This window comes from Terrapene carolina, unplaced genomic scaffold, assembly GCF_002925995.2.
Source record: "Terrapene carolina triunguis isolate 2854851 unplaced genomic scaffold, T_m_triunguis-2.0 Scaffold66, whole genome shotgun sequence".
Taxonomy (NCBI): Eukaryota; Metazoa; Chordata; order Testudines; family Emydidae; genus Terrapene; species Terrapene triunguis.
The window spans coordinates 90,691,499-90,815,613 of NW_020664417.1; the positions used below are offsets into that span (position 1 = coordinate 90,691,499).

Below are 124,115 nucleotides of genomic sequence, written 5' to 3' on the forward strand. Positions count from 1 at the left end.
CTGCACTGGGCACCGTCTGGACACTACTGAAATATAAATAATGAAATATTAGTGTTGTTATATATTATTAGCTGTGGTTCAACTCTTTGTCGAGGAATGATCACATTTGTTTAGGGGAACATCTTCAAGCTGTCACCCAAACTTGTACATGCATCTGTTTACTCTTGCAAATCAGGTATCAGCTACATAATTACCCAATCAGCATGCCCATCCGTTTCATGTATCAGTGTGGGGTTTGTGTGCAAAAACAGATGCTCAATTAGCTAGTTTAGGGGACAGCCCTTAGTGTAGCTTCTAATGAGCCTTGGAATCTCCATGTCTTCTTAATGAGTTTTACAGCAGCAGATCCTCAGTGATCATGCACTGGACTATTGTTGTAAGTTCCTTAATAATACTTAGGACCTATATACAGTAGTGCATTTTGTACACGGACGTCAAATTACTTTCCAATTATTGATAAAATTGGTGTGCTTTTATAAATTGGGAAACGGAGGTTACACAGAGATGCTAGAAGACATGTATAGGGTCACACCAGCAGCCTGTCATAGAGCCCAGATCTCATAACATGCTCTGCTTTGATTGTTAGATCATAATTTTCCCCTAAACAGCCACCTGGATCCTGCTCCTGCTGGTGTCAATGAAGGGGGGAGGAGCAGGGAAGCGATTTCTCACTGGTTTCAATAGGAGCAATGCTGGACTTTAAAAGAAGGGTTACCATAACAGAACAAGCCATGTGGTTATGAATAAGAGCTTCCTCCCCCCTAGTCTAGCTCTCCTTTTGCTTGATCCTGTATCAAAGCCCCTATCCTGTAGAGAGGACATCATAGTATGTTGCCATAGAAATTATTGTGATCTACATAAATTTGACAAATCCAGCCTTATGGATCATATTCTCCTGTGGATCTTGCTTTAATTAAATATTTATGACATCTCTAAATAACAGCTTTCTGTAGAGAACGAAGAGCTCGTGAATGATGCCAAACCGTAACCTTGGAAAATTACATCCTTTTATTCATCCACAAAACAGGTTCAGCATAAACAGGGTGATGCAAGCTTCCGCTGTGCTGCCTGCCAATGTGCTTCAAGGTGGGTGAGGTAATATCTTTTATTGGACCAACTTCTGTTGGTGAGAGAGACACGCTTTCAAATGCATGCACAGCTCTTCTTCACATCTGGGAAATGTACTCAGAATGTCCCAGCTAAATACAAGAGGGAACAGATTGTTTAGCATAAGTAGTTAACACAGATTTCAAGGGACCATTCAAGGTAAAGTGGCCCGTTAACACCTCTCCAGTCATAGCATGGGAATGGGGGGTGGGAGGGGGAGCTGGAGTCATGGTTAATGGGTGAGACAGATTGGATTATATATAATAAGCCACAAATCCAGTGTACCTATTCAGTCCATGTTTTTTAGTATCTAGAAAAGTTATGAATTTAAGCTCCTGGGCAGGCCCTCTCAGAGGTCCAGAGAGGCCCGGACCACTTCCAGCTTTTGAGGCCCCTAGCCATAATAAAAATAAAAAATGACGACACATGAAAACAAAATAAGGCACCAAAAAAAGAGTGAGACATAATTTAAATATTTTTTTATTTAACAAATGCTTTTCTAGCCTTTTTCTGTGCAAATGCACTAATTATTGAGGAAAAATCTAACGAAAGCTAGAAATTTGCTTAAATTTGCAGCTCTAAGTTCTAAACTGAGAGAGTGTGTCCCATTTTGTTCCGACAGGGATGCGCATAAAAACAAGTTGCGAAACTTATCAAATGCCAAAAAATTAACAAGTGTCTAAATTTGAGGCCCCCTTTGAGGTAGAGGCCCAGGCCAAATGGCTCTCCTGCCCTCCCCCCTGCCCCCAGGCTTGTCTTTTGCAAGTGTTGTGCAGGTTTCCTTTGAGCATGAGGACTGAGAGGTCAGATAGAGAGGGATTCGCTTTATGAAAAGTGTTCACTCATGGGTGATAGTTAGGGTGACCAGATAGAAAGTGTGAAAAATTGGGACAGGGCGTGGGGGGGTAATAGGAGCCTATATAAGAAAAAGGCCCAAATATCAGGACTGTCCCTATAAAATCGGGTCATCTGGTCACCCTAGTGATAGTGTTCTTTGTCTTTTATCATTTTCCTGTGTGAGTTCATTTGAGAGAATAGTGATTGTCTGGTTTGACCCACATAGTTGCTATTGGGGCCTTTACGGCCATGGATGAGGTACACCACATATTGTGATAGGCTGTGTAGGACCCATGGATCTTGAAAGGTGTGTTGAGGGGGGTGTTGATCATTGTAGCAGTAGAGAGATGTCTGCAGGTTTTGCATCTGTTGTTCTGGCAGGGTCTGGTGCTGCTTTGAGCTGGTGTGTCCTGGTCTGTGGGGAACTTGCTTCTGCTGATCATTTATTACAACAATCTATGGCCCACTTAGTCACCCCACTCCACAATTTTTTTCCTTTTCTCCCTATGACTGAAGAGGTGTTAACAGGCCACTTCACCTTGAATGTTTTAACTACTGATGCTAAACAATCTGTTCCACATTGTATTTAGTTGTGATACTCTGAGTTAGTTTCCCAGACCTGAAGAAGAGCTCCCTGTAAGCTTGAAAGCTTGTCTCTCTCACCAGCAGAAGTTGGTCCACTAAACTATACTACCTCACCCTCCTTGTCTCTCTAAGCTAGGGTGACCAGACAGCAAGTATGAAAAATCGGGACGGGGATGGGGGGTAATAGGCACCTATATAACACAAAGCCCCAAATATCTGGACTTTCTCTATAAAATCGGGACATCTGGTCACCCTACTCTAAGGGCAGGCCTACACTACAAAATTAAATCGACCTAAGTTACATCGATGTACAGCCATGCAGTAATAAAATCGCTTTTGAACTATGCTCCTTGTGTCGGTGGTGTGCATCCTCACCAGGAGCACTTGCACCGATTTAACTCTCAGTGTGGGATATTGTGGGACAGCTTCTGAAAGGCAGCACCAGTCAATGTAAGTAATGCGGTGTCTACACTGACACGGCATCAAACTAACTACATTGACCTAAGCTCTATGCCTCTCGATGGGGTGGAGTTATTAAGTCGATATTGTGGGCGAGTTACATTGGTGGGAGCTACAGTTCAGTGTCGACACTTACAGAGTTAGGCCAACGTAAGCTGTCTTGGGGTATGCGAGCTCTCATCAGGGGGTATGCGAGAAAAACCCTGTAATGGCGGACAACGCATTTTATTTAGTAAGATATGGCAATCTAATCAACATTTAATCTCCTTCCAATTAAAATTACAGCCGCATTGGTATATGTTTCCTTTCCGTTGTGTGAGATTAACACTATAAACACGTATAAACGCGATAAGAATCAGGCCAGTTTGACCTCATTAATGAGGTTAACTCTAGTGAGGTCTAACTGGCCTCATTCTTTCAAGTCGTTATTGACATCTGAGGTCAGAGGTAAGAGTTTTTAGTCTTCAATTCAGTGAAAAAATATGGATCATTGGCTCAAGACTGGTACATTAGCAAAGGGTGGAACACCTAGTGATCAGCAGGAGCCCAGTGCAACCACAGTTTCAGCTGATTCAACCACTACTGCTGGCTGTAGTGATGCGAATGCAGAGGAGGCCATGCATGATTTACAAGTTCAACCTGGGAAGTATGTGATAGAGTAGGACAAAGAAAGGGCATAAAAAAAATGCAAGTATGATGAAAGTTACATTGAACTTGGATTTACATGGACTGAGGACGTTGGATATCCTCAGCCACAGTGTGTCCTATGCTGCGAAGTTTTGTCAGTCTTAAACCATTCCTTCTTCCCAGCATCTAGAGACTAAACACAATCAATGTAAAGACAAGTTTTTCAATTACAAACTGGAAGAGCTAAAAAGCAGTAAAGTAATTCTGCAATCAAATTCTTGCATGGGAAACATAAATTTTCACGTCGAGCTTCAGACCTTGTGAGTTACAAAGTGGCTAAATCAGGGAACGCTGTTGCAAAAGATTTAATTATGCCTGCTGGGAAAGACTTGGTGAAGTGATGCTCAGTGAACAAGCAGGAAAAAAAACTTGATACCATATCCCTCTCTGATAACACTGCGTTGCACTGCACTGGCAATATGGCCAAAAATATTCTTTCTTAGTTTGTGAATTATGTTAGAAACAGTGACTATTATTCTCTCCACCTAGACAAGTCCCTGGATTTAGCTAGCCTAGCAAATTTTTTCGTTTATGTTCGTTATATGTACGAAAGTACCATACATGAAGGTTTTCTCTTTTGTCCTCTGCCTCCCTGAAAAACAGGAGAAGAGATTTTTGTACTTGCTTGATAACTTCATGAGTAAGAATAGAATGGATTGGTCCCGCTGGGTAGGGATTTGTATTGATGGGGCAAAATCAATGACCGGAAAGCAGTGGAGTCATGGTTTGCATCAAGGCTGTAGCAACAGAAGTCACACGGGTGCACTGCAGCATCCACAGAGAAGCCCTTTGCTTCCCAAAAAAATTCCTGAAGTCTTAACGGTCATTGTTATCTGATGCAGTCAAAATGGTTAACTTCGTTAAGGCTCAACCTCTAAATTCAAGAATTTTTGCTACCCTGTGTGACGAAATGGGAAGTGACCATTTGATGCTACTAATGCACACTGAGGTTCGCTGGCTGTCATGTGGCAAAGTGCTGCCACAATTCTGAGCTGCGCAGTGAGCTTCACGTTTTTTTCACCGATCACCACCCCTCTGCACTGTCTTCTTGCTTGGAAGATGCTGCCTGGCTTCAGCAATTAGCCTACTTGGCAGACATTTTTTCTTGCCTCAATGAGCTCAGTTTAGATCGGCAGGGCTTAAACGTCACTATTTTCAAAACACAAGACAAAATCGAATCCACGGTTAAGAAACGACTGTTTTGGGATAGCTGCTTAAAGAGAAATGTGATTGTTGCTTTCCAACATTGCAAGAATTTCTTGAAACAAATGACAATATGCAGTTCCATGAGAGTGTAAAAGCTGACATTATGGAGCACTAGCGACAACTTAGCCAACAGCTTGGAAAATATTTCCCCAAAATGGACAATGCAAACACCTGGATATGCAATCCATTTGAGGTGCCTGAATCTCTCTCAGTCCCTCAACTGTCAGTGCATGAGCAGGAGAAATTTTTAGATCTCTGTTCTGACGGTGGGCTTAAATCAGAATTTGCATGCAAACCTTTGGCAGACGTTTGGGCACAAAGAATGGAAGATTACCCAGACCTGTCAAAATAAGCTGTTAAGTTTCTGATGCTCTTCTCCACAATGTATCTTTGTGAGACTGGATTCTCTGCCCTCACGGTGATCAAGACCAAGTAGTGTCAGAGATTAAACGCCGAAAATCACTTGCGATTGAAGCTCTCTCCAATTTTCCCTGCCATCAGTGATTTGTGTGATTAAAAAGCAGGAATATCCATCACAATGATTGGTAAGCATTTTATTATTACTATTTTTAACTAACATCAGTAAGTACTATATGTTAGTCACCAAGAATTTAAAAATGCCAGTAATATATTTTTGTGTTACCCAGGTCAGCTGTAGAAATGCGTGGATACTGAACTTTTCTTTGCCTCCTTTTCTGTATCTTTTTATCATCAACAAAAATACATGATTGGCATTTTTAAATGCTTAGTCATGAACAGGCTATCACGGGTTATATCAGTTCTGAGTGATTGAGACCAGCATGGAGGCTTCATTCATTTTAATTAATTACAATAAAATGAGGTTGAAAATTTCCAATTTAATTTTTACAACAACTAGAAACTTGTTTCAGGGACTATTTTTATCCAAGGCAAAAGTATATCTATAATAAAATTGTTTGTTACAATTATTATTTGCAGTAGTAGTGTATCTGGGACAACACACGCTGAGGGCTTGTGCATTGTGTTATCCCTCACAGACTTTCTTTTTTTGTTTTCATAGGTATATTATAACCCTATCTCAGTTGGAGGCATGCAGTAGATTACATTATTTGGAAAGGGGTACTCAGCCTAAAAAGTTTGAAAACCACTGTTCTAATTTTTTTGCATTTAATTAATATTTACATTACAGTAGTGCTTAGAGGACCCACCCTCTAAGTTTGAGTAGGACCCCACTGCGTTAGGAGCTGCCACAAAGAGCATATGGTCTAAATAGACAAGACAGACAAAGGAGGTATTATTATCCCCATTTTACAGATGCAGAATTGAAACACAGAAACTAACCTCCCAAGCACACCCACACAATCTGTACCAGAGCCAGGACTAGAACCCACATCGCCTGAGGCCCCGAGCAATGCCGTAAGCACAAGCCCACCCTTACTCTTCAATGTGAAGCTGATCACTGCTCCTGAACACTAGAAAAACTCAAAATGTTGGACAGTTTTTAACTTTCTGTAAAAAATACTTAGATTCTAGACTCAGGAAGTACAAGAAATCAGCTCAACTGAGCTGAATGAAAAGAAGCAGCAGAATGAACTGAAGCTCCGAAACATTTGTTGAAGCTGATGTTATTGAACTGCTCTGTTTCTGAAGATGTCCCTGTGATCCTTGGAATTTTTCCAATAAATCTCCATAAACCTAAAAGTGAGTGGGAATTCTTAGTTCCTGTGTTTAGGACTCTCCTGGACTTTCTAGCCCCTCACAAAGTATCGACTGATTGATGTTGGCCTTTAACATACATATATATTAAATTTAGTATTGCTCTGTGAAATTTGCCATTTTTTCCATGAAAAAAAAAAAAAGACCCTTGTTTTCTATAGAAAAATAGCCTCCTTGGTTGATTTTATTGGCTGACTACCATCTCACTAGAGATAAGAATGGGGCAAGGAGGCAGGCAGCAACAGAGCCTTATTAAACATGAGAGGACAGTATCTACTTAGGCTCTGCTGCTTGTCTTCCAGTCACTCCCAGCCCAGGAGTCAATCGTCCACTTGCTTTCCTTATCCTCCCATGTCAATATAGGTCCCTCCTGAAACCTGATCTTCTGTCTCTAGCTCCACTCATTTTAGTGCAACTACAGCCTTCTTCCCCTCCTCTACAATACCTACCTTGTCCTTCTTCAGTCTGTTTGCAAGGCTGCCGCTAATCTACCTCATATACTCTGACCACATTCAGCCTGTCCTCGGGTTCCTCACTGTCATCCCATCATAGGGTTGCCAACTTTCTAACTGCACAAAACCGAACATCCTTGCCCCACCCCTGCCCTGCCCCTTCTCTGAGGCTCTGCCCCTGCCTCACCCCTTCTCCGAGCTCCTGCCCCCCGCTCACTCCATCCCCACGCCCTCTGTTGCTCGCTCTCCTCCACCCTCACTCATTCGCTCAGTCCAGTCAATCCCAGCAGTCGAGCACAGGGAAGCTTGATGCAGGGGAAGGAGCCTTGGGTAAGTCCTGTGTAATTGTATCTCCCATTACAGTGATGTACTGATGGTGCCCCCAACTTAACAGGACACAGCTAACGACTTTTCATCCATTTATTCATACTAGAAGAGTTAGTGGTACAACAAAGAGAGGCGCTTATCTGCTTTCATTCCCCTGTAGAGTTAGGCAACAGGGGCCATGAGAAGCAGGTTGTTTATGAACACAGGGATGTCTCTTGAAGCCTCCTGAGAGATCTCACTGAAGCTTTCGTGCAGGTACTCTGCAGTCCTCTCCCAAAGGTTTCTAGGGATGGCAGCCTTATTTCTTACCCCGCAGTAGGACACTTTCCCACGCCAGTCAGTGATAACTTTAGCAGGCACCACTGCAGTACACAGGCTAGCAGCATACAGGCTTCGGGGCAGCAGCAGCTGTATTCTCAGTGCCTTTGTTACCCTCAGGAGTGAGATAACAGCTAGAATCACCACTGCCTGTGGAAAATGGTGCCAGTATTCAGTGCCATTACCCTATACTCATAGTTTCATGCAACTGAGCAATTCTCTCATTTCCCTTGGCCCTGGTGGGCCATACGCACCAAGACTGGTGCTGTGAGTGGTTCCGGGCACAAGTACTCCAAAGCAGAAGCAGCAATAAGCATGTCTTGTTTGAAACTTTAGGAGAGCAAGGGAGGGGAGTTCTGAATCTTAACTTCTGCTTTTCATTGGGACTATATTGACAATAGTACCTTTGTTTTATCTGCTGCTGCTGCTGCCATTGCGGCTTTCAGGGCTCCCCCCTAAACACCCGCGGAACACCTGAGCCAGATAAGGGGGAGAAAGAAGAGGACTCGGGATGACATGTTCAAGGAGATCCTGCAAGCCAGTGCTGCATCAGACAGTGAGCGAAGGGCCTGGAGGATGAATATTGCAGACAGCCTGGAGAAGAAAAAAGTGGACAGAAAGTCCCAGCAGGAAAAGGAGAGGGAGATGCACCAGGACATAACGGGGGTTCTCTGGCAGCAAGCAGAGATGCTGCAAACTCTTGTGGACCAACAAGCTCAACAATCCCAGGCTCATGTCCCGCTGCAGTCAATTGAGAACTCCACGTCAGCACCTCCCTACACCCCCACTTAACACTCCACTGCTGTCCTACTTCTACCACTGCACCCCAGGGGACATTAAGGACAACCACAGCTTCACATACACCAACCAGGGCTCTCACAGGTTAGGGTATGTGTAGATAAAATGGACAGAACTGTTCTTTCCCCTTGTTAAGTTCTGTTCCATTAACTTATTACGTTTTTTATGTATTTGCATTTAAATTGCACAGACTTTTCTTTGCACTGGTTTTGTTGCTGAATAAAATTATACTATTTCGAAAATAATTAATCTTTATTAATTCACAACATATGCTGCAGAGTGCTTAGCAATTCTGAAAGCACCCACTTGCTTGTTACTGTACAGTGTGACACCTCATAGGATCGATGACAAACACAGTATAATAATCATAAATGTGCAGCAAGCACCACAAAATAAATAGGTGCATTGACAGTGTTATATCTATTGACGTGCATCAAGCACCGCACAATGCCTAACAGGCCCCAAAATAGGAGGCTCAGGTAGAGCACAGTACACCACAATACATCACTATGGCTCACTGTTAAAGTGATTTGTCAAAACCCTCCCTGAGCCATATAGCTCCACATTGAGCTGTTCTAATATCCCTTGTGTCTACCTGTTCAAACTCAGCAGACTGCTGCTCCACCTCCACCCTGACAGCATCTTTGCCTCACCTATATTATTCAGGACACAGCAGGCAGCTATAAACATTGGGATTTTTTTTCACTGAGATCCAATCTTGTGAGTAAACAACGCCAGCATCCCTTCAATCTACCAAAAGTGCATTCAACTGTCATTCTGCACCTGCTGAGCCAGTAGCTGAATCTTTCCTTGGTGCTGTCAGGGTGGCTAGTGAAGCCACGGGAGCGAGGGGTAAGCTGAGTCCCCCAAGATCACTATTGGCATTTCAACATTCCCAATGGTAATCTGCTCTTCAAGAAGGAAAGTCCCTGCTTCTAGCTTTCTGAACAATCCTGTGCTCTTTGAGATGTGCACATCATGCACCTTCCCTGACCAGCCAACACTGATGTCGGTGAAGCATCCTCGGTGATCCCTTTCTGTTGACATACTCTGTGGCAAGGTGGTCTGGTGCCAAAATAGGGATATGAATGCTGTCTATCACTCCACTGCAGTTCGGGAAATCCATTGCTGAAAATCCATCCATTATGGCCTGCGCATTGCGTATCAGGAGGCAATTAATGGTCCTGCACATTTGCATGACAGTGGCCTCCACAGTGGATTTTCCAACTTCAAAATGTTTTCCCATTGACCAATAGCAATGTGGCATTGCAAGTTTCTGCAGTGCGATCGCCATTCGTTTCTCCACTGTAGGTGCCATTCTCATTTTGGTGTCTCTGCATTGGAGGGCTGGGGTGAGCTCAGCACACAGATCCAGGAATGTGGCCTTGTGCATCCGAAAGTTCTGCAGCCAGTGCTCATCATCCCAAGCTTGCATTATGATGCGATCCCATTGCTTAGTGCATGTTTCTCTGGCCCAGAAGCTGCACTCCACCATCTGCTGCTGATCCATGAACACCAACAACCTTGAATTGGTTCTCGCTATGTCCCAGAAATTGTCATGTTCTCCATTGATTTGGTTCTTTTTTGGTTCTGCAAATACTGGAGGATCATGCGTCCTATGTTTGCAATGTTCATGAAAATAGCACAGAGCTGTGCAGGCTTCCATGTTGCTGTCAGATACAGCTGACATCAAGAAGGGCCATGCGGGTTCATGGGATTTTTAAACAAAGGCACAAAAATTATGGAATATAGATGACATTATGAGATAGGGACAGTTGCACACTGGGAAGTTGACCCCTTGCTCTCAGTCACACCTATGTGACTCGTTTCTGCCCCACCGTATATTACCAAAACTTCCCAAAAGACTGTGCATTGGCCGGTGACGGGTTGTACACCGGGATACCTACCCATGGTGCATCACTAGCACTCCTGGTGAGTATGCGCAGCGCTGATGCAAGGAGCCAAGTGTGCAAGTGATATGCTAACTGAGGCAGCTTTATGCAGACTTAACTTGCATTGACCAAAGTTTGTAGTGTAGAGGTGGCCTAACATTTACAGCACATTCATGTTTGTGCAAGAAAATTTAGGTCACATTTGACAAATCAGACGATAGCATTATCCCAGACAGAATGCCCACATATCACATGAAGGGCAAACTAAATGCTGCACCTGTGCGGGATCCTCCTCTGTCCATTACTGTCACCAGCAGGTTACATTCCCCCTAAGCAAAGTAGCAGACACTGCAGCAAGGAATAGCATATGGCATGCATAGGAGTGAGGCGAGTTGTGACAAGGGCTATGCAACCTCTGAAAGGGTTATGTTTCTGTGGATCACATTCATTTTTTCCTATGTGGTGCATTTATTAGCAGCGCTTAGCACAGCAAACCCTGTATGTTCACTTCATGGCTGGTGTTCTATCCTTTTCCCAGGCTGTGCTTAGGTTCATATAAAGCTTGCCGTTCTATGAAAACCATCACACAACCCAGGTTGGCTACTCATGCTCTGCTATGCCAATGCTGTCTTTTGGCATGGCACAGTCTAAGTGGCAGCCACAGCCCAGCAGCTGGTATGTGACATGCCTTTCACTTCACTGATGCCACAACTCCTCCATGTCATCTGCAAACAAACGGAAAACAGCATAAGGATTGGACAGAAGGCTCTTTGCAGAGGAGGAATCCATCAGGTGAGGGGCAGGCTAATGCTCTTGGGATGAGTGCCCTCTTGGCTGACACACCAGGGACTGAACTGGAATTCTCCAAAGCTAAAAGCAGAAGCTGCTACACTTTGAAGCAAAGCTCTGTAATTGGGGGCTGTAACAACTCCAAGCTTCTGCAGGTTGGCACAGCAGAGGACCTGTAACACACTCACCAGTGGGATACACTCAGATACTGAGCTGCCCAAAGGCCTAGATCTAATTTATTGGTCCTAACCAAAACATACACCCACACTCCTAATATGTCTCCTAGGGCTGGCACGGCAAACTGGCTTCCTTTTCACAATCATACAGCTCCCAATTAAAGATGGTCTGCAAAGGAAGACAAATTGGGCTAGAGCCTTTTTTTTTTTTTTTTTGCTTCGTTATCATGTGTATAGAAGGCCTGAAAAAGCTGGTCAATGAAAAATATTTTGGGTATTTTTCTGCTTGTGTTTTATATTAAAAAATGAGGGCTTGGTTGGTATAAATCAGCATCATCTGACTGAAATCAATGGCTGAAATCAGTGGCGATAGTGATTTACACCTGTGGAAGGTCTGGCCCTCAGATCTAGCCTACCATAGACGACTATGCAATTGGAGAGCTATTGAAATGACATCACAAAAGAGTGAAAGCTAAGCAATTGAGCGGAAGTAGGAACTTTTAGTCATTCTGTTGAAAAACTCTTTGCTTTTGTTTGCGTTAACACCCATTTAGCTCCAGTGAACACTTGCTTGTTACATTTCAATATCCCCATCCCTTCAATATGGGTTAAGATCACACAATGAATATCTCTGAGACCTCCAACAAGTTCTCCAGCAAAACCAGAAAATACCAGACATGACATTTCTGATATTTCTACAGTTAAAAAAAGGAAAAAAACTAAACAAAAAAGCCCACTTGCTCGGGCCCTTTCTTCACATCATAAAGTAACACAAGAGAGCACAAACCTAATTTATTTTAAATCATCTGCAGATCACCTTTCAGTACATTGCTACAGGGATTCCAGTACCCAAGTTACAACTTGCAACGTCATTAGATCAGTGGTCTGATCTAGTCTGGCCACCCCATCTTCCATGTGTTAAAAATTAAAAGGTTTTTCACAGAGAAGGTGACATATTGAACTAACTTCCAAAGCTGGAGCAGAATTTTTTATTTGTGTGATCCCAAGCACGGGAAAAATATCCAATGCAAAAAGCAGCATATAGATTATTTCCATGCTTCTAGAAAATAACAGGATTTATATCATAATACTGTACCAAGCATTTCTACATCACTTTCCATCTTCAAAATGTGTTGAAATATTAATTAATGAATTCATAGAATCATAGAATATTAGGGTTGGAAGAGACCTCAGGAGGTCATCTAGTCCAACCCGCTGCTCAAAGCATGACCAACCCCAACTAAATCAGGGGTAGGCAACCTATGGCACGCGTGCCAAAGGCGGCACATGAGCTGATTTTCAGTGGCACACACACTGCCCGGGTCCTGGTCACCAGTCTGGGGGGCTCTGCATTTTAATTTAATTTTAAATGAAGCTTCTTAAACATTTTTAAAACCTTATTTACTTTACATACAACAATAGTTTAGTTATATATTATAGACTTATGGAAAGAGACCTTCTAAAAACGTTAAAATGTATTACTGGCACATGAAACCTTAAATTAGAGTGAATAAATGAAGACTCGGCACACCACTTCTGAAAGGTTGCCAACCCCTGAACTAAATCATTCCAGCCAGGACTTTGTCAAGCCAGGCCTTAAAAACCTCTAAGGATGGAGATTCCACCACCTTCCTAGGTAACCCATTCCAGTGATTCACCACTCTCCTAGTGAAATAGTGTTTCCTAATATCCAACCTAGACATCCCCCACTGCAACTTGAGACCACTGCTTCTTGTTCTGTCATCTGCCACCAGTGAGAACAGCTGAGCTCCATCCTCTTGGAACCCCCCTTCAGGTAGTTGAAGGCTGCTATCAAATCCCCCCTCACTCTTCTCTTCTGCAGACTAATTCCCTCCCCTGGGAGGCAGAACAGACATCTAGGGCTTCACAGCTGTCATCATGCTGCACACCCTGGCCAATGAGAACTTCACAGCAACAGCAAAGATAGAATTCCAGTCCATCTACTCCAACACTACAGGCACCTATCACTTGAAGTAAAGGAGCACCTCCTGTGATGCTGGTAAATCAGATGCCAGCTCTTGCTAAACCATAGGTGTCATCTGAGCACTGACAAACTCACACTAGAAATCAGATCAGCTCCCTTGTATGTTAATATTGTTTCCGACAGGTGTTAGACTTGTAAGAATGTGTTTGGTGTCTACACTAGTGATGGGGTGTTTACCCCAATATGTACAAGGCAGAGCCAGTAAATGAGGATAATTAACCTGATAAACTGCACCTGGGGAAGGACCAGGGATTAAAGAACTGATTGAGGATGGAGTCCAGCTAGGGAGGAGCAGTAGGGACTGGTATAAAGCCAGGAAACTGGCAACAGAGAAGGGCTATAGGGGAAATAGTCTGCAGTCACTTGCAGGAGAAGGGAGGTGTGTTTGGGGTTACAGTGCTAGGTACCCTGCAATTATTACTCCCTAGGAGAAGGGAATTTAGGCTGGTAAACCCAGAAGGCTGGGGGAACCACAAGGTAGAGCTGAGATGTAGGAAGGTGTCCAGGGGAAGAGCAACACAATCTAGCAGTGAGCAGGTCACTGTCCCTAGAGATAGGGTCCATGGACTAGAACCTGGAGTAAATGGTTGGGCTGGCTTCCACCACCAGCCACTGAAGGAGTAGCACAGTCAGGGCAGTGAAGGGAAGTCTGCCATTTTTGTATAGAGAGACTTTCCTACCCTAGAGGGCTGAGTGTGAAGGAGCACTCTGTCTGAGAAAAAGAAACCAGGAGAGGAACTGACAGAAAGGGGTGTTGGAGCTGCAAAGAACTAATCCCCAGAGCAACCAGGAAGAGGTACCCTAGCTGTGAGTGGACTCTGTGACAACTCTCTAAAATGCTTGTAAATTGCTGCATGCATTAATCTTACTTGTGATGTCTGTATCTCATCCTATAAGGCAGAGGTCCCCAAACTGTGGGGCATGCTACTCTAGGGGGTACAGAGGAATGTTTGGGGGAGTGACAGGGCATGGGAGCACCTCCCAGCTCTGCTCCAGCCCTGTCCCTGCCTCCAGCCCTGACTGCAGCTCCTGGGGAGGGGGTGCAAGCAGATTACATTGGAATAAGAGGGGGCTCAACTTAAAAAGTTTGGGGACCACTGCTGTAAGGCAATATGTAAGTCTTGCTTTACAATTGTAAAAATGCCTGCTCTGAACTTGTGAACCTAGGCAGGAAGAGTGGTTCCCTTACCCATTGAGAAGAGCTATCAAGAGTAAATGGTCCACTGTAGGACAAAAACTCCATTGATTTGCTCCATTAACCCATGAAGTTATGAGCAGGAGCCCTCATCTCATTAGTTTGAGCTCGGAGGGAAGGGCATATAAAGATGCTCACAAAAGTAGAGATCTCCAGGGTCAACCTGGGTTAGTTCTAAGACTCTCAGTGGAGAGATCAGTACAGGTCTGTCACCTTTTGGAACCATGGATCGTAACTCACTTGTTTTTATGTTGCCTGCTTTAACCTGTGAATAACTCTAATTTCTTTTTTCTAGTTAATAAATGCTTAGTTAGCAATCTTTGGTGTGAGATCTAAGGTACAAATTGTTTGAGGAAGGATCTCTTGAGACTGGGAGCAACCTGAATATTATTTACTTTACTTTATTTTTGTGTAAGTGACTATTTATCACTAAGTCCCACATGCCTGAGTAGCAAGATAGACTGAAGTACCCAAGGGGACTCTGACTCCATGGTAAGGCTGTTACAGTGATCCAGGAGTTCACATTTTGTTACTGGGTTGGTGAAATTTAATTATAGAACATACCCACCAGCTTCAAAAGTTTTTTTTCCTCCTGCTGATGACCACTCATCTCGATTGGCCTTTTACAGTTGGTATGGCTACTTCCACCTTTTCATGTTCTCTGTATGCATAAATATCTTGCTGTATGTTCCATGCTATGCAACCAAGGAAGTGGGCTGTAGCCCACAAAAGCTTATGCTCAAATAAATTTTAGTCTCTAAGGTGCCACAAGTACTCCTGTTCTTTTTGCCCTGAGATTGGCACTTACTGTCGTGAATTACTCTAGACAGCGTGACAGTTCCTTTAAAATTGTAGGCAATATAGGGAATAGGACACACCACTGATCAACTCGGATTCCATCCAGTAGCGGGCAGTGGCTACATGTTACAGATGGGGAAACAGACACAGGTGGTATATGAAATGTTCTTTCTACTGAAACCTGATGCATAATTTGCTGTCACTAACCTATTAATAATGGTGCAATTTTGTTCTTGTATTTCTAGAATGTCTCACAGTCAAGGGCAAAGCATCAAACATCTCCAGGATGCAAAATAAGTTAGTGGAAAAATGAACATCCTGTGGGGCCTATCTTGAAGTGAGTGGCAAAACTCCCCTTGACTCCAGTGGGAACAGGATCGGGCCCTTAAAGTAATCATGAAGATCTTCCCTACTAGGGACTGTCTCTGTTCTGTGTTTGTACAGCACCTAGAACAAGGGGTCTTGATAACACTAGTAATATTAAGCAGATGAGACACACCTGTCAACTAAACTGTGGCAAGATGTGGTTTAGAAAAATAGATACAGACAACAGGGATGCTGAGGCTGCCAAAATTAAAACTCCCAGGAGCCTGAGTAAGGCATTCTTTTGCCTACTGTGGATCTCTATCACTAGAGATCAACTGAGCTGCAGTCCCATTAAGGACTTGATTCCAAGCCTATTGCAGTGAGGTGGAGTGCTAAGAGCATAATGCAACACTCCCCTATATGAATGTAAACCGGGATTCAACAGAAAACCAACAAATCAAAGGGATGGGCACAGAATATCCCTAACTAGATTACAGTGTGTTAATGCCTGCATGTGTAATGATCCAAAGGTCACAAGTGCAGTGTGAGACAGAAAACTGCACCTATGGGCGAACTGGAAATTCACAGCTGGTTAGTGAGATCAGATTAGATCTTAAGACATGAGGCATGTATTAAAGCTAATTGGTTGCACAAAGGAAGAGGTAGCTGAGCTTGGATTGCTACATTTCCTTGCAACATTTCTCCACCATCCTATGATTTATTATCAGAATTCAAACAGAACAAATCAATAGTAGGACCCTCCAAATGCAGAGTTGACACCCAACCTGCCATTTGGAGAAAGCAGATGAGACTGTGTTCAGTTAATTGTGTTACTGCAGATATCAAATGCTGAATATTCTACCCCAATAAGATTTCTATCAAACAGGGTGTGTTCTGTGAAATCATGTGTTTGAAGTCTAATAAGTCAAATTACCATCTTTCCTTTGGTTTCCCACTGGTTCTTTGTTCGTGGGAACTCTGTTGGATCATGTGGTGATAAACCGATTTCTCAGGGGGGGGGGCCAAAACAGCCTTGTATGACATGAAATGAAACTTTGAAATGATGTCTCATATTATTACCAATGATATCTGCCCAGTTCTACTGTTCATATTAAATCATTTAAATATTTAACATGCTTCCCCAGAATAAAGTGCAAACCCAACAGTTACTGACAGCTGCAGATGGATCCAGATCATGTAACTTGGAGGCTTAAAGGGAAAGACACCATAATTCTACTTGGGGAAAACCAGAAAAACTCCACCTCTGAATGTGTGACCTGCTCCTACAGGCTTCTGAGGATTACAGAGAGACAGCTAGTATCCTCTTGTCTTTAATTTCATTGGGCAGAGGCAGACCTTAAAAATATCATTTCTAAATTGTGCTGATTGTGCAACATCCCTGCATGCTTCTCGCAAACAAAGAAAGCGACAGGCTTGCAACTGATCAACCACCATGACTTGAGAGCATCACTTGTGTCCGCCTCAGTCTGTTTAATGCCCAGACAGGAAAATGACCAACAATTTAGTTGATGCGATCAGTGTTCTAACCTTGACCATTCCAGAAGGGAAAATATGACAACAGATCAGCCCCTATGCTCCCCCACCTTAACCATAAACCCCTTAGAGTGCCACTAAATGCTACTTAGTCTCTTCCCGGAGAGATGCAGCAAATTCGGCTGTATGGGGAATTTGCTGCTGCTCTTTTCTCTCTCTCTCTGTGCCTGGGAAGCATTCCCAGTGAAATATTACATATTCCCAACCTACAGTAGGGCCAGGAGCACTCACTAAAAAGCATGGAATTGGCACAAGGGTGAGGAGGCTGCAAGATCCCCCCACGTTAGATTCATAGGTTTGGTTGGGGGTTTTCTGGGCTGGGGGTGCCAACAGGGTAGGAGAATGTGATATTTCCCTTTTATGACAGGTAATTACAAAATGACACTGCCCGCTCCTCGCCTCCCCCTCCGATCCCTCCGGGCAGCGCCCCCTAGCGATTATCAGCCAGATGTGCCATTTTCCAATAAACAAAGCGGTGCCGCTGAAATCAAGTTGAATTTTTTGTATTTTCCTTTGGTGCTTGTTTTTTTCCGCTTCCCAGCCCCGGTGGTTTGATTTGCAAAGCACAGAGCAGTGCAAACCACCCTGCTTATTCAGCAATCTCCAAATAAACGCAGAACGAATGCCTGGCTGGCAAAGGTTTTTCTCCTGCGCTGTACCACAGAGGATCACAATTTTGTTTTTCATATTGTAATTTTCCCACGGTGTAAAATACGGTTTGATCCATGTAATAATCCTTCCCCTTCTTCCCCCCCCCCCAATCCAGCCAAACGAACCATTAGTAACAACCTGCTAAATTTAGTTGACTAGTCATGATCTAGTATTAATAGCAGCAGCATTCAAGACATGCCCTGTGTCAGTGGGTCCGCAAACCTGAGACACACGCAACGCAAGGGGCGGACTGGATTGCGGTGCACAACACAGAAAACAATCTACTCACACAACTAGCCTGGAGATGATCCATGACACCATGGCGCTGTGTGCAGGGTGCCGCTCTCTTGCCAGGGAGGGGTCCCCCTGTTCCTCCGTCCCTGAATATGTCTGTCTGCGGCTCCCACCGGAATGAGCAGAGCGAGCGGCTCAGCCATTCGGCATTTCAGCGCAGCCTCACTCCGCGCCGCTGCTCACGCCAAAGGGGCTCCAGCGAGCGGCTGCGGAGGGGATTGGGCAGGACACCAGGAGTCATCGGCGGCTCGGCGCACCCACAGCTCTGCAAGCCCCGTCGGTGTTTTCACTTTCTCTCTGGCTCCAGCCTCTCTCTCCACTGACTGCCTGCAGGCCCCGCTTTGATCTGGAGACGGTCCCAGCTGGCCCGCACGTTTCCCTTTATAGAACCCAGGGTATTTCATTCTGTTCCCTGGGATTATTTCGAATCGCTGCCGACCAGCGCTAGCTTTAGCAATGTAACGAACTGGCAGTGTCACCTCTGTTAGCCCGGCTGTGTATCATAGTCCCTATACTGCTCCCAGCCAAAGGAGATCTAAGTTATTATTAATTTTTATTATTTGTTTTGCTGCCCCTGCTGGACCAGGACCTCATTGGGCTAGGCACTGTACAGACACAGAACAAAAGGACAGTCTCTGCCCCAAATTCTAGCTCCTCTGTCTCTGAGCAGCTAGAGGGAAAGCAAAGTGGCTTTAATTAATTTAATCCTAAGTGGTCACTGGTGGCTGCTACTTTACCTCTTTGGTCCAGCAGGAGAACACGGTGACACAACACAATGTATCATAACATTGGCATAGCAAAGTCATGACTTTGTCCCACTGTGTGACAATGCATTGTGATCACATCCACTCCAAAATAATCCCTGACTCTTCAACCGCTTCAGGCGTCTTCTTCAGGATATGAGGATTCAGACCAGCCACCCAGTCTTACCCAGTTTTTAGAGGGAGAGTCCCTCATTTTAGATCATTTTTAAAGCAGTTTCTCATTATTATGATGAAGGATTTTTCTGTGCTCATCAATGTGCCTTATACAATCGACACTGGACTATTCTGAAATTTCCCTCATTTAAACCATCACAGCTTGACGGCCCCATAGGATAGACAGGAATCCTTATGTGGGGCTGCATCCCACATTATAGAAGTCTCCATCCCATGCTGCAGCACTGGGAGGTTGATTGACAGATATACATGCTTCTGAAGCCAGTCATCACAGGAAGCACCGTAGCACTAGCCACAAAATCTCATTTGCTCCTTTCTGCAGTGGAGCCTTACAGTGAAGTCTGGAATTGGTCTACTTCCTGTAGTAGGTCTATTCCTCCACTAGGGGGCACTGTGTTTATGACCACAGATACAGTCTGTAACTGGAACCATCTATAAACAACATCTGGGGGATATCAGGGCTGAAAATGGGCATTCCAGCTTTATTCGCTTTAGATGTACAATGCTGGGCATTGCTATTGCCCATGGAGCAGTTTGGTTTATCATACAAACCAGGGAGAGATCATGGAGATTGGATTGCAGGATTTGTTGCTGTAAACAGGCTTATATAGAAATTGGTCATAACTTCTCAGGACAGGGTTGCTTGCTGGAGGAATTCCTTCACTCCAGAGTAGCAATAGTGCTAGGTAGCCCACACTATAACCCAGGAATCTATATTGTGGCTGGTTCATCGGTATATGTAGCACAGTGCTATCCAAAGAGGAGCAAAGTGGTAGCCGTTTTTTGTATGTTGACAAGAAATGCTCAGCACACCATAAAAATTTAAGAACTGCCATACTGGATCAGACCAATGGTCCATCTAGCCTAGTATCCTGACTCCACTAGTGGCCAGTACCAGAGCTTCAGGGGGAGTGTACAGAACAAAGCAGTTTGGAATGAGCCACCTTGTCTTCCCCTCCCAGCTTATGGCCGTCAGAGGTTCAGGGTTACCCCGAGCCTGTTGTGCATCCCTGACGATCTTGACTAATAGGCATTGATGGACCTATCCTCCATGAACTTATCTAGTTCTTTTTTGAACCCAGTTATACTTTTGGCCATCACAACATCCCATGGCAATGAGTGCTACAGGTTAATTGTGTGTTGTGTGAAAAAGGACTTCCTCTTGTTTGTATTAAGTCTGCTGCCCAATAATTTCATCAGGTGAGCCCTGGTTTTTGTATTGTGAGAGAAGTATTTACCTTTTCCATCAACTTTTTCCACATTGTTCATGATTGTACAGACCTCTCTCATACGTCCCCTTAGTCATCTCTTTTCTAAGCTGAACAGACCTTATCTTTTTAGTCTCTGCTCATATGGAAGCTGTTCCATACCCTGCATCATCTTTGTTACCAATCTCTGAATCTTTTCCAGTTCCACTATATTCTCTCTGAGATGGGGCGACCAGAACTAGACCAATCATTCAAGGTGTGGGCGCACCTATTTATTGTGGGGGTTTCAAGTTGCACTTTTACAAGTTTTACTTTTCACAATCACTATTAATTATGTTATTATTAATTATATGATACCATTGGCCTGTATAGTGATTTGTAAACATCAACTTAAAACAAAGTACTTGCCACGGGGATCTTGCCATATATTTTAAGCATAACACAGTGACATGACAGGAAAAGACAGCCGATCCTAAGGGCATACGTGACAGGGTGCGGTAGCCCAACCTGATTAGAATTAACTAACTCCCATTCAGACCTCACACAAGTGTAGAGTGGGGTAATAAAGCAGGGTTGGGGACCAAAAGCCTAATCAGGCTGCCAGAGCAAACCCTGGAAACGATATAAACACTTACCTGGTTAAATACAGGGAGAGCAAGGTATTCAGATACTGTGTTCATTGATAGATACATTCATAGATTCATTGGTAGCCTCCCCTGCCTCCCCATTCAATCTTGGTTGATTCTGTATTGGGTAACAGTTGCTTTTTCCTTTTGTTATAACCTGTGCACACGAAAGCTCAAGAATAAAGGCTTGGAGAAATGCTTTGCTTGTTGAAAGCCTTTCTTTTGTTGCTGGACCAGCTGACCCAGTCTACAAAGGAATAGTGGGGAGACAAAGGAAGAGGGTTAAAGCTCCAGGGACATTTTGGGGCTTGTTTATACACTCAGGGTTACAGACGTTGCAGGTGTCATAGGATGTTAATGTGACATTTTGCACAAACTTGCACAGAATACTATGGTGATGGGTACATTCTAACACCCTAGATAGATTCTGTCCCCGTAGTATCTGAGCTTTGTTTCTCAAACAAAATAAGAATATATGGTAATTTTCCTTAAATAGGGAGTGAAGACCCTGCACCTTCCACGTCAGCAATGAGGCCCCCACTGAGCTGAAGTTTAACAACCAGGTAACCAGCTTTGGAGGGGAAATTAGTCATAGTCTTGGAAGACACAGATCTAAATGACTGCACCATGGTTCCAGTGAATCAGATTACCCCCCTTTGGCCCTAGAAGTGGAGTTGCAATTCTTACAGCTGAGCAATCCATGCAGGGCCCCAGACATCTGAATATTGCCAGAACTCCAGAACCACTACAAAAAATAGCCACTCACAGGGCACTGTGACAGTGTCAGACCTTGAAGCCGGTCAGGAAACACTAACTGCAGGAAGAGGAGAAATTTCTGTATCTACAAGGCATTCCCTCTAATGGAACCCCTCCCGTCTTTGATAGTCCCAGACAGGAGACATCTCACAATCAGTTGGGAGGCATATACATGTCATTTAGAAAATGCTATGTCCCAAGTATTGGGACAAGCCTGTGGTAGAGTCTGAGCAGTACATTTGAAAGTCTCCAAGGCTTCCTCTGCAAATAAGGAAGAGGTATGTTTCTGCACAGGTTTGACTGTATGGCTAAAACAGAACCTGAAAGTAACCCAGAAAGAGAAGACCGATGTGACAGGTGAGTAGACAAGCTAGGCCCCACCAAGAAGCATATATGTATACACATTATTTTGGATAATCTATATTCCAAGAGAAATCAAGGGAAAGTAGATTATTTTAAAACATTTAAGGAGATAGGCTATTTCTAAAATTTGTTGCCTGCATTTGTTTTAGAGCTGCTGCCTCTATACTGAATATTTAAAATTTTTCCACTCTGTCCTTTCAAAACAAACTCTTCCAGTCCAATGCATTTCAATGTCACTAATAATATTTTTCTCTCTAAATGACCATTTCCACAGCAGTCAAGGAATGGCACCCCAAGGCAGGATCTGGACACTGGAGAACTGCATCTAGATGCAAAAAACTTCCTGTATGAAATCCTGATCCTATGGAAGTCAGTAGCAAAACTCCCATTGACTTAAACAGGGCCAGAATTTTACCCCTTGATTTTTTTTTAAAAGTCATATGCCAGTCCTATCCTGTATGGAAGAGAGGTTTGCAAGCTCTCCTGCCTCTCCCATCTTCTGAGTAAGTAAGCACAAGGAAGCAGAACTGAAGTTCTCCAGCCTCACCAGAAATATTGGCTGTTGAACTCCAACATGAACTCAATTTTCTATATTCCCCACAAGGGAAACAACATTTCCCAATTTCCCTTGCAACTGCCCTGTGGAGCAGTTGTAGAAACGTGGACATCTACAAGCAGATTGCATGAGGGATGCAGATGAAGGGGATATGACAGAAATAAGCAGCAGTGCTGTGTGAAAGAAAAGGAACTGCAGCAGGCATACCAGAAGTCCAGGGAGGCTGTGACAGTCCAGTTGGGGTTTCAAGGTGCAATCCAGACCAGCGAGGGGTTGTGTCACCATTTGCCCTGTAACCCTGGGTGCCTCACACTGCTTTGCTGTTGGCGGTCCCAATCTGGGCTGCTCACAACCAGCCTACAAGCATGCAGCTCACATCCTGACTGTCTGTGTGCTTACACAGCCCTGGTTCAGCAGCTCTCACCCGAGCAGCCTGTCTACAGCCAAACAGCACCATTCTGGCTTCCACGAGCCTTGGTTACAACCAGCAGGATGACCCCAACACACTCCCAGTCCCACTCCCAAAACCGTGTGCTCTGCAATGTCCAGCCCTTTCCTGGACAGTTCAGAGAAATAATATGGTTAGTTTGTTCCTCTAAAGACACAAAAACACATCACAACTTATTAACTTAACTGGTGTAAATACACCCTTCCCTTTAAACACAGCACTGAGGTGGTTTATAGTAGGAATAAAACCAATTAATTAACAATAAGACATAGGTTATGTGATGCCAAGTAATAAGAATAAAGTTAGAAAGGGTGACAAGTAAAACAAAAGTGAAAACACACATCTAAAAGTCTAAAACTTAATCTAGCAAGATACAGGCTTTGTTCAAGATGGTTTCTCTCACCAGTCACTCTTTTTTCCTAGCCACGGCTGACTTGCCCTCTGTCACGACCTTCCACAAAAGTATAAGGTACTGGCTTCCCATGTCTTCTTAGGTGAAAGATCTTTGCCTAAGAAGGTTTCTCACCTATATTCAGTTCCAGAGACCTCAACCCACCATTGGTTGAAGGACCCATCTTTCTTAGCTTGCAAGAGCTCTGTTCCATTGTGTCTGTCTAGTGGTGGATGCCAAGGATGACTTCTGACCTTGGTTATTTCTTCCAAAGTTCAATGAACTTGTTTCAAAAGGCAGGATGACCTCATGCTGTTCTTCTCTTTCTATTGGCTTCCCTAAGCAGTGTGGTACCTTTCACTCAGCACGTTGGAATAGGGACTGCTGTCCAGACCTGAGCTGGGTCATGTTGTTTGTCAATCACCCGCACCAGCGGCGTGTACTGTACTTCATGATTTTCCACATTGCCAACATCGTCCATCGTTGATTCAGATGGGAATGTGTCTTCCAATTATAAGGAGCATACCGAACCCTAGATGGAACTTCCAGAAGGCAGAATGGGGCTCCTTTACAGAGTACTTGGAATGGAGTGTTGTAACCATCCCATTAAATATCATCTCTGTGGAAGATGCAAATCATCATTTCTGTTGTGCCATTTTTAAAGCTGCAGGTGCAACAATTCCACATGGCTTCCGACCATTGTATATTCTATGTTTGAATGAGGACTGTGCAGAATTGCTGAGGCAGCATGAGCAGTCAGGTGATCTGGAGATTGCGGACAATCTTATAGAATCATTGGATACCACTTGCTGGGCTTGATGGGAGGAAGTGACAGTGGCGCTTGACTTTACACAGTCAAACCAGAAGAACTGGAGCTTAATTCATCAACTAGATGTGGCTCAACATCCATGTGCACAAAGCAGGCCCGCAGTTACTCCAAATCAGATTGCCAGTCACCTGTTGAAGGTCGCCAACACTCCTGTTGACAGAGTTGTCAAATGACAGGTACTTGACGAGTGGCAGCATTTCCTAAGGAATAATCCAGCTGAGTAAAATGAGCCATTCACTAGTCTGGAATTGGATAAAGTGCTGAATGATTTAAAAATGGGTACAGCTCCCAGATATGATAGAATTGCACCTGAATTCATGAAACATCTGGATCCTCGTGCTCAGGAATGACTTGTTCGGTTTTTCAACGGAGTTCTGTGGGAATCCAGACTGCCTAGAATCTGCCGCCAAGCGAAGGTCACTGCCTTGCTGAAACCTGGGAAAGATCCATACTTGCCTTTGAGCTACAGACCGATTTCACTTCTTAGCATCTGCTTTAAGGTACTTGAGCATCTGATTTCGCAAAGAATTTCATCATCTGTGGAAGGCATGCTGGCACCAGAGCAAACTGGTTTTCGCCACGGTTGTAGTACATGTGATCAACTGCATTTACAACTTTCAATGAAAATGGATTGCAACATAAGCTGAAGACTGGTTCAGTTTTTCTTGACCTGACCACAGAATATGATACGGTTTGGCACACAGGCCTTTTGGTGAAAATGTCTAGAACTATGCCACGTTGGTTTGTATGTGCAATGGCTCTGTGTGACAGGGTCCCTGGGGTGCAACATGGACTGTGGGACGACTGAGCCCTCTTTCCCACCAACCTGGGCTGCCTCTCACACTGTGATGCTGATGTCAAGCTACAAGCCTCTGGCAGATACTGCATTTACACAGCCATCCACAGGCAGTGACACATCCAGTTGAGTTACATGAATGATCTCCTAGCCACTCATGAACCAAAAATAGAGAGCTCCAGCCTTGCACCCCAGAACTGTACCATCTTTCACTGGTCAGAAGCCTGGTCAGTGTAAGTTCATTATCCAGTTTGCCATTCCCTCAATGTGGAATGGACACACATTAGCCTCTGAAGAAGTGGGTATTCACCCACGAAAGCTTATGCTCCAATACATCTGTTAGTCTTAAAGGTGCCACAGGACTCCCTGTTGCTTTTTACAGATCCAGACTAACACGGCTACCCCTCTGATACATTAGCCTTTGTAAACTAAGCTGAGCTTTCCCAAGCACTTCAACCAAAACACACTTTTAGGTAAAATATAAAACAGATTTATTAACTACAGAAAGATAGATTTTAAGTGATAAGTGGTAGGCATACAGGTCAGAGACCATTACCTTACGAAAATAAAAAGTAAACATGCATTCTAAATCCTAAACTTTTAGCAAAAGTTGAATCAAGCAGCTTTTCTCACCCTGACAGATGGTACAAACAGGTCACAGTTCCTCAACAGACAGATTGAGACTCTTTCCCAGCCTGGGACCACCCTTCCCCAGTTCAAAGTCTTTGTCCTCCACACAGGTGTTGAATTGGGGGCGGGGAGGGGCCAAGTGATGATGTTACTGTCAGGGCCAGCTTTAAGCCGATTCCCTGGAATGGGGCCCCGCGCCTAAGAGGGCCCCGCAACGTCCGGGACTGCCGGTGGAGCGGGGAAAAAAAAAAAAAAAAAAGCCGTGTCCTGCTTCTCCCCACTACCTCCAGCGCTTGCGCCGCCATACAGCTGATCAGCGCAAGTCTGGAAGGGAGGGGTGAGGAGGAGGAATGTGGCGTGCTTGGGGAAGACGTGGGGCCAGGGCGGGGATTTGGGGAGGGATCCAATGGGGCAGTGAGGGGGCGGGGCTAGGGGCGGGGCCAGGACGGGGATTTGGGGAGAGATCCAATGGGGCAGGGAGGGGGCGGAGTCGGGGCGGAGCTGGGGGGGGCGCGAGACAATTCACGTCCCGGCGTGGGGCCTCGCACATGCTAAAGCCGGCCCTGGTCACTGTCTCTCTTTCATATTTTCTTCCAGCTTGCTGGAAAGATCTTTGCTGTGATGTGGTTTACTCCACCCCCATGGCATACCTGCCTCCTCCAAGTCTCTAGGATAGTGGATTCTTTTCATGATGGATGTTGAGGAGCCATTAATGCTGTCTGGCTATCGATGGCTACTCCTTTGTTGTAACTGAAAAGGTGGTTGTGCGTATTCCCAACCTCACAACATATTTCAGAAACACATAGGGCAATACTTTGTAACTTCACATACCAGGATAGTACATATAACCCAACAGGATATTACTATTCAACAGATCAATACTTTTAAAATGATACCTCACAAGGCATACTTTGTACAAAACATCATAATTATATGATAGTGGTGAATATGGGGTTTCCAGGGTGCTACTTTGAGGTGCAGAATGTCACACTCTGTTTTTGAGAAATCACCATTTCCATGTGCATATTGGTGATAGAACAAGTGCTTGGAGGTACCAGAAGAATGGCTTCCCACAAGGATCAGTATTATCTCCACTGCTATTCAACGTATAATCGAATGATACTGTATACAGGTCTTGCAAGTATGTTTATGCAGATGACATATGCCTCGGCACTCAGTCACACTCCTTTGACATACTGGAGAGTGTTTTGAATGCAGATATGGTGGCTATGGGCAATTATCATCATCAGTGGTGCCTGATACCAAGTGGAAGTAAGACTATGTTGAGTGTCTTCCACTTCCATCATGCACAAGTGGGCAGAGAGTGAATATAGTTCTCAATGGTCAGTGAATAAAGCATGATTCACATCTGATCTATCTAGGCGTCACTTTGGATAGAACTCTCACATATCATAACCAGCTTACAAACAACCTGCTCAAAAAGCTGACTGGAATTATATGGGGCACCAAAGCCCAAACATTACGAACTTCAGCCTTGGCATTCTGTTATTCAGCAGCGGAGCACTGCACTCCAGTATGGGATCGCTCGTCTCACACAAGGATGATTGACATACCACTTAATTCCACCATGCGTATTATTTCAGGCACACTTAAATCTACTCCTCTACCATGGTTACCGGTTCTCTGCAATATTGTTCCACCCGGTGTTCACAGGGAGGAAAGCATATCAAAGCTCATGACAAAATTGCGTGATATGCCACATCTACTGTTAATTAAATATTTGTTTAATCCATCACATGATCATCTGTCCTCATGGTGCCCGTTGTGGGTAAGTTTACCAGGTGAGGGATTTATGGTAGAGGACGCATGGCAAGCTTCATGGTCCGCAGAGAAAGTGACAAATAATTATCTTGTCTCAGACAAGATACTCACTGTCAGCCCATTATGACGAAGGCAATGGAGCCTTCTCTACTGGTTTCATACCAGACATAAAACCTGTGCTGCAGCAAAATTTCGGTGGTGTTTTAGAGACAGTCCACTATGTCAATGTGGGCAGCCACAAACCATGACACATATTGCTGAGGACTGCAAAATGACTCAACTTCCTGAAGGTCTTTGTGCCTTCAACATTGTTGATAAAAACACTGTGGCTTGGCTTGCTCAGATTGCAAACACCAAATAAATGTGGGTTTCCCATCTCCCCTGTGTGATTTCCAGGGATCCTAGTTTTCCATAATAAAAACCCCAAAATTGTCTGATTAAAAAAATAAATAAAAATCCGCTTTTTTCCACAATTAAAATGAAACACTGAACTTTAGTTTCCCTAGCCACAATATATATAGGTACAGTATCAGTTGAACATAATATTTGATTGATATACAGTAGAACCCCATTTATCCAAGCCTCCATTATCTAGCTCTCCAGATTAACCAAACCCAGGGCTGACAGCAGTGGGACTCATGCGGTGAGCGCTCCGACTATCAGCACCATGCGGAGCCAACCCGCCATCTTAAAATGAGGGACAGAAAGCTCTTTGCCAATTCTCTTGATTATCCCAATTTTTGATTATCCGATCTGGCCCCGGTCCCAATTAGATCAGGATTCCACTGTAAATTTAAAGTGCATTCAAAAATCAACCACAAGAGGGGGAGTGCACGCACTGAATAAGTGACACTGGTACTTTCAGTAAAATTTTGTTAATAGTTAATATATGTTTTTATTTTTTCAAAAAATGTAAAAACTAAAGGCAGCTTAGGTGAAAGTGATCATGAAATAGTAGAGTTTATGATTCTAAAGAATGGTAGGAGGGAAAACAGCACAATAAATATAATGGATTTCAAGAAGACAGACTTTAAGCAAACTCAGGGAGTTGATAGGTAAGATCCCCAGGGAAGCAAGTCTAAGGGGAAAAACAGTTCAAGAAAGTTGTCAGTTTTTCAAAGAGACATTTTTAAGGGCACAAGAGCAAACTATCCCACTGTGTAGGAAACACAGGACGTATGGCAAGAGACCACTGTGATTTAACCAGGAGATCTTCAATGATCTGAAACTCAAAAAAAGAGTCCTACAAAAAGTGGAAATTAGGTCAAATTAGAAAGGATGAATATAAACAAATAACACAAGTATGTAGGGACAAAATTAGAAAGGCCAAGGCACAAAACAAGATTACACTAGCTAGAGACATAAAAGGCAACAAGAAAAGATTCTACAGACACTTTAGAAGCAAGAGGAAGACCAAGTACAGGGTAGGCATGACCTCAATGGGGAAGGGAAAACAGTAACAGAAAATGTGGAAATGGCAGTATTATTAAATGACGTTTCTGTTTCAGTTTTCACCAAAAAGGTTGAGTAGTGATTGGACGTCTAACATAATGAATGCCAGTGAAAATGAGGTAGGATCAGAGGCTAAAATAGGGAAAGAACAAGTTAAAAATTACATAGACAAGTTAGATGTCTTCAAGTCACCAGGGCTTGATGAAATACATCTTAGAATACTCAAGGAGCTGATTGAGGAGATATCTGAGCCATTAGCGATTATCTTCGAAAAGTCATGAAAGATGGGAAAGATTCCAGAGAACTGGAAAAGGGCAAATATAGTGTCAATCAATAAAAAGGGAAGAAAGGACAATCCAGGGAATTATAGACCAGTCATCTTAACATCAGTACTTGGAAAGATAATGGAGCAAATAATCGAACAATCAATTTGCAAACACCTAGAAGATAATAAGGTGAAAAGTAACAGTGAGCATGGATTTGTCAAGAATAAATCATGTCAAACCAACATAATAGCAGCAAAGAGTCCTGTGGCACCTTATAGACTAACAGACGTATAGGAGCATGAGCTTTCGTGGGTGAATACCCACTTCTTCGGATGCATGTAGTGGAAATTTCCAGGGGCAGGTATAAATATGCAAGAGTGAGTAAGACTAGAGATAACGAGGTTAGTTCAATCAGGGAGGATGAGGCCCTCTTCTAGCAGTTGAGGTGTGAACACCAAGGAAGGAGAAACTGCTTTTGTACTTGGCTAGCCATTCACAGTCTTTGTTTAATCCAACATAATAGCATTCTTTGATAGGATAATAAGCCTCGTGGATAAGGGGGAAGCAGTAGATGTGGTATGTCTTGACTTTAGTAAGCCTTTTGATACTGTCTCGACTCTCGCATGACCTTCTCATAAACAAACTAGGGAAATACAACTTGATGGAGCTAGTTGGAAAACCGTTCCCAGAGAGTAGTTATCAGGGATTCACAGTCAAGCTGGAAGGGCATATCGAGTGGGGTCCTGCAGGGATAAGTTCTGTTCAATATCTTCACAGTGATTTAGATAATGGCATAGAGTACACTTATAAAGTTTGCGGACGATACCAAGCTGGAAGGGGTTGCAAGTGCTTTGGAGGACAGGATTAAAATTCAAAATGATCTGGACAAACTGGAGAAATAGTCTGAAGAAAATAGGATGAAATTCAATAAGGACAAATGCAAAGTACTCCACTTAGGAAGGAACAATCAGTTGCACACATACTAAATGGGAAATGACTGCCTAGAAAGGAATCTGGGAATCATAGTGGATCACAAGCTAAATATGAGTCAGCAGTGTAACACTACTGTTGCAAAAAAAGCAAACATCATTCTGGGATATTGTGATAAATGAAGGGGGAGGGAGGTAGCTCCCTTTTATGGACACTCAGCCAGCCAGTAGCTATAAAATCCCTCTTAGTAGCTGTTCTTTAATTGCTCTACCTGTAAAAGGTTAAAAAGTTTCACTGCTATGCATAGGTAAAAGGAAGTGAGTGGGCACCTGGCCAAAAGAGCCAATGGGAAGGCTAGAACTTTTTAAAATTAAGAAAAAACTCCCCTTTTGTCTGTCTGTTGTTCTCCCAGGGAGAGGTGGGCAGGGCAACAGCTATGCTGTAAGAAGCTTGGGCCAGGTATGAAAAAATCATCAGTAGCATATCTAGAAACTACTCATTTAAAACCCCAGATATGTAAGTAGAACAGGAAATGTCTAGGAAGAGGTGATTAGCTTTATCCCTTTTATTTCTTTATGGCTTGTGAATTCCTCTGTGCTTGTAACCTTTAAGCTGGACCTCAAGAAAGCTATTCTTGGTGCTTAATCCTTGTAGTTGCTCTTTTAAAATCTAGCAATAGCCTGAGTTCCCAGATGTATTTTCTTATTAATAAAATTTACCTTTTTTAAGAACAGAATTGGATTTTTGTGTCCTAAGAGGTTTGTGCACATGTTGTTTAATTAGATGGTGACAACAGCTGATTTGCTTTCCCCCCCCCCCCCCCTTCTCAGCTCTTCCCCGGAGGGGGGATGAAAGGGCTTGAGGGTATCCCACAGGAAGAAATTCCCAAGTGCGCCTTCCTGGGCTCTCAAAGGGGTTCTGCACTTGGGTAATGGCAGCATCTACCAATTCAAGGTCCAAAAAAAGCTGTAACCTTGGGAGTTTAATACAAGCCTGGAGTAGCCAGTATTAATTTTCAGAATCCTTGCGGGCCCCCACCTTCTGCACGTGAAGTGCCAGAGTGTGGAATTAGCCTTGACAGATATATTAGCAAGAGTGTTGTAAGCAAGACCGGAGAAGTCCTTCTTCCACTCTACTCCATGCTGACTAGGCCTCAAATGGAGTGTCCAGTTCTGGGCCACATTTCAGGAAAGATGTGAGCGAATTGGAGACAGTCCAGAGAAGAGCAACAAAAATGATTAAAGGTCTAGAAAACATGATCTATGAGGAAGATTGAAAAAATTGGGTTTGTTTAGTCTGGAGAAGAAAAGACTAAGAGGGGACATGATAACAGTTTTCAAGTACATAAAAAGTTATTACAAGGAGGAGGGAGGAAAATTGTTCTTCTTAACTGCTGAGGATAACACAAGAAACAATGGGCTTAAATTGCAGCAAGGGAGGTTTAAGTTGGACATTAGGAAAAATTCCTATGTTTTTTTTAAATAATTTCAATTTGTTGTTGTTTGATAAGGGGTAGTGGTTGGAGAATTATCAGAAGTGAAGCCCTGAAGAAAATTATTGGAAAAAGCACAAGGAGTTAGCTAAAGCAGAGATCACATCTCTGAGACAAGAGCAACAGCAGCCAAACAAATAGTGGAAATAGCCAATCTTCAATAGACAACTGCAGGATGTGATGGAATCCATGGCTGAGGTGGACTGCAAGGGGCAGAAGGAGAGTGGACATCAGGGACGCCCTTGTGTTGGGAAGAACCCAGAGAAAGGTATGGATTGTGGGTTGTCTGCTTCTTCTATAGCCAGCAGAAGGCAGCAGATTGGATGACCTAATAAATTCTCTGTTTTGGGCAGCTCTCTCTCTATTCTTCTTCCCACATTGTGAAGCTGGACGTTGGATGATGGCCAGATGGGTGTATTCATGGAATGTTGGATCACAGTCAATGTCTCTTGGCATCCAGTAAGACTAAGCCAGTTCAGTAGCTCACAGTAGGCATTTTTCTTTATTAGAGAGACAAGGTGGGTGAGGTAGTATCTTTTATTGGGCCAGCTTCTGTTCGTGAGAGACGAGCTTCCAAGTTTACACACAGTTCTTCTTCTGGTCTGGGAAATGTACTCACAGTGCCACAGCTAAATACAAGGTGGAACAAATTGTTTAGCATAGATAGCTAACATGTATTTCAAGGAACCATTCAAGTGGGCAGTTAACACCTCTCCAGTCATAAGGAGGAAAAGAGAAAAAAAGCCAGAGGGGTGAGTTTAGTGGGTTATATACATTGTTGTAAAATTCATAAATCCAGTGTCTCTTCAGTCCATTCATAGGAAAGTTGTGAATTTAAGCTTGTCTTTTGAAGGTGTTGTGCAGGTTTCTTTTCAGGTTGAGGATTGAGAGGTCAAATACAGATAGTTGTGAAAAGTGTTCACCCAAGGTGATGTGGTCTTTTTATCTTGCATTATTTTCCTGTGTGAGTTCATTCCAGAGTGTAGTGATTGTCAGTTCACTCACATAGTTGTTATTGGGGCGTTTAGTGCACAGGATGAGGTAGACCACGTTGTGATAGGCATGTGTAAGATCCATGGATCTTGAAAAGTGTGCTGTGTGGGGTGCTGATCAGTGTAGCAATGGAGCTATGTCGACAGGTTTTGCATCTTATGTTGTAGCAGGCCTGGCGCTGCTTTGAGTTAGCATGTCCTGGTCTCTGGGGAGCTTACCTCTGATGATTAGCTTGGCCTTCGTGACCGCGTTGTTGCCATCACCCAAAGCACATGGTGTGCCCATCTATCCTTTTTCCACCTATGGCGCTTCTAATGTACCCCAACACACTTCCCCCATGAGTGCCCTGGCTGCCTCACCCCTATGGCTTAACATTAAGGGGACATTGGGCAAGACCTGAAGCCAAAAAGCCTCTCCACACCCTTCAAGGCTGCTACACAAGATGGCCGCCTATGAGCCACCTCAGCCTCCCTGCTGATGCGCATGGGTAGAGCATGCCCTCAGTAGGCGTCAAGCCCTTCCCTGTGTGCCCATGCGCAGAGAGTCATGCGCAGCACCCCCGCAGGTGCACTTGGCAATGTGCGCTTGCGCAGAATAGCTCCGCAAATGCCCCCTCCCCCTGTGCTATATCTGAGTACGCCGCTAACCGCACGTATAAGCGGCCCTCTCACACTTTCTGCCTTCATTTGAGATCCCTCCGCCAGTCGCGTAGGGATCCCTCTAGTCATAGCCAACCTACCTGAAAAAATCACACGGATGCCACTAATTACACGCTGAATGTTTTCCATATTGACCTCTGACTCTGGGGCCTCAGAGACTGGAGTGGGGCCCGGGACTCCTTTATCTGGGACCGGCGGAAGAATCACCAGCTTTGCAAGTGCATCCTCTGAAAAACCGACCCGATGAACAGCGATAGCTAACTCCGCCCCTCGGCCAATCCGAGACGGAGGCTTGCCGCGTGCCCCTCCCCTCGTCCCGGGCTGGGCCAATGAGCGGGAACAGCTCGGGGGAGGGCGCGTTGAGGGGTGTGTGTGAGTGAGGGGGTGTATGTAATGCCCGGGAGGGCAAGGGAAGGAGTGCTGGGTGCTGTTTGTGCTCGGGCTGAGGGGCGACTCTTCGGGCTGTTTCGGGGCTTTAGCGGGACGTGCTGCCCGGGGGCTGTGTGTGTGGGGGGAGCAGGTGAGGGCTGGGTGCTGAGTGGGGCTCAGCGGGCTCTCCAAGGAGCTGCCCCCTCAGCTGGCTCCATTGACGCCCAGGGACTTGGCTCGTCTGTTCCTGCTGAGGAGGGCACGCCGGGAACAAAGGGGGGCTGGGAGGGGGACAGGTTCCCTCAGCGCTGCACAGTAGCTGGTGCCCGTCCGTTCTCCCCACCTGCACGGATATAACACGGTCGTGTCAAAAATCCGCCCCCCCCTCCAGGTGTCTACGGTTAAACGGCGACTAAAAAGAAATCCTCCCCACCCCCCTCCTCTAACAAGAGCAGGAAGCTCCGTTCAGCCTAGTCTGGGCTTGTTGGGGTCGGCGTGCCACTGTCCGGAGCGCTTGTCTAGTGAACTTACTGCTTTGTTCGTGTTCCCTGGGTCTCTTCTGCGGAGCGCAGGGCTTCCCAATGCGCTAGGATGGTGCTCCGGCTGGAGGAGAGCTGGCCCTTGCTCGTAGGGAAGAGGTTCCTGAGCCTGTCTGAGGAGGAGAACAACGGCCCGTGGGAGACGGATCACGTCTCCGAATGGCCCTGGAAAGCTGGCAGAATCAGGGCCGTTTCGCACACAGATGTTTCCAAACAGGACTTGAAGGTAAGTTCTAGTTATGTAACAGTTCTGGGGAGATGAGTGCAATATGGTAACTTTTTTGCCTCTTAGAACACGCATATGTTTCCATCTGTTTCTTAGAAATTGTTCTGGAGTAGAGAAATCTGTCAAACTACTCATCTGTTTGAAAACAACCTATATGGTGATGTCTATATTTTCAATCTTCTGGAATGTTAAATACATGCACAAAATACCCCTCTAAATATTTCCAGGTTATCTGTCTCCTCCTACCACCTGGACAAAGTTTGTATTATATCCTACCTGTTAAGACACATTTCAGCACACTTCACTACTGCAGTTATAAATCTTGTTTCAGTGGTGAATATGCCTTCCTAGGACTACAGTAAATTTATAAGATTGAGGGGTGGGGTGATGCTTTTAATGTTGGTAGTGGCTATTGTTGCAATACCTTAATATTTTCTTATTGATCATGGTCGCTGGTATGATAAAGTAGTGTGGACACTTGCTATTCATGATTGTTAGGTGGTCATGAGTTTAGATGTTCTCACAATCAGATAACATCCCTATGGCAACTGTGACAATTACTTAAATGGCAGAATACTGGGAAGTATTAAATGTATTTTTAGCTGTCTTCTAATATAGTTTATTAGGTTGAAAGAAGGTGTTAACACCATATGACCAGATAGCTCTCTTTGGGGCACAGCTACTGTAGCACGTGAAGCATCTGCTAGTGACAGGACTTCACAGTAGTAATGGAGTTTTATTGTGTGTAAATTTTATATTCTACTTTTGACTTGATGGCATACTGCCTCTGCTGCGGTTATCTTCTTTCAGTTATATGGTTTTCCCTTGCTTTCTTAGTGGGAGACTCTGACTGCTTCTGATAATCCGAGGAAGTGTTTGTCCTTTTTTCCTTTCAAGGCAGTTACTAAATAGTTCTAATTGATTTATTTCTCTTTAGTGTCTAAACTTTGGGATTACGCTACTGACCAAGCCTAAATTCCAGAGGGTGGCATTCTAGTCATATCTAGTGTGCTAGGGGTAGAGTTTTGCCCATGTATGACATGTCAGAGGAGGTATCAAAGCCTTATATGGTGTGGGGAGGAGAAATTGCTGCGGAGTGCTCTCTGCTCAGCCCTCTCTGATAATAGAAAGGAAAAGGAGCAGGTGCTGCTGGGGATTTTGCAGAGCTTTACTGTGAGACCTGTAATTGGTTACGGCTCTGTTAGAAGAGATTAACTCTAATGCATTCTCCTCTCTCCAGTAGAAGTGTTTAGTGTGAAAAGTGACCAGGATGGCAAGGGAGACAGTTGTAACCGCAAAAGCTTTTGTACAAAAAAGCATACAACCCCACCACCAGTCTCAAAAGAAAAGAGAGAGGGGGTAAAAGGAATTTATAGCAAAAGGTCCCAGAGTGATGGTGAACTGAAAAACCATGTTGAGGAACAGAGAGGTTTGAATTGCAGTGCTTAGTCTGTAGAGAGACCTGGTGGGTGAGGTAATCTTTTATTGGGCCAATTTCTGTTGGTAAGAGACGAGCTTATGCACTGCTCTTCTTCAGGTCTGGGAAAGAGAGTCACAGCTGAATACAAGATGGAACAGATTGTCTAGCATAACTAGGTAACACATATGTTAAGGGACCATTTAAAGTGAAGTGGCCTGTTAACACCCTCCAGTCATGAGGGGCGGGGCAAGAGAAAGGGGAGGTTGTTAGTGGGTTATAGATTGGATTTATAGTTTATAACGATGTCTCTGTTCAGTCCATGAGTTTTAGGCTACGTCTACATTATACAGACCTTACAGTGGCACCACTGTGCCGATGCAGGTGTGCCATTGTAAGGTTTCCTTTGTAGCTGCTCTACACAGGCATGAGAGCTCTCCCACTGGCATAATTAAACCACCCCCAATGAGCGGCAGTAGCTATGTCGCAGGAGAGCATCTCCCGCCCACATAGTGCTGTCCACACCAGCACTTTTGTCGGTCAGGGGTGTGGCTTTTTTCCCCATACCCCTGACCAATGTATGTTTTACCAACGAAAGTGCTAGTGTAGCTAAAGCCTACACTGCTAAAAGTTGTGTAGTATAGCTGCTGTTTGTCGGCTCTCCTGCCGACAACATGCTGTTCACACTGGCACTTGTCACAGCAAAACTTTTGTCTTTCGGGGGTGGGAGGGTGTTTAAACACCTCTGAAAGACAAAAGTTTTGTCATTCAATTGCCAGTGTAGACCCAGCCTTAGGGTATGTCTACACTACGAAATTAGATCGAATTAATAGAAGCCGTTTTTATAGAAATCGGTTGTATACAGCCGATTGTGTGTGTCCCCACATAAAATGCTCTAAGTGCATTAGTTCGGCGGACCGCGTCCACAGTACCGAGGCTAGCGTCGACTTCCGGCACATTGCACTATGGGTAGCTATCCCACAGTTCCCGCAGTCTCCGCCGCCCATTGGAATTCTGGGTTGAGATCCCAATGCCCGGATGATGCAAAACAGTGCCGCGGGGGGTTCTGGGTACATGTCGTCAGGCCCCTCCCCCTCCGTCACAGCAATGGCAGACAATAGATTCGCGCCTTTTTACCTGGGTTACCTGTGCAGACAACATACCACGGCAAGCATGGAGCCCGCTCAGCTCAGCTCACCGTCACCATATGTCATCTAGGTGCTTGCAGATGTGGGACTGCATTGCTACACAGCAGCAGCAGCTAACTGCCTTTTGGCGGTAGACGGTGCAGCATGACTGGTAGCCTTCATTGGCGATCTGGGTGCCGGCAGCCGTGGGGCTGCATTGCACCAGCCCCCTTGCCTTTTGGCAGTAGATGGTTTATTACGACTGGTAACCGTCCTCGTCGGACAGCAGTGGCTGTCGATCATGGACACCTGGGCAGACAATGATGGTTATCAGTCGTAGTATGCCATTTTCTGCCACGCGCCCTGTTGGATCATCGCACGTTAGCAGAGTCATAGTATGCTATTTTCTGCCAAGTGCCCAGTATTGTCTGCTAAGCACCCAGAAGAGGCCGAGGGTGATCTGGGTGCTGGCAGACATGGGGCTGGCAGACGTGGGGCTAGATTGCTACACAGCAGCAACCCCTTGCCTTTTGGGCAGTAGATAGTATATTACGACTGGTATCCATCGTTGTCATACTGCAGTGGGTATCAGATTGTGCAATAGACCTGAAGGCTAACTGCCAAGCGCCCAGTATTTGCTGCCAAGCACCCAGAAAATGCCGAGGGCTATCAGTCATGCTGCACCGTCGTCTTAAGATGTAAAAAATAGATTTATTCTGTATTCATTTGCTTCCCCCCTCCCTCCTGCTAAACCCAGGCTTTTGAGTTCAATCTTTGGGGGGGGGGGGCATTCTGTGTGACAGTTGTTTGTGTTTCTCCCTGATGCAAAGCCACCTTTCTTGATTTTAATTCCCTGTACCTGTACGCCATGTCGTCACTCGCCCCTCCCTCCCTCCCTTCTTCCCCTGGTCCGTCAGATACTACTTTCGCGCCTTTTTTTCAGACCAGACGCCATAGCTAGCACTGGGATCATGGAGCCCGCTCAGATCACCGCGGCAATTATGAGAACTATGAACACCACGCGCATTGTCCTGGAGTATATGCAGAGCCAGGACATGCCAAAGCAAAACCGGAACCAGCCGAGGAGGTGGCGATTAGAGCGCGGCGACGAGAGTGATGAGGAAATGGACATGGACCTAGACCTCTCACAAGGCACAGGCCCCAGCAATGTGGAAATCATGGTGTTCCTGGGGCAGGTTGATGCCGTGGAACGCCGATTCTGGGCCCGGGAAACAAGCACAGACTGGTGGGACCGCATCGTGCTGCAGGTGTGGGACGATTCCCAGTGGCTGCGAAACTTTCGCATGCGTAAGGGCACTTTCATGGAACTTTGTGACTTGCTTTCCCCTGCCCTGAAGCGCCAGAATACCCGGATGAGACAGTCCTCACAGTTGAGAAGCGAGTGGCGATAGCCCTGTGGAAGCTTGCAAGGCCAGACAGCTACCGGTCAGTCGGGAATCAATTTGGAGTGGGCAAATCTACTGTGGGGGCTGCTGTGATCCAAGTTGCCAGGGCAATGAGAGACCTGGTGATATCAAGGGTAGTGACTCTGGGAAACGTGCAGACCATAGTGGATGGCTTTGCTGCAATGGGATTCCCAGACTGTGGTGGGGCGATAGACGGAACCCATATCCCTATCTTGGCACCGGAGCACCAAGCCACCGAGTACATAAACCACAAGGGGTACTTTTCAATGCTGCTGCAAACCCTGGTGGATCACAAGGGACGTTTCACCGACATCAACGTGGGCTGGCCGGGAAGGGTACATGATGCTCGCGTCTTCAGGCACTCTGCTCTGTTTAGAAAGCTGGAGGAAGGGACTTTCTTCCCGGACCAGAAAATAACCGTTGGGGATGTTGAAGTGCCTATCGTGATCCTTGGGGACCCATCCTACCCCTTAATGCCATGGCTCATGAAGCCGTACACAGGCAGCCTGGACAGGAGTCAGGACCTGTTCAACTACAGGCTGAGCAAGTGCCGAATGGTGGTGGAATGTGCATTTGGGCGTTTAAAAGCGCGCTGGCGCAGCTTACTGACTCGCTCAGACCTTAGCGAAAAGAATATCCCTATTGTTATTGCTGCTTGCTGTGCGCTCCACAATCTCTGTGAGAGTAAGGGGGAGACATTTATGGCTGGGTGGGAGGTAGAGGCAAATCGCCTGGCCGCTGATTACGCGCAGCCAGACACCAGGGCGGTTAGAGGAGCACAGCATAGCGCGGTGCGCATCAGAGAAGCTTTGAAAACGAGTTTTGTGACTGGCCAGGCTACGGTTTGAAACTTCTGTTTGTTTCTCCTTGATGAAATCTCCGCCCCCCCCCACCCCCACCCGGTTCCCCCCCCTCCCCTGTAAACCAACAACCCCACCCTCCCCTACTACCCTCCCCCCTTCAAGCACCACTTGCAGAGGCAATAAAGTCATTGTTACTTCACATTCATGCATTCTTTATTACTTCATCACACAACTAGGGGGATAATTGCAAAGGTAGCCCGGCATGGGTGGGGGAGGAGGGAAGGAAAAGGACACACTGCAGTTTAAAACTTTAAAACTTTAACACTTATTGCTCGGGAAATCATCTGGGCTGGAGTGACTGTGTGGCCGGAGGCTCCCCCACCGTGTTCTTGGGCGTCTGGGTGAGGAGGCAATGGGACTTGGGGAGGAGGGCTGTTGGTTACACAGGGGCTGTAGCGGCGGTCTCTGCTCCTGCTGGCTTTCCTGCAGCTCAACCATACGCTGTAGCATTGGGGAGGAGGGCTGTTGGTTACACAGGGGCTGTAGTGGCGGTCTGTGCTCCTGCTGCCTTTCCTGCAGCTCAACCATACGCTGTGGCATATCAGTTTGATGCTCCAGCAGCCGGAGCATGGACTCTTGCTTTCTGTGTGCAAGCTGACGCCACCTCTCATCTTCAGCCCGCAACTTCCTCTGTTCCTCCCGCGATTCAGCCCGCCACCTCTCCTCCTCAGCCCGCGATTCAGCCCGCCACCTCTCCTCTCGCTCATATTGGGCTTTTCGATAATCAGTCATTGACTGCCTCCACGCATTCTGCTGTGCTCTGTCAGCGTGGGAGGCAGTCTGTAGTTCTGTAAACATTTCATCACGCGTCCTTCGCTTCCGTTTTCGAATATTCACTAGCCTCTGTGAAGGAGAGACATTTGCAGCTGGTGGATGAGAAGGGAGAGGTGGTTAAAAAAGATACATTTTAGAGAACAATGTGTACACTCTTCCACGTTACATTTTGCTTTTCACATTACACAGCAGATGTGCTTTCGTTACAAGGTCGCATTTTTCCTCTTATATTGAGGGCCTGCCTGTTTGGTGTGAGAGATCACTCACGCAGTGCCAGGTCACAGATTTCAGCTTGCAGGCAGCCATGGTAAGACACAGTCTTTTGGCTTTTTTAACCTTCTTAACATGTGGGGATGGTTTCAAAGAGTACTGCTATCATTAACCATACCAAGCACCCGTTGGGTTGGCCATTTAAAATGGGTTTGCAATGTAAAAGGAGGGGCTGCGGTTTCAGGGTTAACGTGCAGCACAAACCCAACTAATAACCCTCCCCCACACACTCAGTTCTCTGGGATGATCACTTCACCCCTCCCCCCACCGCGTGGCTAACAGCGGGGAATATTTCTGTTCAGCAGACCAGGAAGGGGCACCTCTGAATGTCCCCTTAATAAAATTGCCCCATTTCAACCAGGTGACCGTGAATGATATCACTCTCCTGAGGATAACACAGAGAGATAAGGAATGGATGTTGTCTGCATGCCAGCAAACACCGGGACCATACGCTGCCATGCTTTGTTATGCAATGATTCCAGACTACGTGCTACTGGCCTGGCGTGGTAAAGTGTCCTACCATGGCGGACGGGATAAGGCAGCCCTCCCCAGAAACCTTTTGCAAAGGCTTTGGGAGTACATGAAGGAGAGCTTTCTGGAGATGTCCCTGGAGGATTTCCACTCCATCCCCATACACGTTAACAGACTTTTCCAGTAGCTGTACTGGCCTCGATTGCCAGGGCAAATTAATCATTAATCATTAAACACGCTTGCTTTTAAACCATGTGTAATATTTACAAAGGTACACTCACCAGAGGTCCCCTGTGTGCCCACAGGGTCTTGGGTGAGTTCAGGGGTTACTGGTTCCAGGTCCAGGGTGATAAACATATCCTGGCTGTTGGGGAAACTGGTTTCTCCGCTTCCTTGCTGCTGTGAGCTATTTACATTATCTTCATGCTCATCTTCCTCGTCCCCAGAACCCGCTTCCCTGTGTGTTTCTCCAGTGAGGGACTCATAGCACACGGTTGGGGTAGTGGTGGCTGCACCCCCTAGAATGGCATGCAGCTCCGCGTAGAAGCGGCATGTTTGCGGCTCAGCCCCGGACCTTCCGTTTGCCTCTCTGGCTTTGTGGTAGGCTTGCCTTAGCTCCTTAATTTTCACGCGGCACTGCTGTGCGTCCCTGTTATGGCCTCTGTCCTTCATGGCTCTGGAGACCTTTTCTAATATTTTGCCATTTCGTTTACTGCTTCGGAGTTCGGCCAGCACTGATTCATCTCCCCATATGGCGATCAGATCCCGAACCTCCCGTTCTGTCCATGCTGGAGCTCTTTTGCGATCCTGGGACTCCATCACGGTTACCTGTGCTGATGAGCTCTGCGGGGTCACCTGTGCTCTCCACGCTCAGCAAACAGGAAATGAAATTCAAACGTTCACGGGGCTTTTCCTGTCTACCTGGCCAGTGCATCTGAGTTGAGAGTGCTGTCCAGAGCGGTCACAATGAAGCACTGTGGGATAGCTCCCGGAGGCCAATAACGTCGAATTCCGTCCACACTAACCCAATTCCGACCCCCTAAGGCCGATTTTATCGCTAATCCCCTCGTCGGAGGTGGTGTAAAGAAACCGGTTTAAAGGGCCCTTTAAGTCGAAAGAAAGGGCTTTGTCATGTGAACGTGTCCAGGCTTAATTCGATTTAACGCGGCTAAAGTCGACCTAAACTTGTAGTGTAGACCAGGCCTTAGTGTCTAGCTGCCTTGCCCCTCAAGCCCCATGACTGGAGGGGGGTTAATAGGCCATTTCACCTTAAATGGTCCCTTGAAATATACGTTGACTAGTTATGCTAAACAATTTGTTCCATCTCGTATTTAGCTGGGACACTCTCTGAGTACATTTCCCAGACCTGAAGAAGAGCTCTGTGTAAGCTTGAAAGCTTCTCTCTCTCTCACCAAAAGAAGTTAATCCAATAACCTTGTCTTGCTAGTATCCTGGGACCAACACAGTTACAAAACTGCATAGTGCTTAGTCTTTGTAATATTTTCAACTTTGTTTTAACTAGTTTCAAGTAATACCAAATGTAAAATTGTCAAAACATGTTGTTTTCCAATTGCTGATATGTTCTTTTGTCTAAACAATTAGTAACAAACAACCTAGTTTTTTCTGCTTATCCTGTTTGCTTATCTTCTGCAATTCAGCTGGACAGTGAAAAGATTAGTCAGTTTCACTCTTGTTTCTGTGAGTTTGACTCTTGATTCTCATATTAGCACAGTGCGGCAGTGTTGGGTTGCACACTCTGTAAGGGATGTTTCACTCTAAACTAAATCATTTAGGTTTTACAAAATCTCAAAAATCAAACTTAATGCTACAAAAACTTTGCCATAAACTACAGTAACTCCTCACTTAACGTTGTAGTTATGTTCCTGAAAAATGCAACTTTAAGGGTACGTCTTCACTACCTGCCGTATCGGGGATCTATCGGGGATCGATTTATCGTGTCTCATCTAGACGCGATAAATCGATCCCCAAACGTGCTCCCCGTCGACTCCGGAACGCCACTAGGGCGAGAGGCGGAAGCGGAGTCGACTGGGGAGCCGCGGCCGTCGATCCCGCGCCGTGAGGATGCAAGGTAAGTCGATCTAAGATACGTCGACTTCAGCTATGCTATTCTTGTAGCTGAAGTTGCGTATCTTAGATCGATTTTTCCCCCCCCCCAATGTAGACCAGCCCTAAGTGAAACAATGTTAAATGAATCCAATTTTCTCATAAGATTTAATGTAAATGCAGGGGAGGATTAGGTTCCAAGGAAATATTTTTGGGGCAGACAAAAGGCATTATATATTGTACTGTACTGTGGTGGGGAGGTGCCCCTGGCTTACCCCACACAGGCACAGCCTGCAGTAGACAATGAGGCAGGCAAGGATGCTAGAAAGCACTTTGCACAGCAGCAACTTTCCCCCCCCCCCCCCCCAGAAGAACAGGTGCTGACTTTGCTGGGGGATGCTCCAGGCCTTCCTCTTCCTGTCCCTGCTCTACCTCCTCTCCAGAGCAAACCGCGTCCCCACTGCTCCCCCTTTCTCCCAGCGCTTCCCTGCTGCCAAACAGCTGTTTGGCAGCACTTAAGACTTTCTGGGAGGGAGGGGGAGGAGCGGAAATGTGGCGCTTCCCCACTCCTCCCCCTCCCACCAGTGGTGGATTTAGAGTTAGTGGGGTCCTGTGCTCAGCTTCATTTTCATTCTCTCATCTTTTTTCCCCCTCCCCCCTCCGTTTTTCATTCTCTTTTTCTCCATTCTCCTCTTGGGGCTCAGGGCTGGGGATGCAGGGTCTGGGGGGGGAGTTAGGGTGTGGGAGGGTGCTCAGGGTGGGGGTGCAGGAGGAGGCTCAGGGCTGGGGCAGGCAGGAGGTGCAGAGCACTTACCTGGGGCAGCTCCTGTTTGGTGCAGGGGGTGTGCAGGTGGCTCTGTGCAGCACGGCGCCACCTCCCAGCAGGCAGGGCCACCCGGAAAGCAGGGGCTTTAGGGGCTGCAGGGCCCTGGGCTAAGGGGGCCCCGGGGCCCTGGCCTGCAGCTCTAAAGCCCCTTTCGGAATGCGGCCCTGCAAGCACAGGCCAGAGGACTCAGGAGGAGCAGGGGCAGCCGCTGGCTGTGTGGCCAGAGAGAAGCTCGCTCCCTCCCTCCCAGAAAGTCCTAAGTGCCGCCAAACAGCTGTTTGGTGGCGCGGGAAGTGCTGGGAGGGAGGGAGGGGGAGGAGGCAGAGAAGAGGAACTTCTGCAATACTCCCTTGTAAAGTCAGCCAAACGACATTATAAGGGAGCATTGCACAACTTTAAACGAGCATGTTCCCTAATGGAGCAGCGACGTAACCTCGAAACAGTGTTAAGCAGGAGGACGTTAAGTGAGGAGTTACTGTACCTCACATGTTGTCAGATACTATGGCGACTGGGAAGAGGGCATGTATAAACCTATATGGAGTGCAACTTGTAAACATAGGCATGAAATAACATCCCAAAACCAGTTAAGCTACCATGTTCTCCTCACTCAGAAGTGAGGAATACTTTGTAAATTTTTTTTATTTAACAGATCCCCAAGATGTGCACAAAATAAAAACAGTAATCCGATCATTTAACTTTATTGCTGCAAATGTTAACTATCTTTTCCCCACTCTTTTTGTCATCCTCTTCTTGCAATACATGCAAAATTTAAGCTCCTCTGTGCAGAGGCTGATCTTTTCATATGTTTCTGTAAAGCAGCTAACACATTTGGGTGTTGTAAAAATAGAAAGTGAAAACTGAATGATGTTCTGACATGGTATTAAAAAAATACCTAAATTTTAACAGGCTTTTTTTCTGCATTAAGATAATCATTGTTTAAACTCTCAGCAGCAGTAGTGGAGTTGTTGAAATACGTTAATTTAAAATTATAATCTGGCTCACGGTGGAGATGGATAAGTGGCTTAGAAGGCTGGTATTTTATGGTTAAAGATGTTGCATAACATTGACTAGATTAGAATTTGTTTACTAGTTTTTAGTTTAAAAATAGAGCAGTGTAACTATTGTATAGTAATTGCTTCATTGTGTGACAAAAATGCAATAATTGGACATTTTAGTAAGAACTAGTAATTAAACTTGATTGTTGGATAAGGTAAAAAAAGTGTGGCATTCTCCTCAATGCAGCCCAGAACTGTAAGCCACTGAGTTACTCTTCTGCCTTAGCAAAAGTGAACTTTGCTGGAGATTAGACCGTTTCAGTTCCCTGCCACACCAAGGAATTGTAGCAGCAGCTCCTGCCCCTTTGGCCAAGCGGATCCACTGTTCACAGGCTCATAGGGTGCTGTTCCCTATGTCCCCTAAGTGATAGATAAATAGAATGTATTTTTGCTGCCCCTTATATTTTCCAAAGTCCAGTGTCTTTGTCTCAGGAAGATTTCCTGGGGGTCCAGATTGGTAAATCCAAATTCCTTTGTCTAGGGTAGATTTGATTTATGCCCTACTTTCAAAACACATTTTAAGAACATATTTTCAGCACATACACACACGCATAATTCTTTATACAGTAGAACCTCAGAGTTAAGAACTGACCAGTCAACAACACTTCATTTGGAACTGGAAATACACAATCAGGTAGCAACAGAGACCAAAAAAAGGCAAGTACAGTACTGTGTTAAACGTAAACTACTAAAAAAAAGGAAAGCGGCATTTTTCTTCTGCATAGTAAAGTTTCAACGTTGTATTAAGTCAATGTTCAGTTGTAAACTTTTGAAAGAGAAACTAATGTTTTGTTCAGAGTTACGAACATTTCAGAGTTATGAATAACCTCCATTCCCAAGGTGTTTGTAACTCTGAGGTTCTACTATATACAACTTGTACATACATCACACAATGGTATTCCTGACCAGCATGTCCCCAGTTTATATATGATACGTTACATTTTGGATACATATTATGACAAAAGTGTCTTAGGGGTAGTGGCCGCGTCAGGCATGATTATGAATTGCAGTATAGTGGGCTCCAAAGGATTCTTAGGGTCACAAAAAAATTCTCTTTAGTTAGAAGGAAGAGAGAAACCGAGACAAGTGCTATTAAACAACAATCTGATGGTCATGTCCTAGATTTTTAACTTCTTTCCCATTCCTCTAGGTATGTGTGGAGTTTGATGGTGAGTCATGGGAGAAAAGAAGATGGATCGAGGTCTACAACCATAAAATGAGAGGATTTCTAGTAGAGCAAAAACTGGTACTTGCTGAAAGAAAATCTCAAGCCAACTCTACAGATACAGTTCAGTGGCCTGCAATGGCAAGTATACAAATTGGTCTGGTCAACTTCACTTCAGTATTTGATCTGTGAAGGCAGTATTTCCTAGTTCCTGGCTTGGTAGGCTTCAGAATTTAAATTTTTAATGTGATCAGTAGTCCAACAAAATTAGAATTTACTGTTTTAAAAACAGCTAATCTAAATATGTTAGACACATTTATTAAAACAAGACAAAATCCAGCTTCACCAAAATGGCTGAATGCTTTTTTGTGTGTGTGGCACTCTTTATGCACCCGTGTGGGAAATCTGAAATTGTACTAAAGCTCAGTTCTGTAGGCAGGGTCTCTAAGCATTTGAGGGCAGTATTTTCCATTCTTGTGTTGAAGGGATGTCTTGTACTTCCCTATAGTGGGACTCTGACTATTGCCAGGACAGTGTTTTGGAGTGGGAGAGATGTTTCAAATCCTTTTCCCTTCTCTAATTTCCCATGTGTACTACTTCTGAAGGGGTTGTGGTGAGAGATGGAAAGGTGATCAGACATTGAAGATGCATGTTGCTTCAAGCCTTTGTCTTTTGTCCTAAATTTCTCATTTTACTGTCCCGTGGTTCAGTGCTCTATAAATTTTCAATTCTTGTTCCCATGTGATAGTTGCCTGCTTTGGGTCATTTTGTGAGGATTGAGCCCTGGATCTCATGCACTCAAAAACATGAGTTTTATTTAACTGTTTGAACCAAAGGATAGAAATCCCCCTTAGGTAGTAGCTGTAGCAGATTGATTACTGACTGGTCCACATAAAGTGTTAGAGATCGTGAAAGGTCATTTTTCTGGTAATATGCAGTTAGTTACCCAGTATAGATTTATTTTACTTTTTAAATTCTTATACTGCCCTGGTATCCAAGTGTCTGGAAAACTGAATACATCATCCAGTTTTCAATCTGTAGTGAAGTATGGTGGAGAGGAGTTCAATAACCTGTACTGTTGGTATACTAGTGAAAAGTACTAGTGTCATTGGATTACAGTTCTGTCAGACTTTAGGAGTTGTGTGTCCTGGAGTTCTTTGACTTCCTTAGATGGAAGAGAGTGACTACTTTTACTGATACAGGTGCAGTATAGAACATTCTGTTATACAGATCAGAATAAACTACTAGACTTACTTGCAGCATTAAGTTCTTCTTATGTAGCCAAACAACCAATAGGTGTTCGCTTTGGTTATGCAAATTAATTCAGGTTTTTTTAGCTCAGTTTTGATTAGACTGCTGAGATTAGCATTATTTATTTAAAAATCTGCTTGTGTGTAAATTGGAAATACAGTCACACAGTACTGGGGAAGTCTGCTTTTTCACTTGTTTTTTGAATTCTTGGATTAATGTCAGGATAAATACTACAGATACATTATACATATTTTCATACTGGTGGTACTGGAAACAAAATCTAAATTCTTAAACTTTTTGGACTACAGAGCATCAAATGGGAAGTACAGCTCTTACATGTATATGAATGCATTGTATAGCCTGGACACTTATTTATTCAGTAAATACATTTAGGTATATAGTCTTATCTATTATGTATTTTAGGTACACAGTGTAAAAAAAATTCATAAGTCACTTTAAAAAAGAATGCTCTAGAGTTTTAAGGCACAGTACTATAATCTGCCGTGCAGGACTGTTGGTTAATACTTGTAAACAACTTTGATCATGAAAAGTGTGCAATAAATAGTAAGTAATTGTATACACCTCTAGCCCGATATAATGCGGCCCGATATAACATGAATTCAGATATAACACGGTAAAGCAGCGCTCCAAGGTGGCAGGGCTGCGCACTCCGGCGGATCAAAGCAAGTTGGATTATAACACGGTTTCACCTATAAGATATTTTTGGCTCCTGAGGACAGCATTATATCGGGGTAGAGGTGTATTTAAAAATGATGGGCCAGACCTCACCTAAATTTAAATTTACTCTTAAATTCACAATTTAGTTCTAGAAACTTATGGTACCTACAGTATTGTCTTTGTTCCATGGCATTAAGCTTACAAACATCATTCTCAAATCTCTGCTAACATCAGTGTCAGTGAAATGCAAACATCATTCTTGGATGTGTTCTGATGTCCAAACAAGGAAATAAAAATGCCATTGTGACAGGATACTATTTGTAGCACCCTAGTCACTGCGGTTGCTGCAGTGCTGGGAAGATTGCAAGCTTATATGAAATCAATTAACCGGTTTCTGTTGGGATTACTGACACCTGGGGGTAATTGGCTCAATAATTGGGAGGAGGTATATAGATTTGGGAGCAGGGCTTTGGAGTGGAGCCCAGAGCTGGAGCACGGAGCAGCTCCGGAGCAGTGGAGCTGCAGGTTTTTGCCTGGAGCTGGAGCGGAGCCAGAGCACAGCTCCAAAGCCCTGTTTGGGAGGAACAGGAAGTTCTGTGGGGCTCAGAGAATGAGTGGGGGGGGAGGGAGGAAGAGAGGGTGGGAGGAGTCGTCTCCTCCTGCTGTATTCCTATGAGTCCTTCTGTTCTGCTTTGAAATTGAAGATTAAAAAGCACCTGTGGTAAAAGGGAAACAGCCCTTCTGTGTTCCTGGATAGGAGACCAGAAGAACAGGATAGGCAACTATGTATGGCAGATGTAAATGGATGCCCTGTGGCAGCCATGTTAGTTCCATCTTTATTCAAAATACCGGGGCAAAACACATTCCAAATGAAAAAGGACAATAAGCAGGAAAAGTACTATTTCTGAAATGCTTGCTCTTGTCTTTCAGGTTTACAAATCCTTATTGGACAAGGCTGGTTTAGGATCCGTGGTTTCTGTACGCTTTCTTGGTGAAGAGAGATGTGTGTTTCTTTCTAAAGACCTTTTGAAGCCTATTCAGGTAACTTTTTATTCGGAATATCTTGCATACAATGGGAGGGATCAAGCCATATTTTGTCTAGTGTTCACTGCTGAAACATTAAGTGAAATTTTGAAGCATGTCCACATTGCTATAGCTCATGAAAATCTGTCCTTAATACTGTGTGTTGTGTTAAAAACCTGATGATGGTAGCTCAGCATGTAGCCGTATAAGAGAGCTTGGTGTAGGAATAACCTTAGGCTTCTAGCTTTTCAGGTTGATGAACCATTGGTATGTCATGATAGTAAAATGGGAGGTTCTTTCCATATGGCCAATTGACTTATGAACATGATTTCCATTAGCATTGAAGGAGTTGTGTGCATATATAGAAGGTAGAATAGATAATAAATCTTACTATGAAATAGAAACGCTCCACGACAGTTTTGGATAGGAAGTGGTGAAAAGTATTTTATCCATTTGAAACTACAGGTGAACTTTTAATTAGAACCGTGTGGAGAACAGTAATTCTGTTTTATGGAGGATTTCAAACTTTGGTTCCATTCCAACATGAAATTTCTGGTTTTCATTCCAAAACGGAAACCAAAACTTTTGTTTTTCCAAAAAAAAAAAAAAAAATTTTTTTGATAACATGCAAATGAAATTGTGCCTGGAGGGCTTATGGGAAGCAGAGAGCCTGGGAGTATTGGGTCCCAGCTCAGCTGGGGCTTCAGGGTCCTGATTCTCCTTCAGCTCTGAGAGTACTTGCTGAGTGTTGGAGATTGGGAGCTATGGCTTTTGACTCCCCATCAGCCTGCCAAGCAATCTGACAGGAAACCAGGCAGGTTTCTATCAAAGCTTTGTTCAAAGTCTAATTGTTTCAGAAACATCTTGATGAATCTTCATTCTCTGACCAGCTCTGCTTTTAATCTGGCAGAATGTTGGCTTTTGTGCAGAACATAACTATAACAGAGTGCCATGGAATTTTTAATAGATGCTTTGGAACTGTATTTCAGATCTCATTTTAAGGTGGTATTGATAGTTGCTGGGCTGATATGCTGGCTGGATGATGAGTGCATCTAAATTAATGGGGAGATAATTCAGAGCATAAAAAGATGGGAGTGGCTGGTTATCTCTGGGTTGCCAGGCAAGGTGATAAACTCCCATTATACTTTGAGTATAACTGTAAAATCGCAATAATCTGTTAACATTTAGCTACTCCAGGCCTTCCTGATCTTTATTTCAGGTACTATGCCCTCCCTGCTTCACTTTTGTTTGGTTTTTGCATTTTGTTTTAGATACGATTGTAAAATGATTGAGGGCAGGAATTGTCTCTATCTGGGTTTTGTACAGCACTTAGCATAATGGAGAATTGATCCTGACTTGGGCCTTTGGGTGCTCACACAACAAGTACTAATGGAAGTTTTACTAATTCTTGTTAATTTGAAATATTGGTTTATTTTCTGTTCTTTTCTGCACAAATGATAAACCAAATTCTTAAACACAACAGAACCATCTGATTCATATGAAGCTTCACAGTATAATCTCTTGCTGTTGAACATGCTTCTGTTGGAAAAGCGTGTTTTTTTTTTTTTATTTTTTTTTTTTAAACATTTAGTTCTCTTGGCAACTATTTATATTGAATGCTTTCATCCTAATAGGATGTGGACAGTCTGAGACTCTCTCTTATGGATGATCAGAATGTTAATGAAGAAATCCAAGTTTTGATTATGAAACATCTAGACGAAAACCACTTGCTGCAAGGTATGAGAATGCCATCTGGTGGAAGGATACTGGAGGTCACTGCACTGGTGGTATTTACAGTATCACCTGTTAGCAAAAAATCCCTTTTTAATTTTTCTCCCCAATAGTCTTTCCTTGCCTAGAAGAATGTTGGGTAGTCTACTGGTCTCATCACCTCTCCCAAAACAATTTTATAGATTTGCTGTCCACCATCCATAATGAAATGCTCCAAAATGGGCAGAATTAGAAACTAGGACTCTTAAAAAATGGCTGGCTAACATCAAGCATCTAAAAGGTCATCTGATTTTCAGCGGTGTGGAGCACTCAGCAGTTCCCATTGAATTCGATGGGAGCTGCTGAGTGCTCCGTACGTCTGAAAATCCAATGACTTATTTAGGTGCCTGACTTTAGCCACCCACTTTTTCTTTTAAAAACAAAAAACAAAAAAAACAAAAAACCGAAGTCTTAACCTTCGCTATTCTGTAGCTCAATAGAAAGGTGTTGGAGACTTATTAGGAACTTCTTCTGTTCAAGTTAAAATTTATTTATAGTGCAGCTCACCAACCGTAATCTCTTGTTGGCTTCCTATAAGTCTTGTAACAAGTTTGTGTCCAGTGGAAATGATCTACTTCTGGGTAGGAAATTAGTATAGTGGAGTAAGTAACATGGCAACTCTTGAAAGAGTGGCAATAAAAGCGAGGAAGAACTCCACAAATCGGACACTGAGGGCTCAAGCTCCAGGTCCAACTGAGCTGTGCTTGCTGTTTTTTTGACTCCTGAATTCTGAGGTCGGCATGGCTCCCAGTGTGTATTATAGCAGCAGAAAGGCCCCGATAAGCTGTTCCAGCAAAAGGAAAAAACAGAATGTGGAGGTATTCTGGCCACACTCCTTTTTCCTAGCCATGTCAGGGGTCAAGAGGGAGGCATATGAAAACTACGTTGTTACTTTCCTTGTTGTCTTCCAGTGCTATTTACTTATTTTCTGGTGTATAGTGCTACTGGCTAGTTAGTGTCGATACGTGGCTATGTAATGAAAGTTAACATAATGTGTGTGCCCCCATGGTCCCACTCTCTGAAGTGTGGTTTTTTTGTTTTGTTTTGGTTTTTAAGGTGGTAAGAATGTAATTGGTTCAAAAGTAAGGATTTATAGCTTGGATCCATCTACCCAGTGGTTCACAGCAACTGTTGTAAATGGTAATCCAACTACAAGGACTCTGGAAGTCAACTGTCAGGAGGTAAAGAAGCAACTGATGCAACATGGGTAGATAAAAAGAATTAAAACACCTTCCTTGTATCTAGGTAATTCTATCCTTGCTTTTCCATAGTAGGGTTAACCAGCTGGAATAATACCTTGTATTTTATGTCATGCTTCATTCCAAAGGATCCTAGAGCACTTTATACTGCATGCACAGTGCCACTGATGTGCGTGAAAGGATAGCAAATAGCTCACTGCGCACTAGTGAGAGAGCAGAGGTTTGGGATTTTCTCTTTTGGCCCAACAATTCGGGAAACCCCTATTCTAGCATCTCTATCTGTACAGAGTTTGCAGCACCATGTCTTGGAGACTGCCTTCTGAAAATGTATGCATACAATTTATCTAACTTGGAATGGAGGATTGAGTCATCCTTAAGATTTTAACTTGAAGTTCCACGGAGTCGAGGTTTTTCAGACCAGAAGCTTACTCTTGCTCCATAGTTAGAGTATCATACTTCTGTTTTTGTTTTTTAAAACTGCTTTATTAGTCTCCCTTGAGGTGTGAAAATAGTAAATATCTAATCTAAAACTTTGTACACAAATTGTCTTTTTAAAAAAGCTTACTCCATTTTCCCTTAAGATTCCAGCTTTAAAAACTCTTGATCCAGAATTGATTCATGTTGAAATCCTACATGACAGCAATGAAAAGTGTGGTAAGACTTTTTATTTATTGGCCTTTTGCTGTTTGAAGTAATTTTTGATGGTGGAAACTAATTTAATCACTTTCAATGTTTCAGGCAAATCTAAGAGAAATGGGGGTATGAAAAGAAAATCATCTGATGATAAAGGAAATGTTGATGCCAAACATGCAAAATCCTGCTCTGAGGTAACTATGGCTTATTTTCACTATTGTAACAGTATATTTGTCATTGAGCTGTTAAGGAGGAGGACTACATGGCCTCAATTTACTGACCCACTATGCTATGTCTAAGCTTAGAATGCTACAGCAGCACAGCTGCAGCTATGCCTCTGTAGTGCTTCAGTTTAGACACTTACTATAGCAACAGAAGGGATGCTTCTGTCACTGTAGGTAATTCACCTAAGAGACAGTAGCTAGGTTGACAGAAGAATTTTTCCATCGTTCTACCGTTGTCTATGCTGGGGGTTAGGTTCAGAGGTATGGATTTTTCACACCCCTAGTGGTGTAGCTATGCTGCTGTAACTTTTCAGCGTAGAGCAGCCTCGCGCTCACGCTTCTGTGCTAGCCCAGACATGGGTTTAGTACTCTCTACTAGAAGACAGAGAACAATATAATTGAACCTTTGGGTGAGATCACTTTCTCATTCGTAAAAGGAGTTTGTCTACTCCCAGTCTTGTGGGTGTCTTTTTCCAGCGTGCAGACTTTTCTTTCTGGCTATATAGAGAGATTTAAAAATCAGGGTTTCTCTAGCTTAGAAAAATATCTAGGAAAAGAGAAAAATTCAATAGTAACTTTACCCTGTAACTTACCTGCCTGACTGCTCAGAGATCTTTTGCTACCAGACAGGAGTGCAGCAGTCTTGCAGAGATATTGTATGTTTTTCTGCAAAGGGAGAATCTGGTAGTTTTTCTAACATTTTCATGTTTTTCTGAGCCAAGTGCATTTGAGTGGTCCACCAAGCCTGGCTAAGATCCAAGAAAGCTGTCTTGAAAGCCAAAGGCCTGGGTGATTTGGATATGGAGAATAATGGTGTAGCTAGAGAACAGCCCTTCAAATGATCATGTGATTAGCCTCATCAGATCTAGTTGTTTTTTGTGGAGGAGGGAGGGGCCTTCTGGGAGATCTAGGGGTTATCTCTGTGCCATCTTGCTTCTGTGCATAGTCCCGTTACTGTAGCCATGAGTCAGTCCTTTTGTCAAGCCAGCTATATAGGTCCATTTCATGGTCAGGCACTCTTAGTAGACTTCTAAAGTACAGTAGTGATATCAGAGTTCGGGGTAGCTAATCTGGGTTCCTGTAAGGCAGGGGTAGTCAGTTATTTTTTTTGTCAAGGTCCAAATTTCTTGGTCAAGGTATAGTGAAGGTCCAGAGTCCCGAGAAACACTTTTTTTCACACTGCAATAATGATAATGAGTCAATAAAAAGATCTTGCAGTCCGGTCAAAAGCATCTGGCGGTTCGAATTTGGCCCACAGTCTGCCTATTGACTGCCCCTGCTATAAGATGTCCATCATTATATCTGAGCACCCAGGGCCGCCCAGAGGATTCAGGGGGCCTGGGGCAAAGCGGAGGAGCTGCGGCGCTTGTACTCACCTGGTGGCGGTCCAGGACTTTGGCAGCATTTTGGCGGCAGGGGGCCCTTCAGTCGCTCCGTGTCTTCAGCAGCACTGAAGGGCCCCCTGCTGCCAAAATGTCACCGAAGACCCGGACCGCCGCCAGGCCAGGGCTCGCGGGGCCCCTGCAGGGCCTGGGGCAAATTGTGAGTGCCTCCCAATAAGCATGCAAGCTGATATTTCTTTTCTTTCCAGTCAGCAATAACTGAGCTGTTTATCTATCTTTTTAAATGTGGTAGTGGTGGTGGTGTGGGAAGTATAGATCAAAGAACTGGGTTTTGTATTTTGCTCTGAAGGTGATAAGACTGTCCCGACGATTTCTGGGATTGAGTTCGAGATTCAAGGGCCATTTTCTGAGAGCGCATGAGTTTTAGGCTATGTCTACGATTTTAAAATGCTACCGCTGCACTGCCGTAGTGCTTCAGTGTAGACACTTACTACTGTGAAAGGAGGGGTTATCCTGTCGCTGTAGGTAATCCACCTCCTTGAGAGGTGATAGCTACGTCAGTGGAAGAATTCTTCCATTTCAGGTAGTGCTGTCTACACTGGGGGCTGAGTCGGCTTAACTGTGTCTCTCAGGGTGTGAATATTTCACACCCCTGAGAGATGTAGCTGTGCCACTGTAAATTTTTCATTGTAGACCAGCCCTCAGTATTGAGGATTGACAGCTCCATTTGTTTTGTTGTAATGTAGCTGTCTTGGGAGGAGATGATGATGATTCCACAGCACGAGGAACTTAGCTCAGTCCCATGGAAAGTTTTGAAGTTAGTGACACAGATCTTGTGGATTTGACCCCATGTTCCACAAGGAGCTAGTGGACAGTGCTCTCTGTAGTTTTTGCTTCTGAGTGGACAAGCTGCTGTGTTCTGAACTGTTGGTGGTGGTTTCATAACTAGGCACAGATTTAAAATTTTTATTAAAGCTAATGTTAAAAAAAATTATATAGTACATAAATTGGGAAAAGAGTGTCTGTACATCTGGGTATAGTGCTTGGATTATCCACAAATATAAAGTTAGTTTTTAAAAGTCATATGATACATAGCATACATAATCAGCAATAACTCAAATTTAGGTGAATAGATTTAACAATAAAATTTAGATATTAGAATCCGAATACTCGGGTACATCACTCATGAAAAGTTGTAGAGAGATTTGATTGTGGAAAGCAAAATATATTAATGAGTGGAGATTGTCCCTTAGTAATTGAGAATTAGGTTGGTTGTCCATTTAGAAAATACAGTCCATGAGGAAAGTGTGTTTTACTTTCCTGACTGTGCTTTTCATTGGCAGTCTAGCTCATCCCTCCTGGTATTGCTGATGTCCAGTGATGCGTCCTATGTAGATGTCCCTTGACCACCTGATGGTGTCCAACACCATGAGTTGCCGCATCAGCCGAGTGTAGCATTGACCGATTCCACAGTCTCTCAGCACTCGTTCATTACTGGGGTCCCATACGCCTAAAGCTCCGACAATCTCTACACCTAGAATCTTTTTATCAGGGCTTCTATACTTCAGAAAATTATATACATTTGGACTATATGGAAGAATTAACACAAACTAATAAAATTACCTATCCGACTTAAATTCTTGAGGGCTTTTTGTACCAGTCTAGGTTTCTAGATGAGTTCTGAAAGTTAGTTGTCAACTTTGATAACTCTTAATTGCTTTAGAGGAAAATTAGCTGTGGCATGTCAGCTGGCAGTTATCTGAAATACTTAACTTTTCTAGTCTCCTTTCGAAATTTCTTCTAACTTCTTAATACATTATCCATTTTTTCTGAAATACTTGTGTGCTGTTGGTTGCAAAGATGTAACATGAGATACTATTGTAACAACAAGGGGGCAGGAACACAAGCCAAAATGGGAAAGGACAAGTTAAAGAATATGTAGATGTATTAAAGTCAGCAGGGCCTGACAAAATTCATCCTAGAGTGCTTCAGCTAGTTCCTGAAGTACTCTTGGAACCATTAGTGATTATTCGAGAACTCACGGAGGGTACATTTGGTCCCAGAGGACTGGAGAAGTGCAAACATAGTACTTACCTTTAAAAAGGGGAGTAAAGAGGACAGTAAGTCTAACTTATATACCTGGAAAGATACTAAAACAACTTTTTAAACAATAGATTTGTTAGCACCTAGATGATGATGATAGGCTTATAAGGAATAGCCAGCATGGATTTGTCAAGAACAAATCATGCTAAACCAACCTAATTTCCTCCTTTGACAGGGTTACTGGCCTATTGGATAGGGAGGAAATGGTAGATGAGACATATCTTGATTCTAGGAAGGCTCTTGACACAGTGCTACATGACATTCCCATGAGCAAATTAGGGAAATGTGGTCTAGATTAATTTACCATATGGCAGGTGTATAACTGAAAGACTGTACTTAAGAGTAGTCATCAATGGTTTGCTGTCAAAATAAGAGGGCTGCTAGTGAGGTCCCGCACAGGTCAGTCTTGGGTCTAGTACTAGTCAATATTTTCACTAATGACTTGGAAAATGAAGTGGAGAGTATATTTATAAAATATATAGACAACATCAAGCTGGCAGAGTTACAGGCACTTTGGAGTATAGGATTAGAATTCAAAAAGACCTTGACAAATTGGAGAATTGGTCTGAAATCAACTGATTAAACCAATAAGGACAAATGCAAAGTACTTCAGTTAGAAAGAAAAAATGAAATGCACAACTTCAAAATGGGGAATAACTGGTTAGGTGGTGTCAAGTATCAGAGGGATAGCCGTGTTAGTCTGGATCCGTAAAAAATGACAGAGTCCTGTGGCACCTTATAGACTAACAGACGTATTGGAGCATAAGCTTTCGTGGGTGAATACTCACTTCGTCAGATGCATGGTTAGGTGGTGGTGGTACTGCTGAAAAGGATCTGGGGGCGTATAATGGATCACCAGTTGAATATGAGTCAACAAAGTAGTGCAATTGGAAAAAAGGCGAATATAATTCTCTGGCATAGAAACAGGAGTGTCATAATGACACAGGTGGTAATTTTCCTGCTGTAGTTTGGCACTGCTGAGGCTTCAGCTGGAGTATTGTTTGCTTCTGGGCACCTCACTTTGGGAAAGATGTGGACAAATTGGAGAGAGTCCAGAGCAGAGCAACAAAAATTATAAACAATTTATAAACCCTGACCTGTGAGGAAAGTGTTTGTTTTGTTTGTTTTTTGTTTTGTTTTTTGGGGTGGTGGTTTGTTTTTTAAAACACCTGGGCATGTTTAGTCTTGAGAAAACAGGACTGAGGGGCGGACTTGATAAGTGTTCAAATACATGAAAGGCTCTTATAGGGCTTGTCTACACTAGCAAGTTTTATCGATGGAAACTAACGTCGACACGAAAAAATCGACAAAAGCAAAGTCGCCAAAGCAAGTCTACATTTGCTCCCTCTGTCAACAGCTCGTGTCCACACTCAGGGCACCATTGTCAACAGTGTGAGCAATGCACTGTGGGTATGTATCCTGGCGACACCATCTGTACCATCATGCACGGCTTTGTGTCCCTGTGTTGCAATCGCTGTGTGGAAGCTGGCAAATCCAGACTGCTGCTGCTCAGATGCAGATCAATTTGGAGTGGGGAAGTCCGCTGTTGGGGCTGTATTACTCCAAGTGTGCAGGGCAATAAATTGCATCCTGCTGTAGAAGACCGTGACTCTGGGAAATGTGCATGGAATAGTGGATGGCTTTCCCTAACTGGCAGGGTAATTGATGGCACACACATTCCAATTTTAGCACCAGACCACCTTCCCTCAGAATACATCAGTAGGAAGGGATACTTCTCCATGGTGTTGCAGGTGCTTGTGGATCACCGGAAGCGTTTCACAGACATCAGTGCAGGCTGGTTTGGAAAGGTGCATGACGCACGCATCTCCTTTATCTTCGCTCTGCACTGCTTTGTGCCAAAAGGGCTATGATCGGGACAAGCCTTGAGAAATTTGCCCATATGTGTCCCGATACCTACGGGTCAATCGCAGCTGCGACTGAACAGATTCCTCTCCCTATATACTGATCAGATCCAACAGCTCAGCGGTGGTACAAGCAGGAGCGCGTTTGGTGCGATAGCCAGCCATGCTCACCTGGGAAGTCAGCAAGCAGGAAATGGAATTTAAAATTCCTGGGGCTTGCAAGGGGCTGGGGCAGATGGGCAGCGGAGTTCAAACACCTGACCAGAGCGGCAGCATGGGAATTCTGGGACACTTTCTGGAGGCCAATAAAATCGAAAAAATAAGGCATGGTGTCTGCACTGGCTGTTTATTGACAATAAAGGAAGGGGAAAAGACAAAAATCTCTCGGGGTGGAAGTTTTTTTTGTCGCCAAAAGGCAGTTTTTGGCGACAAAACTTGCCAGTGTAGACAAGCCCACAAAGAGAATGGTGATCAATTGTTCTCCATGGTCATTGCATGTAGGACAAGGAGTAATGGGCTTAATCTGCAGGAAGGGAGATTTAGGTTAGATATTATTAAAAACTTTCTAACTATATAAGGATAGTTAAACTCTGGAATAGGCTTCCAAAGGAAGACCTCATTGTCCAACCTGTTCTTAAAAACCTCCAAACATGGTTTAGGTTTACTTGAGGCTGCCTCAGTGCAGGGGGCTGGACTTGATGACTTATCGAAGTCCTTTCCAGCCCTATGTTTCTGTGATTCTACAACATTCATTTTCTGGGGGAAATTCATCTTAATAGATTTCAAAAGATTCCTTGACTTTTTCTACTTTGTGAATTGCAAGAATAATGGTTTAAAAGTTGAGTTTTTATTATGGGGTCAGATACCACTAAGCACATATATTGGGAAGAGCATATGATGTATGTTGTATTTTTATTTAAGTGGTTGTGGTAGAGTCCTAGAAGCGATACATTTTTCTCATGTGTTGGCTTTGAATTTTTCTATTGACTTCGACATCTGTTTCAGGTATCACAAAGTTTGAGTCACGTGCAGTCAGTACCAACGGTGTTTGGTGAAACATTGCTAGGGTGTACACCTGCAACCCCTACTAGCAAAGACTTCAGGCACCAGGGCATGCCTCAGCCAGCTAACTCACCTCCTAACCTTGGTGCAGAAACTCCTCAGGGGTAAGTGATGATTTTTTTTTTTTTTTTTGAGGGGTGGGTGTTAATCTGTGGTGGAAAATACAGCAGAATAATGAATTACTTTATACAAAGTAGAATAGACTAATGATTTTTTTTTTTTTTTTTTTTTTTTTGGATAAGAAATCATGGTAACTAAGCTTCTCTCTGCCCTCCCCACCCCCCCCGCCCCCACTATTGATGTGGGTGAGAAATATCTGACTGATTTTTGTCAATTGCCCTGAATATATAATTATCTCTTGGTTGTATTCCTGCCACTTTCTGTTAACTTAGCTTGTGACCTTAAGGAAATTGTTTAACCATCCAGTGCCTCTATTTATCCATCTGTAAAGTGGTGGATAATGCCTGAATATATTTTGTGGCTTAATTGCTTTTAAATTACTTGGTGTGTCTTAGTAGGAAATACTTCGGTGCTTTTCATTTTAAAGTCTAAGAGAAAGATAGGCATACGGTAACATAGGGAGGGAGATTAATTTACCTGCAGTTGATTCTTACAGTAAATAGAAATCGTGTTCTTGGCTTGTAGATGGACTTTGACACCTTTAATTTCAGAACTGTCATGAGTTGCAGACAGGGCAAGGGGGGAGTTTTTTAAATGAACTTATATTCATTCTGCCCTTCTCCAATGGCACAAGTTACAATTTGGTCCACTTTTTGGGGGTGTTTGCATTTTATAAGGACAAGACTGGTGTAATAAAATATACTTCTATAACACTTTTATGTTTAAAATTCTTAACACTTTATAAATATTTTAATTTAATGAAGCTTCTAAATTCTCCTTTGACATTAGGAAAGTATTATTCCTCTTTTGCTGAACAGGAAACTCAAGTATAGAATAGTTACATGAATTACCTATGGTCAGAGGAAGCCTGTGTAGAGCTTGAAATAGAATCCAGATTTTTCTGATTCAGTCAGCTGGTTAGCCACAAGACTATCCTTTATGATTCAATAGTGCAGGCTTCATAGGCTGTGTCTACACCGCAAGTCACTGGTGGCAAGCGGGTAGGGCATGTAGAGTTACATGCTGCAGTGAAAAGCAGGCTGCGTCCACACTGCGGTGTGTAGCTACATGTCAGTGAAAAGGCTCTAGCATTCTATAGGTTGCTCAAAATAGCACTGTAGGTGGGGGAGGCACTGCTTAGGCTTGTAAAGAGCGGTGTAGGGTAAGTACCCAGAGGGTTCAGGAATGACTTTATGCAGTGCCTCACTGTCTATGCTGCTGTTTAGTTCCATACTAGGGGAACATGTAGTGTATGTACTTTACATACTGCCATAAGACTTATGCACTGTATACACACCCTTATGGGAGTTCTGTCTCATGTACAGAATGTTACTAACTTAACTACAAATGCAAATACAGCCTAATTGCCTTTATTTTTTGGAGGTGTGGGGGAGGAGAAAGGAAAGCAGATTACACACAGGGAAGAAAACCTCTTGATTAATCAGTCATATCTATTTTCTGACACAAAATAATCTTACTTACAGTGGCCTGGGAGATCCAATATAGAGACGTGAAAGCAGCTAAATACAATTCTAGATTTGACCCATGCATCAAAAGAATTGTTTTAAGTTCTGTTTGTATTTGGGGGTGGGGATCTGGAATCTGAAAGGCTAAATTTATGACATTATTAGTTTGAAATATATGTAGACTGAGCAAAGTAGATCTGGAACACACAAAGATACTAAACATTCTTCAGAGTGTAACTGCACTTCAATCCTGATTTAGTCTTCCAGTCATCAAGCTCTGCCCTGTCTCCCTGATTCTGTCACAATAGGAGAAGAGTACTTCCTATAGAAAATGTCATAGTAGGAAACAAAAGGTTCTCTTAGAAGTGCTATTTAACATTACATTATCTAAATTTAACCTATTATCCATGCTACAAGATTACCATAACTGAAAAAAAATATTTTTCTTTTAAAGTTACTATGTGCATTTAACAGCACTCTCTGTGGAATCATTGTCACTGTTTTCCTATATAGCTTTAAAAAAAAAAAAAAAAAAAAAAAATCTAAGGCAAGAAGGTGCCAGTAGTTTGTCTAGTCTGGCCTCCTGTATATCACAGCCCTTTAATGTTCACCCATTTCCCCTTATTGAGGCCAATAACTTGTTTGACTAAAACATAACTTGCATTTAGCTATTGATAGATCATTTTCCCTGTTTATGCAGGTCTTTCACATAGCAACAGTGGGGAGAGAAACAGTATCTTTTTATAAATAGGTACCTGTAACTTCTGGGGGGAAAGTACACAGTCATCAAGTTGGCACGAGGGGCCAGAAGGAACAGTAGCTGTAGTATCTGAAACTCCCCTTGTGTTTTTTAATTGATTGTATCTCTCTTTAAGGTGTTTGGTATGTGAAACTTTTCTGAATTCTTAATCTTCACTCTGCTAGCATCCATGATTAACTTCCTATTTTACTTATGTAAACTCTGGTTCCTATGAAAAGCTTGAAAGCTGATGCATTCAATTATGATTTGAGTTTCTCTTTAGGTCTTATTACTGCATATTGTACATTTCAGCATGTGCAAAGAGAATTTACCAGAAGAACATCCTTCTTGTCTTAATACTGCGGTTAAAATGTCAAAAGAAAATCTGACTGTCTTCCATAAAGCAGAGTTTCTATCTAAAGAACAAACTAAAAATCCTAAAGATCAGAATAGTAACTATACCTCTTTGAAGACCTCAAGATCGCCACCTTCGACTGACACACAAAATGAAAAACAAAATGACTTGAAAAACTTCCACAAATCCTTTACCAAGCCAATGACAAACTTCCCAAAGGAGCATGTTCCTATAAAATCCATACAACATCTCGACAACTCTTCAAGAGTAACATCCAGGCTTAATGGCACATCAGAACTGCAGAAAATCTTGGATTGTAAACCCTCAACATCAGATGCTCCTGCTATCCTTTTCACTGGGCATGAGATTAAATTACAAAGCAGTTGTAACCAGAGCAGCTGCAAAGGAAACAAGGCAGAAAACTCCTTTTCTGTGTGTTCCTCAGTCAGAGGAAACTCAAATGAGATTTCATGTGAGAGAAATGAAAATGAAGGCGCTAGGGCTGGGAGCACCAATAAAGTCCACAACAATGGCAAGTATATCTGGAGCTGATATATCAACAGAGAATTATTGTGTATATAAAGTTGCTTAGATATTTCAGAAAAATGTGTTAATAGGATAAGGAATCTTATGAAATTGCAGTCTTGATGTCTGAGTTAGTGAAACACCTATATTTCATTTCTAGAATAGGAACTGAAGGAGTATGATGGGGCTCCTAAAACTTATACCCAATTTTCAGATTATGTATAAGAGTAAGTCTTGGGAAAAGATATTTAAGGTCGTGGTAGGATTAGATATGCATATCATAAGGAAAAAATACTTTTCCATCATCGCAAATCTAATCCAAACAAAATTCTGTTAAGCAAAATTTGGGAAGAAGGGTTGCAAAAGTGAGTATAACTCATTCATACTCCATGGCATAATGGGACCAAACGCTGCAGCAACAATCCCTAAGTTCTAAGGCAATGTTAATTTATTCTACCTTTCATTTCTATCCCTCCACACACACTCATACGAGTCAAGCTCATAGTTGAAAATAATTCATTGACAAAATTAGTTGTTGTTTTTTTTATAGCCGTGCTTTCCAGGTGGCCCCCAGTTGCCACTCACTAGGGTCCTGCGATGTTCTTTAGAGGAACTTTTCTCTCTTTCCCACTCCTATGTGTGCCAGAGAATGGGGAAGCTTGTAGCTGGATTCAGGGACTCAGCTCCATGGACCTGGGCTGCTGCACTGTCCTCCAGGCAGCTTAGCTGATCAAGCTTGCAATCCAGCTCTGGTTCGCTGATCCCCTGCTGCCTGGCTTTGTGGAACAGGTCATGTAACATACACTGTGACTCAATTCTCTATCTTGTGGGTAAAGGTGCAGAACAAGCAACAATTGCAGGTGGATCCCAGCTGGGCATGAAGTCGTGGGGGAAGGTGTCCTGAACACTGACTGCAGTAAAATATTAAATTCCATAATGCTTTTGAAAAATGTCTGACTGCAGCAGCAGAATCATGGAGTCCACGGGGATCTCACTGAGATGACTGGGGCAATTTATATCTCTCAAATATTTCAGGCTCTTTGAAGACTCCAGAAGACATTGTTACATCAGTTTACACTCTGATCTTGTGTTCAAGGTTGCAGCTAGCTATTATGCCTGCAGAAACATAGTTTAAAACAGTGGCCCCCAACCTTTTTTGTCTGGCGGGCGCCAGACAACGAGCCACGGAGGACCGTGGCGGTGGACAAGCATCCGCCGAAATGCCGCTGACAAGCGGCAACATCAATAGGCGTCGCCGCCGAAAATCGGCGGCATTTCAGCAGCGACGTCTCTGGATGGCGCTGCTTGTCGGCGGCATTTCGGCGGATGCTTGTCCGCGGCCAGTACGTGGGCACACTTAGAAGCCCCGGCGGGCGCCATGGCACCTGCGAGCACTGTGTTGGGGACCCCTGGTTTAAAAACAAACAAACAAAAGCTGAGGTTCTGCAATGCAGTTGTGTGGGAAGGGGTAAATTGCATGGCTGTAACAAAAAATTGGGCCCTGACTATGAAAACTTCAAAAGAAGTTTATGCTCTGTAATAAGCAACCAACTTAAATTAATCTTAACATATTTTGGAGGTATAGGGTGAAAAGTTAAAGTAACTTAACAAAAGCAGATATAGCTTTAACAGAGATGCATAAGGTAAGCAAATGTGAGTCTGAGTGACTAGTTTTATTGTTTAACCTGCACTATTTTTTTTTTTTTTCCCTGCAGTAATTATTCACAGGTCAGTTTTGACAGATGCTTGTAAAGTTAAGAAGCTGCAGCAAAGTGGGGAAGCTTTTGTGCAGGATGGTTCCTGCAATAACATTGCACCTCACCTGCATAAGTGCAGGGAATGCCGCCTGGACAGCTACCGGAAAAACAAAGAGCAAAAAGACTCCACTGTCTTTTGCAGATTTTTTCACTTCAGGAGGTGAGAGCAATTTTGAAAATATGTAGATGTTGATATACCCAGCTGTACAAATAGATTTAAGATGACTCACTCAAAGACTTAAAGTGCAGAGTGCTCAGTAGTCCATCTTTAGCCTCTCTTTTAAATCTTGGCCTACAATGGCTTGGAAATTGGCTCTAGGATAGATCCTACAGCCAATCACCTCTAAGTCACTGTTTCAAATGCATCTAAGATCAATTAATAACCTTGACAGCTGTCTAGTGGCTTAAGTGATAAACACTGTGTTCTCGGTCTAGGATGGATTAATTTTAAATCAAGATAATTTAAATCACCAAGTGGAAAGTTTTAATTAAAATCAGTGATTTAAATCAATGTTTCATTTTGTACTTCAGTTTTTTTCTAAAGAAAGGTGCATTCTTATTGGGTTGATTAGAAGATGTTTATTTACAGTTAAATAAAGCCTTTACACTAGATTTGGTACATCTTTTTGCTATCTAGGAGGTTATGCTATAGCTAGAGTAAGTTTCCATGGATGGAGTCCTAAATATTCGTACTTGAGCCACTCAGAACTCGATTAGGGAGAAGCTATAAAATAGGAGTAAGAGACCACCCAGGTCAGCTCAATGGATGATCCTGAAGAGATGCATGATAGTGTCTCCTGGAGTAAGAGGCTGGGTCCAAATGCCTGTGATGACTTTGCCAGTCTCTTGCACCCAATAGCACAGCTGCTAGGTCCCCCACAGGATCAAGCACTTAATACAGTACATGACCTATTATGCCATATTTATACAGCTTGACCTCGTTAAATGCTTTTCTCCTGATTCTTTCTTTATATAGAAAAGCAACCATTCGCTCAGCAGATTTCGATAGAGGTTTAAACAATGTAACGAGTACAGCATTTCATGGGCTGTGTATTTTGATATTAAATTCAAATTACTTTATGCTTGTGCTGTACTTTGGGTTTTTAATGATTATCAGTATTGACAACACACACATACCAACTGTTACGATGCAGCTATGTGGGTGGAATCAGAAGACTTTTGGCATTGAGGTATGGTGAGTTTCAGCACTCGAGAGAGCCTGGGAGTTAGTGTGTTTATCTGTAATCCCAAGCCAACTGCTGGATGTTTCTGCTAAAATAATTAGAAGTTGACAATCAAAATGTCTTGGTTAGGTTTCAATGCCAACATCCATTTGAGATGATTAATGGGACAGTTCGCACTTCTCAGAGTTTGTCAGGTTGTCAGACTTGGGGAAAACTATATTTGACTTAAGCCTTTAAGGGGTGTTGGAACTGTAAGGGCTTGTCTATACTTAGGTCTAGATCAGCACTGCTGTGATCAATGCAGCAGTGTTGATTTAGCAGGTCTGGTGAAGACCCCCTTGGTCGATGGCTGGGCATTCTGCCTTCCACTCCTGTACTCCAGCTCCCCAAGAAGAGTAAGATAAGTTGGTGGGAGAGCGTCTCCTGTCGACACAGTGCGGTGTAGACTCCGCTGTAAGTCGACCTAAGTTACGTCGACTTCAGTTACGTAACTTGTATAACTGAAGTAGCATAACTTAGGTTGACTTAGGGTACGTCTATACTTACCTCTGGGTCCAGCGGTAAGCAATCGATCTTCTGGGATCGATTTATCGCGTCTTGTCTAGATGCGATAAATCGATCCCGGAAGTGCTCGCCGTCGACGCCAGTACTCCTGCTCCGCGAGAGGAGTACGCGGAGTCGACGGGGGAGCCTGCCTGCCACGTCTGGACCCGTGGTAAGTTCAAACTAAGGTACTTCGACTTCAGCTACGTTATTCACGTAGCTGAAGTTGCGTATCTTAGTTGGAAGTGGGGGGTTAGTGTGGACCAGGCCTTACAGCTGTAGTGTAGACTAGCCCTAAGTAAAACCAAATGGTTACTGTGTGTGATGTGACCACCTCCAATGCCTGATCCAGAGAGGTTGAGTCTGTTACAGCTGCCTGCTTGGGAGCCTGACTCTCTTATCTCACGCTGTAGAGATTCATGCTTTCAGTTCCAGAGGTTCCTGATTCAGTACCCTGGGGTGTCCTCTATGAAGGTGGCTGTCAGGGACTAGAGAAATTATTTTTAAAGGACAGCTTAAATTTTGGAGTACAGTTGGGAGGGAAGGTATAGATTTTTCTGCAGAAATGTAGACTATGCAAGGTCCCTGAACATATCCCCTCCTTTTTCAAATCCTACATAAATCTCTCCCATTTCATGAAATCTTTCTACATTCATCTCATTCCCAATGATTTTGTCACACCTGTCCTCATTTTTCTTGTGTTAAACTTTATGCGGTATGGACTGTATCATTCTTTTGTTGCATAAAATGACGCATATGTAGTGCTGTGTATAGAGAGCGCACTTTGTGATTAAATTTAAAAACAAACATTGAAGTCCTGGTCTCCTTGAATGAAGATATGGGGCTGGAAAAATCTTCCTGTATTACTGTTGCATTACAGGCTTAATTTCCTGCCCACCTTCTAGTGGAGGAAATATTATAGCTCTTATGAGCTGTTGGGGAGGGAGGATTGAAGGGGAGAAGTAAGGAAAAAAGTGTCACATGAGAACGAGACATTTAAGACCAATATTGCTAACTTGTGGTTTAATTTCAAAGGGTGACTTTAATGGTAAGGTGGTTTAATATTATGTCTGAAATACCTAGACTACACAAGACCACAGTTTTAAAACCAAGTCATGTTAACTCATCCCTTCAAGGTAGATGTTGAGATTCAACTACATTAAAAATGGAGGTCCTATCTCCTCTGTGTGGATGCTAAAGATCCCACAGCACTCTTAATTCATAGGAAGAGTAACAGGTAGATTTGTGGGGGTTTTTTTGTTTTTTGGTTGTGGGTTTTTTCCCTTGCTCTGATGTCCTTGGCCAAAACTTACTTTCCTGCCATTTTTATGCAGCATATTGAGCACCTGTTGGTTGTTACTTTTCCACCTCAGAAACAGCTGTCTTTCACTGAGATTTCATGGATAGAGTTTGTAAAGGAGCCCTATTAATGAACACTTTTAGGATGTGGCTTGTAAAGCTTATAAAGTTTTCTTTAATGTATTGCTTTTTCTGTGTTTTCAATAGTTAAATGTGTTTTTCCCCTTAGATTTTCCTACTGGTAAATCTAAATGCAAAACTTCTTGAAAGTAGATGTTCTTTTGTCTACTGACCTGCTTTCCAAGTTAGCCATAATTATGTTTTATTGGTTACGTTTAATATATTCAGTTTCTTGCTGTCTTGGGGTTTGAATCAAGTTTGAGCTGTGTACTACTAGTACAATGAAAAATCTTTGCTACAGCCCTAAAGTGCATGTCTCATATTGCAAATGCATTTAAGATTCTCACTAATTGGATTCTTTAGATTTCCTGGCTTAAAATGTTAAGAGCACAACAAAAACTGAATTTCTTCCTCCATGAGCAGGGTTTAATCATGATTAACTGACATAATAGAGAACACAATTTATCCTGATCTATACTAACCATTAAATCATATTCAGCATTGTCAGTTATCCTGTTAATTTCTTGTATGGTTGGATGCCAGTGTCTGGGTGACAGACTAGAACAGGTGGAAATGAGCTAGTAGAGAACATTTGGGTTTTTTGTTTTTCTTATCCCCATCCTCTCTCCACCACAGGCTGCGGTTCAATAGACATGGACTGCTGCGTGAAGAAGGTTTCTTAACCCCGGACAAGTACGACTCTGAGGCTATCAGCTTGTGGCTGCCTTTAGCAAAAAATGTTGTGGGTCTAGATCTAGACACTGCAAAGTATATTCTAGCCAACATCGGAGACCATTTCTGCCGGCTGGTGATATCTGAAAAGGAGGTCATGTCCACAATAGAACCACACAGTAAGAGCAGCTCTTCTGAAATGTAAAATTTAGGACTTTTCACTCCTATTTTTCAAAATCGGTCTTCATAGTTTGTTTCCTGCATGCAAATTGATTGCATACATTTGGTGTTGCCATTTAAAAATCTTTATTAAATGTCCATTTTGATTCTTGGTGGCGAGAAGTAATATGTTTAAGCTTGTGGATGTGATGTTAAGCAACTCTGTACTTTGGACCCTTATCAGGATTCAGCTCTGCTAGTTTCTATGGTGCACATGAGTCTCATACACTGAATTGGCCTGACCTATCCTCCCTTTCTAGAAAAAAGCTTGAAGTGCAGTTCTGTTACAGAAAGTGATGATGTAAAAATGGTACTTTTTCTACTCTACATATCTGCTGCCTGTGTATATTCAGTCAGATCTACTAACTTAGTGACAAAATAAGTTTTCATTGCTTTCTGTTCTTGGTAGCAATAGGGGGCTAACACAGTTGAGTGATATGGCTTCTGTTCCTTTTTGTGTATCACGGGCCTTGTCTTGCTTCGATTGAAGTCGATAATAGAACTGTCATTGTCTTCAGTGGTGCAGGATTGAGCCCCAATAGAATTGTTTAAGTTCCAATCAGTTGCACCTTTTTGAAACGTCACTGATGGCAAAGGACTGAACAGTTGTTGCTGAAGGGATAATTAGTTTGTGGAACCTCTACTGGTGCAGATGTGCACGAGGGAAAGAACTCGGTTCAAATTTCTGAGTCCACGCTGAGATTACAGGGCTAACAGCTAGAAAAAACTATTCTTATTTTACCTTAAACTGAGCACACTTTTAAATAGAAACCATGAAAAGACAACAAATATGGAACCCTATGACATTTTATACTATTATTCCTCAGTGTAGAATTGCAGTTTAAGCAATGTCTTTTTCCTGTAGCTATAATTGTATAGCCAGAGGTGCAGCATGGTTTAAAGGAATGGCTGCATTGTTTCTCTTTATACGCATATATGTGAGCAAGGCAAGGTGGTAATATCCATATGATTACTCTTTATTGTGCACCTTTGACAGCCTTGTTTGCCCTCTGTCCACTAATCAGTCTTCCCAGGATATTTTCTTACATTCAAAACCTTGAATAGATTCAAACCTGCCTCTGAAGTTTCCTCGTCCTCCTCCAAACATGTAATTCTTCCTCTTAAAATTCTCCCTGAGATGGGGCAAGATTAATTCTTGAGCCATTGGGGGATATTTTATACCTAAAGTAATTAATTATTTTAAAAGTACATTAATTGAAACCCATAGGGCTGCAAGTTAACTCTTTAACTTTGACTAGTCTGTCAATTACCACAGGACAAGTAGCCTGGAAACGTGCAGTTCGAGGAGTTCGAGAAATGTGTGATGTGTGTGACACCACGATATTCAACCTTCACTGGGTTTGCCCCAAGTGTGGCTTTGGAGTGTGTGTAGATTGTTACAGGATGAAAAAGAAAAGCATACATGATGGTGAGAATGTGTAGTTTCCCACTTTCTTAAAAATGACTTAAATTGTTGAACTATTATGTTAATGAATGGATAGGCTTATTGTAAAGCTCTTTTTATAAACCTGTATTCTGAAATTATTGAAAGACAAAAAAGTGGCTATTCAGAGACTGAATGAACACATTAACTAGTCATTTTAAATGATTGTTTGCAGATGATGCAGCTGATACTTTCTCCTGGCTTAAATGTGTGAAGGGTCAGTTACATGAACCGGAGAACTTAATGCCTACACAGATAATTCCTGGAAAAGGTATTCTAATAATTACTGTGGAAATATATGTGAACAGTACCAAGTGTTCTGTTGTTCACTTGTATAAGGTCTGATCCAATGCTTGTTGAATGAAAAAGATTCCACTGACTTCAGTGGGCATTGGATCTAGTCCAGAATGCTTCCCCCTGGACTAGGATAAAATAAAATGATTTGAGTAATAAAATTGTTCAGCCAGTTTACCAAGAAGCAGTGTTTAAAGACTAACTCTGTGTTTTGTTTTGCTGGTGTTACTTTCTGTACTTAATATTAAATACTTTACACAAATATCTTGATTTCTCTGAAAAAGTTAAATCTAATAAATAAAACGTGAGTTAAACTGACATATCACCATTCTGGAAATGCTTTTTCTCTTAACCATCTTTTAGCTATGTAGTGTACTCACATTGAATCTTGATAGTCTGTATGTTTAATTTTGATAATATGAGCTCATTACTGATTCTTCTCATTTAGCTCTCTATGATGTTGGTGACACTGTTCACTCCGTAAGAGCAAAATGGGGAATAAAGGCAAACTGTCCTTGTGCGAATAAGCAGTTAAAGGCCCTATCAAAACCAATTCTGAAGGAGGATCCAAAACAGGTATTGCCACTGTCTCACACTATATATACACCTAGTTTGAGAAACAACAATTGAGTCTTTCAAAAGTGCTTAATGTTGGCCTGACTCTGCTCCCATTAAAGTATCAGTGATGATTGATTCCAATGGGTATGGAGTTAGGCCAACACTAACCACTTCTGAAATCCCATCCTATGGATCTGTGCAATATTAGTGTGTGCATATTCACTGATTCAACTTTCTTAAATATACTAGCAAAATGTTTAGGTGTCTATTTATAGGGACCCATTTTTTTAAATGTCCAATTCTTGAAAAGCACGGAGTGCTCTGTGGCTCTCATCGACTGACTGCTAAAGGAAAAGGAGGATTGTACTGAAGAAAAGATATTTTCAATAAACTTCTAGACTGGAAGGGTGAGAGAATGTGGTGGGGTGCAGAAAGAGAACAGAGGAAATTCTTTGAGTCCTGGAGACTTAATGACAAAATAATGCAACAAAGTAGGTTAAATCTAGAGAAAATAAGCAGTTCAGAGGAAATACTAAATCTGTTTAAATTCCTAGAAGATATGAAAATGTTTCTTCAAGGATTCTCGTATGCCTTATGAAACTCCAGTAATGGAGTCTCTAACAAGAATTTTAGACTAACTAGATAACGAATAAGTCTTAATGGCTATGATATAAGAGAGAGAGCTTTCCTACAATTAAAATATAGCTTCCGTTTATGAAAACGTAACCATCTTATTGTAAACAAAATCCACAAAGCTAGTCTTTTTAATTACGTTATACAATTTTAGTCTAGTTTTGAAGTACTCTATTGTTAAGTTTTAAACACTTACAGGTACTTGGGAATAAATGAAATGCTTCCCTTTTGGCAGTGCCCTTCTGAAAGTCGAGTAGTTTCCATACTACATATGAAATATTTAGATTTATCATGTTTTTATTGCTAATTGGACTTGTGAAACAATCCCCCCCCCCGCCCCCCCGTATGTTACTTGGCGGGGTTGATGCTAGCATTAGCATCCCTGCCCAGCTCTGGCTGCAGCATCCATGTACTGACCTGCCTCTGAGCCCCTCCTGCCCAGACCTAGCACCTGTGGGGTCAGATGATACTTTGCAGCTGCGAAGGGAAAGCGCTTGCTTGTCAGGGGAGTATAGGTGCTGAAGCTGCAGGTGAGGACTTTCCGTTTGGTCCACTTGGCATCTATTCCTTCCTGCTCCCCACTAGGGGCTCTGTTGTAAAGGCATTCTCCTCCCGCCCCTGCCCCATCCAGTTCACCCAAGCTTCTGGTGTCTTTGGCCCAGGCAGGCCCTTTTCCTCCCTGGCAGCTGAGGATCCTCCAAGCTGGCAGGTGCTGGCCTGAGGTGCATATGCTCAGAGGTGGAACAGCAGGCGTGTAGCAGGGTGTACTCAGAGGTGGGTCAACATGGAGACATTGCAGCTGGGACTGGGCAGGGAAGCACATGGGCTGGAGCTGCTGGGAGCCCAGGGTGGAATTGGACCAGAGTAGTGGGCTATCCTTAAAGCAAAGCCCTTAGTGGGGAACAGGGCAGAACTGCTGATGTCTGGCAGGCAGGCCAGTTGAAAACTGCTCTAAGGTGTCAATAACAGATGCAAAGAAAAAATATTAAGTAATGAGCTAGGTTGCGATCTCTGTTCCTCCATAGACTTCCTCTGTGACTTTGGGCAAGCCATTTAGGTATCTTTGGTTTTTATAAGTCTTCAACTTGTCTTGCAGAGTTTAATCCCCGGAGAGAAATCCACACTTCAGCATAATTTTGTCCTAAACCCATTAGCCACTAGCTGTGAGTCTCCTGTAAAACCAACACTTGGAAGTAAACCACTCTCTTCAGTAAATACTTCTCCTTCCTTAAGTTGGCTGGCTAACCTAACCAGTGGAAATGTGAATAAAGAAAATAAAGGTAAATGTCATATATAAAAACAACCTTTAACTGCTACTAGCTAATTGAAAATGTAAAATATCAGACCCATCTGTGGAATGGGGTGGGGTTTATGGTGGCTGACTACTGGTATAAAAGTTTAATAAACCAGGTAAAAAGACTTGTGTATTTATGGTAAAAATTTTAAAATGCCTAACCACCTAAGTCACTTTTGAAAATGGAACCTAAGTTCCTAAGTCATTTAGGCATTTTTGAAAACTTCACCCATGACATTGGATTTTTCAAAACTGCCTAAGCACACTAGGTACCTAACTTGCTTATATACTCGTGAAAATCCACTTGCTAGACTGTAGTACACTGTATCAATACGGTGGAAGGAGGTAATGAAGACTTCTGAGGAATAAGTAAAAATTTGTCAATTCAAATATGGTACCAGTTTGGGGAAGAAAACAGATTTCACACACACACCCCCAAAGGCACAGTTTCAGATACTTTAAGACATTAGGTTCCTTTTGTGTTCAAGTCTGAAGAGTCTAATGATCCCGTTAGATTGGCAATGGGCAAAATATTTGTTGATACTGGACTAGTTTACATTTCACCCACAGAGTTTTGTCTGCATCTGTGTTTTAAATTTAAAACTACATAAGGGGGAAAATGTCTCCTCCAAAAAGGAACAGTATTTTTTTAATGAATATAGTTGAAATGTAGTGTGACTCAAAGGTGGTTTTAAACGGAATATATTGGCCATCTTCACAAGTAATTTTTTTCAATTTATATAAAACTGCTTCAAACTCCAGAATACACCTGCCTTGGTTCAGTTTATCAGTGGAGTTTTTTCCTCTCCATTTCAGATAAACTCCTCACGTCCACTTTAAAGAATGAAAACAAACCTCTTCAGACCCTCCCCACTTTCACTAAACCCCCTACAACCCTGCAGACATTCAACAGTGCAATATTAACACCTGTGAGCAACAACAACAACAACAACACAGGTTTCTTGAGGAATCTGCTGAACTCTTCTGGAGGAAAGGTATACGAGGATATTTGCAGTGCTTTTTCCTTACTGTGGTTTTAAAGCCAAACTGTGCTGGAAGTGTATAGTGAATAGGAACCATTTCACCAGGCATGTGCCAAATTAAATACACAACCATCAAAAATATTTTGTTGGGGAAGGCAGTTTCATTGTCTGGCTTCCACCAGAGGCATCCCTATGGAGGTGCCTAGTTATAGCCTACATGCAGTAGTGCCACAATGGCATAAGCTTGCAAGTTACCCTTGCTCTGTCTGCTGCAGCCCATACACCTGGAAGGATAGAGTCAGAGCATCCAGCAGATTTACTTCCCTGGTAGCCTCCAGGAGTGCTCCTAAACAACTCCCAGCTAGAGTTTAAAGCTGCTTCTACATCGTGCATCTGGAAAAAAAAAAAAAACACTTGGATTGCAAATTACTTCACCCTGTCCGCCCAGGTGTGAATTAAACCCAGGGTGTAACTAATTTTGAAATAGTGGGGGAAATATTTAACCTGGGCTTCAGAGATGCAATCTCACTGATTTCAGATCACTAACTTTAAATATAATCCTAACTAGGAGCCACGCTCCATCTTCTTCAGTGGGTTTGCACAAGTATAAATAACAGCAAGTCTATGTCACTTACTTAATTAAGCATAAACTATAAGGAGGAGATTATTATCCCTACATAATATAAACCTGGGCTGAAGTGAAAAGGAAGCAGTTGGTGTCAAAAATATGTAATAGGAGTGTTGCATGACTTACTAAAACCTCTGCAGAACAAATGGCATCTTGACATACGACTGTAACAAAAGCATATATTAACATCCACTTTCTCTTCTCCCTCTTAAATTCAGACAGAAAGTGGGCTCAAGAGCACTCCCAAAATCCTTGATGACATTTTTGCATCGTTGGTGCAAAGTAGAACTCTCACAGATTTGCCTAAGAAACCTCAAGGATTAACTATAAAACCTACTATATTGGGCTTTGATACACCTCACTATTGGTTATGTGATAACCGCTTGCTGTGTCTTCAGGATCCCAACAATGCGAGTAACTGGAATGTCTTTAGAGAATGCTGGAAGCAGGGACAGGTATTTTCCTCAAGATGTTTTGTTTGTTTCCTGCACACTCATGTTATCCTTAGTGGGCTAATACAGACTATGTAGATTTTTTTATAATGGCCCTTATAGCTGTGGTATCTGAGCACTAGTCAACAGAAAGGATCTTCTGAATATAGAATGGATGTTCTCTAGTGGCAGAGCATATAACTGGACATTCAGCCTTGGTTCTGAGATTGATTATAATTTCCAGTTAGTAATGCAACGTATGTCATGCTACTATCCCAGAGAGCCACCATGGATTATTGTCTAGTGGTTAAAGCAGGGTGGGACTGGACTTCAAACTTTTTTTAGCTTTGCCACTGACAAATGACGAGGTCACAGAATCGCTCTGCTTTCATTTCATTGTTTAGAGGGGAATGATTATCCATAATTGCTTCCCTTACATGAGTGTTGAGTTAATTAGTGCTGAGCTTGCATAGAAGAGGATAAACTGTATAAAGTACTATTTCTGTGCATTTTAATACCTCTTGCTGGGATATATTGGTGGCTCCTATTGTGACTCTGGCTTTCTTGTACCAGATAGGAGCTGTCCATCACAACTTGTTTGACTTACAAAGACAGGACAGCACAGCAGTTGTCTCTAAAACTATATGTAAACCTTTTTTGGGGAGTGGATTATGCACCCTTAATATCCATCATGTCATGTTCATAAGCCTGGGAGTTGACACCCAAAGTCACTTATGAAAAACTGCTCACTTAGCAGCCGAGATCTCTGTCACTGTCTTGTGGCCAACTTTTATTTATTTATTTATTTATTTTGTCTTCTAACAGAACATACTTTTTCCAGTTGAGAGTTAAAATGTTGTGTGAAAGATTTACTACTTCTGTTTTCCACGCAACTTAATACATTTGAAATTTTTGTAAGCTTTAGAAACTACAACTTAACTTCTGAAAGTACAGCATATGAATGAATTAGCAGTTTTGTTGCTACTGGTTCCTCCTTTTTTTCCCCCCCCTCAAGTATGGATAAGATTTCAAACTACAAAGCAGCTTTTATTATAATATGTACAGACTTTGTAAATCTAGCATGGCAACCTAAATAATGGAAAGGCATTGTAAATTCTACTAAGTATATCTTCACGAGATACCCATGTCCTCAACAACACTATAAATAAGATGTTAGAGAAAAGGTATAGTTATTTTAAAAAATATTTTCAATTTTTTTCTTACTAAATTTGGTATAATCTCTGGCGTTGCCATTATACATCCTGTATGATGAGGTCCTGCAGAAATGCTTATTAAATCTTAAAATATTCTGTGTTAAAGAGGCTTTAATTTTCTCTAATTCATATTTGTCTTTTAGCCTGTGATGGTGTCCGGAGTGCATCACAAAATAAATGCAGAGCTTTGGAAACCTGAATCCTTCAGGAAGGAGTTCGGTCAACAGGAAGTAGATCTGGTTAATTGCAGAACCAATGAAATTATCACAGGAGCTACAGTAGGAGACTTCTGGGATGGATTTGAAGATATTCCAAGTATGCAATGTGAAGTCACTTATATTCTGTTGTTTTGGCTAATGGATACTAAGAAATATGGCAAACAGAAGAAAATATCCTGCTTTCCATTCTTATTGCTTTCTTTTCTACAGAATGGCAAACCTTTTTTTTTTATCAGTGACATCTCTGTAATGGGAATATGCTGTTCTCTCTGGCTTGGAACTGTTGGGTTTCCCAGACTTTTCCAAGTTTCAGAGTTTGGCAAATGGTTCATCTCCCCCCATGATCCAGTGCAGCATGCCTGTCAGTGCTCTTTACAGGTGCACCTTGTGAAATGCACTGACATTGTTCCTAGTCCTCTGTACTAAGAGGAAGATGTTTCCTCAAAATCTCCTTTCAAGGGCTCTCTTTCTTCAGCATCTTTTTTTTTCTCTCTCTAGCAGAGAGAGAGTCTTTGGGGGAACACTTCGAAGAAGTTTGAGTATTCCCATAGCCTAACGTACATCCTTCAACTGCTTTACCAGTTGAGTGGAATCTGGATGATAAAATATAAATGATGCTAACAGGATAGTTGAATTGGCTTTTTGAACCCCTAGAGAACATTTTTATTCCACATGTTGCACTTCTAATTGGAATTACTTCTCTGAGAAGTGCAAGACCAGCTTTATATAATGGCTAACTTTTAATTTTTCAGTATTCCATAGTGATTAAGTTGTCCTGTGGCCTCATCGTGAATTGATACCAGAAGTAGTGTCTTGAATTCCTCATGAATCAGACTATCATCTCCAGGTGTTCTTCCTAAAATCTCCTTCTCACCTGTGGGAAACTAGACTTGTACATTAGATGTTAGAAGTATTCAGGGGTCTTCTACTTTTGCTGTTTGAATAGGACTAAAGCAATTTAGAAAGCCATCTACGTTCTTAGTAGCCCTTAATCAGTGTAAAGGGAATGCATTTCCACACAGTACGTCTAAAGTGCATTTGGCTGTAGGCTGGACATGGTTAAACACTGGTTAGTTTGCTCTACTACAGGGGTGGACAAACTTTTTGGCCCGAGGCCACATCCGGGTATAGAAATTGTATGGCGGGTCATGAATGCTCACAAAATTGGGGTTGGGATGGAGGGAGAGGGTTCTGGCTGGGGGTGTGGGCTCCAGGGTGGGGCCAGAAATGAGTTCAGGGTGCAGGAGGGGGCTCTGGATTGGGCCGGTGGGGGGGGGGGGGGGACTGAGAGCTCTGAGTGAGAGTGCAGGCTGTGAGGTGGGACTGGGGTGAGGGGTTTAGGGTGTAGGAGGGTGCTCTGGGCTGGGAGCGAGGTGTTCAGAGGGTGGGAGGCGGATCAGGGCTGGGGCAGAGGGTTGAGGCGTGGGGGAGTGAGGGCTCCAGCTGGGGGTGCAGGTTCTGGGGTGGGGGTGGGGATGAGGGGTTTGGGGTGTAGAAGGATGCTTGGGCTGGGACTGAGGGGTTCGGAGAATGGGAGGCAGATCAGAGCTGGGGCAGGGGTGCAGGCTTCGGGCGATGCTTACCTCAAGCAGCTCCCAGAAGCAGCGGCATGTCTCCTCCACCCCCCCCCACCCCCGCCGCCTCCTACGCATGGGCACGACCAGACGGCTCTGCTGCATGCTGCCCCATCCGCAGGCACTGCCCCTGCAGTTCCTATTGACTGCCATTCCTGGCTAATGGGAGCTGCGGTGGCAGCACATGGGGTGGGAGCAGCATGTGGAGTGGACAGAGCCCCCTGGCTGCCCCAATGTGTAGGAGGTGGAGGGGGGACATGCTGCAGTTTCCGGGAGCTGCATGGACCGGCCCCCAATGCTGCTGACCAGCTGGACCACCAGAGCGAGGCAAGCCCCAGACCCTGCTCCCCAGCAGGAGCTCGAGGGCCGGACTAAAATGGCTGGTGGGCCGGATGCAGCCCACGGGCTGTAGTTTGCCCACCCTTGCTCTACTAGAATTCAGGTTTCATCAGTGGTCTACCTACATAATGTCTCCATCATAAAAATCCGCAGGGCTGCTTGTGGGTCTCTGTCTCTGTCTCTCGGTCTCTGTCTCTGTCTCATCTAGACCTGAGGGTTGCTTTGTGAGGACAGTTGTGCATTACTTGATTAAACTAGAACTCATCAGAAAAGAGTTGTGCTGCTTGCTATCTTTCCACAAGTGGAAACATAGAGGCCACTTCAAAGAGAGAACTTTTAATTCCCATAATTGTTGTGGTTCCTAATCTGAAAATGCAGACTCTATCCACCTCCCCCCCTCATCCGCAGAGTTAGATTCTCTCAGAACTGTGGCACTTGGGAGGAAGAAACTTAAGCAATGGGAGCTGGACAGTACATTTCTAACCTCTGTTCAAAGTGTCTGATACTGGGAGAGGTTGCTGAGAGGTCACAATAGTCACTGATTTTCTGAAGATTCCTGAAATTAAATTGCAGCTGGGATTGGATGGATAGGGAGGACACACCCAATTTCTGGAAGAACCAGTTGCTTTTGTAAGAAACTGCTTTTTCTGGGACACAAGTCAAGGAATTTTCCAGATGACCGTGTCATAGGAAAAAACAGGGCCCTGATTTTGCATAAATGTTTGTGGCTACAGTGTGCTTGTAATGTGTGAGACCACATACTTTTGGATGAATTTTCTATTCTAAAAAGTACAAGTTACAAGTAACTGATACCTGTGAGCTCTTAATCATAGGCCGTCTTAAAACCGAAGGAAGGGAGCCAATGGTGTTGAAGCTTAAGGACTGGCCTCCAGGAGAAGACTTCCGAGACATGATGCCATCTCGGTATGAACTTGTGAAAAAATTATTCCTTGCATGGTTGATGCACCAAAGAGATCTCAGAAACCACAAATGCTATTGAACTCTGAAACACCTGATTCAACACTGAGCAGTGACTGTCGTTTATGCATAAACTACATCTGTTTCTGTGAGATGCTCGGCATGGTTGGGTGTTTGAGAAATAAGTTTTGCTATAGATGCTCATGAAAATACAATAGGTTGCATTTGCATCTAAATAAATTAACTCTTTGCTGCTGCTGATTGTTAAAGTTTAGACTTCAAAAAAGGAAAAAATCCATAACATTTCTCTTGGTTTTTAGGTTCTGTCAAAGCGTACTTTTTTTGCCAAGTTTAAGCTCTGGGCCAAATTTCTTCCATGCCTTGCCTAACTTGCATACTGTACTTAGTGACAATAGAGATAATTGGCCAATTAGTTGACATTAAGGGCTTCAGTGTTCAGTATATTAGTAATTATACTAATGTACATCTTAAACTTCACATATCTACTATGTTCCTATGTCTTATCTAGCTGTTTGTTTTCCTGTTTTCCCATTAGATTTAATGAGTGCATTGATGAAAGAATTATACCCCTTGGCTGGGAAAGAAAATAATGTTGGTTGTAGTAAATTTTAATAAATCTCTCCCTCAAGTATTTTATACTGTTGCCTAATATTAATTGAGTTGTATTACCGTAGGTTTGATGACCTGATGAATAACATTCCACTGCCAGAGTACACTAGAAGAGATGGTAAACTCAACCTTGCCTCCAGACTTCCCAACTATTTTGTTCGACCAGATTTAGGTCCTAAAATGTACAATGCATATGGTAAGTAATCCTGTTAATTTTGTAGCTCATACTTTCCATATATTCCAGTAAATGTTAACTTCAGAATTAAGTGCAGACCTGTAATCACAGACAATCAGATTAGTCATTCTGTCAATCCAAATTAGGTGTTTGATCTTGGTTCCCTTTTGTAAGAATGAGCATTGCTCAGATAAGTTACTGTCAATATTCATCAGTTGATCTCTTTGTATTTAAGTAGTCAGTTTTGTCCTTAGTTCTCAAGAACCTCTATGCATTCATTCCACTGTCCTTTTAACGACACATCTGACAGTTCTCTTTGTTACTTTATTGCAGCTCTCCATGGATATTTGCTTGTTCTACTTGTGCCCACTACTTCTGCCCAATCTTTTTGGAACTCTTTTTCCTCTGAGCCATAGCCTCCCTTTTTAATCTCTCTCTGAGCCCTTCTTTCCTTGACGTGTGTTAAAACAGCTCTCAGATATGGTTCTTTCAGAGCCATGCTTGACAAATTTTTCATTATGGGGGTTGCTAGTGTAGCCGCCATACTTAATGGGAACTGGATTGTTTCTGAGACTCATACTGGCCTACATGGCTATAGAAACCCTGTACTAGTAAGTCTTGAGCATGGCTTCTGTACATTTTAGTCATGTAAGGCATGAAGGCAACAGTTAGTGTGTTAGGCTATAAGTCTATTTTGAAAATGTATTTTTTTTACAATTATAAATCAATAGGCCGGTCTGGAATTCTGACTCTCTGGAAAAAAAAACTTTGATACTGTAATCACATTAACAAACATTTTAAACAACTGCTTCTTATAGTGCATATTTTGTTGTTGGCCTATAAATATGTTGCATATATCTAAATTTTCCAGGTTTAATTACACCAGAAGATAGGAAGTATGGCACAACAAACCTCCATTTAGATGTGTCTGATGCAGCTAATGTTATGGTTTATGTGGGCATACCAAAAGGGCAGGTCAATCAAGAAGAAGGTAAAACATTTGCTCATTGAGATCATCCGTGTGTAATCAGAGGCAAAGCCCTTCAGTGTAATTGTGTGTTCACTCTTTGTTTTGTAACAGAAGTGCTTAAAACTATACAAGATGGTGATTCTGATGAGTTGACAATTAAGCGTTTTATAGAAAATCGAGAGAAACCTGGTGCTCTATGGCACATTTATGCTGCTAAAGATACAGAGAAGATCCGGGAATTCCTTAAAAAGGTAGGTTGTTATGCTTAGAAACAAACTTACACATGGGGAACAGAAATTTGATGATAGAGAGCTCTTCAATCTAACAAAACTCTAACAAGATCCAATGGCTGGAAGTGGAAGCCAGACAAAACCTAAGGTTAAAAAGAAATGCAAATTTTAATTGAGAGTAACTAATAGAACTGGGCAGAGAACTCCCTTTCATGGAGAATTTTGATATTTTGAAAGTGAAATTTTGATTTAGTTTCAATTTGGAACACAAAACAAACCCTTGGAAATTTTCTGCAAGAGGGAATGGAACCTTGGCTCTGAGGCAGCCAACCTGCTGGGAGCCCTGGTGTTTCCAACTCCAAGGCAGTCTATATGGCAGGTTACAAAGGAGCAGGAATGTCGCCAGGTTCTGTAGAACTTAATCACTCCTTTTTTTTTTTCCTCAGCAAAATAGCTGGATTTTGTTAAAGCATCAAATTCTGATGAAAAACTGCTTCATCTGAATTTTTCCAGTCTAGTAATTAACCTTTGGAACAACTTAACTGAGGGTTGTAGTGGATTATTGATTTACTGAGAATTTTAAAATCAAGACTTAGACTAATATCCAAAGAGATGCTATAGTTCAACTACAGCTGAATCAGTAATTGATTCAGGGAAGTCCTATAGCTTGTTATGCAGAAGGTTAAACTAGATCACAATTTTCCTTTCTGGCCTTAATCTAAAATTCATTTCATGTGGCATGTGCTGCAGGGGCTCTTGCACCAAGAATGGCCAGATTGTGTGATGAGTTAGAAGAATCTGGTGGTAGATGAGCAGTGGGGGCAGAGGGGAGAGTAGAAACTAGCCCAGGAGGTAAGATAAAGGAAATCTGAGTGGTGTTTTGTCTTTTTGTGTTTTTAAACCATGTTTTCAGTGGATCCTGAATTTATGGCATTGTGTGAGGATGGAGATATGATCTTAAACTGACACTCTAGGCAAGAGTTTCAGTAGCCAGGCTTCACCCTCCTGACTACTACAGTGTGGCTTGAATACACTATAACCTTTAAGCATCTTAAAAACTGGTCAACTTTTAAGTCTGCCTTTAGCTGATGTGTAAAGGATTAAAACTAGAGAGAGGGACGTTTGTAGCTGTCAGTCCCAGACCCTGCCAGAACAACAGATGCAAAGCCTGCACACACATCTCCACTGCCACAATGATCCACCCCCCCCGCGCCCAACACACCTTTCAAGATCCATGGGTCCTGCACATGCCTATCCCAACACAGGATGTACCTCATCCAGTGAACTAAATGTCCCAACAGCGACTATGTGGGTGAAACCAGACAGTCACTATGCTCTTGAATGAACTCCCACAGGAAAACGATACCCTCCCCCCCCCGGCTTATCAGTCCTCGTCCTCAAAGGAAACCCACACAACGCTTGCAAAAGACAAGCCGGGAAGCTTAGATTCATAACTTTGCTGGACACTAAAAATCATTGACTGAATACACACTGGATTTATGGCTTATTACAACAATCTATAACCACTAACAAACCTCCCTCTTTCTCCTTATGACTGGAGGAGTGTTAACGTGCCACTTCACCTTGAATGGTCCCTTGAAATATGTTAACTACTTACATTAAACAGTCTGTTCTGCCTTGTATTAAGCTTTGACACTGAATGAGGCCAGGTCTACACTACACACTTATTTCGGCATAACTACGTTGCTCAAGGGTGTGAAAAATCCACACCCCTGAGCGATGTAGTTATACTGACCTTAACCCCCCCATTTTGAAAACTCTATGTTGGTGGGAGAGCTTATCCCGCCGACATAGCTACCGCCTCTTGTGGAGCTGGAGTTGAGACAGGAGAGCACTTAGAGCATCTTCACGAGAAGCTATAGCGGCACAACTGCAAGTTTGTAGTGTAGACCTGCTCTGTTTCCCATAGCTGAAGAAGAGCATTGTGTAAGCTCAAAAGCTTATCTCTCACCAACAAAAGATAGAGACTCGAGGTGGGTGAGGTATTAACACTGGAAGGGATAATTAAATTCTGCAGACTGAAGAACTTTGTTTCTGCATATCAGGACTTTGTATAGGCCTTCCAAGATGGCTTAATTAGTGTGCTCAATTCCAGATGTAGTCCTGTTTGGTAATGGGAATAAAAGTAAACCAGATGCAAAGCATTTAAAAGGGATGTGGTTGAGTCAGCTAAGTGATTGGAAAGTGTATGTCTTGGGGGGGAAAAGACCTTGGAAGAGTGAAACTTCCAAATTCTGATGATGGTTCTAGGCTGTTCTCTTGGACAAATAAACTGCTGATAAACCTACACACTGTCTTATTCATAAGAGATGTGAATGTGGGGATCTCTGACAGGCTTATTGGTAGGGATTAGAGGGCTGGTACAACAGCTAGGTTTAAGAGATGTTAATGGCAAATAAGTACACTGTTTCTACCTGGGAAGTTAATACTTCAACTTTGTTTCAGATGACCTTACAAAACAGTGCATTGCTCTACCTTAAATATTTGTATGAGAAGACCAAAGAGAGAGGTAGATTACAGTACATAATATCTTACTTTGTAATACAAAACCTCTAATCCCATTGCTGTACTGGTTCCCTCTGTGGCCTTGTGCAAGTCACTTGAAGGACGCAGAGGGGCTCTCTGTAAATGAGATTCTTGTCCTTGTCACAGAAGCGTAGTGAAGATCATTAGCAAATGCTTGCAAAGTGCCATAAGAATACCAAATCTTCTGTATTATTAAACAGACTATGGTAATAACCTTTAGAGCTCTTAAAGTACTGGATGATGAAACTTCCATTTTCATTAGTGTTTATAGCTAGTACTGTAATTGAACACAGAAATACACAGGTCAACTACTCAATGGTCTGGCTTTGTCTGTCAAATACAAGAAGTGCACATTGATACTGTATCTGACATCTGGGTAGTCACTGTCATATTGTGACTATTTTTTCAGGTCTCAGAAGAGCAAGGTCAAGAGAACCCCGTAGATCATGATCCAATTCATGATCAGAGTTGGTACTTGGACAGATCTTTGAGAAAACGTCTTCATCAAGAATATGGAGTTCAAGGCTGGGCTATCGTGCAGTTTCTAGGAGACGTAGTTTTCATTCCAGCAGGAGCACCGCATCAGGCAAGAACCAATGACGCTATTATTGATTGATCATTTCAGACTTCTAGACATGTGACTGATATCTTTTGTTCTCTCTCAGGTTCATAACTTATACAGTTGTATTAAAGTAGCAGAAGATTTTGTTTCTCCGGAGCATGTCAAACATTGCTTTTGGCTCACTCAGGAATTCAGATATCTTTCGCATACGCATACGAACCATGAAGATAAACTGCAGGTAACTTACCAATTTTTAGTTTAAAAAAAAAAAAATAATAATAATTAAACTGCATATGTAGGGCTTAATAGCAACTGCATATTAATGTTGTGTTGAGTTGCACTTAATGCAGGGGTGAGCAAACTATGGCCCGGGGGCCGCATCCAGCGTGCCAGACACTTTAATTCAGCCATTGAGCTTGTGCCGGGCAATGGGGTTGGGGGCTTGCCTCGCTCTGCGTGGCTCCCAGAAGCAGTAGCATGTCCCCCATCTGGCTCCTACACATAGGGGCAGCCAGGAGGCTCCGCACACTGTCCCCACCCCAAGCGCCGCCCCCACAGCTCCCATTGGCCAGGAACCACAGCCAACGGGAGCTGCAGGGGTGGCGCCTGCAGATGGGGCAGTGCACAGAGCCACCTGGCTGCGCCTCCACGTAGGAGCCGGAGGGGGGACATGCCGCTGCTTCTGGGAGCTGCTTGAGGTAAGCAACCCCCAGAGCCTGCACTCCTGGGCCCCAGTCCCACCCCTGATTCCCCTCCCATTCTCCGAACCCCTCAGTCCCAGCCCAGAGCACCCTCCTGCATTCCCAGCCCGACCGCAGAGCCTGCCCACCCGGAGCCCCCTCCCACATCCTGAACTCTTTTCTAGCCCAAGCCCACACCCCCTTTCGCACCCCAACCCCCAATTTCGTGAGCATTTATGGCCCACCATACAATTTCCATACCCAGATGTGGCCCTTGGGCCAAAACATTTGCCCACCCCTGACTTAACACATGTTAACAGAATGGTTTTAATTGATTTTTAAATCAAATTCTCAAGAATAACTCTTCAGAAGTAATTGAATTTTCTGTCTAACTTTTAGAAAACCTTTACTAAGTTTTTGTTTTTGTTTTTTTTGTGTGGAGGAAGCTTTTTAAAATTTTGCCCTGTTCCTCATTTCTTTGGTTTCATGTAGCTAAAGAACTATAGTCTCCCCTAATTCCAAACTTCTCTCACCAAACTCACATTTTGTGATACGATCATAAGCCAGTCTTGAACTTTTAAAAATGACAGTTATTTCTCTAGTTTGAAATAACCTAATGGAGTCGCACTGAGATTAGCCAATGGAACTGTCGGGGGAGAGACCTGGGGGCTCTGGAAGAGGACATACAGCATTGATAGAATTATTAAACCTGGGACACTTCCACACTCAGGAACTTTAACTCGAAGTAATGGTTGCTAGATTGAACAGCACAACACAACTCTGAAAATCAGTTATAATTCAACTGCACCTACACTCCTTTCATCAGTTGCCATCTCAGTCTCAACTATTCCCCCTCCACCATCCATAGCCTGTATACCTCCATCCTCATGCTGAACAAGCACTATTCAGCCTTAACTCTGGCCATACCTACAATACACCACTGGGTTCATGTGCGGGTTCAGTTCAGTACCATACATAACTAGGTATGGTACTGAACCAAAATATAGAACAGTCATTAACATGGATCATCCAGTCATTGTTTGATACTTATACCTGATGCCATACCTCACTTAATTGCACACACCAAAACATAGCCACATACAGAAGTATGTAGAATGGACTTTATTAAAGCTACACCAACCTTCAGTTAATTGTTGAAACAGTGAACATACAGCCTTAAACATAGTTGGAGTTCATGGATGCCTCTTATTTTGGGAAAAGTCAAAGCTTTTTCACTCTACAAGAATCTAAATGTAGAATCTTCCAGACTGACTAGATAAGTGCTTTAGCTTTGTCTCTTTAAAGTGGCTAACTTCTTGTTTTCCTTTTAGGTGAAGAATGTCATATACCATGCTGTTAAAGATGCAGTTGGGATATTGAGAGCTAATGAATCCAGCCTTAGCAAACCATCAGGTGGAAAGCCTTAACCATGAACTATGAAACTGAAAAATATTGGCAGCAGTGTAAACTATTCCATCAGGACCTCCTGTGGATGCTGAGATTTATTAATGTTACCTCATCTTCCTTTCAGCAGTACCAGAGGATCATGGTACTTTGTTCTGTGTATTCATCTAATGTTTACAAACCTGAGATGTATATGTAGTAATATTAACAGACACTGACATACTGTGAATGCTTATCTACAATAGAATTTTATAAGGAGAAACTCTCCAAGCTGTACAAAGATACCTTCTGTAGACCTTACTCGGGAAAATATGTACACTGGAAATTTCCAAATTATTCATTTGAAAAATGTTAAGACATGATGTAAAAAACTCATCAAATTTTGTAATTTGCTTTGGGGGGAGGGGACAGGAGGAAGTATGAAGTTTTGATTTAATAGCCAACAGTAAGTGTACTGAGAGTGCAGTTCTTATGTTTTTACATTAACACAGAACTAGCATCAAAAATAGTATTAAAACTAGTGTATATTGACAAGGATGGGATTAACCATCTTCAGTTAAATGAGTTTACATTTCTAAATGTAAAATGAAAAGGACATTTTTTTCATTAAAAATTCCCGTATTGAAACTTTGATTTCCAGCTTAAACTGGTATTTGCACTCTTCTGTAACTCTAGGTTCTAATAGTGAATACCCTACATATAGCACTTACTTCTGTTTTAGGAGTGTATTCCTTTTCCGACCTCTAAACTGACTACCCTGATATAATGCTATTAAGTTAAAAACAACAAAGGCATACAAAAGCAAAGTGTTTCAGGGTAGAAACTGTTATCTTGTGCTTAAAAAAGAGGTCTGAACGAAAAGCCTAGGCAACTGGAAATTAAATTGCATTGAATATCACTTTTACAAACTTGATTCACTAAAGTTTAATTTAACTACTCTTAAGTTCTTATTCCAATACTGTTACTGTAGTCTCTGCATTAGAATAAGATCCGAATTCTCTATCCCACACTCGATCATGTCAAAGTGGTTTTCAAGGCTGTATTTAAAAGAGCAGGCAGCCTCATGAGGTATGTCCACACAGCAAAGAACCTGCAGCGGGCCGGGGCTGCGGGGCTGGTTCATTGCTGTGTAGACTTCTGGCCTTGGGCTAGAGCTCAGGCTTTGGGCCCCTACTACCAATTGCTTGATCCCTCTTCTTCCATGCAACCCTTCAGCTACTCAACCTCACTGTTCATAATGCTTCTCTGCTAAGGTTCTCACTTTGTCCAATAATTCCTTCCCCTCTCCTCCTTTAACCCTGCATCTTCTGCCAACGGGTTTTTTTGGTGGTAGAAAAAAAATATGGCACTAATACCTATTGTCACCCTGATCTGTCTCTATATTGGATCCCTTTTCCCAACCTGTTTTGATCTCAGATTGTAAACTCTTTGGAATATGAACTACATGTACAGCTCTTGAAGAAAAAATGTTAAGTGCTTGTCAGTGCATATATATATTCCAGTCTTGATGCACCTGTACCTTAGGCACTGAGGTGATCATGAAATGACAGACCTCCTGAGTATTGAAAGGAAGGAGTGAGAGCAACAGACTATGAAAATGGACTTTATAAAAGATGATTTTAACAAACAAACTGGTAGTATATTTTCTTGCCATGTGACCTTAGGGAAAAAGGAGGGCAGGAGAACTGTCAGTTTCTCAGAGATAAGAACATAAGAATGGCCATACTGGGTCAGACCAAAGGTCCATCGAGCCCAGTGGCCAATGCCAGGTGCCCCAGAGGGAGTGAACCTAACAGGTAATGATCAAGTGATCTCTCTCTTTCCTGCCATCCATCTCCACCCTCTGACAAACAGAGGCTAGGGACACCATTCCTTACCCATCCTGGCTCATAGCCATTAATGGACTTAACCTCCATGAATTTATCCAGTTCTCTTTTAAATGCTGTTATAGTCCTAGCCTTCACAACCTCCTCAGGTAAGGAGTTCCACAAGTTGACTGTGCACTGTGTGAAGAAGAACTTCCTTTTATTTGTTTTAAACTGCTGCCTATTAATTTCATTTGGTGGCCCCTAGATCTTGTATTATGGGAACAAGTAAATAACTTTTTCCTTATTTACTTTCTCCACATCACTCATGATTTTATATACCTCTGTCATATCCCCCCTTAGCCTCCTCTTTTCCAAGCTGAAAAGTCCTAGCCTCTTTAATCTCTCCTCCTATGGGACCCATTCCAAACCCCTAATCATTTTAGTTGCCCTTCTCTGAACCTTTTCTAATGCCAGTATTTTCTAATGTTGGACACAACAGTAAACTAGCCTCCTGCAAAGGAAAGGTAGTGGCCTCTTACTGTTCTTCCTGTGGCTCCATCAGGAACTTTTTAATCACTGGAAAATCAAAAACAAATTCTACAGAAAATGGAAACATGGATAAATTTGGTCCGACTGAGTACCAAAGAATTGCACAAATAGCTAGAGACAAACTCAAACTTAGTCGTGTACAGCTATAATGTTTTTTTTATTTTTATTTTTTTTTTGGTGTTGGAACTAATATTGACTTTGTCTTGCTCAAAATCAGCCCCAGCCAATGAGATTGAACACAGTGGACTTGGAGGGAGCAATTTTTTGGACTTGCCTGTCATCTAGCCAATTGTTTAAGTGTGGGAAGATGTGAATTCCCAGCCTCTTGAGATAAGCTGCCACTACTCTGTCATGCAGTTAGTAAACAGCCCAAAGATGAGAACTGTATATTGATGATACTGACCTGCCCCTATGAATCTGAAACTTCCTGTAGTTCAGGAAAATTGCCACACAAAAAATAGGCATCCTGAAGATCAAGAGCAGCAAACCAGTCGTGTGTGTGTGTTATGCTCATACAAAGCATGTGGGATCTTTATAGAGGAAGGTAAATACACAGCATTTATTGAAAATACCACAGTTAGCATATGCTTTTCAGACACACATACACATAGTCCTGCAGTGATATTTATAGTTACCAGTCCAGAGAGTCTGGATCAATCTAGTGGCCAGCCAGATTGGTTGCAGAGGGGAGCAGGGCTCTATCGGTCGCGATCCGATGCTCCTGGAGTGTGGCAAGACGAACCCAAAGTCCCATGGCCAAGCACCCTGTTCTTATAGGGTTTTTTCTCTGTTGAAGCCTATGGATTTTGCTGTGTCAGTTTGTGACCAGTTACTTCTTAATTGGTGTAAACATTCCAATACACCCCGAGAGGGTCATCCTGTCCTTTGTTACGATTTAATCAATTGTCCTTAGGGGTGCCAGCCTTCACCTCAGGGTCGTCAATCTGCCCTTCATTATGGATGTGCGTTGATGATTCTTTGATATCCGTCTCTTCACTCTTTCCTTGACTCTGGCTATAACAATGGCCTTCACACCTTATCTTTTCCTGATGCATGCATTCCTCATTCACACAAACAGATTGAGAATACAAACAGTAGTATTTTATATCGAGCAAAAGGGCATTACAAATTAAACCTTGCCAAGTTTTACAATCCATAACCAAGACAATTTACATTGAGACCCAGGCCTTCAATGTTCCTCTAAACTACTTAACATAGACACAATAGAGAATCCTGTCACTTACTAAAACCTTAAAACAAAGAAATGTATATTTAACTAGAGTGCCTATATTGTAATACATATAGGAAACCATAGTAGACATTGTGACTTATCCTAAAACAAAAGGGGTGACCATAATCAGTCATAAGGATTGTTCTGGTCTGTCATTCCTTTCTGCTATTCAAAAAGGGTGGCTGACAGGATGAAATCAAATCATACATTAATTCTCGTAGTACATTATAAAATCCAGCTCCTACAGTGTGGGGTGGAATTGTAGCTAATGTTCTTTGAGTGGTGGTCCCTATTGTTTTCCTCTGAAGGTTAGGATGCATGTGGCTGGAGCTTTTTCAAAGTAGTATTTACTCAGTGGTCTGCACATGCGCCCTTGTATTGCCTCATGGTTAGGATTTTATTGGGGGTTTTTTTGTTGTACTTTGGTAACTCCTAGTAGTTTTTTTATAATTAAGGATTTGTGATCCTACCTCAACAGTTTTCCCTGCCAAACAATCTTTCCCCCGCTGAACTCTCAGGTCAGGGTAGTGGATTATTCCAAAGATGCCAGGATTCAAAGTTTGTGCTTCCTACCCTTTCTCATTTTCCATCAATGACTAACACCAACGCTGTTCGTACTGTTTGGGGGAAGCCCACATCATCTCTTGGTGCAGTATCTGCCTCTCCTTCCCTGCTCATACAGGGGAAGGCCAAAGTCAGATCCTGGATAGGGAACCCCCCCCTTTACGTTGGCCTGAGCGCTCCCCCTACCATGGAGTCTCCATCCATATCCACTGGTACCAGTGCTACGGACCATAAAAGCGTGCACATAAGCATGGCAGTAAGTCTGTCTCTAAATCCAAGAGGGATGCTGCACTGTCCACTAGTTCAGGCCACAGAGGAGCTACGCATTCCAAGGTGCACAGGAGTGATAGGCCATACCGCTTGCCAGATCTGCTGGTCCTGGCGCCAAATCTGTGTACCCCTCCTGCCTTGGCTCTGCCGGATTCCCATGATTTGTCAGTCCCAAGACAGGTGCTTTTACTGGTTCTGGTCCCTGGACTCTGGGGAAAATTGGAAGTGCTCCCAGCCCTCATGAACTGTTTGCCCTGAAAGGAGTGAGGTCTCCTTATGTTCCAGTGCACTCACCTCTGCAGAGGGCTCCATCTCTTGCCTTGCATCTATCTCCTGCTGGCCATACCTCTCAACGCATCCTGTTCCAACTGCTCGGTCGGCACTGCCATTCACCCAAGACTCCAACTCCTGAATCCAAGGACCGGATGTTCAGCACAGTCCAGCTCTTCCATTTCAGAAACAACTACCAGAGGGTTCCAAGGCCTCTGTGGCAATTTCCTCCTTTGCCTTACGCAAGAAGCTGGTATCTGGCTCCTTCTGCTGCTGGATGAACAGGTTGGCCATATTGGAGTTCATAGCCCCAATAGTTGCCTTCAGAACAGTCTCCTTTGGTGAGGGAGAACTCCCCTGTTTCATTGCTCCACTCTTCATCCGGTAGATGTTCAAAAGTAGTTAGACAATGCACCAATCAGCCCAGCTCCAACAGTACTGCACGGGGAGGCTTTGGCAAACCAGTAAAGTGCCTGAAACCACTATTGCTTCTTGCTAACAGTAGCCAATTCAGCAGGCTGTAAATTGGCCATGCAGTGGCCTTAGCTTAACCAAGGCAGGAGGGAAGGGAGTTTTGGGTTCCACAGAAAGGGCAGCTTGACCCCGCATCCTTCCTGCTAAGAATGTTGAAATTGCTGATATGTATTTTAGAAAAACAGGAAGCTTGTCTATAATGTACCCTCAGGAATGTGTCTGTCAGGGCCTCAAGGCATGCACACGCTGAAAAAACCATATCTGGTTAATTGATGACCATAAGGAAACCTCTTGCTTGACCTTAAAAAAAACTTGCTAAGCAAGCAATTTTTAAAAGTGATATGTTGTATTACTAATGTATAAATAAGGGGGAAAAGTTTGAAGTAGTGAGACTCTTCGGGAGGGTTTCTTCAGGGGCGCTCCCTCTGAACGCATCTTGGAGTCCCCACGGGCAGACAAGTTTGGCCAACGGAAGCCTGTTGCTGTGCCATTCGAAAGCCACACTCAGCTTCGGTAATTATTAAGGGTTGAGAGTGTTTTACTAACCTGTTGTGGACATGTGTAAGTGCTTGAGACTAAGTAAAGTTTAGCTTTAAGTGAAAGCACTCCTGCGTTGCCCTGTTTGTGCCAGCCATCTATCGGTCGGATGGCTGTCTCTCTTGATTTATTTCCTGACACCACCTCGCACAGAGTAAAAGTTACCAAGAGCTTTGGGTTGAAAGAATCCTGGGTAACAATACCAGTGCATCTGGAGAGATTCCCTTTGTCTCCAGACATCTTCCTCCTAACCAGAGGACTATCAGTTTCAAGAATGCCTATGGAGAATAGCCAATGCTCTTGAGATCCCACTGGAAGAGGCGCAGGACAGTCAGCACCAGTTACTAGAGATTCTGCACGCATCGGCACCAGCAAGTGGCCTTACCAATCTATGATGCCATTCTTCAACTGGCACGCACCATGTGCCATACTCCAGCCATGTGAGTACCAATCCCAAAGGGGGCTGAGAAAAGGTACTATATCTCTTCTCCCCTCCCAAAGGTTAAGAATTTTTATTTTCACCCCCACTCCTCCAACTCCTTGGTAATACAGGATGAATCAGAGTGGACCAAACAACATCACCCATGCTCCACCCCAGCAGACAGGGAGGGTAAGAGACTGGACCTCATGGGTTGAAAAGTCTTCTCAGCCAGACTAGAGTTCTGGATCTCTTACTACTTGGCACCGATGGCCAAGTATGATTTTATAAGCTATGGCCATCTAGAAGAAGTCGCAGATATGATACCTCAGCAGGATCATACTCTATTCTAAGCAATTTTACAGGAAGGCAAGTTGGTTACCAGGTCCACAGTTCAGGCTGCAATTGATTCAGCAGATGTACTTGTATGTGTTGGTGACTGGAATTGTCATGAGGATTACACTCCTTAGGTTTCCCTAGTGAGGTGTTGATAACAAGCGAGGACCTTCCCTTTGACGAATCACATCTCTTCAACCAGAAAATCAATGATTCTTCACACTCAGATTCTAGAGCCACCTTACAATTCTTGGGCATATATCCACTGGCACCAAAGAGAAATTTTATCGCCAACTGCCAGTCCAACACTACAGAACTCACTTCTGCCACCAACGGGCCTACAAACCTTAGAAGCGCCCTAAAATACACAGAGCCCATCCACCTGTTTTGGCAGCGCAGCCCTCTGCACAACACACTGTCATAGCAAAAACAGTTTTGAGTGAGCCTAGAGATCAATCATTTCATACACCAGCATTCCTACCTTCCAGGGTTGTCTGAAACTCTTTCTACGAACTTGGAGAGCTGTAACAACAGACAAGTGGGTCAACACAGCTACACCATAGAGTTTGACACCTCCATATCTCCTGTCCTGACGGCCACCACCTCCCCCTGAGATCCCTTTCACAACAGTATTCTTACCCTAGAGATGGACTTCCTCCTACAGAGAGGAGCCAGTCCCTGCAGCCTTTCCGGGCTCAGGGTTCTATTCTAACTATTTCCTGGTACCTAAGAAGAAAGGGGGATGGAGACCAATCTTGGATCTCTGACACTTCAACTGCTCGATTTGCAAAAAAAGGCATGTGGTTTATGGCTCTCGACATGCAAGATGACTTCTTCCATGTTGACGTACATCTGACCTGAGGTTCAGAAGGTTGCTGAGGTTCAAAGTGGGTCAGTGACACTTCCAATACAGGATTCTCCCATTCGGATTTACCACTGTCCCTGAGGTTTTTTTTTTTTTTTTTTTACAAAGATTTTTCTCTCTGGTAGCGGCTCACCTGTGCCACGAGGGAATCCTGGTCTTTCTATACCTGGATGACTGACTAGTGGCAGCACAGCCCAAAGAGGAAGCTTGAGCATCGACGTCCCAGCTTCTTCTTCTCTCCTCCCTAAGAGTGAGCATCAGTGTTGAAAAATCAACTTTACTCCCTACTCGGTCCTTGGAATTCATAGAAGCACACATCGATTTGACCTACGCACAAGCCTATCTACCACAAGACTGATTTCAGAACCTACTAGACCAAATAGCCCTGATAACCTCCAACCCTTTTGCATGAACATACGTCACATCCTTCACCCGCCTGCACCTTTGCTGTCTACAGCTATGGCTGCAAAGAGTCTATTCCCCTTGCACCAATCCATGGACCGCCACACTCAATGTTCCCCTGGAGGTCATCTCATCTCTTCAGTAGTGGACAGAGTTAATACAAATCTGCTCCAGGATGCCCTTCCCATCTTCACTCTCAGAACGGACACTCCACTTTCAAGCTGGGGTGATCACATTGGCGATCACATGACCAGGCACCTGGACTACGCAAGAGGCCAGCATACACAAACATTCTCAAACTTCAGGCAGCATGGTACATGTTCTTACCAGCTATTCACTATCGCCACATCCTCATGTCAGGCAAGACCACCACATTATACTACATAAACAACCAAGGGGGCACAAGGTCCCCAATGCTCTATATGGAAGCGATTTGCCTCTGGGAATGATGCATCAAACATCATATCTTTGTCAGCATCCTACTGGCCTGGCACCCAGAATGTGATTTGCAGATTCTCTCAGCAGGAATGTTGCTCCAGGGGAAGACTCCTCTTCCTGGGCAATGTTCTGATTGTTGATTTGGTTAGACCAGATGAACTACGACTTTCCTACCCTGCCTTCTCCACAAACTCCAGCGGGAGAGAGCAACGGCCATACTGATCACTCCATTCTGGCCTTGCCTATTCTAGTTCCCTCCTCTTCTCTGCATATCAAAACAATCTCCGCTCCAGTGATTTCTGGAACTGCTGACCCACAACAGCAGACTCGGCCTCTAGACCCATGGATACTACACCTGACGGCATGGTTTTTGGATGAACACCTCCATTAGCACAAGAATGCTCATTGGCGGTGCAAGACGTCCTCTCCAGTAGCCGGAAGGACTCAATGAGGCTGTCCTATCAGGCTTTACCTTGTGGGCCCAACGGCAAGGACTTGCTCCCGAAGCTGTAGGCATCCCCGTGCTCTTAAACTATTTCCTCCTCCTGAAAACCTCAGAGCTGAGAGTGACTCCTATCAGAGTTTGTGCAGCCCCCCATTAGTGCTTTCCATCCTCCAGTGGAAGGGTATTATATTTTTATCCATCCCTTGATGTGCCCCTTGAGAACATATGTAAAGCAGCTTCATGGAGTTTGGTACACATCTTTTCCTCCCTCTATGCTCTGGTATATGATTCTGTGACAGATACCTCATTTGGCACAGCAGTCCTGGGTTCTCCCATCTTCATTGCACCCTCCTTCTCTAGGTACTGCTTGTCAAATCACCCCCAGTGGAATACAATAGGGACCATCACTCAAAAAAGAGGTTATTTACCTGTAACTAGAAATTCTTTAATAGGCAGGGTCCTTATCTGTATCCCAATCCTACCCTCCTTCCCCTCTGCTGCAGCTCTGCAATGGCGTAGGAACTGGAGATACAGAGAGTGGGCCCTGCCCTTTATCACCTCAGGCGAAACAGGCAATATAAGGGCACATGCATGGACCGCTGAGCAATACTACTTTGAAAAGCTCTGGGTGCATGTGCATTACTCTCTGTGGAATACAGATAGGGACCACACATCTCTCCGAACCTCCATTTACGGGTAATTACCCTCCCTTGCCACCCTATGGAAGCTGATATCTGATGTATTTGTTGAGGCCTCAAAGGTACAGAATGGGTCTGAGCCTGCCTGTGGATTTGGATCAGCAAGTGCTGAGAGTAGAATCCTCTTCTGTAGCTTTTGAAGAAGGCAGACTCTGGAACTGCTGAAAGAGCAGTGACTTGCAAGAGGAGTCCCTGAAATTTGATGGGGTAGAGATAGGTGGGAAGAAGGAATTAGATGATATACAACCCCACAATGCTTAAGTTATACTTGTCCAAGACTATTGCTTCCCAAGCACTCGAAGTGGGTGGGAGGGCCTGTCTCCAAATGGAGGAGATATGACTGGGAGGGTCACAACTTTGATGCTGTCAAATTGGCTGCTTGCCCAAAGCTGACAGAGGAGTGGCTGGTTGGTTGAAATTGGACCAGAAGGCAGCTGCCTTTGTGACGTGTCTTCCTGGAGAAGATCTGCTCTCTAACTGGATACTTTGACTGCCAGAAATACCAGTGGGAATGCTGCTGGTATTGTTGACCTCCATAATGACATTGCATTAGGGTGGTGGTATAAACTCCCAGGGTATGAAAAGTATTTCAACGGTCTTTAAAAGAATGCAATCTCTTCCCCTCCCCCCCCCCCCCCCCTCTGGGAGGCTGGAAGCAGGTTTCAGGGGATCTGCCAAAATAAACCAGAGAGCAGGGCCAGCATTAGCCTGTAGGGCCCAGGGCAGAAAGTCAAAGCCTGAGCCCTGCCCTTCAGAGCTGAACCCTGCCACTCAGCTCTGAAGCCAAAGCCTGAGCAACTTGGACCCTAGGCTCTTGCCCTGCTTGCTACCCCCGAATGCTGGTCCTGGCTTTTAATTTACTGGATATGCAGAAAAACAGTTGTGGCATAGGTGGGCCATGGAGTTTTTATAGCATAATATGGGGGGGAGGGGGGGAGGGGAAGAGAGAGACTCAAAGAAGAGAACCCTTGCTTTGTTGGACTTCAGGCGCTAGGCCAAAGTTCTGTAACCCTGAAGCTCTTCTCAGTGTTGCATCTGAGGCTATAACCCTTGAGGAGAGGTGTCCACCATATCCAGTCCCAATTGTAGTGGCCTCTTTACCACTAGACACTCTTCTACAATGTAAATGTTTCCTTGGTGGATTCTGGCACTTATGTCCAAATTTCTGGATAAGCTTTCCAACTTACAAAATCCATCCCCTCTGCTTGGAGACTTCAGTCTTGGATTCCAGTGCAAAGGAACTGTGCGGGGGAGGTGGCACCACCCCCTGGGAGGCACCAGAGGTGCATGTGCACCACCCCCACGTACAACTAAGCAAAGTTTTCTCTTTTTGGTGTGCTGGCCATATGCACACCTTAGGGCTAGTCTACACTTACCGGTTAGTTCGACGGCTGCGGATCGAAGTTCCGAGTTCGATTTATCGCGTCTGGTCTGGACGCGATAAATCGAACCAGGAAGTGATCCCCGTCGACTGCGGTACTCCAGCTCAGCGAGAGGAGTACCGCGAAGTCGACGGGGAGCCTGCCTGCCGCGTGTGGACCGCGTCTGAACCGCGGTAAGGTCGAAGTAAGGTATGTCGAATTCAGCTACGTTATTCACATAGCTGAATTTGCGTACCTTACTTCGATTTGGGGGGTAAGTGTAGACCAGCCCTACACTTCAGTGGAATACATGGCTACACCCATATCTTGAACAGTACAGCAAAGATTCTTCCTTTTGTAGAAGAACTGTTAGTCTTTTCCTTTACAGTTGTTATCCAGGCTGCTCCAGGCCTGCTTTTAGCAGTTACAAGCCCCATTACTTATGTGTTGTAAAGTAGGAATTTGTCTACCTTAAGGCAGCCATACAATCCTGTGTCAGACAGGCTCCAACCATCCTCCTTCCTGCTTAATTTCGTTTTAAAGAAAGGGTGGGGATTGGTGAGAGGAGAGAGTGATTTGTATTCAAGCCAGAGGGGAAGAGTATCCATTGTAGCCTATTAGGAACTTTAACAGCTATTCATACCTAAGGAATACTAGGAGGAAACACAAGGAGCAGGGTGAAACAGGGGAGCCACCTGATTCATACTGAGAAAGTAGGGCAATTGCCTAGTTACCTTAGGTGCCTGTACACAAACGCAAGAAGCCTGGAAAACAAGCAGGAAGAATTGGAAGTCCCGGCACAACACAGACTTGGTAAGTAAGAGATATGACTGGAGCACTGTCATGGATGGGTATAAACAGGCGAGGGAGAAAAGGTGGAGGAGTTGCACTGTATGTAAGAGAGCAGTATGATTGCTCAGAGTTCCAGTATGAAACTGGAGAAAAGCCTGTTGAGAGTCTTTGGGTTACGTTTAGAGGTGAGAGCAACAAAGGTGAGGTCATGCTGGGCATCTGCTATAGACCACCAGGAGGATGAGGTAGAATGAGGCTTTCTTCAGACAACTAACAAGTTTCCAGGTCACAAGCCCTGGTTCTCATGGGGGACTTCAAGCACCCTGACATCTTCTGCGAGAGCAATACAGCGGTGCACAGACAATCCAGGAAGTTTTTGGAGTATGTTGGGGACAACTTCCTGGTGCAAGTGTTGCAGGAACCAACTGGGGGCTATGCTCCTCTTCACCTGCTACTCATAAACAGGAAACAATTGGTAGGGGAAGTAGAAGTGGGTGGCAACCTGGGCAGCAGTGACCATGAGATGGTTGAGTTCAGGATCCTAACACAGAAGAAAGGAGAGCAGCAGAATACAGCCCCTGGACTTTAGAAAAACAGACTTTGACTCCCTCAGGGAACTGATGGGCAGGATCCCCTGGGAGGCTAATATGAGGGGGAAGGGAGTCCAGGATTGCTGGCTGTATTTTAAAGAAGCCTTATTGTGGGTGCAGGAACAAACTATCCCAGTGTGCAGAATGAATAGTAAATATGGCAGGCAACCAGCTTGGCTTAAAGAAATCTCCAGGGAGCTTAAACACAAAAAGGAAGCTTACAAGAAGTGGAAACTTGGACAGATGACTAGGGAGAAGTATAAAAGTATTGTTTGAGCATGCAGGGGGGCAATCAGGAAGGCTAAAGCACAACTGGAGTTGCAGCTAGCAAGGGATGTGAAGGGTAACAAGAAGGGTTTCTACAGGTATGTTAGCAACAAGAAGGTGGTTAGGGAAAGTGTGGATCCTTACTGAATGGGGGAGGCAACCTAGTGACAGATGATGTGGAAAAAGCTGAAGTACTCAATGCTTTTTCTGCCTTGGTCTTCACAGACAAGGTCAGCTCCCAGACTGCTGCACTGGGCAGCACAGTATGGGGAGGAGGTGAGCAGCCCTCAGTGGTGAAAGACCAGGTTAAGGACTTTTTAGAAAAGCTGGACGTGCACAAGTCCATGGGGCCGGATGCAATGCATCCAAAGGGTGCTGAGGGAACTGGCCGATGTGATTGCAGACCATTGGCCATTATCTTTGAAAATTTGTGGCGATCGGGGGAGGTCCCAGACGACTGGAAAAAGGCAAATATAGTGCCCATCTTTAAAAAAAGGGAAGAAGGAGAATCCGGGGAACTACACACCAGTCAGCCTCATCTCAGTCTCCGGAAAAATCATGGAGTAGGTCCTCAAGGAATCCATTTTGAAGCACTTGAAAGAGAGGATGGTGATCAGGAACTGTCAACATGGATTCACCAAAGGCAAGTCATGCCTGACCAACCTGATTGCCTTCTATGATGAGATAACTGGCTTTGTGGATATGGGGAAAAACAGTGGAGGTGATATACTTTGACTTTAGGAAAGCTTTTGATATGGTCTCCCACAGTATTCTTGCCAGCAAATTAAGAATATGGATTGGATGAACGGACTACAAATTGGATACAAAGCTGACTAGATTGTTGGGCTCAATGGGCAGTGATCAATGGCTCGATGTCTACTTGACAGCTGGTATCAAGTGGAGTGCCCTAGGGGTCGGTCCTGGGGCTGGTTTTGTTCAACATCTTCATTAATAATCTGGATGATATGGATTGCACCCTCAGCAAGTTCAGATGACACTAAGCTGGGGGGAGAGGGTAGGGATAGGGTCCAGAGTAACCTAGACAAATTGGAGGATTGGGCCAAAAGAAATCTGCATTTGTCCTTGTTGAACCTCAGAGTCCTGCACTTAGGACGGAAGAATCCCAGGCAGTGCTACAGGCTGGGGACCGACTGGCTAAGCGGCAGTTCTGCAGAAAAGGACCTGGGGATTACAGTGGAAGAGAAGCTGGATATGAGTCCCTTGTTGCCAAGAAAGCTAACGGCATATTGGGCTGCATTAGTAGGAGCATTGCCAGCAGTTTGAGGGAAGTGATTATTCCCCTCTATTCCGCACTGGTGAAGCCATATCTGGAGTATTGCATCCAGTTTTGGGCCCCCCACTACAGAAAGGATGTGGACAATGTAGAGAGAGTCCAGCAGAGGGCAATGAAAATGATTAGGGGCCTGGGGCACATGACTTAGGAGGAGAGGCTGAGGGAACTGGGCTTATTTAGTCTGCAGAAAAGAAGAGTGAGGGGGGGGATTTGATAGCAGCTTTCAACTACCTGAAGTGGGGTTCCAAAGAGGATGGAGCTCGGCTGTTCTCAGTGGTGGCAGATGACAGAACAAGAAGCAATGGTCTCAAATTGCAGTGGGGAGGTCTAGGTTGGATATTAGGAAAAATTATTTCACTAGCAGGGTGGTGAAGCACCAGAATGGGTTAGCTAGGGAGGTGGTGGAATCGCCATCCCTAGAGGTTTTTAAGGCCTGGCTTGACAAAGCCCTGGCTGGGATGATTTAGTTGGGGTTGGTCCTGCTTTGAGCAGGGGGTTGGACTAGATGATCTCCTGAGGTCTCTTCCAACCCTAATTTTCTATGAATATATTTAGTACCCAACTCCTTAAAAATACAGCTTCCTTCACTTGTTTCTTGAACTCTCAACAGAGGTAGGCTTCATCCTCCTTTTATCAAGCACCAGTCTCACTTCTGAAGAAATACCATGTTGTCCTGATAAAGGGTTTGCTAAAAAGGGACAGTAGGAAAACATGCTTCAGTAACATTTGTTAAAAGACGAACAGCTACAGCCTAAAGCAAAGGACTGTTACAGCTGTAGTCAAATGTTCTTTACAGCTCAGTTTTCCCAGTTGTGCACTGGATGGGAAAATAGCTACTGTTGAAGGCTGGGTGGATTAGTCTGTATTTGTAAAATTCTTGATCTTTGGATGAAAGGGGCTGCTAGGAATAGCTTTAAGAAAGAAAATAAACTAAATGATTCAGAGTAGACTGACCACTGAACAAAACTTCCCTTTCCTCACCATTGTTATCAGCTTGAATACAAAGTTTCGAATAGACTCTTAAAATACGATGCAAGCTAAACTGACCCAAGAGGAGCAAGTGTTAAACCAGAAGTTTATTAAAATCCATTCGTAGTGTTTCAGGAAAATGTACAGACACTTAAATATTAAGGTTTTTTTTGGTAGCAGCTTAAGCCATTACAAGTACTTTGTTAGAGGAAGACCCTACCTTGCTACAAAGAATATTTTTGAAAGATTGTTTTATATCTGAAAATACATTACACCCACCATTTCCCTATAGCCTACATTATCTGCGAAAGATTAACAGAAAAATGGCAAAAATAACCTTTATAGAACACAAGCCCCAGGAAAAATGTATATTACAGGAAGTATTTTCACAAACAAACAAAGTTTTACATTTTACAGGAGGGACAGAACATCCCAGAACACAAAAAACCAAGCTGTACATGTGAACTTAGTATCTAGCTACGGAGTGTAGCTAACCGTGACTGCATTGCTTCAATATCTTCTTCCTCTTCTTCATCAGCTATACCAGCAGCCCCTATGGGTTCAGTTTCTGGAAGAGCATCTGTAACTTTGCTAGGTGCTTTACCCAATGCCCCTGCAAACAAGCAAGATAATGTCCATAAACATCGTTAAATACAGACCACTGACTGATTAATAAAGGGACAAGTTCTCAGGTAGCTGCACATTGTAGAGGTTTAAAAGTAATAGAACTCAGCCACTGCTGTATGGTTAAGATAGTATGTTGGAAATTTAGAGACAAGTGATGAGGCTATCTAGGCAATAACTACTCATGCTCAATTCTTCCTAGTGTGTACCATACAGTATTTTGCCTATTTTAAAGTGTCTAGAGCACTGTATTCCAACTCCAAGGGCCCTGGGGAAAGATAGCAGGGGACTCATGCTGTGACACTAAAGCGACCCTGCTCCCTGCACTCCTGTGGCCGTAGGCAAAACAGATTAAAAGTTGCTTGCCTTCCTGCTTTATTCCTCTTAGACTCTTAACAGTTGTGAATGGGAAGAGCTCCTTGTTACAGGGCAGCTTCACTTCTGTTCCCATGGTACTCAGCAGTGAGAGGATCTATGGCTAATCCATAAACCCAAATGCTGGAGAGTATTACGCATCTTTTGGCAAGTGAGCAGAGGGTTGAAGAGTATTTTTAAAAAGGAAAAGAAATGTTCTTAGTCCTCCTAATACGTATCTGTAACAGACTCGTGCACTCACCAGCTGTAATCTCAAACAGGATTTTATCGATTTCCATCTCTGCTTCCTCTTCCATTTCCTCTTGGTCTTCCATATTTTCAAAAGTATCCTCTAACATTTCTTCTATGATACCAGCCTACAGCGAAACAGAAGGTAACAGATCCCATTTCTAGGACTTCCATACAGCCAGCCAGGAGCACAGCACTCTCAGGAAACTGTACTCAGCTCCCTCAATTTCATAATAGTCCAGATTATGCCTGCCGCTATCACACCTATCAAAGGACTCAGCCTTGCTTCCAATAATAGCCTATTTACTACACACACCATCCTTACGCGTTCCTGATCGTTCTGTCATTAGGTCAGCATGCAGTGGAGCTGGTTTAGCATGTGGGTTATTTTTAAAACACAGACCCTTTGAATGTTTTCACTGCAACAAAATGAGACTTTATTGCAGACTTGCTGTGAGGAAAGAATGAGTGGCAATCAAGAGTAGGGTAACCCAAGAATTAAACGGCAGTGTTGTCTTATTCACACCTTAGAGCAATATCTCAAATTTATTACCCTATACACCTCTACCTCGATATAACGCGGTCCTCGGGAGCCACAAAAAATCTTACTGCGTTATAGGTGAAACCGCGTTATATTGAACTTGCTTTGATCCACCGGAGTGCGCGGCCCCACCCCCCTGGAGCACTGCTTTACCATGTTATATCTGGTCGCGTTATATCGAGGTAGCGGTGTATTTAATCAAATGCAACTACAACGGGTAACACTGAAACCTTTGAAAAGCCAGCCTGTCAATCTCACACAGTTATGTTTGCCCAAATTATATTTTGTAATCAACTTAAAATGTTGGAAGATTTTTCTATAAATTCCCTTGGGAACACTTTTTCTTTTAAAAAAAAATCCCCCTGCCGGGCTTGGAACCCAAACATTGCAAAATTATGCTGGAGCATATCACATGCACACAGTAAAATGGATTGGAAAGTTTTAGTAATCTAGAGTATTAACGCAAGAAAATTGTTTTTAACTTGAGTATTCCTTTAATGGCAGCAGAAGACGACTCTGGAACCTGTGTCTTGTCTGTGTATGTTGTAAGCTCTTCAAGGCAGGGACTGGTTTACTATGCATTTGCACAGTGCTGAACAATGGGACCCCAACTCACTTGGAAGGTCTAGGTGCTACTGTAATACACAAGAATATATTTCAGAACTTACCTTCATCATTTCTTTGGACAATTCCCTCATCGTTGCTTGAATTTCAGGGATTTTTATTAGATTTTGCATGGCTTTCATGACCTCTGTGCTCTTCTGTAACGAACCTGCCACTCTGAGGACAGCTGCCAAGAGAAGGCATGGAAAGGCTTTAGAATGAAGCCAGCACATGGGAACAAAACTGACGGAGAATCCTGCTTGTGCAGATTATCATCATTTTGGAATCTAGGAAAGTGCATATAAGAAAAAAAGAGTGTCCATTTACTTAATCACCTTCTAAACTTAATGTTGTCGGTTTTAGAAGAGGGGGAAAATCTGACTTTCCCTGTTTCTGGAAGATTGAAGAGTTTTAGTGGAGATACTGCTCCAATTAACTGCAGTTGAGCCATGCCAACAGATCTAGATTCCACCCCACCCGCAGTTTGATTCAGAAAAGGAAAACTTCCTGTTTGCTCTTCTCAGGTGGGAAGTTGTTGAGCATGGAATAAAACCTATGCAGAAAGTCTTACTGATGTTTTCATGCTGGTCAAGCGAGCAAGACTATGTATCTAATTATTCATGAAATTAGTACCCTAATGTGAAACAACTAAAATACAGCCTACATTGGATTTCTATCAATATTTTTTTGCAGTGGCTAATTAACAGTCCTGGGCAACATCCAAAGATGTCTGTGAAGCTAATTGTTAGAATGGTGCTTAAATGTTCCTTGAATGTCAAATCCTAAATAAAGATAAAGTTGAGCAATAACAGCGTATCTTTATAATAGTGGAGAGTTCCCATGTTTTAAACGGCATTCCTGAATTAAGGGGATGAACTGCACATGCTACTTTTTATTTCAACACTCCTAGCTTACAAGTGTTTTTAACGTCAAGCCTGAATAATAAGGAGAAGGTACAGGAATATCAAAAAATCTCAATTGTATGGATAGTCAACGTTTTTCAAGCCAATTAGGGGTCTAATAAAAATACAAGCCAGAATCCCAACTTCCTTTCTGCCTTTCTGGTTCCCAGATTTACCATTACTATTGTTCATATTAGTTTTCTAGAACCCTTTGTTGGGTAAATTCTCCAGCGAAGAGAACTGTACTAAATCAATGAAGTTTGATGCTGAGGTCTCCTTGTAGCTAAGCCATCACAGTCCCCACAAACTAAAAACTTCTTACACACACATCTATCATCATGGCACCCTGGACAACAGGCACTTTGGAAATCTCAGATTTAGAAACAAAAGTGATTCCTCTTAATTATAACTAAGGCTACATTTTAATCATGGGTATTTTTAGTAAAAGTTATGGACAGGTCACGGGCAGTAAACAAAAATAAACGGCCCATGACCTGTCCATGACTTTTACTATATACCCAACTAAAACTTGTGGGGGGGGGGGGCGGCATGGGAGTGCCACGGGTGCTGGCATGGCCTGGGGGGGCACTGGGGGCAGGGTGGGGGCTCAGCCCAGGGAAGCACGGCAGGTGCTCGGGGTGGGTGTTGGTGGGGCTGGGGCAGGTTCCCTACCCAGCTCCTGGGAAGTGGCGACCCCAGCTCCTAGCTCCGTGTGCTGCCTCCGCTCTGCCCCAAGCCCTGGTTCTGCAGCTCCCAGTGGCTGGGAACCACGGCCAACGGGAGCTGCAGGGGCGGTGCCTGCGGGCGGAGGCAGCACATGGAGCTAGGAGCTGAGGGAGGGGAGTTCCTGTCAGCCTTCTGGAGAGCTCCCCCTAGGTAAGCACTCCCCCGCCCCACCCCCCAGCCCTGAGCCCCACACATCCAAACTCCTGCTGTTGGGGGGCAGGAGGGCAGAGACTGCCCCAGCAGCAGCCAGTGTGACTGGCCCAGGGGCTGCCCGAGCTGCTCAGGCAGCTCCTGGGCCCGCTGCACTGGGCTGCTGCAGAAGTCACAGAAAGTCACGGAATCCGTGACTTTTCCATGGCAAACACGGAGCCTTAATTATAACCATTTGCATGGAGCATACAGCAAGAGCCAACAGCTGGATCAGTATCTGTCTTCGCTTACTGTCTTACAATCCTGCCTCCCTCGTTCTGCGCCCAGCCAAATTGTTGGGGAGCCTCCTCCCCTTGCCCAGCTTTTCAGCCTAGCACCTCAGTTTTTTGGTAGCTGGCTGGTCGTTCTTTCTGGAAGCTGCTCACACACCCAGCCAGTCCTTGACCCCGCTTTTCTCTACACCTCTTCCCATGCATTTCTCCCCTCATCCCCAATGGACCTGATAAGTCACACTAGGTCTCCTCCTAGCAAACAGATGTGATACGATTAAATCGGACTGTGGCTCCTGTTGTGGACTAAAGAAGGTTTGCCAGATGAAGAAGGTGCCTCCACTGCAGTGCTATGAGCTCCTCCTCATTTTGTTCTGTGTTTGTACAACGCCACAGGGTCCTGGTCCATGACTAGGTGCTACAATAATACAAATTAATAATAAGGCAACTGCTTGCAAGTCTTCCCCGCCCTATCCTTGGATCCCTTTTCTCCCTGCTGCTGTTAGGAGCTGCGGTGTGGTGAGTTATCAGTGATAGACCAGCCAGACAGTGCATTTTAAAAGGCAATTTCAATATGGACAACAAGGCTTGTAGATGGTCAAGAATGGGGGGGAAATTCTAAGAGTAGGGGAGGCATGGAAGAAGGTCTCAGTAAGGGATTGTCAAATGCTTTGACAGATGAAAAATGGTGTAAGTGCTAAATATTAAGCCATTGGGCAAATTGCTCCTCTTCTCTATCAAGCCCACCCTTGGCTTTGATGCTTCACAGTGCAGGACTCTTGCTTTAAAAATGCAGGAATTCATACAAGACGACACTGGGTGTTCTTACAAATGAAATACCCCTCGGATACACTGCCTGTCAAAAAACAACCCACCCCAGTAACGGAATGTGAGCAAGCTCTTCTTGTAATGCTAGACTCTTTCTTACAAGAGGGCTGTGGAAGCAGCCAGCATTAGTCATATTCTCGCTATTTCAGAAACACTCAAAGAAAAACAAATACACAGCACATCACGAGAGGAAAGACTACCTTTTGGAGCAGATGACTCAAGTGTAAATACATCCTGCAGGTTTGGACTCATTTGAGATCGGCCCAAATCATCCTAAACTTTGACAGAATTTTACTTCAATTTTGAAATGTGCAGCTCAGGGCCAACCTCTAGTTAATCTAAGAAACAGTTGTTGTATTTAGCCGCAACGATGTTCTTACCAAGCTGGTTCTTCATCCCCATGAGCACAGAGTTCATGTGTGCTTTGGATGCATAGAGTTTGCTCACGGCCTTCCGAGAGCGGATCATCTCCTTTGCCAAAACCACACACACGTCTTTTTGACCCTTTTTGGCAGCATCTTTTACTGACCGCTTTACCTTTTCTTCTTCTCTTTGGATATCTGGGTTGCAAAGGACAAACAAGTGAGGACAAGTCGTCAGAAATGGCTTGAGGCTAGGAGCAGAGAGTCCTTGCTTACTGGAGTGCATTTTCAAAAGCAACAGTTCATCATTAAAACTTTCCACTTCAATAATGCCTTTCATTTAAGCATGAATCCAGCCATTGAAGACTGAACGGGGTATTCTGGTTTGTGCATCACCAACAGATTAGTTAACTAAAGTTCTAATAGCAAAATATCTATTTCTAGCATAGCACACCCAGTTCTATGATTTCCCTTACATCAGTCTGTCACAGCATTACCTCCGAGCTTTCCAAGCACCCGGCTGAGATCAGCTCCTGTATGAAGCTAAACCCTGATGAGGATAAAATAATGCTGGCCAGAAGAGGGAAGCACTTTGAACCACTCACCTCCTCCACTACAACTGCCATCATCGAAGGCAGCCACATTCACATTGTTGGATTGGTTTACAGCAGGGTTCTCAAACTTTTGTCTTGGTGACCCCTTTCACACAGCAAGTCTCTGAGCCTGACCCCCATATAAATTAAAAACATTTTTTATATTTAACACTATTATAAAAGCTGGAAGTGAAGCGGGGTTTGGGGGTGGAGGCTGACTGCTCACAAACCCTCAGTAATAACCTCGCGACCCCATGAGGGGTCACGACCCCCCATTTGAGAATCCCCGGTTTACAGCAAGCTGATTGCATTAGACGCTGCACTGCGCTCAGATAGCCAGACAGTTGTGGTGGCAATGAATGCCCATTTCCATCTACAACTGGTCAGGGAGCTACACTCAGTCCTATCAGAGACAGATCCAACCATGATGAGACACGTTTATAACCTCTAATCCTACTTATTCTAATTCCTTATACCTATGAAGTCAGTGCCCTAAAGGAAGTTACATCTGTTGAGATGCCAACCTTGCTCATACTTTTAGGGATGCTTATGAAAAAGTTAGGGAGGATGCTTGGACCTCTTTCTCCCCCCTTCCCTCTGGAGAAACTGGGACCTCTTGTCCCTCCCCTCCAATGGCTGGGGGGCTAGATTCCCCTCACTCCCCTATTTGTTGACCTCCACCCCCAAAGAGAAAGAAAGATCAGCCCTAGAAAAGGTGCCCTCCTGTGCTGCCTAGGGCCCTTAATTACTTTGGCCATTCCTGGCCTGAAACTCCTTGCTGGGATGATCTACCACTGCTGCCTTCTCCTCCTGCCCTCCTGGCTTCACCTCCGCTGCAGACTGGGCAGTGAGGTCTGATAGGAGGCAAACCATGGCAGCTGTCAGTGGGGCTCAGGGTGGTGCTGGATTCACTGCCCAACCCACAGGCTGCGCATGAATTGCCTCGGGTGGACCCTGGTGGAGAACTCTAGTACCTAGAGCATGTTGACAAAGTCCAGCATGGCCCACTTGGGGCAGTTAAAGCGCAACACGCAGCCTGTGGCTTGGGCAGTGAATCCAGCAGCACCTCAACCCATTCAAAATCACCACATCTTGCCTCCTTTCCGACCCTCATGGTGCAGTCTGTGCACGTGTCATACTGCAGTGGAGAAAAAAGCCCCCTATTCCCACAACTCTATTTGCTGTGTTTGTTGGACTCCAGTGGTGGTGAGTGACACACACATTTTATTTATGTGACAGAGACAAAATTAGTAGATTTAAACCTAAAATAGTAATTTTGTAATTCCATGTACAAATTCAGGAGGAGTACTGAAAGTCAGGAATGCTTTGCATGTCTGCATCTGGTTCAGAACACAGCAATTTGCCTTCTCACTAAAACAGGTCACCGGGAATGCATCATGCTGATTCCCCAGGTCCTGCACTGGCTCCCTCTCAAACACCTAGAGGTCAAGGATGCTGTTCTGACTTTCAACAGTTTGCATGATATCAGCCCCCACTAACTACCTGAGAGACACCTTTCTTGTGATAACCTCAGCTTCACACCACTGGAAAAGATGAAGTGGCCAAGAAAGAAGGGAAAACTAGTAGCCAAAAAAAAATGGAAATTTCCTAGGAGCTGGACCAAGATTACGGAAATCACTGCCAGATGAAATAGGAATGACTGCCAGCCTCTTCATATTCAAAACTACATGCTAAATCCATCTGTCTGATATAGCTTTCCCACAATAACGTTCTCAGTCACATTATCACTCACATTTAAATCCCTAAAATCTTGTTTGTTTCTGCCAACTGGGCTGGGAAATAAAGATTTGTGGAAGGTGTTCACACACCATTATTATGGGTGATCTCACAAAAATGTAGATGATATAGATTCACTCTGCTCCTTCAGGAAGCAGAAATCTTTCATCTATTTAGACCCCATACACATTTTGTAAATAAAAGGCTCAACTTCTCAACCAGGACACTTTCTTTTGGGGGGGGGGAGGGGAAGGGAGATATAGTTGCGTGTATAAAACAAAGCCCCTAATATCGGGACAGTTCAGATAATATTGGGACATCTGGTCACCCTACATCAAATGCTGGGAGTGAAGCTGGAGACTAAACTAAGGTTGAGTTAGGCCATTCAGGTGTTCCTAAGTCTATCAATGTTACTGAATGTTTCCAGAATAAAGGACTTCTCTAATAATATAACATTATCAATGACATCATCAGTGGCCATACTGCTGTTTCAAGTGGATACATTTTGAATGTACCATTTTACATTTAAAAGTTAATGCACCAGGTGCAATATTATGAATTACTTCTAAGCCTTGTTCATTAAATGCCAGTGAAAGTGTATAAACCTAGCAGGGAAGCAAGTCAAAGCTTAATTATTTAATGAACTGTGTCTGACAAAGTAAGTGATTATCCCACCTGCAAGATTAAAGATTTTGGGTAATAAATAAATTTGAATTTAAACTTAAATAGACTAGATAAGTTCATGGAGGATAGGTCCATCAATGGCTATTAGCCAGGATGGGCAGGGAAGGTGTCCCTAGCCTCTGTTTGCCAGAAGTTGGGAATGGGCGACAGGAGATGGATCACTTGATGATTACCTGCCCTGTTCATTCCCTCTGGGGCACCTGGCATTGGCCACTGTCGGAAGACAGGATACTGGGCTAGATGGACCTTTGGTCTGACCCAGTATGGCCATTCTTATGCATAAGCTTCCTGAAATAAATCAAGGCCCCTCCTTTTAGAAAAGGATTTTAAGTGAATAAAATGCAGAGATTTTAAACTATCTTGAAGGGATAATGGTGGCTATGCACAGCAAAAAAACAAGGCACCTGAAAAATATTTTCAGGTAAGAGACATATGCACACAAAAGAATAAGGAGTTAAAAACTGGGCTTCTGTTCTTCTGGCCCAGAAATAAAGCTTCTATTGCAAAGAGAGAGAGCCGAAAACTAGCTTGCAAGAAAAAGATAACACCATTTGAATCCATCCAGCTATATTAACATTTAGGGATATTACTGACAGAAGAGTTCAGTGAAATTGCCTTATAAAGAAAGCAAGCATACCGTATGCAGTGATTTTTATTATTTTCAAAAGCTCACTGATTTACACAGCCAGAAATTTTACACCAGAATGATTCAGAATTTGGCAGGTTATAAAAATAAATCCATCAAAATAGCGTTCTGCGTTTTGGCACTCGCAGGCCCAATATGAATTGGAGACATCAATGCAAATTCTCATGTGGGAGTTAATGAATCTTTTAGAGAATGACTCACCCAGAATAAGTGTCATTCAGCAGCAGATAACCTAAGAAATCTCTATCAGCCAGTCCACTGGGACAAAGAGTGCCCTCCCCTCCAAAAGACTATTATCCTTTAGAAGAGTCTGGTTAGTGGTGTTTTCCTCTTATTACCCACAAGGAACACCATACGCTTACAAGATGCTGAAACCATTTCTTCAGGACAACTAACTATGCACTTTACAGGCCATGGGAATAGTTAAAAATCCCTGCTCCAAAGAGTGTACAATACAACTAGGGCAAATACCCTAAGTGAAACAACAGTTTAGGCATGAGAAAGTGCTAAGATCAATCCATTGTGCACAAACCTAGCCTTCCTACACTGACCATTTAGAAGGCCTAAAGCCTCTATCAGTCTATATTTTTGTTTGACTACTTTGAGGACAGAGAATCCAACTGTGTGAATATCAACTTTTGCAGGGAATGCAGGCTTATCTTGTGGTCAAAAGGTGGATTCTACTTTCAGCTCTGCCAAAGACACCATGCATGACTTTAGACAAGTAACTGTCCCCGTGCCTCAGTTTCCCATCTGTCAAGTGGAGACACATCCCTGTCTCATATGGTGATGGAGAGGCTTAACTCGAGGTTTATAAAGTACTTAGAGGTCCTAGGATGGAAGACACTAAAGAAATGAGAAATATAGTTACTGCTGCAAGCTACTTGCTGGCTTTAAACATTCAAAAGCATCCATTCGACCGGGGCACTGTGACATTCCATATCTTGGGGGAGCATACTGTAACCCCCATATTCCTCATTTTCATATAATCATGATCTTACATATAAAGCATGCCTTGTAAGGTATCAGGGGAAAGGTTATGATCTGCTGAAAGTCACTTCTCTATCCATATGTGTGTCTCATTAATGCATATGAAGTTATGAGAATTGTGTTATATGATCACCACTAAAACATGATGTAAGTTGGGGAATCAACCAGATATTAGCTCCCCAGAGGCAAGAGGAAGGAAAGTAACCAACACCCGGGTGGGGTGTCAAACAACCCATTGCCCAGCAAGGGAGCTACAATGCAATGACTCACCTGCATGAGGCCACACCAGGGGAATTGCTCAACCTTGCTTGGAGAGATTCAGCAATGCCCCCCAGACATGCCTGGACTTATGGTCCCCAAGCACATGGACTGAGGGTATAAAACAGACAGAGTGGACACATACTGGGCCCTTCTCCTGTCCCCACCGTCGCTGCAAGCAGCCAAGACACTGAGAAGACGACAAGACTCCAACAGAGGAGATTGGCCCAGGCTTAAGGAACAAACCTGTATATTAAGGACTGCAATATCCAGTGGGGTGAGAAAAACTGCTTAATCTACATGTTGCCCAGTCTAATAGGGTTGAGAGTTTAGACTGCGTGCTTATATATTTAATTTTGGTAACCACTCTGACTTTTTGCCTCTCTCTTAATATCACTTAAAAGCTACCTTTTATAGTCAATAAATTTGTTTAATTGTTTATCTGTACCAGTGAGTTTGTACGAAGTGTGGGGCAAATTTGCTCAGGTTGGCAAAGGCTGTTGTATGTCCACTTTCCATTGTTGAAGTGGTGAACCAATTAATAAATTTGCACTGCCCATCTTGAGCAGTGCAAAACAGTATATTCCTGGGGTACAGTGCTGGGAGCTGGAGGGATTTGGCTGGTGCCTTTCTCTGTGTGATTGATGAGTGGCTCTGGGAGCATTCATGCAATCTAGCTGGATGTGGGGCTCCACATGCAGCTGTGCTGAGCGATCACAGATCCTGAAGGGGTTGCTGCTGGTCACTAGCAAGGCATTGTGAGAGACAGCCCAGGCTGGGGAGAGTTCAAGGGGCACAGTCCTAAGCTGCACCCCAAGGGGATCCTGGCACAGGCACACTCTGCTCAATGGCAAATAATAAACTGAATGGTTTCGTTGCAGTCTGACATACTCCAATTTTTCTAGATTGAGCATAATCATGATATGTGCATTTTATTATAAGAGATGCATTACTGTGATTTGGCAATGGGCTATTTATTTATTTATTTATTTTTGGAAGGCGTTGCTTCGCAAGGGATCAAAGGCTATGACAAGAAAGCATGGAGTTCCACAGAAGTCTTTGGAGGATGGTACCATCTGCCAGTCTCCAGTAAACCAAACTCAGTACATTGGTCCCTCTTCTATGACCCAGTGGCTTGGTGACAGTGCTGTGCATGATAGCACACTATGGCTCTGTTAAAGGGCACTCTGTTGTGCCTCTCAAGAACGGGGGGTTCAAGCCATCAGATGAAAGATTCTATGTGGTGCAAAGCATTCTATTGCTCCCAAAACCCATTCTAGAAATCAGAATGGACACATTTTGTTTATTTGAACATGCAGAAGCATTTGAAACAACATTCAGCGATACAGCAATTTTCACAGTAACTACTTCATATTTCAACCAGAATTCATAAGTTATACAGACAGATTGTCCAAAGTGTCATAGTTCTTTAGCACCATCCACAGGGAGTTCAAAACAGCTTAATAATTTAACTGGTCTCAACACCCCTACAGGATGCACAGACACTGTCCCATTTTAAAGATGGGGACAGACAGGTTAAGTCAGGACTTAAAAATGCAGCAAACACCTAATACACCTCTACCCCGATATAACGCTGTCCTCGGGAGCCAAAAAATCTTACCGCATTATAGGTGAAACTGCGTTATATCAAACTTGCTTTCATCTGCCGGAGTGCGCGGCCCCCCCCCCAGAGCACTGCTTTACCGCATTATATTCAAATTTGTGTTATATCGGGGTAGAGGTGTAGTCAGAGACCAATACAAAAGGTTCATAGAGCAAAACCCTGGTGAGAAGTCCATCCTCTCACCCAATCCCAGCTGCTGGGAACGTGGGAAGAAGGGGACGTAGCAGAAAAATCTACTAATAGTATGGTGTAAGATCAAACAACTCCCCTCCTTTCCGCAAAAAAACCCATACAGGAGTCAATCCTGTGCCCACAGAAATTGAAGTCCAAACTTCACCTTTTATATCCAGTTCTCCTGTTTGTCACTTTCCCAAATATACCTCCCTTTACCTATCTGACACGTTAGTTATACTTTTTTTGCATACTCCCTGCAAGTCAGTGCACATCGTAACCTCTTGCAACTAAACTGTAATTTACATGGCTGAAGTTGCTGGTTAATTTGACCTAATGGACACTTTTGAAAATTTTACAAGTGTCTTACGACCTTAAATGCCTAAATCATTTTAGAAAATGGGATTTTGGAGATTAATTCACATTGAAAGTGTATGGTACTTGGGTACTTTTGAAAATTTTACCCCTAGAGACTTCTATGGGAGTTTCATGCTTACAAAAGATAAATCCCTAAGACTATACTGTTCTTTTCATATAGTCACAATTCTGTACCTCTAAAATGCGCCGTAAACTCATTATTCTGTGGCTCCACACACTACACAGGTCTCTGGCCGCTCTCACAATCTGCCCCCACCTCTTTCGGGCAAGGGCATTTTTCCCCTCCATTGATGGTAATTAACAATAAGAGCTCCTAGGTCTTGCTCAACATTATCCCATCTTCTCCTTGGTCAGCCATGAAGTTGCCACCCTAAGGATGTCCTTTCCACAGGCACTTAGTTGATCCATCTTCCATAGGGTGACCAGACAGCAAATGTGAAAAATCGGGACAGGGAATGGGGGGGGGGGGGGCGCAATAGGAGCCTCTATATGAAAAAGACCCAAACATCGGGACTGTCCCTATAAAATCGGGAGATCTAGTCACCCTAATCTTCCACCATGCTACCTACATGCCCTGCCCACTGAAGTCCTTGGGATTTCACTGCATTTACTACAGTTGGCTCTCCATAGACTTTCTACAATTCCCTATTAAGAAGTTAAAAAAATGAAATTTTAGGTCTTTTGTATTTTGATATAAACCAGCATATATATATATATATATATATATACACACACACACACACACACACACACACACACACACACACACACACAGAGAAGAAGTCTGAGAAAATGTGAAAAAACACAAACCTCTGATCTGTCTATCAATTACTCTCATTTCTTTCCTCATCTTCAGCGACCATTCATTGACCTAAAAATAAAGACAGGAAAAAGAGAAAGCATAAAAGATACCATAACTAAAACGGACTTGTATACAATATATTCCCAGTTGTCCAAATTCCCTTCATCCAAAAATCCTACTTATCTGAATCCATAGTGCATCCTCTCTCTGCAAACAGCATCCACCTCCCAGGGAATTGCAGGGTTCAAGGAAGCCAATTTACAGCAATGCTTCTAATTCACGCTACACCAGTGCAACAACGTATTCACTCAAATTATGATTAAGGCTACATTTTAGTCACAGGTATTTTTAGTAAAAGTCATGGACAGGTCACAGGCAGTAAACAAAAATTCACGGCCCATGACCTGTTCATGACTTTTACTATCTACCCCTAACTAAAATTTGGGCGGGGGACCACAGGTGCTCTGGGAGGGGCGGTCTGGGGGCGCCATGGTTGCTGGGGGAGGTGGCCTAGGCAGCGGAGGAGCTAGGGGGCTCCACGCACTGCTCCTGTCAGAACACCGGCTGTGCAGCTCCCATTGGCCGTGAACCGCAGCCAATGGGAGGTGCAGGGCCTGCAGGTGTGGACAGCACGTGGCGCCTCCTGGCCCCTCCCTCTAGGAGCTGCAAGGCCTTGCCAGTGGGACCTGGGGAGCCCCTCACCGCGAGGTAAGCCCCCTCCCCGCACCTCCCAACCCCCTAGCCCTGAGCACCCTCTCACAGACCCAAACTTCTGCTGTTGGCCCAGGGGCTGCCCAGCTCGGGCAGCCCGTAAGCCAGCACCAGCCGCTGCAGAAGTCACAGAATCCTTGACTTCCGTGACCTCCATGACAGACTCGCAGCCTTAATTATGGTTCCATGGCTGCAACATTGTGTCCAGTTCAAAGTGCAGCTCACAATAACTAGTTGTATCCATAGCGGCATCTCTAGTCAGCTCTCATCTCTGACCGCACAATCCAGGAAACAGCCCATCCCAGTGATCAGCAGGCAGGGGTCACCTTGACACTGCAGCTACCACTGAGGGGCCATATCCAGCCACAGCCCAGGGCAGACAGCCTGGGCACTAGGACAGCCACAGGGTGGGCGGGGTGTGCAGGGGCTGACAGGTAGAGTGCGGCCATTCATTGGCTTGTAGCCCAGAATAGTAACAACGGCACACAATCGGGTAAAGCAATGCCTCTGAGACTCTTTAGCCCTCCCAGCTGTATCTGGACCTTTACGGCCTCCCAGCCCATACCTACAACCTATCTCAAAGTAGCAGTTACATTTGTCCGAATGGCTGGTTAGCTGAAAGTTTGAGGTGTTCACCAGGCCATTCAGATAAACGGGAGTGTACTTTATTTTTAAAAAGTGGTTCCTTTATGTAGCCTTTAGATGCATATTTTCAGAATCAATGCTTCAGAAATGCAACAAACCTCTTTGCCCAGGGGCAAATATCCTGCACGGATATGTTCACGTTTGGCATGCATGACCCAAGAACCTCTTCATGCCAGCTGGCAAAGGGGCACAGATGGGGTGCATAGAGGTTACAAAAATGTCTTAATTCTGGCACGTACATCCTGGTTCACCAAAGAATGTAACGCAAGGTATCAAAGGAAAGCCTGGTCACGCTGGTTATGAATATCGTGAAATGTATGTATTGCTACTATGTAAGGAGCTATGTATATGTAATAGAAACATGTTCTTACAGTGATCCAAACTGTGTTAACCCCCAACAGAAGTGAAAAAAATGTGTGATGGGGAGTTCTCCCCACACCAATCCTGAAGGGGTTAAGATGGCTCAGAAAGGGCCAATTAGGCCACATTTGGGGAAGAGCCAGAGACTGGGAAGGCTAATTGATGATGAAGCTTAGCTGGACAAAGGCATGCTGAGCTCCTATAAAGCCAGAAAGTTTGCAGCAGCAGGAGACTTCATAATATTCAGACACTTTAACAGTCATAATGAGCTATGGGGAAGAAAGAAAACTGATCTAAATGGTAAATGCTTGGAACAATTTATTGATATGCATAAGTTGGTAATATTGAATACAAGAGCACCTAGTAGATTTAATTCTGTGGATGGATCCTTTTCTGTTTTAGATTTGGGAATTGCAACAAATAATATAGGTACTAAAAGCAACTGGGAAATACATAAAGATGACAGAAGGATGGGAAGTGATCACTTCCCTACACTTATTGAGTACCAAGTTTGAGGAGATGTCAAAACACACAAAGAGTTCCTAAACTGGAATTTTTAAAAAGCTGATTTGGGGCCTTTTCAAGATTGTTATGTATTTTTATGTAGTAACTGTACAACTGACAACCTAGGAGAATTCTATAACAATCTAATAAAAGGAAATACAGCAACAGCTGATCTGGTCATCTACAAAACATCAAACTGCTACTAGCTTAGAAATCTACTTCCCTGGAGGAATGAGGATTGCAAATTAGCAGTAAAGGAAAGGCATACAAGCAAGCAAAATACACAATGAATAGTAAAGTCCTAAAGAATTCTAAAAGATGTAAGGCGGCCGCACAAAGGATTATCAAAAAGACAAAAAGTTGGAGAAATTTCTGTGGGAAACTGAACAAAGATTCAAAGCTTTCAGAAATATATAAACAAATTCAAAGAATGAATGGAAGTTGAAGTGTATACCTGGTGTTATAGTAAACAATGAAATTGAGGTCTCCAATTTAGGAAAGGCAGACATTTTAGCAAAATAATTCCAAAAGGTCAGTAGTGAAATGAATCAAAGCAATGACTTTTGGGGAGTGGGGGGGGAGGGGGGGGGAGGGGAAGGTTTATTGAGGAAAAGTGATCTATTAAATGGCTGGAGAGAATATACTGATTATTTGTAAACAAAATTTTAGTATAACAAGGGCTTTATTGCAGCCAACAAAAATACAGCTCCAAGTAAAGATAATGTAAGTAATGAAATGTTCTAGTGTTTGTCAGAAGGGAATCTAAAGATTGGATTGTGGTTATATAATACTACTGTATGCGGGGGGTCGGGGGTGAAGGACTGCTGTCAGTAGAATGGAAACAAGCATTGGTGATAGCAATTTGGAAACCAGGCAAGGTACATACAAGACCTGATACTTACAGGCCTATTGTCCTCACATCATGTGTAGGGAAAATCATGGAGAAAAAATGATATATGGAAGACTAGTGGAATACTTGGAGAAAAGTGATATAACTGAGGTGCAAAATGGTTTCAGAAAAGGAAGATGCACGGTTACAGTGAGACTAGAAACAGAGATACAAAAAATCGTAAGGACTAAGAACTTGATAAGTCTTCCTGAACATTGAAAAAGCAGGACATGCTATGGAGGTAAGGCCTCCTATATGAACTAGCCAAAATTGGACTAAAATGGAGAATCTTTTGGTGGATAGTGACAGAACTATACAGTCCAAATGGGAACAGCTTTATCAAAAACCTATAGCTTACACATGGAACTCCACGAGGAAGTATTATTAGCCCTATTTCATTTCCCATTATGATAAATAACCTCCCGGAAAGTGCGCAGATGGAAGTATTTCCCTTTTCACAGACAACTGTACTATATGGACTAAGCATAAAAGACAAAGTAGCCAGGAGAAGACAAATGAAGCATTCCAGAAAATGTTCAAGTGTAGAAATGATTGGAGATTTAAATTCTGACTTGTAAATACTTAAGGGTATGGTTTTAAACAAGAAGAAAGTTAGGGAAGGCTGGGACTTATTCTTTATGGTGAAAAAATTCAGGTATTTCAAAAGTTTATGTTCCTAGGAGTAAAGGTTGATAATAAAATTACTTGGAAAGGTCACAGATAGTATCATAGAAAAGTGTAAAAGTAGGATGAACTTAAAGTGTAGCGGGAATCAAATGGGATGCAGATAAGAAGGCATTGATGGTATGAGAGCATCGATAAGACCAGTTTGAGAGTATGGCTGTCAAGCTTTTGGTTCAGTCTCAAAACTCTTAGAAACTTGGAACTTCTCAAGGCCCACGCTCTGTGATTGGCTGTGCATGTGCTGCAAATAGCCACTAGAGAAGCATCTATACATCTAAGAATGAAACTATTAGATCTAACCTTTTGGGCAAAGGTAAAAGAGAATCACGAAAATAGAAGTACACAACAGATTTGTGAGGGCTGCTGGGAGCTTAGTACAAAAATTATATGAATTGCCAAAGACTTTCTCATGCTATCGGGGTCAAAAATGGGTAAAGGAGATATGTAATAAAATTGAGAGAACTAAAATATTTTAGCCATGGGAAATCAAATTACAGCAGGACAGTTATTCCCCATTTGTGGATTTGGAATTGTATGGAACCAAGGGAAGGGGGGAAAAAACCCACACACTATGGCCAATGAAATTTCTGAATTTATTTATGAAAAATGGGGCCAGCTTTGCCAAGTATATACAGATAAAAGATGGCAGCACAGGTAGACTGGGAACAGCCTTCTGTGCTCCTAGACTTGGAATCCAGAACTCTGAAATGCTACTGAATTACATGACTATACAAACAGCTGAACAGATGGGGATAATGTTGGCACTAGCCTGGGTAAGAGATGTGCAACAGGCTGTAGCTGTAATTTTATCTGATTGTCAGGCATTATGACAATCAAAACAGGGACTTCAGAAAGCAGAAATGACAAGTGAAAAATAATGTTCCTAACTATGGAAACAATGCAAGCAGGTAGGGAATACCTAGAAATGAGATAGCTAATAAAGCAGCCAAACATGCTCTAAAAAATTAGGTGGATATTAAGATACCATTAAGTAGACAAGAATTTAAAAGTGTGGTCATGAAGGACCTTGCAAAGGAATGGAAAAATTATGGAGTAAAGAAACAAAAGCACAAAGGTTTTATGATGTATGCTCAAGTCCTGGAGAGCGGAAAAGCCACAGGCAAGCGAGCGACGGAAGGAGGTGCTAGACTCAACAAGAGATGATCCTCAGACTCATCCACAAGGAGGCACCACAGCAGTGAGTGAACCCCATTACAAACTGGTTTTCTGCGAGACCAGAGATATTTATCCATCTGTCTTCTGAAATGTAAATTGAGTGTTGTTTAATTCACAATAATCACCCTGAGCTAAATGCAGATGAAGGATTGAGAGATTTAACTGGAAGAAACAGCAGAGGGAAAGAGCCTTATCTGGAGGGTACACTTCAAAGGTTTACTGGACTATAACTGGGAGACAAGGGATGCACCCGGTTATCCTGCACTAAGGAAGTTAATGGACAGTGTATTTACAGTCATGAAAATGGGAACACAACCAGCCTTGGTTGGAAATGATACAAAAGGCTTTGGCTGAGATATGACAGCTTTAGACAGGAAGTTCTTCTGTTTTTAGTCTCCAGGAATGTTATGATTTTGTTTTATAGGTAACCCTTCTGTTTCCATTCTCCTTACTCTCTCCCTTCATTCTAGATCTTTGATAATAAAATTATGAATGTTTTCACTATAAATATATATATAATGCTACACCACAGATCATAGAATATCAGGGTTGGAAGGGACCTCAGGAGGTCATCTAGTCCAACCCCCTGCTCAAAGGAGGACCAATTCCCAACTAAATCATCCCAGCCAGGGCTTTGTCAAGCCTGACCTTAAAAACCTCTAAGGAAGGAGATTCCACCACCTCCCTAGGTAACCCATTCCAGTGCTTCACCACCCTCCTAGTGAAAAAGCTTTTCCTAATATCCAACCTAAACCTCCCACACTGCAACTTGAGACCATTACTCCTTGTTCTGTCAAGCTGATGACAAGCTGATTCTGTATTGAATCAAATAATCATAGAATATCAGAGTTGGAAGGGACCTCAGGAGATCATCTAGTCCAACCCCCTGCTCAAAGCAGGACCAATCCCCAGACAGATTTTTGCCCCAGGTCCCTAAATGGCCCCCTCAAGGATTGAACTCACAACCCTGGGTTTAGCAGGCCAATGCTCAAACCACTGAGCTATGGTGTACACAGCAAACCTGGTATTTCTGAGAGTATTCACTGGATAAAGGGCTGGACACTACAGCAGAACACTTCCGAGGGGCTCAGGGACTGGGGTGTACCTATTGTTTGCCATGCAGGTTAAGTAAAGGCTGGTATAGCCCAGAGGAGGGTGACTGGATGGCTAACAGACTGGAGGTGTTGGAGATGACACCCAGTTAGGCACCAGCAAGTGTCTCTCTCTCTCGCTGGAGGCAGGTAAGTAACAAGGTGACTCAGTCCTGGGCATCCTGAGAACTGTCACAGTATAGTACCCAAAAATATTTTAAGATCAAGATCCTCTCTCCAGTACACACTACACACATACACAGAGACACAAAGTACATTCAAGAGTTCTAGCTGGCTCATAGAACAGTTCTGCATGGAACAATGGCTCTGATGCGTAAGTACAGCAGATCCCTATCAATCCAAAAAGAATATGGAATTTAGTTCAGTAAACCAAGCAACAGAATTGTGAAAAGGCATTCCACTATAGTTGCTATAGTGTCATCTGCTGAAAACGCTCAGAGCCAGGTTCTGATATCTCCACCGAAGTTAAACATTCCCTGACTGTATGACTATTCCCAGTGAAGACGCTACTCATTGCAAGTCAAGGTATCAGAATCTGGCCTTTGAGTACCACAGAAAAGAGTCTGGTGCCTGCTTCTTCTCAGTAGCCAGCACTGTGTAAAACCTGTTGCATCAAATTAGTTCTATCTGGACATCATGATACTTGCAGCATATGGAACAATTTTAAAATAAGGGCGGAAATTCACAAATCAGGGGAGCTTGGACATTTTTACAGTGTTTTAGGAGAATTTAGCAGTTTTCAGTTACAAGTTTTGCTTATATTTAAAATATTTCCTTAAATGATTGTTCTCTACTTATATGTTCTTTTAAGGAGTGGCATAATCTTCTTGGGATGTAAGATAATAAATGTACAGATAACAGAGTGGCAAAACCAAGAAATGTATAGCACACATTTGCAGCAATGTGAGTCCCATATATTCTGCTGCTGCGGGAATGATGATCTGCTCTTTTATGATCTTTATGCCATGTCTTTTTGATTTTTCACCCACTGGTTCCCACATCTGCAGTCATTTTAGGATACTGCCCTCAAACTCTTACTTTAAAAGAATCCAAAGAAGAACTTAATCAGATGTACTGTAAAAGAAATCCATCCCATGTTTTTTCACTGTTGTAACCCTCTTCCCTCCTACCCACTGTCTGTTGTTATGAGAGTTGTGTCATGTTCAAGGCTAAGATTTTGTCATGGTTATTTTTAGTAAAAGTCACGGACAGGTCACAGGGAATAAACAAAAATTCACGGAAGCCGTAACCTGTCTGTGACTTTTGCTCCTCTGGCTCCATGGTCTCCCCCACCACCGTGGTGGCTGGGAGCTGTGGGGTTCCCTCTCCACCCGCAGCAGCTGGAAGCTTCAGGGGGGCCCCCCATCCACCCACAGCAGCTGGGAGCTGCAGGGTGACCATATTTCCCAAAGAGAAAACAGGACATCCCCAGCCACTTGCCCGAGCCTCACCCCCACGAGGCTGTCACCCCTCACTGGAACCCTGAGGAGGGCTCCCTCAGGAGTCTGTCACCGGAACCTTGCAGGGGGCCCCCTGTCGCTGGAACCCTGTCAGGGCCCTGCTAGCTACCAGCTCCAGAGTCCTGCTGCCCCTGGGGCTAAAGCACAGAACGTCAGGGAGGTCTCTGGAAGTCATGGATTCCGTGACTTCCATGACATAAACGGAGCCGTAGTCATGTCTAATTTAGGACCAGACTGAGAGGTGATGAACACATATTCCCACTGAAATGAAAGGAATTGTATGTGTTGGGATTTGGCCTTTAGATTGTGAGCTACTGTAGAAAAGGACCTGTTCTTTGTTTTTAATTTGTCTGTCGACAGCCACGCATTGAAGCATCATATGAATGATCTTTTTTGTCTGCCACCATACACCTGTGGATAGACACAAGATCAAACAGCAGGCACTGCTCCATAATGAATGGAAGTCTGAAGCCCCCTGCACATCTGTTCTGTTGCTCTCAAGACCATGGGATAAAAAAAGGGGTGGGGTAGAGGCATAGAATTATTGTGCCTCAGGAGACGTGGGCCTTAGTCTAACCCTCAGCTTGATAGCAAGATGCTTGGAAGGGTCCCCTCTTGGGTATGATTTTTGGTTTTTTAACTGACAGCTAACGTGAGGTAACTGGCAGACACGTATACAGTTCCAACACTGGTGTCATGGAACAAGCCAACATTTATGGAGTGTGTAGACTGGCATGTACACACCTGTCAGCTAACTGGGTGCAGAAAAACCTTTTGTCTCATTCCTGGTGCTATACAGAAGCAACTTAGTGGGCAGATAGAAATATTCACATTAGTGCAGAACTGGGTTCCACTGCACTTCCTGTCCTATCCATTGTTAAGATGATGGACTGAGATGCAGGAGATCTGGTCCCAGCTCTGCCACAGATTTCCAGTGTGACCTAGGACAAGTCACTTAATGCCTGCGTGCCATGGTTTCTCATCTGTAAAGCGTGGATTATATTTCTCTATTTTACAATGGGTGTGACAAGGGAAAGGCACAGCAGGCCTGCCTACTCAACCACGTAGATACACCCCAACTGCGGAGATTCATACTTGGGGTTCCATTGTTGACACCTCTACTTCTCTGAGTGAGGAGAAGGGACCACTGCAGCTGCAAGCAAAGAGAGTAGGACACCATGCTGTTGACTCTGGGGTGGAAGAGTGGGGTCTGTCACCATCACTCCAAATAGGAGAAAGAGCCACAGGGGACCCATCTCAATGTGAGCAGCCTTAATCCTGTGTTCACCTACTGTACAGCACTGCCTATACTTAGAATCCATAGAAAACTCTTCAAATTTGGGTGCCCAAGTTTCCTTTCTGAAATGGTTGCACAATTCCACACTTCTAGCCACGTGTTATTTTATTGCTGTATCTAAAACAGTCTCTGTCCAACCTAGAGTCAGAACTTCACATCATATTTGCAGCATTTTTTCCCCTTGCTGAATTGGTAGTCACTGATCCCACACAGGGCAACAGAAGTTTTAGACCTGCTTCCCTCTGCTCAGCACAGTGCAATTCACAAGCATCAGTGTTTGCTTTTTAAATAATGTCTGTAGCACCACAGAGGTGCATGGTATATAAAGGCAAGGAACTGAAGAATCTGAGCTAAATTACACAAGGTTCAGCCAAAGGAGGAAGAGGAATGGATTACACACCCACTTGCGTCAGTTTAACTAAAAGTATTTTTAAACTGATCTAGTTAAGCCAGTGCAAATTTTTAATGCAGACAGTCTTTGTTCAGTTTAAGAGTGCCCTATTTTAATTTGGTAAAGAGACTGATAAGCTAAACTGAAATAAACTATTCAAAACAAAATAGAAGTGTCTACGTAGTGTTTTGCATTGCTTAACCAAATCAGTTTAAAAACAGAGTTAAATGAAACTGCTCCATCTTCTGCATGTAGGCAAGGCCAAAGTAATGTGTGAATGTATTGTTAAGGACTGGCACAAGGCTTGACAATTTTGCCAGACATCTTTTAGCCATAAAATTAATTAGACAGGATTCAGTACATTAGATGGTCCAGCAGTAATGTCTTGGTGAGAAGCCCAATTTCGCTCTCAACACCACCCAAATTCTAGGGAAAAGGTGGGCATTGAGATTCTTACCAGGCTACCATCCCCAGACCCAGCTCAGTAGCTATATCTTTTGTGTTAGCCACTAGCACACATCTGATACATTTGAAGTTGTCCACCACCTTCTGGAAGGCAGAAGAAACTCCCACTATCTTCCTCTTCCCTCTACAGCAGGGGTTCTCAAACTTCATTGCACTGCAACGCCCTTCTGACAACAAAAATTGCTACATGACCCCAGGAGGGGGGACTGAAGCCTGAGCCTGCCCAAGCCCTGCCACCCTGGGGGGGGAGGGAGTCCAAAGCCAAAGCCCAATGCCCGGGGGAGAGGAGGGGAAGCCAAAGCCCAAAGGCTTCAGCCCCAGACAGGGGCCTGTAATCTGAGCCACTGCCCAAGGCTGAAGCCCTCAGGCCTCAGCCCCAGGCAGTGGGGCTTGGGCATCGGCCCCTGGCCGCAGCAAGTTTAAGCCAACCCTGGTGACCCCATTAAAATGGGGTCCCGACCCACAGTTTGAGAACCGCTGCTCTACAGCTTTCTGACTGTGGGGAGTGTGGTCAAGGAATCTATTACTGTACCTGTCACCCAATCTCCTGGCTACTATGAGGGGAGTGATGAAAAGGCCTTTCTTCTACTCTTCTCTGACTCCCAGCATCCGGATGTTGTGAGCAGGACAGCTCTCTCTG

General features: G+C 43.5%; 3 protein-coding genes across 7 annotated transcripts in view; 1 reads left to right on the forward strand and 2 right to left on the reverse strand.

Moving 5' to 3' along the window:
• The window catches only part of REEP1 (receptor accessory protein 1), a 96,534-nt gene extending 78,252 nt beyond the window's left edge, over positions 1 to 18,282 (reverse strand). For all 3 annotated transcript variants that reach the window (XM_024212683.3, XM_024212679.3, XM_024212682.2), the window contains exon 1: positions 18,127 to 18,282. In XM_024212683.3, the coding sequence (XP_024068451.2) occupies positions 18,127 to 18,158 (32 nt within the window). In that variant the 5' untranslated portion in view covers positions 18,159 to 18,282. The remainder of the gene's footprint in view (positions 1 to 18,126) is intronic.
• Positions 18,283 to 33,680: 15,398 nt separating this feature from the next.
• KDM3A (lysine demethylase 3A) lies at positions 33,681 to 86,343 on the forward strand. Of its 3 annotated transcripts, XM_026648103.1 has the most exons (25): positions 33,681 to 34,380; positions 45,825 to 45,980; positions 48,699 to 48,809; positions 50,426 to 50,528; positions 51,618 to 51,742; positions 52,342 to 52,414; positions 52,499 to 52,587; positions 58,931 to 59,091; positions 61,625 to 62,199; positions 63,908 to 64,109; positions 67,732 to 67,946; positions 69,263 to 69,415; positions 69,606 to 69,701; positions 70,173 to 70,300; positions 72,012 to 72,195; positions 73,026 to 73,204; positions 74,039 to 74,275; positions 75,609 to 75,780; positions 78,430 to 78,520; positions 79,210 to 79,340; positions 80,191 to 80,310; positions 80,401 to 80,540; positions 83,476 to 83,652; positions 83,732 to 83,866; positions 85,640 to 86,343. In XM_026648103.1, exons 1-25 carry the CDS (start codon positions 34,207 to 34,209, stop codon positions 85,733 to 85,735), a joined length of 4,023 nt encoding a protein of 1,340 aa, XP_026503888.1. In that variant the 5' UTR covers positions 33,681 to 34,206; the 3' UTR covers positions 85,736 to 86,343. The 3 variants fall into 3 exon arrangements, with proteins under 3 accessions (XP_026503888.1, XP_026503889.1, XP_026503890.1); XM_026648104.2 differs by lacking the exons at positions 83,476 to 83,652; positions 83,732 to 83,866; positions 85,640 to 86,343 and adding an exon at positions 81,270 to 81,355; XM_026648105.1 differs by lacking the exons at positions 33,681 to 34,380; positions 45,825 to 45,980; positions 48,699 to 48,809; positions 50,426 to 50,528 and having other exon boundaries at positions 51,735 to 51,806.
• A 14,036-nt stretch (positions 86,344 to 100,379) lies between these two features.
• The window catches only part of LOC112115572 (E3 ubiquitin-protein ligase RNF103), a 57,454-nt gene continuing 33,718 nt past the window's right edge, over positions 100,380 to 124,115 (reverse strand). Inside the window, exons 3-7 of the mRNA XM_026648107.1 lie at positions 113,790 to 113,850; positions 105,917 to 106,096; positions 102,727 to 102,848; positions 101,531 to 101,645; positions 100,380 to 100,903 (exon numbers count right to left, since the gene is read on the reverse strand). Of these exons, the coding sequence (XP_026503892.1) occupies positions 100,764 to 100,903; positions 101,531 to 101,645; positions 102,727 to 102,848; positions 105,917 to 106,096; positions 113,790 to 113,850 (618 nt within the window). The 3' untranslated portion in view covers positions 100,380 to 100,763. The remainder of the gene's footprint in view (positions 100,904 to 101,530; positions 101,646 to 102,726; positions 102,849 to 105,916; positions 106,097 to 113,789; positions 113,851 to 124,115) is intronic.

Bases quoted from the DNA above. Each gene is read 5' to 3' on its own strand.
- KDM3A (XM_026648103.1), top strand. From the start codon at position 34,207: ATGGTGCTCCGGCTGGAGGAGAGCTGGCCCTTGCTCGTAGGGAAGAGG. The intron at 75,781-78,429 runs GTATGCAATGTG...TCTTAATCATAG, and splicing joins TGGATTTGAAGATATTCCAA to GCCGTCTTAAAACCGAAGGA. The intron at 80,541-83,475 runs GTAGGTTGTTAT...CTATTTTTTCAG, and splicing joins TCCGGGAATTCCTTAAAAAG to GTCTCAGAAGAGCAAGGTCA.